At 45.9% G+C, this 144,179-nt stretch overlaps 2 protein-coding genes and 1 pseudogene across 3 annotated transcripts; 2 read left to right on the top strand and 1 right to left on the bottom strand.

The window, feature by feature from the left end:
* Nucleotides 1-19,199: 19,199 nt before the first annotated feature.
* LOC112411473 (kunitz-type protease inhibitor 2-like) lies at nucleotides 19,200-20,598 on the top strand (annotated as a pseudogene).
* A 9,466-nt stretch (nucleotides 20,599-30,064) lies between these two features.
* STOM (stomatin) lies at nucleotides 30,065-58,556 on the top strand. The gene is made up of 7 exons (XM_024762262.1): nucleotides 30,065-30,219; nucleotides 43,419-43,522; nucleotides 44,465-44,537; nucleotides 45,564-45,646; nucleotides 48,826-49,029; nucleotides 50,002-50,136; nucleotides 56,478-58,556. The coding sequence occupies exons 1-7, from the start codon at nucleotides 30,159-30,161 to the stop codon at nucleotides 56,670-56,672; spliced, it is 855 nt and encodes a 284-aa protein (XP_024618030.1). The 5' UTR covers nucleotides 30,065-30,158; the 3' UTR covers nucleotides 56,673-58,556.
* A 6,417-nt stretch (nucleotides 58,557-64,973) lies between these two features.
* GSN (gelsolin) lies at nucleotides 64,974-120,683 on the bottom strand. Of its 2 annotated transcripts, XM_024762137.1 has the most exons (18): nucleotides 120,561-120,683; nucleotides 108,683-108,771; nucleotides 89,958-90,162; nucleotides 88,842-88,996; nucleotides 83,287-83,448; nucleotides 81,330-81,479; nucleotides 80,096-80,185; nucleotides 77,386-77,518; nucleotides 76,814-76,902; nucleotides 76,429-76,644; nucleotides 74,457-74,590; nucleotides 71,854-71,944; nucleotides 69,799-69,969; nucleotides 69,015-69,189; nucleotides 67,808-67,932; nucleotides 67,485-67,562; nucleotides 65,974-66,034; nucleotides 64,974-65,383 (listed from the first exon to the last, which is right to left on the bottom strand). In XM_024762137.1, the coding sequence occupies exons 3-18, from the start codon at nucleotides 90,151-90,153 to the stop codon at nucleotides 65,214-65,216; spliced, it is 2,196 nt and encodes a 731-aa protein (XP_024617905.1). In that variant the 5' UTR covers nucleotides 90,154-90,162; nucleotides 108,683-108,771; nucleotides 120,561-120,683; the 3' UTR covers nucleotides 64,974-65,213. The 2 variants fall into 2 exon arrangements, with proteins under 2 accessions (XP_024617905.1, XP_024617904.1); XM_024762136.1 differs by lacking the exons at nucleotides 108,683-108,771; nucleotides 120,561-120,683 and adding an exon at nucleotides 91,661-91,792.
* Between the last annotated feature and the right edge of the window lie 23,496 nt (nucleotides 120,684-144,179).

Here is a 144,179-nt window from a genome sequence, read left to right as displayed (position 1 = left end):
TCCTTAGATAGGTTTATTCCTAGGCATTTTATTCTTTTTGATGTGATGGTAAACAGGATTGTTTCCTTAAATTCCATTTCTGATTTCTCTTTCTGTTAGTGTCTATAAATGCAACAGATTTCTGTATATTAATTTTGTATCCAGCAACTCTACCAAATTCATCGATGAGCTCTTGTAGTTTTCTGGTAGTGTCTCTAGGATTTTCTATGTATAGTATCATGTCATTTGCAAACAGTGACCATCTTACTTCTTCTTTTCCAACTTGGATTCCTTTTATTTCTTTTTCTTCTCTGATTACTGTGGCCAAGACTTCCAAAACTATGTTGAATAAAAGTGGTGAGAGTGGACACCCTTGCCTTGTTCCTGATCTTAGAGGAAATGCTTTAGCTTTTCACCATTGAGTATGATGTTAGCCCTGAGTTTGTCATATATGGCCTCTATTATGTTGAGATATGTTCCCTCTATGCCTACTTCCTAAAGAGTTTTTATCATAAATGGATGTTGAATTGTATCAAAAGCTTTTCCTGCATCGATTGAGATGATCACATGGTTTTTATTCTTCAATTTGTTAATGTGGTGTATCAAATTGACTGATTGGTGGATATTGAAAAATCCTTGCATCCCTGGGATAAATCCCACTTGATCATAGTGTATGATCCTCTTAATGTATTGTTGCATTCAGTTTACTAGTATTTTGTTAAGGATTTCTGCATCTATGTTCATCATTTCATTGGCATGCAATTTCTTTTTCTGTGATACTTTGTCTGGTTTTGGTATCAGGGTGATGATGACCTCATAGAATGAATTCAAAAGTGTTCCTTCCTCTGCAATTTTTTGGAATAGTTTCAGAAGGTTAGGTGTTAACTATTCTCTAAATGTTAGTAGAATTCACCTGTGAAGCCATCTGGTCCTGGACTTTTGCTTATTTGGGAGTTTTTAAATTACTGATTCAATTTCAGTACTGGTAATTGGTCTGTTCATATTTTCTATTGCTTCCTGGTTCAGTCTTGGGAGATTATACCATTCTAAGAATTTTATCATTTCTTCTAGGTTGTCTATTTTATTGGCATATAGTTGCTTGTAGTAGTCTCTTATGATCCTTTGTATTTCTGTGGTGTCAGCTGTAAATTCTTTTTCATATCTGATTTTATTGATTTGAACCCTCTATCCTTTTTTCTTTTTCTTTTTTTTTAAAATAAATTTATTTATTTATTTATTATTATTTTTTGGCTGCATTAGGTCTTTGTTGCTGCGTGTGGCTTTCTCTAGTCGCGGTGCGAGCGGGGTCTACTCTTCACTGTGGTGCGCAGGCTTCTCATTGTGGTGGCTTCTCTTGTTGTGGAGCTTGGGCTCTAGGCACGTGGGCTTCAGTAGTTGTGGCTCGCAGGCTCTAGAGCGCAGGCTCAGTAGTAGTGGCACATGGGCTTAGCTGCTCCGTGACATGTGGGATTGTCCTGGACCAGGGCTCAAACCCGTGTTCCCTGCATTGGCAGGTAGATTCTTAACCACTGTGCCACCAGGGAAGCCCTATCCTTTTTTCTTGATGAATCTGGTTAAAGTTTATCAATCTTGTCTATCTTTTCAAAGAACCAGCTTTTAGTTTCATTGATCTTTTCTATTGCTTTTTAGTCTCTATTTCATTTATTTCTGCTCTGATCTTTATGATTTCTTTCCTTCTACTAAATTTGGGGTTTGTTTGTTCTTTCTCTAGTGGCTTTAGGCATAAGGTTAGGTTGCTTATTTGAGAGTTTTCTTGTTTCCTGAGGTAAACTTGTATCGCTATAAACTTCCCTCTTAGAACTCCTTTTGCTGCATCCCATAGGTTTTGGATCATCGTGTTTTCATTTTCAATTGTCTCTAGGTATTTTTTTATTTCCTCTTTGATTTCCTCAGTGATCCATTGGTTGTTTAGTAGCATATTGTTTAGTCTCCATGTGTTTGTGTTTTTTGTAGTTTTTGTGTGTGTGTGTGGTTGATTTCTAGCCTCATAGCATTGTGGTTGGAAAAGATGCTTGATATGATTTCAGTTTTCCTAAATTTATTGAGGCTTTGTTTATGGCCCAGCATGTGATCTATCCTGGAGAATGTTCCATGCGCACTTGAAAAGAATGTGTATTCTGCTGCTTTCAGGTGAAATGCTCTATAAATATCAATTAAGCCCATCTGGTCTTATGTGTCATTTAAGGTCTGTGTTTCCTTATTGATTTTCGGTCTGGATGATCTGTCTATTGATGTAAGTGGGGTGTTAAAGTCCCCCACTATTATTGGGTTACTGTCAATTTCTCCTTTTTTTTTTTTTTTTAATACTTATTTGGCTGCACTGGATCTTAGTTGAACCACGCAGGATCTTTGCGGTGGCCTGCAGGATCTTTAGTTGCAGTGTGCAAACTCTTAGTTGCAGCATATGGGATCTAGTTCCATGAGCAGGGATCAAACCCAGGCCCCCTGCATTGGGAGTCCTAGCCACTGGAATACTGAGGAAGTCCCCAGTTTCTCCTTTTATGTCTGTTAACATTTGCCTTATATATTGAGGTGTTCCTATGTTGGGTGCATATATATATTTACAATTGTTATATCTTCTTCTTGGATTGATCCTTTGATCTTTATGTAGCGTCGTTCTTTGTCTCTTGTGACAGTCTTTACTTTAAAGTCTCCTTTGTCTGATATAAGTATTACTTACTCCAGCTTTCTTTTGATTTCCATTTGTGTGGAATACCTTTTTCCATCTCCTCACTTTCAGTCTGTATTTGTCTCTAGATCTGAAGTGATTCTCTTGTAGGTAGCATACATATGGGTCCTGTTTTTGTATCCATTCAGCCAGTCTATGTCTTTTGGTTGGAGCATTTAGTTCATTTGTATTTAAGGTAATTATTGATATGTATGTTCCTATTGTAACTTTGTTCATTGTTTTGGATTTGTTTTTGTAGGTCTTTCTTCTTTTGTTCTCTCCTCTTGTGATTTGATGACTATCTTTAGTGTTGTTTGAATTCATTTTTCTTTTTTGTGTGTATAACTATTGTAGATTTTTGTTTTGCCATTACCATGAGGTTTTTGTATAGCAGCCTGTATATATGTATGTATTTATGTATATATATATATATATAGACACACACACACGTGTGTGTGCGTGTGCACTTGTTTTAAGTTGCTGATCTCTTAATTTCAAATACATTTTAGATACCCTACATTTGTACTCTCTTCCCCTCATGATTACTGTTTTTGATATTATATTTTACATCTACTTGTTTTGTATATCCCTTAACTGCAGATGGATACAAACGATTTTACTACTTTTGTTTAGTAACCTCTCTACTAGCTTTGTGTGTGGGTGATTTCCTACCTTTATTGTATGTTTGCCTTTACCCATGAGCTTTTCCATTTCGTAATTTTGTTTCTAGTTGTGGCCTTTTCTTTTCTGCCTAGAGAGGTTCCTTTAGCATTTGTTGTGAAGCTGGTTTGGTGGTGCTAAATTCTTTTAGTTTTTGCTTGTCTGTAAAGCTTTTGATTGCTCCATCAAATCTGAATGAGAGGGCTTCCCTGGTGGCGCAGTGGTTAAGAATCTGCCTGCCAATGCAGGGGACACGGGTTCGAGCTCTGGCCCAGGAAGATCCCACATGCTGCGGAGAAACTGGGCCTGTGGACCACAACTACTGAGCCTGAGCTCTAGAGCCCGCAAGCCACAACTACTGAGCCCGCGTCCCACAACTATTGAGGCCTGCACACCTAAAGCCTGTGCTCCACAACAAGAGAGGCCACGACAATGAGAGGCCTGCGCACTGCCACAAAGAGTAGCCCCCACTCACTGCAACTAGAGAAAGCCCGCGCACAGCACTGAAGACCTAACACAGCTAAAATTAAAGAAAGAAAGAAAGAAATTTATTAAAAAAAAAAAATCTGAATGAGAGCCTTGCTGGGTAAAGTATTCTTGGTTGTAGGTTTTCCTCTTTTATCACTTTAAGTATATTGCGCCACTACCTTCTGGTCTGCAGAGTTTCTGCTGAAAAATCAGCTGATAGCCTTATGGGAGTTCTCTTGTATATTGTTTGTTGATTTTCCCTTGTTGCTTTTAATATTCTCTCTTTATCTTTAATTTTTGTCACTTTGATTACAATGAGTCTCAGTGTGTGCCTCTGTGAGTTAATCCTGTATGGGATTCTCTGCACTTCCTGGATTGGGTGACTGTTTCCTTTCCCAGGTTAGGGGAGTTTTCGGCTATTATCTCTTCAAATATTTTCTCAGGCCCCTTCTCTCTCTCTCCTCCTTCTGGGATCCCTATGATGTGAATATTAGCATGCTTGATGTTGTCACATAGGTCTCTTAAACTGTCTTCATTTCTTTTCATTCCTTTTTCTTTTTTCTGTTCAGCAACAGTGATTTCCACTCCTCTGTCTTCCAGCTCACTGATCCGTTCTTCTGTCTCATTTAGTCTACTACTGATTCTTTCTAGCATATTTTTCATTTCAGTTATTGTATTCTTGAATTCTGTTTTTTGTTCTTTATTTTTTCTAATTCTTTGTTAAAAACTTCTAATTTCTTACTCTGTGCCTCCATTCTCCTCCTGAGTTCCTTGATCATCTTTACAATCATTACTCTGAACGCTTTCTCAGATAGATTGCCTATCCCCATGTCACTTAGTTCTTCTTCTAGGGTTTTATCTTGTTCCTTCATCTGAAACATTCCTCTGTTGCCTCACTGTGTCTAAATTGCTACTTGTATTTTTATGTATGTGGTAGGTTAGTTAGGTTTCTCAACCTTGGAGAAGTGGCCCTCTGAAGGAGATGTCCTATGCATCCCAGGAGTGCACTCCCCTCTCATCACCCAAGGGCCAGGGGCCAACTGGTCCCAGAGTAGTGTCTGGCCTGCATTTGGATTCGGTCTGCAGGCTGCCGGACTGTAATTTTCTTGCTTCTGGTGTCTGCCCCCTGGTGGGTGAGGCTGGTCTAGAGGTTTGTGCAGGCTTCCTGGCAGGAAGGGTCAGTGCCTGCCCCCTGGTGGCTAGAGCTGGGTGTTGGCCCTCTGGTGGGCAGGGCCATTCTAGGGGCATGTCTAGACGCAGCTGTGAGCTCAGGAAGTCTTTAGGCAGCTTGTCTGCTTAGGGGTGGGGAACGTGTCCCCACCCAGTTAGTTGTTTGGCCCGAGGTGTCCCAGAACCGGAGCCTACAGGCTGCTAGGTTGGGCCAAGTCTTGGTGCTATGACCCAAACAAGATGTCAGCCTTCAGGAGAGTTCATGCAGATGAATGCTCCCTGATACATCCACCTCCATTGTCTATGCTCCCAGAGTGAGCCACAACTGCACCCTACCTCTGCAGGATACCCTCCAAGACCAGAAGGTAGATCTGGCCCAGGCTTCTATGAAATTACTGCTTTTGCCCTTGGTCCTAGTGCATGTGAGATTTTGTGTGCTCCCTTTAAGAGTAAAGTCTCTATTTCCCCAGTCCTGTGGAGATTTTGCAATCAAGGCACACAGGCCTTCACACCAAATGCTCTGATGGCTCCCCTTCCCAGTGCTGGACTCTCAGGCTGGGGGCCCTGACATGGTTCTCCCACAGGAGAACCTCTGTAATATAATTTTTCTCCAGTTTGTGGGTTGCCCACCTGTGAGGTATGAAATTTTATTATATCACATATCCGTTCCTCCTACTGGTCTCATTGTGGTTCCTTCTTTTATGTCTTTAGTTGTAGAAAACCTTTTCTGGCAGGTTTCAGACTTTTCCAACCACGGTTATTCTACAGATGGTTGTGATTTTGGTGTGTTAGTGAGAGGAGGTGAGCTCAGGGTCTTTCTACTCTGTCATCTTGATCACTCTCCTCTGCCCTTGCCTCCTTTCAGTCTGTTCTCAACACAGCAGCCAGGGTGATAATATTAAATTGTACATAAGACCATGCCCCTGCTCAAAGCTTTGATTTCCCATCTTATTCAGAATAAATGTGATCGTCCTTGCTGTGATCCCGAAGGCCCTCATCTCCTAATACTGTCCCCCTAGTTCAGTCTACTCCTCCCCACTGTTCCTTGAACTCACCAGGCATGCTTCTACCTCAGGGCCTTTGCACCATTCCCTCTGCCTGGAATACTCCCTCACTATCTCTGTTTTTTACTCACAGGTCATCTTCTCAGTCAGGCCTCCCTGGTCACCTGGTCTAAAATTACAGAGTCCCCTCGCTCCAAAATTTTAAACTTAATTCTTCCTTCCTTATTTTTTCTCTTTACCATTTATAACTATATAGCATACTATATATTGTATTTACTTATTTATCTTATTTATTGTCTTTCTCCCCACAAAAATGTAAGCTTCCATGAGTTCAGGGTTTTTGTCCATTTTGTTCACAGCTCTAATCTCAATGCCTAGAAAAGTAACTGGCATATAGAAAGTATTCAATCAGTATTTGTCAAATAAACAATAGAACTGATGGACATGAAATAAACATGACTGATGACTTTGGAAACTGTCTTAATTCATTTGCTTTTTAAGCATCTAACTAGGACAAAGGAGTACATGAAAATTAACACTAGATGGCACAATATTACAAAGAAAGTAACCTAATCCTTTCCTCTGGACTGGATTTGCTTCAAGAAAAGCCTAAGTGTTGCCAAGTTTCCTCTGGCCTCCCCACACCCCAGCCTGCAGATGTTATGTTTTGCTGTAATAACTCAAATTTCACTGATTTATACCCCACCTGCATAAATGTTATTCTGCCCTGTTGAGGATTTCAGTGCTTCCATGTGCCAGTCCATGTTACCAAGTTCCTCCTCCCCAACCCTTGTAACCTCCCAACCCACCTGCCACTGAAGTCATTAATGCACTAGAGCCTTCAAATTTCCAGAGCTGTGCGTGGTCTGTGGTGAGAAAGAATCTGTCCCCTTTGGGTCACACTCTGTTGTGGGGGTAGGTGTCACAGATTTTTACCCCCAACCTCCTCTCTCCACAGAACTCACATTGGATCCATGGGTTCCAAGGGTTGGGGATGGATCTGAATGACAGCTACCATGGAGTCTTAAGAATCACCATTTCCCTGCACCAGTTAAAGGCTCTCTTACTGGGACAACTTTAGCACATCTTGACTACTCACTCCCTAAAGACTGGTTATCCCAGAAGGTGACTCAGTGCTCATGCCAAGAAGCTACTGTCACTAATCAGTCTTTGCCAGTTCATACTAGGTTGTGGTGACCAACTCATTCCGGTTTTCCAGGGACTTTCCCTGTTTTAATGCAGGAAGTTTCACGTTCTAGGAAATCCCTGACTCTGGGGCAAACCAGGGCAGTTGATAACCCTACATTAATCCCAGATCTCACTCCATTCAAACTCAAACCAGAACTGTGTCACATCTGTGTAAAATTTTTAATGCATATATTTTGTTCTCTCCTCCCACCCACGTCATCAGTCACCACATCGGTCAATTCTATCTCCCTTTTGTCACCTATATTCATTTTCTCCTTTATATTCTCACTGCAAAAGTTAGTGGGAAACTACAGTAACCAAGACAAGACAGGACCACTGAAGATCCAGAGCCTTCAGGAATGAAGCTTTGGATCACACCACCTGGTACAGGTGCTGGCTCAGAGTAAAGGAAATATAGAATGAGTAGGGGAAGAAGGAAGTTACGAGTATCAACTACAAGCTCATGACCAGAGAGAAGAAAGGATTAATATCTAAACGTTAGTTTCTTTTTTGCTCACTGTATGTCTGTATATGTGTGTTTATGTATTTGTGTATATACAAACTAATTTTTTCTTCCTTCGCAATGTAAGAATTAATGGCAGTGGTTAACTTTACAGCTTCATCTTTAGTGTACAGGATATTCAAGAGGGACTCTAACTGAACTTGAGGAGTAATTGACATCATTCAAAGATCAATAAAATGACATTTGTGACCTTTTCTTTTTGTGGAAAAGGTGAGAGTGCCTATTTCTACAAAGGACAGCTGTGTCTTGTTAAAGAAAAGTTGAAATTTGTTATTGCTGTACAGGAAGTTGAAATACATGTAGAAAGTTGTGTATGGATATTGAATAGGTAAAGTGATGAGCTGTCCCAGTTATTACACCATTGTCTCTCAGTTCAAACCCACACTTTTATACTCTGCTTTGTGATGCTAGGTTGGGACTATGAGAACTATATTTCTACTTTGCCACTTGACTTCCTGCAAGGAAGAGGAGGGAGAAAGGATGCACTCCTTTCCTGACAAGTGGTTATCAATTACAGTATTCAGCTTGGAGGGGGCACTCCTAGAACCAGCCTCACATGTCTAATCAAAGATATCAGCAATAGTCAGCTATTGAGACCACCTCGGAGGTCTCAGGATCCTCTCCTTCAAGCTTCCTTTTGTCCCCCCAACCCCAGGAGTGACAGCTTCATCATACAGTTCCTATCTCTGGGTTAGCTCAGTAGCCCCTTTTTTGCCTTTTCAGTTCTCCAAAACTGCTTAACTAATTCCTTGTATTAAATTCTCTCTGTTGAAATGCCAAGTGTGTTTTCTGTTGTTGTGACTATATCCTGACTGATACAGTCACCTGCCAAGTAAAGAACACAACCACCTGAAGTGCTAGCTAAAAACAAAGGAAATATGGAATAAGAAGTAAAAGAGGGACGTGATAAATATCAACTATGACCTTGTGACTTTATACAAGGATGATAGCACTAATGCATATTTTTGTTATGTACCTACTAACCAATGATTTCTACTTTTCCCCCTTCCCCTTCTCCTGCAGTTTTGTATGGAGTGTTGGTGGAACTTAATTTACAATCTAGTTCATAGGTCACCAGGTCACAAAAAGTCACATCTGGAGCTGCTAGAGAGGAGTGAGGCTCAGCAGTAGATCCTGAACATGAGAAGGAGACAATGACTAATGGGACTTTGAGTCTCTCTTCTCGTCTGGGGAAAAAGGGAGAGTGTCATTGTATGACAGGCAGAAGTATGAAGGTATTAAACATGGGCAGAAGGGTGAACTTAAATGCTAAGCAGCAAAAGAGCTGGCTATTTAGATTCTGAACCTGCTTGTCCTCAAATCCATTCTTTGCCCCTCTGCTGCACTGCTCTGGACTGCAGGGGGCTGACCTCTGTTAACTGTGATACCCAAACTCACTATCAGCTGATTTCTGAAAGACTGGAAGACAGGGAGGGAAGGAATACGCCAGGACATTTCTCTGCTCTCTCTTCTAACTCAGGCACTTCTTTGGCAGGGACTGCACCTCCTTAGTGGACCCAGCTCCCACTAGACAGATCCTTAGAGGTCCTGGTCTCCAACAGATGACATGCAGCTCTGGGATTCAGTAACACAGTTTTTCATTTATGTCTCTCCATGCTACAAGCTGTGGCTCTTCTGCTTAACTTTCTCAGTTAGGCTCTCAGCTCTTCTATCACCTGGTAACCATTTCCCTGCATTACATTTTCTCTGTTGTAAATACTAGAAGTGGGTGCTATTTTTCTGGTTGTCCCTGTCCCTGGCAGCTAATCCCACTCCAGATCCACCGTAATACTAAGTCAATATTCTGCAATGCTCCAACTTCTGGGTATTTAGGTACAAATATACCTACCCACTTACAAAATTAGGGGGTTTTTTTTGTTGTTGTTGTTTGTAGTTGTTGTTGTTTTTTATAAATTTATTTACTTTTGGCTGCATTGGGTCTTCATTGCAGTGTGTGGGCTTCTCATTGCGTTGGCTTCTCTTGTTGCAGAGCACGGACTCTAGGCGGACGGACTTCAATAGTTGTGGCACGCGGGCTCAGTAGTTGTGGCTCATGGGCTCTAGAGCGCAGGCTCAGGAGTTGTGGCGGACGGGCTTAGTTGCTCCGCAGCATGTGGGATCTTCCTGGACCAGGGCTCGAACCCGTGTCCCCGGAGTTGGCAGGCGGATTCTTAACCACTGCGCCACCAGGGAAGTCCCACAAAATGAGGTTTGTAGTAGGTTATTTATTGCAGTGTTGTTTGCAATGCCAGAAACGAGAAACAAACCCCATTTCCTATAGGGAACTTGTTAAACAAACACTGGGACAACCACAGAGCTGTAAATATACCAATGCATATTATTCAGTGAAGAAAGCAGAGCACAGAACAGTTTAAATAGTGTGTTATCTTTTGTGTAAGAAGGAGAAGAATAAGAATGTTTGTACTTACATAAAGAAACACCAAAAAATACACACAAGAAAAATAATAAAACCAGTTACTAATGGGGGTGGGGCAAGGAAGAACAAGGCAGACAGAGACAGGACAGAGAATTTTCAATATATACTCTTTATGTTGTTTTAGTTTTTGAGCCACAAAGATGCATTACCTATTGAAAAAGTAATAAAAATTATTAAAATGCATAAAAAGGAAAAAACTGCAACCTAGTCACTAAATGATAAACATAACCAATATCAAAACACTTTATATAAAATTATAGGAAAATGAAAGATGAGAAAAGACTACATATTGTATAATTTCAACTACTTTGCATTCTGGAAAAAGGCAAAACTATGGAGACAAGAAAAAGATCAGTGGTTGTCAGGGTCTGGGAGGGAGGGATGAATAGGTGGAGCCCAGAGGATGTTTAGGGCAGTGAAAATACTCTGGATGATATAATAATGATGGATACATGTCATTATACATTTGTCCAAACCCACAGAATGTACACCAAGAGTGAAGCCTGAGGTAATCTATGGACTTTGGGGGATTATGATGTGTCAGTGTAGGTTTATCCTTGATAACAAAGGTACCATTCTGGTGAGTGATGTTGATCATGGTGGAAGCTGTGCATATGTTGGGGTAGGGAGTACAGGCACACCTCAGAGATGTTGTGGGTTCAGATCCAGACCACTGCAATAAAGCAAATATCGCAATGAAGCAAGTCACACGAATTTTTTTGTTTTCCCATTGCATAGAAAAGTCATGTTTACTCTATACTGTAGTCTATTAAGTGTGCGATAGCATTATGTCTAAAAAAACAATGTACATACCTTGATTTAAAAATACATTATTGAGGGCTTCCCTGGTGGCGCAGTGGTTGAGAGTCCGCCTGCCGATGCAGGGGACACGGGTTCGTGCCCCGGTCCGGGAAGATCCCACATGCCGCGGAGCGGCTGGGCCTGTGAGCCATGGCCGCTGAGCCTGCGCGTCCGGAGCCTGTGCTCCGCAACGGGAGAAGCCACAACAGTGAGAGGCCCGCATACCGCAAAAAAAATAATAAAAATACATTATTGCTAAAGAAAAATTGTTAACCATCATCTGAGCCTTCAGTGAGTCGTAATCTTTTTGCTGGTGGAGGGTCTTGCCTCAGTGTTGATGGCTGCTGACTGATCGAGGTGATGGTTGCTGAAGGTTGGGGTGGCAATTTCTTAAAATAAGACAACAGTGACGTTTGTCACATCAATTGACTTTTCCTTTGATGAACAATTTCTCTATAGGCTGCAATGCTGTTTGATAGCATTTTACCCACGGTAGAACTTCTTTCAAAATTGGAGCCAATTCTCTCAAACCCTGCTGCTGTCAATTAAGCTTATGTAATATTCTAAATCCTTTGTTGTCTTTTAACCATCATCACAACATCATTACCAGAAGTAGATTCCATCTCAAGAAGCCAATTTCTTTGCTCATCCATAAGAAGCAACTCCTCATCCATTAAAGTTTTATCATGAGATTGCAGCAATTCAGTCACATCCTCAGGCTGCACTTCTACTTCCAGTTCTCTTGCTATTTCCACCACCTCTGCAGTTTCTTCCTCCACTGAAGTCTTGAACCCCTCAAAATCATCCATGAGTGTTCGAATCAACTTCTTCCAGACTCCTGTTCATGTTGATATTTTGACCGGTTCCCGTGAATCATGAATGCTTTTAATGGCATCTAGAATGGTGAATCCTTTCAAGAAGGTTTTCAATTTACTTTTCCAGATCCATCAGAGGAATATCTATCTATGGCAGCTACAGCCTTATGAAATGTATTTCTTAAATAACAAGACTTAAAAGTTGAAATTACTCTTTAACCATGGGCTGCAGAGTGGAAGTTGTGTTAGCAGGCATGAAAACAACATTAATCTCATTGTACCTCTCCATCAGCGCTCTTGGGTGACCAGGTGCACTGCCAATGAGCAGTAATATTTTTAAAGGAATCCTTTTTTCTGAGCAGTAGGTCTCAACCATGGGGTTAAAATATCTAGTAACCCATGTTGTAAACAGGTGTGCTGTCATCTGGTATTTGTTGTTTCATTTATACAGCACAGGCAGAGCAGATCTAGCAGAATTCCGGGAGGCCCTATGATTTTCAAAATGGTAAACGAGCACTGGCTTCAACTTCAAGTCACCAGCTGCAGTAGCCCCTAACATGAGAGTCAGTCTGTTCTTTGAAGCTTTGAAGCCAGGCATTGACTTCTCCACTCTAGCTATTAAAGTCCTAGATGGCATCTTCTTCCAATATAAGGCTGTTTTGTTGACACTGAAAATCTGTTGTTTAGTGTAGCCACGTTCATTAATTAACTTAGCTAGATCTTCTGGAAAACTTGCTGCATGCAGCTTCTATGTCAACACTTGCTGCTTCACCTTGTACTTTTATGTTATAGTGATGGCTTCTTTCCTTAAATCTCATGAACCGGCCTCTGCTAGCTTCAAACTTTTCTTCTGTAGCTTCCTCACCTCTCAGCCTTCATTGAATTGAAAAGTTAGGGCCTTACTCTGGATTAGGCTTTGGCTTAAGGGAATGTTATGGTTGGTTCAGTCTTCTATCCAGACCACTAAAACTTTCTCCACATCAACAATAAGGCTGTTTCACTTTCTTAGCATTTGTGAGTTCACTGGAATAGCACTTTTAATTTCCTTCAAGAACACTTCCTTTGCATTCACAACTTGGCCAACTGGTGCAGAAGGCCTAGCTTTTGGCCCACCTTGGTTTCAATGTGCCTTCCTCACTAAGCTTAATCATTTCTTGTTTTTGATTTAAAGTAAGAGGTGTGCAACCCTTCCTTTTACTTGAACACTTAGAGACCACTGTGAAGTTATTAACTGGCCGAATTTCAATATTGTTGTGTCTCAGGGAATAGGGAGGCCTGAGGAGAGGGAGAGAGATGGGGGAACAGCCAGTCGGCGGAGCAGTCAGAATACACACAGCATTTATCAATTAAGTTCACCATCATATATGGGCATGGTTAATGGCTCCCCCAAATAAATATTACACAATACTAACATCAAGGATCACTGATCACAGATCACCACAACAAATGTAATAATAATGAAAAAGTTTGAAATATTGTGAAAATTACCAAAATTGACACAGAGATATTAGGTGAACAAATGCTGTTGGAAAAAATGGCACCAACAGACTTGCTTGATGCAGGGTTGCCATAGACCTTCAATTGTAAAAGAACACAGTATCTGCAAGCACTATAGAGCAAAGCACAATAAAACAAGGTATGCCTGTATAGGGGAACTCTCTGTACCTTCTTCTTAATTTTATCATAAACCTAAAACTGCTCTTTAAAATTCTTAAAAGAAATTAGAGGAAAGGTGAAAGCCAAGGGAGGGAGAGAGAAAGAGAGCATATACGTGGAGAGCTACAGTCCTCATTTACACAAATGGTAAAGAAGCCATAGTGGATATGTTAACTCCCTTCCTCCATCAATTCAAGCTTTGGTTGCCTTTGGCTAGTGTAAGTCAGTTAAAGTTCTTTGCCTAGTCAACTGACCCTTAGACACCTTTGATTCCTGAGGTGTCTAAGCCTGCCTTGTTTTTTGTTAAACTTAATAACTGGGCATGTAAAAGAAAGCATCCAGATGCCGCTAGCTTTATAACAGTAACCCTAATACTATAACCCTAATACAGTAACCCTTTGATAATCAGGGCCAATCACATCAACCAATACTAGAAGCCTTACTTCTCTAGCTGTGAACTGAGTTTCTTGACTGATCACAATGTTTTATGAAACACAACAATGGTACCAAAAAAAAGCATTCAGTGATTCCATGGATTATATCAATGGTAGAATTATGACAAACAGAAATGGCAAATAACACAGATTAAGTGTCAGTATTGATGATTAAAAAATGTTTCCCCCAAGGCTTCCAGATAAAGATGGCAGATTGAGTATAATAATTCAATTTCACTTCCTCTGAAACTCCACTGAAAGTATGGTAAAGGGATTTTTTTTTTTAACTCATAAACCTATAAATCCAGAGAGAAGAGAAGAAGAGACAATAGCAACAAAATATTAAGGCTGGAATGTGGAAAAGTGACTTAGGATATAGTGGGGAAAGCCAAGAACTAAATTGATGTATATCACAGAATCTTCCAAAGGCTCAGGAACTAAGTGGAATTTTGGAAGTGGGGGGAGGGGGGCAGGGCAAGAAGGGATATTAAATAAGGACTGATAGAATGCAGTTTTAAAATACATTCCCAATCTCCCAATTCCTCCCACCCTGCCTTCCCCCTTGGTATCCGTACATTTGTTCTCTATGTCTGTGTCTCTATTTCTGCTTTGCAAATAAGATCATCTATAACATTTTTCTAGATTCCACATATATGCGTTAATATACGATATTTGTTTTTCTCTTTCTGACTTACTTCACTCTGTATGACACTCTCTAGGTCCATCCACGTCTATACAAATGACCCAATTTCGTTCCCTTTTATGGCTGACATACATATACACTATTGATACTATGTATAAAATAGGTAATTAATGAGAACATACTGTATAGCACTGGGAACTCTTCTTAATGCACTGTGGTGACCTAAATGGGAAGGAAATCCAAAAAAGAGGGGATATATTTATATGTATAGCTGATTCATTTTGCTGTACAATAGAAACTAACACAACATTGTAAAGCAACTATACTCCAATAAAAATTAATTTAAAAAAATAAAGTACATTCCCCACCCCTTGAGTGTGGGCTGAGCTTAGCGACTTTCTTCTAAAGACTAGGGTATGGGAAGAGAGACACAGGTAACGAGAGAACCCAGAGACACCACCTTAGCCACGTGAGCACTCAAGTTTAAGATCACCAGTCACAAGTCATGTTGGTGTCATGTTCTCCTGATACGATGCAGTGAAAAGGGCAGTTCATCTGTGGCATTCTTCCCCCAAATCCATATTCCTGATGTAATCATGACAAACTCAAACATCAGGCAAACCCAAATAGAGGGGCAGCCTACAACACCTGACCTGTACTCTTCAAAACTGCCAAGGTCACAAAAGACAAGGAAAGACCAAAACATGGTCACAGCTTGGAGACTAAGAGATCATGATGATTGAATGCAGTGTAATATCCTGAAACAGAGAAGGGCATCAGTGAAAAAACTGGTAAACTCCAAATAAAGTCTGTGGTTTTGTCAACGGTATTGTACTCATGTTAATTTCTTAGTTTTGGTAAATGCAGCTTGATTATGGAAGATGTTACCTTTTGGGGAAGCTTGGGGAAGTGTGTACAGGTACTCCGTACTATCTTTGCAACTTTTTTGTAAATCTAAAATTTCAAAATAAAAAGATATAAAAATATAAAATGGAGAAAAGGAGATAGAGCTCTACTTCCCCTCCCTCATGGCATTAACTCTTCCTGCAGAAGACTGGAACTGGTAAATACAGAATGACTGAACAGCTGTGGTGCAGGTACCCTACTGGGAATCAGGAGCAGGACCTAAACTGTGCACACTGAATGATAAGACCCGACGCCAGCCTTAGAACTGAGTGCCTGGGCCCCACTTGTTAGAGAACCCTATGAATCAGAGAGATGGAGAGAATAAATTCATGAAAGAACACATGGGTATCGTTATCAATCAAGGTCCAGCACCCAGTGCTGGCACAGTGCAATCTATAACCTTAAGTATGTCCCTTTTGTGACACTAACTTCATTTGAAGATGCTTCTCCCCATCGCTTGCTCTTGTCCTCCTTTCTCCTCTAAATAAAAGGTGACTGTCCCTGAATGCTGTATAGGAGTGTGGGTTGTGCTTCTGCTGTCAAACACAGACTTTGCTACAGAAGGAATATGAACAGCAGAAGCACTTCGGTAAGAGAAAATACAAATTAATTAGTTTGACAATCTTTCTGAGAGCACAGATGAAATAGATACTTGCATATTAAAGTCTCAAGAGTGTCGGAGGTCCATCTTTTTAAATTTCACTTCAAATTCTAGCTGGAGTATCCAGTGATATGCACTAATTAGCATACTATTCAATACCATTATACACAGCAACCGAGAAACACTTTGTAATATTAAATAATTCATATTACTCTTAAGTCTCTGTGTATATATGTCTAGATATAACAAGTGTGAAGCAAACTATGTATTTCACACTGACAGATGGATACTAATTCTAGAATTGTAATTTGTTTTAGTTTTATAAAATGGTTAATGTGATTTAAACAAAATGCTAAGTTTGAATTACCAGATAAGCAATAATGAGAGATGGAGCATGAGACGACTTCTCAGTTTTCTCCCTTAATGAGTCATGGTTTCCTTAGGCAAGGTTTGCACAACAGGTAACACTTATCCAATGCTTCTCACCCAGAGGCAATTTCCTCCCTTGCCTCACCTGGGGGGCAGGCATTTGGCAATATCTGTAGACATTTTTGATCGCCATGACTCAGGGCTGGGGTGCTACTGGCATCTGGTAGATAGAGGCCAGGGATGCTACTAAACATCTTACAATGCACAGGGCAGCCCCCCAGAGCAAAATAATCCATTCCAAAATGTTAATAGTGCCACAGCTGAGAAGTCTGTTTTAGATAAATCTAGGAGCTTGGGGTTCTCTAAGCTTTGATGTCTCTCATTTACTACTATTCTACTTGTCAAGACCCCACTCTTCCCTAATTTAGCTTAACCTGACATTCATATAAAATGCTTGGCAAAGTATGTGGATTCACATACTAATATAATTTACCAAATCACAGAATCAGTCTCTGAATTTGGTTTTCAGTTACCTCAGCCCTATGACTACAAGCAATAAGATTTTTACAACACTATCCCATAAAGGCTTTTGAGTTTTATTCTATTAAGGCAACACTTTTGCAATTTGAGTGTGTCACCTGCTTGCTTTAAATTACCCCATGCGATTAAAGGCACCATCATGGTTTAATCACACCTGTTCCCCTTTAAATTGAACTATGGCAACAGCTATCTGATTCCCCAGAGCTTCCTCCTCAGTGCGTACATAGTTCCATATAATCATACAAAATAACTTGACTGGCTATTTTTCCACTGCATACGGAATGCCACTTTACCATCATGGAATATGAAAGAAAGTCTCTGCATTTTGTCTGACCTCTATGTAATAACCATTTCCCTGAGGACATGTTGCCTGCAGCCCACTGTCTGGAACCACTAGATAGTAAGCTCCATGGAGCCAGGGACCAAGCCTATCTTATAAATCACTGTATTCCCAGCACCCAGGCTGTACTTGGCACATAGCAGGCACCTAGTTAATATTTGTTGAATTAATTGGTAAAGTCAAATGTCAATTTCTCTAAGAAACTTTTTTATTAAAGTGCTTATTACATATGTTTCTTCATCTGCTTTTCCTCCTCAACTAAGTCTCTCAAGACAGAGACCTAATAACAAAGATACTTAGTAACCTAGTTACCAAAGTACAGGAAACACCTTTCATACAACAAAACCAACATCCCTGCTACCATCGTCAAAAGAGACAGTGTGAAAGAACTGAGAGCTTAAGAACTTATAGGCTCTTCACACAGGGAAGTAAAACTGTGGAAAGGCTGAATAGCTTACGTTTCTAAGTACACGCAGTACTAGTCTCCAAGAGATAACCAAACTGCTTTCACTCCTATCCTCCCCAAAAATGCCCTCTTGAAACGGCCTGAATTTTTTTTTTACATCCTAATAATGAAAGAAATTCTTTCAAATTTAAATTCATTTGAACAGGCATTCTTCTTTAAAATAACAATTATATCTGAACATGTTAAGAGGTTGGCTATTAATAATCCATGTACTCATTAGGGCAAATCACTACAGTAAAGTTACTTTTTTTCTAATATCAGAGACTCTCCAAAACAGGAATGTAGGTAATTTTGGTGCAAAGAGAGCTCTGACAGGAGAAGATAGGCTTGAATGGACTGGGGCAACGTGGTAACTAGGGTAGTTAGCACCAAGCACTATGAAGTAGAAGAGAAGCAGATAAGAGAAGTGAAAGGATGCTGAAGACAATATACACCAATTTACAAACTGCCTAAGATCACTTCAAGACTTAGAGAACACAGGTCTTCCCTGGTGGCGCAGTGGTTAAGAATCCGCCTGCCAATGCAGGGGACACGGATCTGAGCCCTGATCTGGGACGATCCCACATGCTGTGGGGCAACTAAGCCCATGCGCCACAACTACTGAGCCTGCGAGCCACAACTACTGAAGCCCAGGCGCCTAGAGCCCATGCTCCACAACAAAGAGAAGCCACAGCAATGAGAAGCCCGCACACCACAACAAAGAGTAGCCCCCGCTCACCGCAACTAGAGAAAAAGCCCGTGCGCAGCAACGAAGACCCAACGCAGCCAAAAATAAATAAATAAATTTTTTAAAAAAAGACTTAGAGAACATCTTCGGCTCTTGTTTCTGCACCTCACTTGCTCTCTGGTTAGTACTGTGGTTCACCTGCTTCGAAATTAAGGATTCCATGATGGATTCTGGGAGGAGGCTCCTTCTGAACATGAAGTCCACTAAATACCACCACTGTGCTGCTGACTTTCCTTGCAGCCACAAAATTGTGCATGCCCAATGCCCCTGTTAGTACTGTTGAGGCAACAATTAACTTTCTGCCACTTTGGAAGGTCTAGAGCTCTCAAGAAAGTCTTGTGATGATTTCATCACCTGACTAAATTACCTGACACTGAGCTAAGAATGATTCAATGACTGCTTACAGAGTATAAAAACTGATTAATTCCACTCAAGGGGAAAAAAATCACTGACAAAACCAAACACTTTTACTAATTACTGTACTGCCATTCCATAAACACATGGTAGCTTTTATAGTAAAAAAAGATGGTTCCACTATGCTGAATTACAATCACTTAGTTGAATGCTAAGCATAATTTAATTTTATTAATTTTGAGGGGATTTTAATTTTATGAAATTAAATTACAAATTATCCTTAATTTTATGAAATGCAGATTACAATAGACTGTTTGCCATGATTTAATGCATAGCTTGTTTTTTTATTTTCCTTTCAGTCTATGTATATTTGATTAATAAATAATAAAAATAGAACCAAACACAGCAGTAGTTCTCAGCTTACCTTCTTCCAGTAGAAAAAGTTTCCATTTCTCCATGGATAAACCAATGTTTACGGGAAGTGTGACAAAAAGTCACTTTGTTTTTATATTTCAGAAAAAAAATCCTAGGGGTGGAGCCCCTCATGGCGCAGCTGTGTGGGCTGAGGCGGTACTGGGCACTCCTCACCCGGCTGGCATCGCTGCTCGTCTCCCGCTGAGGCGGCCGACGGAGAATGTGGCGTCCATGGAAGCAAGGGCACCTACTAAGAGTGAGGTGTTTCTCCAGCCACACACAGCTGCACAGACTTTTGCCGAGTTTCGAAGAGTGTGGGGAAATGCCCGGCCTCCATCCCTAAGTGGTGGTACAACGTCACTGACGGATCCTGCCAGCAGTTTGTGTACGGAGGCTGTGGAGGGAATGACAATAATTCCATGACCAAGGAGGAGTGTCTTGCAAAGTGTGCTGGTGTCACAGTAAACACCATCGATGACCTGTCCAGGAATGGAGCAGATTCCTCTGTCCCAAGTGTTGCGGAAGACAGGATTCTGATGACCTGTCCAGTGATATGATATGTTTAACTATGAAGAATACTGCACTGCCAAGGCCGTTCCTGGGGCTTGCCGCGCATCCTTCCCACGCTGGTACTTTAATGCCGAGAAGAACTCTTGTGATAACTTCACCTACGGCGGATGCCGGGGCAATAAAAACAGCCACCCCTCCAAGGAGGAGTGCGTGCAGCGCCGCTTCGGCAAGCAGTTGTGTCCTGCCCTGGCCCGCACTAAAGCGGTGGTCCTGGCAGGGCTGCTCGTGATGGTCCTGACGCTCTTGCTGGGAGCCTCCGTGGTCCGCCTGATCAGGGCGGCGCGGAGGAACCAGGAGCGCGCCCCCCCGCACTGTGCGGAGCTCTGGGGACGACAAAGAGCAGCTGGTGAAGAACACTTACGTCCTGTGAATGCCCTGTCGCCAAGGGGCTGCCCTCCTCAATCCCCCGTTAATGAAGAGAATCTGGGAAGGGAGGGGAGACAAGTGTTGAACGCATCTGTGCTTTTTCAAATAGAGTGATTGGTTTGTATTTGCTTGATCATTAGGGCTTTTGGTCTGTTTGTTAATCCAGAAGGTAAGAGGGCTGCTCCCTGGTCTCCCGGGATGGGTTTGCTTTGGAAATTCTTAGTGAAGGGCTGTGCACGTTGCAAATGGTCTTAGCCCTAGATCGGAGTTGGTTCCTCTTCGATTTATTTCTTTGCTCCACGTATAGTTTTCTTAGCTTACGTTGAATCCTATTGTCTCCTTTCCGATCACAAAAGTAATGTTTAATAGTTTCCTTTGTTTTCTGTTTTGTTTTGTTTTTTAAAGTAAGCAGAAACATGTTTTTTAATTAGGATTCTCAAAGGAAGAAGTAAAATGTACAAGTTTAATAAAAACGGCCTTCCCTTAAAAAAAAAAATCCTAAAAGTGGAAGGAAAAAGCAATCATTAGTTTACTTCCTATATGTGGTTTGACTAACTTTTAGTAACCACAACCCCTATGTTCAGTACAGATTAGAAGAAACCTTATATTCAGACCATTTTCACTCTTCAGGGTATGTGGATTCTATCAGGAATAAACTTTTAATTTTTCTTTAATTGAAACTGTTTACTATTAAAAAATCACATGGCACTGAGAAGCAGAAAAGAAGATTTGAATAAATGGAGAGAGATATACTTGTGGATCAGAAAACTGGCCCTTCAGCCATCCATGCACTACGGACTTCTGCCAGGTGGTTAGCTTCCCTAAGCTTGTCATGAAATACCGATGGATTCCCTGCTTCCCTCAACTAGTCAACTGGTATCTTTGGATTTTCTCTTTCAATCTAATCCACCTGCCATCATCTCCCTGCCTTTTGAATTGTATACATCACTTTATCCCTTGAGTTTCCTTTGCCTAAAAAGAACCCTTTCTTCACCATTTTCTGTTCTTGGTAAGATGCAGCACTTTTTTCCCCAGATCACACCAGCCCAAGAGTAAAGTATTAAGTCTCCCAAATCCGTATGTCTCTGACTCCGATTTGGACTCTACCAGCACGTCAAGAGCTCCAGTTTCCCTGCAACAGCTTTGGGTGTCCCAATGGCTGCCTCATGGATGCTCTACAGAAAAATCCTCTGATTACCCACTTGGTTGGCGCCATTTGCTCTTCTGCTGCTGCTGTTTCCTGGCGTTGCTAATGAACAAAACAGCAGCCATGCTGCCGTGGCCACCGACGGTACTATAGCTAGCTACTGGGACCCACCAACAGGTACCAGTCCTGATGGAACCTGCCAATGTCTGTGCCATGGGTCCTGTCCTCTAGCACTTCCCAAGCCTTGCAACTGATGCTATTGACACTTTCTGTTCTCAGTGTTACAGCCACTATAATTCCTACACCATTTTCCACTTTAGCTACCATGCTCTATCATTCTGAGTCTGAGAGCTGGGCTGTAGAACTAAATGCATAAGCCTCTGCTATACTCAGATCATCTGTCCACTACAATGCTGGCCAAATGTCCTTCAATCAAACATAGGTTCCTGAAAAATCTTCCCTAGTTTAAAAAATTAAGCATTTATTTATTCTGCCTTTTTAGGAAAAACTTAATTCATCTCCAGTTGATAAAGGAAAGCTCCTCTTTATTGAAGAATGCTAGACAGTGATAATAAATGTAGAAAGAATGGGAGAATCAGAAAATCACCATTTGGCACCCCCGCCCCTCCATGAAATAATTGATTCAAGCAACAACCATCAGTGGATGTCAAAAAAAATAACTAAATAAAACAAATATGGCAAAATGGTAGCACTTACTGAATTAAGTGGTGGGTAAATTCTTTTAATCTTCTGAAAAAAATATTTTCAATAAAAAGTTGGGGCAGGGTCAAGTCTCCCTTAACTTAAGGTGAGGTCTTTCTCATGAGGATTGGTGTTCCTTTATGTAAATGGAACCCTGGAGTCATCTACCCATGCCAGAAGCCAGATATACTGACTTGTGATGTGAGCACAGCTTCAGCCTGAGCTGAGAACCCTGCTACACTTGAGTCATAGTGCCTTCCTGATGCCTTCCTCTTTCTGACCCTTTCGGCTCTGTTTCCTCCCATCTGTCTTAAGGACAACCCTTGAAAACAAATATGAGTTTACAATTGCATAGTCACAACAGGGAGCAAACCAGAACCATCTGGGGAGCTTTTTCAAAAGATACACACCCAGAGCCTGACCTATAGATATTTCCATTCTTGGGTGGGCCTTGGGCACATGACCTTGAAAAAGTCTCCAGATAACTCTGATATACCTCTCTGAAAGGTGTTTCTCTGAAACTATACTTAGGCTTTTTCCTGAAGAATCTATACAAACATCCCTGACTTACAATGGTTCAACTCAACGATTTTTTTACTTTACAATGGCATGAAAATATGCATTTAGAAGAAACTGTACTTTGAATTGCGAATTTTGATCTTTTCCCAGGCTAGCGACGACACTCTTTCTTGATGCTGGGCAGCCACAGCCCCCAGTCAGCCACACAATCACAAGGGGAAACAACTGATACACTTAAAACCATTCTGTACCCAGACAACCATACTGTTTTTCACTGTCAGTACAGTATTCAATAGATCGCATGAGACAGTCAACACTGTATTATAAAATAGCTTTGTGTGAGATGATTTAGCCCAACTGCAGGCTAACGTAAGTGTTCTGAGCACGTTTAAGGTAGGCTGGGCTAGGCTATGGTGTTCAGTAGGATAGATGTACTAAACGCATTTTCAACTTATAATATTTTCAACTTACGATTTCAACTTAGGTTTACTGGAACATAACCCCATCATAAGTTGAGGAAGATCTGTATACATAAGAAAGGATGGGGGCAGATTTAGAAATTGAAAAGATAAATATCAACTTAGGAAACTGAAAAAAATTCAAATTGTTGGTCTGGTAGTTATTAATGCTGCTCACTGATGTCTAATTCTCTCTTTCCTAAACCCAGAAAACTGCACTTTCCCCTGCTCGTTTGAAGTTGGACCCAGCTGTGTTACTGGCTTTGGCCAATGAAATATAAGCATCAGTGCGTGTGTCACTTCCAAGCAGAAGACTTCAAGAGACAGTGCACAAGTCACCACATCCCCTTTTCCCTCCCTTGGTGATGGTGGAAGCACATGTTAAAATGTGCTGAGATCCCTGGGTGACTATGATGAAAAAGCCTCTGTCATCCCAGGACATGAAATGGGAGTAAGAAATAAAGATTTTTGTGGAAAATCATGGAAATATGGAAGTTGTTCATTAATGCAGCATAATCTACTCTATCTGGACTGATAAACTGGCAAACCTTCTTTCACGGAGCCAAAGCAATTTAAAGAGAATCAGTTCTGTCTTCATCAATGAGTAAAAATTTACAGAGACGGTGTTGATAGAGGGAAACGGGGGAGCTTTAGGGTCAGAGCTACCTAAGTTTAAATCCATGGTGTCATTGTTTGTTGTAATAATAAAAATAGTATATAATGTCTGTGTAATATACAACTACTTTTAGTAACCACTAACACTTATGAAGTGCTTACTATGTGCCAGTCACTGTGCTGAGCGCTTTACATGGATTATTTCACTTATTCTTCCATAACTTGCCCAAGGTCAGAGAGCTAGGAAATGGTGCAACAAGGATTCTAACACAGGCAATGGAGGCACAGAGCCTGTGATCTTAACCACACCTCTATTTGCCTCACTCATTTGCCTCTTCTATAAATGGAGATTAGGCAATATGCAAAAAGGTAACATGAGTGATTACTTATCATGACCTACGGGAATGCAGTACTGTAAAAAGACGGGGAGCACAGGCACAATAATCAAATGCAACATTACTATGCTTGCATTACTTAATAGCTAGTATCGAAATGATCACTGTTAACTTCTTTAAAGAAAGGTTTTTTAAAGTAAAGATACAGTGTACAAACAAATAGCACCCATAAAATGCCCAATGATGTAGTAACTGTATCCAGTAGCTCCAAACCATTATGTCTTAAAGTCCAAGAAAAAAATTTTCAAGAATAGCGAGAAGATATTTTACGCTCAGCTAGCCGCAAATAATATACTGGGAACATTCATTTTAATAACCTTACGTTCATATATCAATTGTTAACTACATAAGAAAACACCATTATTAAATGTGAAGCCATTTGTTCTGGGCCCTTTCTTCGTTTGTTTAATTTCCTCCTTTCTTTTGCTTCCTTATATAATACTGTAAGAGTACAAGTACAGACTTTCTACATAGACCGTCATGTCTTTTGCAAACAAAGACAGTTTTATTTTCTCCCTTCCCAATCTGTATACCTTTTACTTCCATTTCCTGTCTTATTCATTAGCAAGGACTTCCAATATGATGTTGAAAAGGAGTTGCCTTGTTCCTGATCCTAGTGGGAAAGCTTCTGGTGCCTCACCATTAAGCATGATGTTCACTGCAGGTTTTTCGTACATGTTCTTTATCAAGTTGAGGAAGTCCTCTCTATTCCTACCTTACTCAGTTTTATGATTAATGACTATTGGATTTTGTCAAATGCTTTTTCTGCATCTATTGATAGGATCATGTGACTTTTCTTCTTTAGCCTGTTGATGTGATGGATTACACTGACTGATTTTCAAATGTTACACCATTTTATATGTAACTGTATATAATTCTTTTATACACTGTTGGATTCCACTTGCTAATATTTTGTTGAGAACTTTTGCACCTATGTTCATGAGAGATATTAATCTGTAGTTTTCTTTTATGTAATGTCATTGTCTGATTTTGATATTAGAGTAATCCTGGCCTCACAGAATGAGTTAGGAAGTACTCCTTCTGCTTCTATCTTATTGAAGAGACCGTAGAGAATTGGTATAATTTCTTTCTTAAATGTTTGGTAGAAATCACCAGTGACCCCATCTGGGCCTGGACTTTCTGTTTTAGAAGATTATTACTTATTCAATTTCTTTAATAGATAAAGACCTATTCAGATTGTCTATTACATGATCTTTTGATAAGAAGGGTTCATTCCACCTCTCTTGCTAAGATCTTCCATAACTTATGGCTTCATAATTTCCTTCTCAGTTTGGCATATGCCTTTTAGTCCATTGTCATCTCTTATCACTCCCACTCCCTGCATATCTGACTACTTACATTTCTCCCAAAATGTCAAACTGTCATACTCCCATGCAGTTACAAGGGCTTCTCTGTATTCCTAAGGCATCCTTTTCTAACTTGTATTTATCCTACTGAACTCAGCTTTCTGCAGAAGCGTTTCCTGATGTTTCCAGGCAAGTTAGCTGCCGCATTCAACCTGTATAATAGAGAAACAAAAATTATTCTTTAAAATTACCAAAAGAGTCCAAACTTTTTACTAGTTATTTTAAATGTTTGACGTAATTCAAGGTATGAAATAAATACTGACCTGGTTGTTGATCGTGTCCTTTATAAATTCATTATCTAAGACAGACAGACACACTTTGACACAGCACATCAACGATGATACAAACACTGAACAATAAAGTATCATTTCAAGATAAAGGTTAAGTATATATCAAGATTGAAGACAAACGTGAGTACTCATTTAGGTGTATGCTTAGATGTGTCACTTATTAGGAATGCATTACAAAATGTTTGAGTCTTTTTGTTTCTTTTTATTTATCCTGAGTGATTAAGCGCTTACACTCTGAAGTCATATAGACTTCAAACAAACACTACTTATAACCTGTGAGATCTTGGACAAGGGAGTAAACCAAGCCTCAGTTTCCTCATGGAGATAAAAAATAAACAGTAACTGGTAGTGATAGTAAATGATGGTACTGATATTACTTGAATTATTAAAAACAGTGTCATTATGTAGACCTCTCTTTCATTCCACATACAGTGATGGATAAAATATTTTTTATCATGAATCCTTAGTGCCCTGTGAATAATAGCCTGTTGAAAAGAGAATCCTTTCTCCAACATAGTGCCTCTTTATTCATTTTTATAACTTTGACAGAAGTAGTTGAATACAGCGGCCACTAGATGGAGCAACATTCCTAGCAGAGTAATCCTTCCTAACCAAGAACTTTCAGTATTTATTAAAAATAAATCATGTCTAGAAAAATAATTACTCATAATTATAGGTTACCTGGATACATTTTACAGGGAAACATACATGACTTTGAATACCTCAGAGATATTAATATGAGAAAACAAGCAGGACAAAGATTTGAATACACCATAGTCATACGTGGTATTATGGGCTGAACTGTGTTCCCCCAAAATTCACATGTTGAAATCCTAAACGCTGGGACCTTAGAATGTGACTGTATTTGGAGGTAGGGTCTTTAAAGAGGTAATTAAGTTAAAATGAGGTCATTAGGGTGGGCCCTAATCCAATACGACTGGTGTCCTTATAAGAAGAGGAAACTTGGACACAGAAGTGTACAAAGAGAAGACGATGTGAAAACACAGGAAGAAGACAGTTATCTACAAGTCAAAGAGAGAGACCTGGAACAGATGCTTCCCTCAGGCCCGTTAGAAGAAACCAACTCTGCTGAACCTTGATCTTGGACTTCTCACTTCCAGAACTGTAAGAAAAATATACTTCTGATGTTTAAGCCGCCCAGTCTGTGGTACTTTGTTATGTAAACCCTAGCAAACTAATACATGTGGAAAGGAATACCAGAAAGAAAACTCCATGAGGGCAAGAATTTTTGTCTTTTTTGTTCATTGTTTTATCCCAGGCACCTACAACGATGCCTGGCACATAATAGGTATTCAACAAATATTTGCTTTGTGAACTGATAAATAAAGCAGATTAATAAAATTCTTGCCATAGATGACTCTATTAAATACCACCAATGTTTCAGTAATGCTTTTTATTTTCATAAGACCTGAGGACACAAACACCCAGTGCTCTTACCAAGTGCTGTGGTGTAATTGGTCTGCTGCCACAGCCCAAATGTACAAAATCCACTGGTGAAACTCCTGTTATGATTCAGTTCCGTTAATTTCCTGAAGAACAGAAGGGCTAAGAAGACAAAAATGCTGCTGTGATACAATAAAAGTGAATTAGTCCACACAGAGAAACAGATCAACCTAGTTAGACCCATCCTGGTGAAAATGCCACATACAGACATAGCTTGCTGGTACTGCTGTTCCCTCAAAAGCATTTGGTTAGCTGATTTCACTGCAGTCACTGTGAACAGCCTGGAATCATAATTTAAAGGAAAAGAAAATAAATAAGGACTTTTCTCTGTTGTTCTTAAAGCATTTCTTACGTGGACACAGGAAAAAGACTAATTAAATTTCCTTCTGACTTATTCAATTATGAATTCATGGTGCATGTCTGTCTCAAACCCATCTCCATGTCTTAATGTCATCGCTGTCACCATCAATCAATACTTAATTTGGTACCCTGAATATGCTAGGGAAATAACAGCAAAATAAAACATGAAAGAAATATGGAATAAATACTCTGATTTTAACTTATATGCAAATATACTTTAAATAACAGCTAGAGGAAAAATTCACCAAAATGATAATAGTTCTGTTAGAGGCAATAATAGGAGAAGTAATTCTTTCTTTCTTCAAATTATTTGTAATTTCATATAATAAGTCTCAGTTTTTAAAGCATAAAGTTCTCAAAAAACATTCTAACTTCTAATCACTACTGGAAGAAATTTTAGGACTAGAAATTCCCCCAAAGGGAGAGGGTGATACAATAATATTTATTTTTAAAGTACATTTAATCAATACATTTATACATAATATGCATAAGAAAGCCAGAATACAACAGTTTCAGGGGCAAGTGAAATTCAGCGTTTTAAAATCTAAATCTGTAAATTCCGATCTATTCTGAAAGTAATCTAAAAATCAAGTCAAGTCTTGTTCTCAGCTTGGGGCCTGGAATTAGCTGCCGAACTGATGCAACCTGAAACCAGGGCCAACAAGTGTTTACCAAATTCTTTGTCCCAAAGGGTGAAGCCTCTTTTCTAATTCTCCAGAAGTGATGCTGTTGGAATTGCCTTGAGAATTGAATCAACGCAGCAGGCAGGAGTACAAACATTAAATTCATTCTGAAATATTTTCCTTTCCAGCAAAAAGGCAAGCTAAATACTTTTTCACAAATTGATTATGCAATGTGTAATCAAACCCTCCTTTATTAAAAGTTTTAATTAGCCGCCTGTGCATTTGCTCCTCATTCCTGGGAACCGCGGCATAAACAGGAAGTTCATGCCTCTGGGGCTTATTCGCTATGGAATGGAAAAAATGAAGCTGTGGACTTTCTCCAGGATAATTTAGAGGGAAAGGATCATTAAATAACTGTACTCCCCTCCTTATCTGCTCCAGAAGGCTTATAAACCAAGTGACTGCACAAGCTGTACTCCACCCCCAGGAATATAAGCAGTTCTTTCCCACATGTGACTGGAGATCAACTTGAGAGCTCTGCATTAGCCGTGAACCACACACTAGTGTCTGTACCCCAAAGCAACGATGATCAGCCACTCTCTTAACACCTGTTAACAATCGTGTGTGCTCCACTTTCTACCCTGACCACCACAAGGCTCCAGACCTAAAACTAGAAAGTCTCCCATTTCAATTACCCAAACACCACAAAGTGTTAGATATTACAAGGCCAAAGGGAGAACTTTGTGGTGATGGAATAGCTCTGTATTTGACTGTAGTGGTGGTTATACAAATCTATGCTTGAGACAAAATGGCATAGAACTATATATACGTTTGCGCCCCTGTCAATTTCCTGGCTTTGATACTACAGATAAGTAAGACGTAACTATTGGGGGAAACTGGGTAGAGGATACCTATAACCTCTCTGCACTGCCTTTGCAACTTCCTGAGAATCTGTATTTGTTTCTGCATGAAATGTTTTTAAAAGTGCACCTGCTTGTGTGCATCTCCATACTTTGAACGGTTTGCATTCGGACAAGTTTTATCGAGAATAAAACACAGCCTGGTTTTCAAAGGTGAGGTTTCAGCCACCACCCAGCACAAAGCGTGAGGTGCGGAATACTCTTGCCTGTGCTTTTCCCTCCGCCTGGGATTCCCTTTCCGACCTCCCGCCCCGCCAGTCCCCTTTCCCAAGGGTGGCTCCTTCTCATCTTTCAGGTCACACCTCAATGCCACCTCCTTACAGCGGCCTTCCCTTGTCCCCTTAACTAGAGTAGCTGCCCTCGGCTATCCTCTGAGTCCCCCGTGCCCTTCGTCGCGCTCTTCCCCCAGTATAATGACTTGTTTACTTGCTTGTTACCTGTGTCAACTCCACGAGGGCGGGCCCCGTGTCTGCTCCTTGCCCGCTCCGCCCCTAGCAAAGAGCACGCTGCTTGGCGACGGCAAGGGCTCGGAAAGGATTTTACTTGAATAAAGGGCACCACACTCGAATTCACTCCCTTGGGCTCGAGGGTGGTCGCGCCGCTTTCTTCCCCTCACACGATGGGTGCTCCCAGTCTAGGGCTGGGCGCGGCGTCCTCACTCTGGCCACACAACACAGGTGCCTCTCTGCCTCCTCCCTTCACTCAGACCCTACCCTGCCCAAGGAAGGCACCATTTTCTTCTAATTCTTTTGCCCAGAAGGGGCGCCTTTTTCTTCTTCGTAGCCTTTTCTCAGGCCATCCTCTCTACCCCCGCCCCTGTCTCTTCTGCCGCAATTCCTAGCCCTGTGGCCTCCGCCCCTCCCTTCCGCCACCGCCCCACCCTTCCGGTGCTGCCCCCGGCCCGGACCCCCGCCTCAGGGATCCTTCGCCCCTCAGGCCACGCCCCTCAGCCCTTGGATAGCGGGAAGCTCCCCAGAAGCTGCCGCGCGGGAGGGGAGGGCGGTGGAGGGTGGGGGCGTGTCCTCCTCGGTCCTGGGCGTCGATTGGCCGGGCCGCGGGCAGTGGGCGGGGCTGCTGGCTGGGTCGCGGGCTCCTGGGTCGCCTCCGGGCATTCCTCGCCGCTCCCGCTCCGGCCCTGGCTACAGCGACCTGAGAGTAGCGACTCCGGTTCGGGCATCATGTCTGACAAGCGGCCATCAGCGGAAGCCCAAGCCCGGCGACTTCCCGACTCCTTCACGGGTGAGCCCTGTGCCCCTGGCGAGGCCCTTGGGGTCACCCGCCGCCCCTTAACCTTTTCGAGAACGAACCTTAGCCCAAAGGTCCCAGGAAGGTCTCGGATGTTTCTTAGCCGAGCAACCGCTGCTCAAAACCGCGGTTTCCCCACTTGTACGCTGAGAATGACGAGCCCTACTTCGCGGGCTGGGGGTCAGGTTTAGGGATGTTAGGGTGCTGAGTGCAAGCCCAGTGCCCGGCACACTATGGACACTGCAACAGAGGGCGCGTCTCCAGTGCCCACAGCCAGAGCAGGGGCTCGCGTTATCCAGCGGCTGCCAGATGCCAGGCCCTGTGCCAGCGCTTTCCGCTCATTATCTCGTGGCATGCACGCGGACGAGGACGTGCCTGAGTGACTGGCGGCCAGCGAGTGGTGGAGACGGGCCCAGACCTGCACGCCACACCCGGGAGCCTGCGTCTTCGCCCCACTCCCCCTTCCTTCCCTCCCCATCGGAGGCCAGCTCCTTTACCCAAACCTCGCCCACCCCCAGAGTGCGCCGCCGTCCTCCCGAACTAAAAAGAACTCCTACCCCCCACCCCTGCCAATTTCCTATTAAGCCGCAAGACCGACCTGTGTAGTTTCGCCACATGTTCCCGACACATTTGCGGAAGAAAAGAAGGAAGTCTCTTTTTAGCATCCTTCCTGCATCTCTTTCCAGCTTCACTTTCTTCCCCATTCTGCCCCCTCCACTTAACTTCCTTTGTTCTAGAAACCTCGCCTTGGGGACTTTTGTCCCTCACAAGGAACTGTAAGTTCCCTACCCTACCAAGGCCTTCCCAGTCTTGAGGCAGAAATTGTGTGAGTGACTCAATTTGTTGCCCTGTGTCTAGTACCCTTGAGAGGGCTATCACCTAGAACCTTTATTGTCTATCCTTGCGGGGGAGGAGGGATTCATAAAGACAGGCAATAACCCACCTGGGAGTACTGGTTGCCTCCCCGGGGCTCTTACTGATCCAAAGGAATTATTTCTCAGGATGGAATTTCAGACAGAATAACATAATGAAAGAAGTTTAGGAGACTGGGTGGGCTTTTCCATCACCCCACAAAGAACACTATACTGGACTCATTTATTCTGATTATTTGTAATGCCAGCCTTGTCCACCGATCCCATATGTCCCCATTTCCTTTCCCCAGCAATCTTTGTCTTTAGTTCCTCCCCAGGAACATCAAAAGAATTACAGAAATCTTATTTCCTCTTTTCTGTACCTTGGACAGTTATTTTCCCAAATCAGGAGTGTGACAGAGAGGATGTACTTGAAGAAACTGATACTCAGAGAAGTTAAATTACTTTAAAATCACACAGTTTATAAGTAATGGAGTCATATTTGAAGTATGGGTTTGACTGATTCTAAAACCTGCCCGTATAAAAATTATGCAGTCCCGGCCTCTTTGATAGTCAGTTGTCTCTTCCTAGAAAGGAAGGTAGGTGGGATCCTTTCATCTGTACCCTGATATCCTGGTGGGAATCTAAAGGACTGTGAGGACAATGTTAGAAGTTTGGTGAAACTGCAGTGGGAAATCTGTAGAAGTTCTTCGGGAATAAACATGATCTTTGTACTTAATGTTAGTTGTCTTTCACGGTCACAGAACAGCTTTCACTCCTAAACTCTTTTTGTTGATTCTACACTACTTTTTAGACAGAAGTCTTTTAAAAATCTATTGAAAACTGTGCACCCTTTCCTCTGAAAATCATATATACAAACAAAATTTTGCTTGGTCGCTGTCACCTTTTTTTTTTTTTTTTTTTTAATTTATTTTTGGCTGTGTTGGGTCTTCGTTGCTGCGCGCGAGCTTTCTCTAGTTGCGGCGAGCAGGGGCTACTCTTCATTGCAGTGCACGGGCTTCTCATTGCAGTGGCTTCTCTTGTTGGGGAGCACGGGCTCGTGGCATGCGCGCTCAGTAGTTGTGGCTCGCGGGCTCTAGAGCTCAGACTCAGTAGTTGTGGCTCACTGGCTTAGCTGCTCCGCGGCATGTGGGATCTTCCTGGACCAGGACTCGAACCCATGTCCCCTGCATTGGCAGGCGGATTCTTAACCACCGTGCCACCAGGGAAGTCCCGCTGTCACCTTTCTAAAAATGTACGCCTTAGAGACCTGACACTGGTAGGAAAACCACTACTAGAATTTATTAAATAGAATTTATCGAGTGCTTGCCATATGCCAAATACAGCCTAAATGCTTTGAAAGCATTATCGAATGCAATCCTCTAGCAGTTCCACAAGGAGAGTGTCATTATCTACCACTTTACAGCAAGAAAACGGAGGCTCAGAGTGGAAAAATCACCCACACCTGTGAACGAGGTTCAAACTTGGGCTGATTTTCCAAATCATTTTACCTATCCTAGAGCTGCTTCCAAATTGCATACCCAAAAGGAGGAACTTGTCAAACATCAGTACTTCACTGAAGGTGAGAGACAGTAAATAAAGCCCAAAGGAACCTGGCTTCAATCAAGACCCCCTGGCTAGACAGCTCCAGAGGGCTGCTTCTGAGAGAAGCAATGGAATATAAAAGCCCAAACTGCCCCTTTATGATTTTGCTGATAATCAGTCTTAGGAATATAAATATGACCAAACCTAGGGCAAGACTAGTTTTTCTTAAAGCCAGTGCATTCGCTTTCTAATGAAATAATGCAGGTGGATTGCAAAGAAATGTATGGTTATAATTAAGAGCCATGTCAACAGAATAAATCCCTTCGGAAGAACGCCTGAAAATAAGCAGAATCAAGGGACTGATTTGTTTATTTCAGTTGTTACAGCCGACCAGATTGGGGAGAACTTTGTAATTTATTTAATAATTAATCTGAGTTAAACCATCAATGGTCATAGATTAACTCAAATGACAACCAAGTCTACAAAAGTTGGCATTTACAAGAGTTGGTCATTGTTTCCACCTGATGGTGTAACTTGTACACTGTAAAAGACAGAGTCACTGATCACCTGGTCAGCTTTGAAGAAAAAAATTTTTAATGTTGATAAAGTGATAAAGATTGGATTCAAAGTCTGCTTTTTAAGAAGATGTGGGAAAACGTTTTCCTGAAAATTACTGTAACCAGAAAAAATGAGCACCTCTCCTCTGTGTCTGCCTGGCATCTTGTGCCTACCTCTGTCATAATGTTTATTGCACGGGATTATAAATATCAATTATAATCACCTGTGTTAGACCAGGAGAGCTTCTGAAAGCAGAGATTGTGTCCTTCCATCACTGTAATAAGTTCAGGGTCAAGTGCATAGTAGATTTGCAAAAATAATTTGTTGAAAGTAAAAGGAAGCAGGGAGATAAAAAACACCCATACAGTAGATCAAGTTGTTAAATGTTTGGCTTACGTTGGTGGAGATGTTTTTCTGTTTACAGTTTATTTTTATTAAGTTTGTTACAACCCAAACTATTGATTTTAGGGTGTGGACATGTTCCTCATACAGATAGACTGTCTGGGTTCATACTACCAATAAGGGGATTATAATTGTTACGATAATATACTGTACTTAAGGAATCTCCTCTTATGAAAGTGTGGAAAGAGCAGTTAGCGGTCACAGTAGAAAGAAGGAAGTGTGTGTCAGTTGCCTGTTAACACACAAATCGTTCCTCCATTCTTTTTGAACCTTTGTCTATACTCTGAGCCTCTATACTCTAGATTAGCCTTGAAGATACAAGCAATAATGTGTCTGTCCTAAAATATCAGACAATGAAAATTAGATACCAGCCTTACCTAGTTGTAGATATGCACTGATGGTAGGATGGTATAGGATAGCGAAATGAGAGTGGAATCTCCAATTTGAAGATCTGAATTGAGACCTCAGTAGGATCACTTACTACCTACGTCACTTTGGGAAGTCTCAGTCTCCAGAGTCAATTCCTCGTCTTCATGTTGGGCTTAATCTTACTGTGGTATCTAGCTCCCAAGGTTTTAAGTATCAAATGAGAAAATTTATATGAATGTACTTTTGAAACTTGAAAGTGTAAATTATTAAGATATTATTTAATGGGGAAAACAAAGAATAAAAAGGTTAACAATGGGGGCTTCCCTGGTGGTGCAGTGGTTGAGAGTCCACCTGCTGATGCAGGGGACACAGGTTCGTGCCCCGGTCTGGGAGGATCCTATATGCCACGGAGCGGCTGGGCCTGTGAGCCTTGGCTGCAGAGGCTGCACGTCCGGAGCCTGTGCTCCGCAACGGGAGAGGCCACAACAGTGAGGGGCCCATGTACCAAAAAAAAAAAAAAAAAAAAAAAAAAAGGTTAACAATGACTATTCGGGAAGCCTAGTAATTATACAGGAAATTAAAATTTATGCACAAAAAGTTGTATAAAAGACGGTCCAGGAAACTTCAGGACTCCAACTTACCTCCCCAAATGTGGTCTGTTTCTCCTCCAGAGACAGAGTCCCCAAGCAGGTTGTTAGTCGATATTTTCTCTATGGTGTTCAGGTCCCAGAAGGCAATTCACTTAATACAAAGTTTATTCCTATAAACTGTATCAGTAATGACCTTAAGGTTCTGATAAAAATAATGGCTACTATTTATTGAACGCTTCCTAAGTGTCAAGCATTTTACATATTTTCTCCTGGAAGATAATGACTGTTCTCGTCCCTCATTTTACTAATGAGAATATTTAGTGGTAGAATGGAAATCTGGCACCAAAACGCCAAGCTCTTAGCCACTGTTTAGCTACTCAGCCTCAGTTGAAGAATTGGAAACCTCATGATCTAGTTTCCTTATGCTTCTCTTTCCCATTATTTAATGAAAATGATGTTGCCCTCCAAAGACTTTTATGAGAAAAACCTAATTATAGTTACTTTTAAGATATCCAAGTAAAAGAGCTGGAAAAAAAAACAAAACTGAAGAAGGAGAGGGGGTTTTGTTCTGTTTAGTATATTTCAGGCCTAGTCTAAATTTAATTAACTTAATAACATTATGAAATTGTTTTTCTCTCCAGTTTTTCTGAACATAACTATTTTTATCTTTCCAGACATGGGTCATATTCAGCCCATCCTTCTACCTTCCTGAATTCTCTCACCTCACAGGTGAAAAGGGCTGATTTTAAAAAGAGAAAAGGAAAGAAAACATTTGGGGAAAGCATTATGACCACTGCTTTGGGACAGAGGACGATTCTGAACTGTATTTTTTTTTTTTTTTTTAAGTAACATTGGTTTATAAGTTTCATGAATACAACGTTGTATTTCTGTTCCTATCTACCTACCATACAGCATGCTCACCACCAAAAATTGATGAACTGTATTCTGGGATCCTGTATGCAGACATGTAATGTCCATTTACCTTCTGTAATACTCAGCCTTTTCTTCCCCTCCCCAGAAAACAGCAGTACCTGGGAATTCCCTGGTGGTCCATTGGTTGGGACTCTGCGCTTTCACTGCCAAGGGCCCAGGTTCAATCCCTGGTCAGGGAACTAGGATCCCACAAGCCGCATGGCACGGCCAAAAACAAAACAAAACAAACAAGCAAAAACCAGCAGAATCCCTCAGTTCATTCAACAGCTGTTTACTTAACAAATGTTGTTCAAGCATCTGTTATGCACTGGGTGTCTTCCGTGATAGCTCACTGACTCTTCACACTGACCCTTGAGGGGGTACTCTTATTAGCCCTCTTCTTAGATGGTTAGAGTGAAGCACAGAGAGCTAAGACACTTGCCAAAGATCACACAGCTAATAAGTGGCAGAGCCAACTCTGAAGCCTTATGCTGTACTACTTTAACAAGACCAAAATCTCATGAAGAAGACACTGAATAAGATAATTACAAGTATGATAAGTAGTGTTTAGAGAGGGTGAAGTGCTATAGGTTAGGAGAGGGGACCCTATTAAAGACTCAGGGGTTCAAATTTAAAATCATTGATGATAGTCTCACCTATTTTTTCCTCCTGTTTTATGGCTAGAAATATCTGAATGAAGGAAAGCTACAGAAAATCCTCAAGATGCTTGGGAAATAAAATATTTATATTTATTTAATTTCCTGATTCTTCTTTTTTAAAAAAATAAATTTATTTATTTATTTTTGGCGGCATTGGGTCTTCGTTGCTGCACGTGGGCTTTCTCTAGTTGTGGCAAGCAGGGGCTGCTCTTTGTTGCGGTGCGCAGGCTTCTCATTGCGGTGGCTTCTCGTTACAGAGCACAGGCTCTAGGTGCGTGGGCTTCAGTAGTTGTGGTACGCTGGCTCAGCAGTTGTGGCTCGCAGGCTTAGTTGCTCTGCAGCATGTGGGATCTTTCCAGACCAGGGCTCGAACCCGTGTCTCCTGCATTGGCAGGTGGTTTCTTAACCACTGTGCCACCAGAGAAGCCCTCCTGATTCTTCTTGAGCTAAGCACAGCATTCCCTTTATTTCAACTTTTATTGAAAATCCTTCTTAAAAGGACTAGTCCATTTCCTCTCCTTACTATCTCATGGTAAACACATTTTGAGTTTTGTAATTCAAGTCACATAATGCTTCATCAGTACTAGTTCTTTTAATCTAGTATCTACAGGTTTATAATAGGGCGGAAAAGTTATGGTCTTCAGTCATGGTTCTTAACTTGATACCATCTGGCCTGTAGCCACTCCAGTCCAGAGCATAATTTCTTCCCTAGAGGTTTAAGGTTAAGGGCATTCAAAGAACTGTAAACCATGCCTAATTAAAATAGTCTTTTGAAAGATGGGTTATGGTGTGTGCTTGTTTGCTTTCAAAGCCTCTGCCCAATGAACTGCAAGTTGCGGTCGCCAAGTAAACAGCATCATTTTTTCAACATCTGTTTATTGACACCCTACTATGTGCTAAACTCTGCTTTTCTCCCCTCTACCTGTTTGAATCTTTCTCTCTACAGGATGCTGCCTTCATTTTTGTTGTCTCTCTTCTCTTAACTCCTTTTTTCTATTTCTCTTATTTGCCTTTTCTTCTATCATTTCCTTCCCTTCTGTCTTTCTCCTAAAATCCCAGTCATTTGAAAAACTCAGTTATAGTAAAATTTTGATTAATTGAAGATGTATTTATATTCAAATAAAATATTTTATCTGCCCTTTTGCCTGTTTCCGCCTTGAATTCTTATTTACCAGGTCTTTTAAAGACCTTGTTTCAAAACAATGAAAGGGAAGAGAAACTAGCAATCTGGGAACTGTACCCTTACTTGAAATGCCAGAAGAAAGATCAGATGTCTTCTTTAACTCACGATGTCCTCCTCCTCAAATAGATGACTATATGACATAGAACTGGAATGAGTCGTATGGCTTGTGGACCAAATTTGGCCGACTGCTTGCTTTGTATGCCGCACAAGCTAAGAATAGTTTTTATTATATTTATACATTTTTTTAAAAAAGAGGAAGATTTGAAACTTATATGGAACTCAGATTTTAGTGTTCATAAATTACGTTTTCCTGGAACACAGCTGTGTTCATTCATATATGTATAGTCTGTGACTGCTTTTGCAGAGTATTCAGTGGTTGAGACCGACTTTCTGGCCTGTAAAGCCTTAAGTGTTTATTCTGTGGCCTTTTACAGGAAAAGTTTACCACACCTTGACATGGAATCTCCAATGAGCAGTAGTTGTGGCCAAAAAGAACACTTGTATGCTGAATATATATGCTTTTAAGAAAAACTCAAAAAATGCCAAGACCTTTCGTTTTGACCTACTGTTGCCCCTTAAAAGTTGCTATTAGAACCAGATAACGTGTTTTTGAGACTAAATTCCTAGCCATGCTATCTTTCCCCACCCAAACAACAACGTTTTTGGCAATTTACAACATGAAGCATTTCACCTGTATACTGGGAAAGAGGAAGGAAAAGATTGTGCTTTAAATGTTGGTATTTCAATAATTCTTTGGCTTACCTTTTCTTTGTGTAGTAATGTGTATGACTCAGTCAGATTTTCACATACTGCGTGAAGGTATGTTTCTGGCCTTTGCTTGAAGAAGAAATCCCGTATCTTTTGAACTTTAGAATAGAGTCCCAATGGTAAATGGAATTTATTATTTCACATGATTTCTAGTAGTGCCAAATTCAATCAACCGTAAAGGAAATCGGCTGATATGGGATCATTAACAATATGCAGTACTCTGAAATTAGGCCTGTTATAATCTTGAAAAGAATATTTTACTGCCTGTCTGGAAGCCAACCCAACAAAAATTACTGTACAACTTGGTTTTGTTTTTTGTTTTTTCCATTTGTTTCATGGTTTTGTTTTGTTTTCTTTTGTCTCTTCCCAGAAATTCTTTTGCTTTAGTACTTTGGGACTCTGGAAGGAATATTTTATACCTACTTTACAGATTTTTGTAAACATGAGAAATAATGTATATATGGAGTTAGCTTGTGGCTGACGTGTGATAGGCATTTAATAAATGGTTATTATTGGTGTTAATAAAATGTACCTCCAGAATAAGAGAAATTTAAGAATTGTGTAATTTCATCTTTTCAGCAAAATTAGTTTACACAATAAGGATGTATGGAAACTTTGCTGAAAGTATATTCAAAGCAAAAGAGTTTCTGATTGAGAAAACTGGACACAACCTAAATGTTCATCATATGGAACGATAGAATATTATTCAACCTTTAATAATAAAGAGTATTTCCTGACATGAAAAAATGTCCACAATATAGGGGGGGAAACAGATTTAAAATTATTATGTATACCATTATTTCATTTTTGAAAAAAAAGGACACATATATATTGTGTGTCCAATAGCAAGGCAGAAAATAATCACCATCCAGAGATATAAAAGTATAGATTATTTTTCTTCCTCTATTCTAAACTATATTTTTAAATGTTATAGTGACAGTATTTTACTTTTAAAATAAGAAAAAAAAGTAATATTTTAAAAATTTACATTAGTTTCCTGGAGGTAAGCTCAATTTGAATGCTCAATTAAAAAATGTTAATGTATGGGCTCATATCCATTTTCAATACCACGCTTTGGTTAAAATTTTATTCTACCACAGTTTTCAGGAAAGAGTTTGGTAGTAAAAGAAAAAAAAATACTCTAAACCATGGCAAAGTAGTATTTACAACCAAGTATCATGGGATCCCTAATCTTTAAGATTGTTCCTACCCAGCAAATATCAACAAGTATATCAACCAAAATGTCTCAGAAATACCTATTGTTCATTATTTGTCTTTTACCTCATAAAGGAAGGAGGGAGGATTCAGTCCTCAGGGTAATAAGTGGGAATCTTGAAGGAAATGAATTTCATAAAATTTGGGGGAGTAACTGAGATTTCTTTTCCTCTTTGGGCTGTAGTGACTGGAAATGACTAAGGGTTTGTTTACAGCCTGGTGGAGTTTAAGCCTCACCTCTCTGAGGAATGTGATTTATGCACCTTTTCAAGCTATAACCAGGTGGGGAAGAGTTTCAGGGTTGAGAATGGGATCGTTTCATTTTAAAGGCACTAAATATTATGAAATAGCACCATTTCTCCAATGTGTATGCTCGGATTATTTCTAGCTGAGCATTTGAAAAGTGAAAGACAGGGCTTCCCTGGTGGCGCAGTGGTTGAGAGTCCGCCTGCCGATGCAGGGGACACGGGTTCGTGCCCCAGTCCGAGAAGATCCCACATGCCGTGGAACGGCTGGGCCCGTGAGCCATGGCCGCTGAGCCTGCATGTCCAGAGCCTGTGCGCCGCAACGGGAGAGGCCACAACAGTGAGAGGCCCGCGTACCGCAAAAAAAGACCAAGTCCAGTTTTCAGAAAATCCGCTTAATTTCTTCTTCCTCTTGATTTGCATTCAAATCCCGTATACTCATCTGGGGTTTTTAACATAGTGGAAATTGAGCACAAAAAACCTGGGCTGTACTTTCCCGTTTGTCCTTATGTAGATAATAATTCAATAACTTAATAATTTGATTCACTAATCAGCTTCTTGAAGGTCTTTGAATGTCCAGGCCTAGCCTGGCAGGAGGGAGGCGTGAAGTGAGGGAAAAATTAAGTAGTTCCAGAGGCTTTTATCAAGAAGGGTAAAAGCCACCTATTTTCCCATTTTTCGTCATGGAAATTGAACACTTGAGTGAAATAGGAGAATGACAGAAAACTGTCATCTGTGTTTACTGAGCACTGCCTCAGTCCTGCAAGGCCAGTCTGATTATTTCAAGTAAGGACACAAAGGTTCAGAGAGGTAAAGATCGCACAACTAAGAAGTCACAGAAAGTTGAAACTTAAACATTCCCTATTCTCGGGAAATTCATCTAATAAGGGATATAAATGCACAAGAAATTACATATCTAGTTGGAAAGCTAGCTAAGTATTTTATATCCACTCTCTGCAAGGTACTGTGCTAGACATTGAGAATATAAAAATAAAAAAGAAACATCCCTGCCCTCAGGGAGTTTATCATCTATTACAGTTCAGGACACAGAGCTTTGCCTGGAATATGGGAGACTTGGGGCAGTATTTTAGAAAGCACCAAATGCTGTCAGATAAGTATTTGTGGCCCATCTCTTCCTTGTTTGGAATTCCTTTCATTTTGGAAACCTAGACCTGAGCCTGGCAATGAGCCTTGAGACTGTCTCTTGCTATAAATAGGCACAGCTGGAATTAAGGGGGCTTCCTCTGTAAGAATATCAGATTCATTCTTGGAACTCCTACCATGCTTTCCCAGCTTGGATTCTGTCTTGAGGAAGTGCTCCAAACACAACAACTTCTTTAATAAGGATTTTTTTTTTTTTTTTTTTTTTTAATTCAGAGGCAAAGGGTCAAAGAGTGAATTGATTTAGAACGTGGCCTTTGGAGTGAGAAGACCTGTGTTTGAATCCCAAGTCCTCCATTTTGTGACCTTGGGAAAGATGTTGCTTCAGTTACTTCATTTGTGCAGTGCAATTAAAAACACCTAACTCCCCAGGGCTTTGTAAGGAGTAAATGAGATGCGCGTCTAAAGTAATTTATCACACTGCATGAAGTATAACGAACTGTCTAAAAAGGCTGCTATGATTCATATCCGTTACGACAGCACCTGATAGGGCTTCTCCACCTGTGGAGAAGTGGCGTTGCTTGGAGTATTCTCTCACTGAACATGTCCGTACCCGTCAAAATGACAACTTAGAAGCCTCCAGGATTAACTTAGTTCACTTTTACTTAAGTACGCATTAGGATGTTAACCTGACACTGACACAGGATCGGAAAACTACAAAGTCGTGTATAACCAAAGTAGTCATGTGTATTTCTGGTTTTTCATCTTATGTTTTAGAGCACTTGACCTGGATACCCACGTGTGTCTTTTCTTCGTGCTCCCAGCCATCACTGCTTCTTTCTTGGCCTCCTATTTATTCAAAGCCCCATCTTGCTGCTGTCTTCGCCCCTCCTGATCTGAGTAGTAACCTATGCCAGGCCTACCTCTTCCCCTCTGACCACCTCCCTCCCTCCCATTATTAAAACAGCTTCTGGAAAGACAGCAGACGCCTTCTGTGGTTGATAAGAAAAGCGATCTATCCCTCGGCCTATTCAGTCCCTCTGTCCCCCACAGAAAGGAAAAACAAACTAAAAACGAGGAAGACATCGGACACAGAGAGTGGGAAACACAACTTAGGAAGGGAAGGCAGTTTCCCAGGATGACAGTGAAAGGCGATCAGAGGGATGGTTGCTGCACCAGGAACATGAATAGGTCCAGACACGACTCCAGGACTCTTCTTTGGAAGGTGAAATTGGTAGAATACCTGAGCCTGCTGAAAGGAGGTGTAGACGATTGATGAAACGTTTGGGGTTGAATCAATAAGTATATTGAAAACTAAGCAAAGGGGAAAAAGACAGACATTGACTCCAGAAAGAAAAAAAGTTGTACAGGAAAAGAAAACGAATTATGCTTCACTACGTGGCTTAGCTCTGAATGGCATTTGCATATTCATGAAATATAAAATTTGATATTGATCTAACCAAAATTATGATGCAATTCAAAGGATGGGTATATTTTATGTGGGGGAGGGATAGAAAGTCAACAGATAAAGCTCAAAACTGAAAAAAACAACAAATAACCAAACCAGTGTATTATTTAGAAACAGGGGGGTTAAATACTCAGCCGAAAGAGCAGTTGCCTTGAGTAGAAGAAATTGGAAGAGGTGAGCAGGGAACCGCCCTCTTGTACTCGTGGAACTATTTGACTTTTTTAACTTTATGCAAGTTTAACTGATAAAAAATTAAAACTAAAACAGAAAAAGCACAAATGCATAGCGACAGGCTAAAAAAGAAGGTGAAAGAACAATATCTAGAGGGGAGAAACATAGGTGACAAATTTTATTTATGTACTTCGAAAAACGTGCACGCACATAGAAAGTTTGGAAGAATATTTACCATCTCTGAATTGAATGATTTTTCCCTTCTTATACTTTTCTAAATTTTTTTGCAGTGGGGCATGTATTATCTTTGTGATTAGACAAAAGCTATTTCAGGGAATTCCCTGGCGGTTCAGTGGTTAGGACTCCATGCTTTCACTGCCAAGTGTGCGGGTTCAATCCCTGGTCGGGGCACTAAGATCCCACAAGCCTCATGGCGCAGCCAAAAAAAAAAAAGAAGGAAAAAAACTATTCCATGTTACAGAAAAGGGAAACTATTAGAAATGTGAGAGGGAAGCTATGTACAAAGATGTTCATTATAGCATTGTTCATAATAGTAAGAAATCAGAACCAATATGGATGATACATTGTGCATATACCCAGTGAGATATTTTACAGGTGGCCTTTTTAAAAAGAGGACCTAAATGAGCTTATATGCGTGTATCATATGATTTTTACCTTTAATTGTGCTGTACCCTCGGCTTAAATTCACTTTGCCCTCCTTCCCCTTTTCATTGGTATTTTCCTTAACCATTACATCCTGCAAGAAGCCCCTCTGACAACCATCACCATTGCCTACCCACCCCACCCCACCCTACTTTCACCTCCATCCCAACGGTGTGGTGTGAGTTACCCCTATTCTGTGTTTTCAAAATATGCTGAACGGACACTATATCTGCACTTAGTATTATAATGATCTGTTTGTCTATCTTGCCTGCTAAACTGTAACCTTCTTGGTAGTTGGGATTGGCTCTTACTTTTATCACTTCACTGCATAATAAAAATTAGGGAAAGTAGCACCTGCACTTCAAGGTTTTTATGAGGATTTGATGGGAAAATACATGTAAACAGCTGGTGTTCAGTGAATAGCAAGGATGAAGGTGATGGGGGGACCATGCTAAGAACAGTGATAAGAGCTGTATGTTTTTGGTTTTCACAGATAGCCCCAGTGCAGGCCTGGGACCTTGTGGATGGATTTTGGTGGCTATATCATTCTTGTTCACAGTTTTAACTTTCCCGTTGTCAGTATGGATGTGCATAAAGGTAAAGAATATTTCATCAACATCTGGAAAGGGGTCAACTCCTAAGTACATAAGCCCACTGTGTGTGTGTGTGTGTGTGTGTGTGTGTGTGTGTGTGTGTGTGTGTAAGAGAGACAGAGAGAGACCATACTGGCCTATAATTCTTAACTCTAGTCACCAATTATCATGGAATCTTAAGACTTCTTTTCAGCCACTGCCCAGTCAGCCCCTCCTGACGATTAAAGTAGGGATCACCATCTAAAATTTTCTGGAGTCAGGGATGTGGGGTGGTCCTGTGAGAGCAAGTCCTCCAGAGTCAGGATGCTGAGGTGTGACTGCTGGTGCCATTATTTACTGTGTGACCTTTGCCATGTATAATGTGAGGAAATAGCAATACCTGCCTTATAGGGCTGTTGTGAGGATTAAATGAATTACGTACTTATCACAACACCTGGCATGTGTTAGTAATACATTAATAACGTTAATAACGTCTATAAAGTTATTAATACTGTGATAAATGACTATCATTTTCATATTCCTAAAAAGAGAAAATATGCTCTAAGAATTTTCAGATTATGTTACTATTATAATTTAAGGAATCAGGAGACAAACTATGAGGACTTTAGCGCTTTTTTTCCTGTATTGACAATGCATGAGTAACTGGATAATAATGTTAACAGCTGAGGTGTGTGGATTTGCTTCTGTATACTCTTCTATGCTTTCCAGATTTTATACAAGGAGTATCTATTGCTTTTATGATCCATAATAAAAGTAAATAACTTGGTTATTTTGGCAGGGATGATTAAACATTAACCATGTTACCTATAGCTATTATCTGGATTATAGAGAAGAAAAGAAAATAGAGGCATCTCACTTGTTTAGAGCAGAAATATGTATTTTAAAAGCTATGCATATAAATACTTGTACTCCTCATGTTAAATTATTATTTGTGCTTTTAATCTAGATCATAAAAGAATATGAAAGAGCCATCATCTTTAGACTGGGTCGCATCTTACAAGGAGGCGCCAAAGGACCTGGTCAGTACTAGGATTCTGAACTGTGTGCCTGGAGAACGAGATTCGTCCTTTTACTGATGTGATTTCCCTTATGAGGGTCTCTGTTGACTCAGAAGAGAGTTCTCATAGCAGAAGTTGTGCAACAATAGCAGTGCTGCCTACCAGAAATTACCCTTTCCTTCCTGCCTCTCCCCTCCCTTTCCTACTTGAGTTGATAAGTTTATCTTAGGCCAAGAATAGCCACAGCTATCGAAATTAGAGCGTGAGAGTCCCTACTGAAATAAATGCTTTCAGTCATTATTTTTGGCAAACTTCGATTAAGCTCCCACTGAGTTCCAGGCTCTGGGAATTCAAGGGAGATGAAAACACAGTCCCTGCCCTGAAGGATCTTACTGCCTGGAGGTGGGACACCAACAAGGAAACAGGTAGTTACAATCCCACGTGATAAGTATTATGGTCAAACAGTCACAGATGGCTGTGGAAACCCAGAGAAGAGTGATGACCCCAACTAGTGGATGCTTTCTGGAGGTGACATCTTGCCAGGAAAGGGTGTGAGGCAGGGGAGAGGTGTTCCCGGCACAGAATATGTGCAGAGCAATGCAAAGGAGAGCATTGTAGGCTCAGGGAACTGCAGGCGGCCCAGCCAGAGTGCAGGACGGGAGGAGAGGGTAGTGGGTGAAGAGGTAAGCGGGGTCAAGGTCGTGCAGGACCTTGTACGGCTTGTTCAGGGGTTTGTGTTGGTTCATAGGAGAGAAACTAGAAGGATTAGATAGATGACTTGGGAAGTGATTGCGTTGGTCTAAGGGAAAACAAATGGGTGACAGTAACAGTGAAGTAAGGAGATGCAATCCACAGGTCTTGTGGGGACAGTTAGATGTAGGAAGAAAGCAGCGGGCGTCAAGGATGACATTCCTGGCTTCTGGCTCATTCACTGAGATGAACTGCTTTCTTTCGGTTTATCAGGTTGATTCTGTTAGAACTGAATGGTGCGGTGAGCTGGTCAGGTGCTGGTGTCTCTTTCTAATCTCGTGTATGTCTCTGTTGCAGGTTTGTTTTTTATTCTCCCGTGCACTGACAGCTTCATCAAAGTGGACATGAGAACTATTTCATTTGATATTCCTCCTCAGGAGGTAAGGTTGTCTTTTGCTGTGAGTAACTGAGCTATCACCGGGGAAGGGGCCTGGCGTTGAGAGGCAGCAGGGGACAGTAGTCAGAGCACAGCTTTAGAGGCTGTCTGCCCTCACCATTTTCTGGCTGTGTGACCTTGAGCTAGTTCTTTAACTTCTCTGTGCCTCCGTTTCCTCATGTATAAAATAGAGGTTATAATAACAGGACCTACTTTATATGGTTCTTTTGAGGACTAAATGAGATACTCTATGTAAAGTGCTTAGAGCAGAGGCTGATAGGTAGTAAGTGCTATGAAGGTGCTTGTCGTTACTATTATTACAAAACGTACTGTCACGTTAATGTAAGTATAATATTACTGTCATCACCGTTGTCATCATTTTTACTACCACACTTCTCTCTGGGTTTCTGATACGATATTCTTCTTACGGTTCTTGACTGTATTCTAAATAAATTGGTTAGAAGCCAAAGAATTAGAAACTGCCCCTTTGGTACTTTAGATAAGCATATAATGTTTTATGTTAGTAATTATTTCAGGCTTTTTCAAATTGCTCCACAAATCACCATTGAAACGCACAGCAGAACCCAGAAAGTAGATGGTTGCAGTGAGACAGAGGAATTCCTCCATACTACAGTGGTGGAGCCAGGACTCAAAGCCAGCCCTTCGGATTCCCTGTGCAGTGCTTTCCCCACGGCTCCATGCTAAGTGCATCCTACAGCAGCTCCGTCCTGGCCCTTGACGCAGTGATGGCCATCCTGGCGCTCATGTCTAAGGAGTTGTAATAACCGTTGCAGATAGAAAGCCTAAAAACATGATGACGGGAGGGACAGAAGAAAACGGCCGGTGTTTTCTGGCCACAGGCCAGGTACTCAGCAGAGTGGTGGAGCCTTGTCACAAAGGCACTTCCCTGCTGGCACTGAGCCAAGTAGTTAGGGAGGTCAGACTTCATAATCCACACATACCAGGTGAAACTGGAAATCATTTTCACCCACAAGAGCAAGACTGAGAGCATTGCTGTATTCTCTGCGTGCAAGATTGACCCTTAGGAGCCCCATTCAGGGTAGCGGGGAATTCTCCTGGCACTTTCCTCTGTAAACATGGCAGGCGTCTGGCAGGGTCACTGTGAGCTTCTGCCTTCCAGCTGCTCTCTAAACACAGAGCAGATTGGAACTTGGCAAGCAGTCCTTTTTCTGATCCCCTGTGAACTTACCGCGAAGGGAGATAAACACTCTGCCTACAGTAATCAGTAGGTAGCGAGGATGCAGCTTTACAAAGCTCCAGCTGTGGTAGAGTCACAGTGGCAAGAACTCATTTAGCAACGATACACATTTTCCCATCACATCGTAGGAAAAGATTAATCTTCACACAAGACGGTAATACACTGTGTATCTATTTACAAATCCCCCACTTCTCTTCCAGGTTAGAAGTATTTTTAGGTTACTAAAAAAAAAGGATTACTGCTTTGATGCCTTGCAGAACTAAACTGCTATGTATTATCATTGTTTTTATTACTTTCCACGTACATAGCTCTTTGCACACTCAAAAGGGCTTCGTTTCCAAACATCTTCTTCTTTGACCTTCAGAGAAATTTGCATAGACTTGGGCCATATTATTAGCCCCATCTCACAAATGAGGAATCGCTAAGTCAGTCTAAAGGCCTTGCTGGAGGTCACCGAGGGAGGTGCCAGCAGAGCTGAAACTATAGTTGGGGTCTCCTGACTCTCTCACTCCCACTCTTCATCCCTCACTGTGTTCCTGGGACCACGTTTCAGTCCCGTTCATCTCTTGTCTACTGACTACCTGCTTGTGTCAAGCTCTCTGCCAGTGCTAGAGATACAAAGACAAACTGCCCTCAGGAAATTCATAGTCTAACAGAGAAGTGATGATGTAGATAACTCATGTCACTGCAGTGAAGGGGCAAAGGAAAGAGTGTTTAACTCTGCCGAGTGAATCAGGGAAGTTCCATAGAGAAGAGGACACTTGAGCTGTGTCTTAAATGGTGAGTAAGGACACTCCAGCCTGAAGCCGTGGGGGAGAGAGAAGGGAGGACATGCAAGGAGCGGGCCATCTGCAGAAAGGCCTGGGGCATGGAACATGGTGCACGTGGGGACCTGCACATCTAGCATAGAGTGTGTGCAGGAGTGGGGAGGAATGAAGCCAGAGGGCAGATGTCAAAGGGCTTTACACCAAACCAAGGACTTTGCCCTTGAATGTGATAGGAAGCACTGATTCATTGTGTCCTGTTGAGCATTTTCACGTAGCCTGCTGTAAATGTACTTCCACCTTGACCTCACCCTACGAAAACAGTTCCATTCACTTTTCGTTCTAGTAACACTCTGCTACTTACAGTTCATGAAACCTCGGCTCCCCGGGACCTCTGTTCCTTTCACACATTATTCTCTCTGCCCCGAATACTCGTTCACTCTATCCTCAGAAAATGTTTATTTCCTTTCTCAAGACTCAGTTCATGTATCACCTCTGCCACCTAAAACTGTCCATCCTTAGTCCCTTAGAGCTCCCCTTGATTCCTCAACCTCTTTGAAAGTGGGAACCAAGTTTTTTCATACCTTTATCCCTGGAACGTAGCACAGCACCTGCTGCTAACTGCTACTAAGTCTCAGTATTTGTTAAGTGATCGAATGAAGGAATGGAATTAATAAATAAATGAATGTACTTTGTTAACATTTTATAGACATAGTTAACATTCTAATGCTTTGCTCTCTTAGTCCCTTTGGGCTGCTGTAACAAACCACCGTAGACTATGTGGCTTATAAACAACAGAAGTGTATCGCTCACAGTTCTGGAGTCTGAGAAGTCCGAGATCAAGGCACCAGCAGATTCGGTGTCTGATGAGGGCCTGCTTCCACTGTCTTTTCATTGTGTCCTCACATGGTAGAAGGGGGGAGGGATCTCTCTGGGGCCTCTTTTCTAAGGGCACTAATCCCATTCACGAGGGGTTCACTCTCATGACCTAATCACCTCCCAAAGGCCCACCTCCACACACCAACACATTGGGGATTGGGTTTCAACATGGATTTTGGGGGAACACAAACATTTAGTCAACAGCACTTACTAAAGACAATCAGCTAGTGTTTTAAGGTGTTCTGTCACATAACATTCCTTACAGTTTTATTAAAGAAAGAGGTGGTTGACAGATGTAAAATTGCTTCCTTTGTGTTGTAGATCCTCACTAAGGATTCAGTGACAATTAGTGTGGACGGCGTGGTCTACTACCGTGTTCAGAACGCTACCCTAGCTGTGGCGAACATCACCAACGCTGATTCAGCAACCCGTCTTTTGGCACAGACGACTCTGAGGAATGTCCTGGGCACCAAGAACCTTTCCCAGATCCTCTCCGACAGGGAAGAAATTGCACACAACATGCAGGTGAGGAGGAGTGCTGCAACTCACAGAAGTTGGAAAATAAAGCAAAGGGTCAATGGGTATTTGAGAACTTTTCATCAAGTCAAGTTGGGGAATCACCGGCCTTTTTTTCTTTGTAGAAAAGTTTTCCCAAACCTGATGGAAGGGATTTTTTTCACATAATTAGCTCATGGGTTAATAACACTCCGATGTGTGCATTGTTTTTTAATTCCCTCCAGTGTGTATTTTTTTCTCCCAGAATTAGTGTTAACCTTTTTCTTTAGCATAAGAGTTCAGAGGCCGTTCTACAAGATAGCGCAGGTGTAGTTAAAGCCATATTCTGTGCGAGTCCCGTGACTGCCTTTGCAACTCTTACGCTTTCCAGTCTTGCTTACGTAACAGATGACGAATCAAACCTGACTTGTTCAAAAAAGATCAAGTACTATAAATCTGAACTGTTATTATTTGTATAGACTTCACTGTGTGTGAAACCTCTGGTCTTACTTGATGCCCACAACAACCATATGAAATAGAATAGAATGATTTCATTCCTACCGTTGTAAAGGGAGGATACTGAAGGACAAAGAAAGAACGTGGCTCACACAGAGTCACATTGGCTCAGGAGTCTGCTGGCCACCTGTTTTTATAAGTGAAGTTTTATTGGAATACAGCCACATCCATTGATTAATGTACTACCCATGGCTGCTTTTGACCTGCAAGGGTAGGGTTAGTTGCAACAGAGACTGAAAATAAACAATCACTATCTGACCCTTTTAGAAAAAGTTTGCCAGCCCACGTTAGCTTATTAGTAACAGAATCAGGAGCCGCTCCCCAGTAACCCAGCATCCCACTTCAGCCTCCCTGCCTGCATGGATAACTGATCTCTCTGCAACCCTCCACCAGTGCCTTTCCCGCTCCAAATCCCAGTGAACAGAGCTACCTTAGGCCACTGGGCGGGGGCTGAACATTTCTAGCTTCCTTCTGTCTTCGTCACAGACCACTCTGGATGATGCCACTGATGACTGGGGAATAAAGGTGGAGCGTGTGGAGATTAAGGATGTGAAGCTCCCTGTGCAGCTGCAGAGAGCCATGGCTGCGGAAGCAGAGGCATCCCGGGAGGCCCGGGCCAAGGTAACCTTTTTTTTTTTTGTAGCCCATTTGTTTTTCCTGTTGAGTTTTCCTTTTTAATTACACAAAGTAAAACGTGTTTGTTGTAAAAAATTGAAACGATCCTGAAGTAGTGAAGATGAAGGCTCTCCCCGTCACTTTACATTTCCCCCAGAGGCCAGCACTCTGAACAGCTTAGTGTACATACAGAAGATTTCCATTTGGGGTTTATTTGACTAGGTTGTTAGTCTACTGGCTTGTTTGGTTTACAAAAGTGGGATCATACAATACATAACTGTTCTTCACCTTGCTTTTCTCACTCAACAGTATCTCCTGGGAATAGCAGTACACAGAGATCTACCTCGTTCTAACTGCACATCCCATACATTATTCTCCCAGTCCCCTATTAAGGACACATTAACTGTTCTGACTTCAGAGCAGATGGGCAATCGCATCAGCTTGCTTACCATTCATTCCTTCCTTATTTTTGTCTTCTGTTTCATTCTCTGTCTTTTCCCAGGTTCTTCTTTCTTCTTACGGTTTGCTCTTCCTTTCTCTCCTCTTCTCTTTTTTTCACTTCTCTTTCTGTTTGTGGCCTCTCCCGTTGCGGAGCACAGGCTCCGGACGTGCAGGCTCAGCGGCCATGGCTCACGGGCCCAGCCGCTCCGCGGCATGTGGGATCTTCCCGGACCGGGGCACGAACCCGTGTCCCCTGCATCAGCAGGCGGACTCTCAACCACTGCGCCACCAGGGAAGCCCTCCCCGCCCCTCTTTTTTTAAATCATCATCCCTGCCTGTGTCTTAACCCTACATGGGTACACGACCCCCATGGGAGGTGCTGAGGGAATATTTGTGAACCTGGAAAAGAGGATCTATTGAGATGATAGTGTATAAGGGATATCTCACCACACCCAAGGGTAGGAAGTAGAGTCAAGCCTCTCCAGAATTGGAGCCAGAGACCAGAAAGCAGCCTCAGGGGAGGCAGGCATTCCATATCCTGGGCCACGTCTCGCTGCAGACAGCTGGAGGGGGAGAATGTCTGACTCCCAAGTGCACGTCTCCCCAGTTGAACGCTGAAGGAGACACACCAGCCCCGATTCCAAATTCACAGCAGAGTGATTCTTTTCAGTCCACCTTCACTCAGAGATCCTAATAAGGTCCCACAGCCCCTTACCTATGAATGGGTGGAGGAAGAGGGACGGTTTTCATAGGAGTGGTTGCTGTGGATGTGACAGGTCTCCCGGGATACCAGGAGCGAACCAATTTGTTGCCGTTAGAAAACAGTAGTAACTGGTGATAATTGGCTAACCACAGGACCCTGCCCTTCTGTTAGGATGCCCTGTAAGCCACGGATTGGTCACTGTAATTTCTTAGCCAGCACCAAATAAAATAGTAGTTCATTTGACACACTGCATCCAGAATTTTCTACTAACCAGGATTTTTAGATTTGCCTGATGTGTTCATTGATGCTTGTGATAACACTACAACAGCCTCAAGTACTTTGTCTCCAAACCATCATATTTTATTTAGAAGATTAGATTACATTTGTGTTAATGATATTAAACATGCCCCACTATAATTCAGTTATTTGGAAGATTAGGAATCGCTTTTACCTAGAATATGTCATTAACCAAAAGCCCCGTTTCCAAACCATATTGAATAATAGAATTTATTATACATAGAATACGTAGAGTTTCGGAGCCTGAAGGGTCCTTAGGGATTATCTTCTGAAGGTGACAAATACCTGGCCCAGAGGCTGCCACTCCACCCTCAGGCTCCCAGGCCGGTAATTAACCACAGCACCGTTTTCCCCTGAGCTTGACTTGACCTTAGAACCGTGCTGAAACACTCCAGGTGACAACCTGCAGCTGCTTGGAATTGGCCCTGAACATGAAACTTATTTGCCATCTCACTCTTTAGATGAAAACGTCAAAGCCCAGAAAAGTTATGTGTTTCCCTGAAAAGCACACAGCTGATTAGTGACCATGGAGATTAGAATTTCTTCTGCTCCCCACTGCCTCCTCTGGGACTTTCCAGGATGGGCCGAGTCTCTTCTACCAGCATTCTCACCAGTTAAGAAAGAGAGCTCCTGACTTCCCTTTCTAACAATAAGAAGAGTTAAAGGAAGCTGGTTAGAATTCTGAATTACTGTGCTCTCACTTGGGTGAGGCTGTCTTTAAGGGTGCGGTTAACACGCAGGATCACAATGAGTCTCATCCTTCCATAAGGTACAGTAACCCCGCAACAGCCATAAGGCCCTGTACTCAAGTCCTCAGGGAAATAGGGGTCACCATTTCTTCAACCAATAAATTGCAGAGGAAAAGGGTGGGAGAGTCTATAGATGAAGAGACTTCAGAGGAAAATTCCTCAAGTTAATTGGCCGTCAGGGAAATGCAAATGCAAGTCACAAGCAGATGCCACGCTAACCATCCACCAGAATGGCTTAAAAAAAGGAAAAAAGGAAGCAAAAGATGCAAGTGTGGGCGAGGGAGGAGGTTTTGTTGGTGAGAATATAGATCGGTACAGCCGCTCTGGAAAACTGTCTGTATCTGCGAGGAATGCACACGTTTGTTTACCAAAGGGCACATGCTGGAGTGTTCACTCCAGTACTCCAGCAGCACTTTGTAATTACCCCCGACTGGCAACTACCCACATATCCACTGCTGGCTGGCTGGATAAATAAACATGGTTGATTCATACGAAGGGGTACTGCACAGCAAAGAGAATGAACATGTAAGTGCCCACAAGCGTAATTGTGAGAAGAAAGGTCACAAAAGAGGACAGATTCTCCTGAACGTGTTATGATACGTTAGGGGGACCTCTTTAAAGTTTTCAGACCAACTCTTAATGACTGGAAATGGAATGTCTTCCGTGCTTGCAAATTCTCCCTTATTTCCTTTTTCACAGTTCTCAGAAAAGTGCCTGGCATGTGCTTTCGGGCTCCTATCTCTGGGGCTACTCATCTAATAATTGAGAGGGTGGGGTGCAAGAATGCAGGTCACCTTTCTTGGCGCTTGCCTCAGAGCAGCCCCCCAGGCCACAGGAGGAGACAGCAGGACGGCCCACGTACCTGAAAGTGCCAGCTTTCGACACGACAGTCTGTAAAGATGAAGTGCCGATTGACAGGGGACTACTGCACTTTTTGCAGAAGGCACACACGCCCGTGGGTAGCTTGCGTTGCTTCCTAACATCCTACCCACAGTGCCCGCTTGGCCTGTATTAGACACGGCCTGTGGTATCGTGTTCACCTCGGGCAGCTCACTCAGAGCAGCTGTTCTATTAACAAAATGTGAGACAGCCGGGTGAGTCTGGCTTCCCAGCCAAGAGATGGTGTATTGATTGGTAGTGGGAGATGAGCTATCTTTGCAGTTGGTCCATGTCCAGACAGAAAAAAGGACCTAACTGGGCATCTGAGATGACATGGAAAGAAAATCAGAGCCTGCCATTCTCGTGGCAGGGTCGGCTTGTGCGTTCTCTCCAATGTTTGCCTGGGAGGACGGTTCCCAGAGTCCCTTTCAGTATGGCTGGCACTGGCCCCTTTTCACACATCTAGTAGGGCATAATGGTTTGCCTTGATAAATTGAGGTTTTTATCCTCTAATCTGGGTTCCATCTCCCAGTAAGTATCCCCTGTCTCACCGAATGCACCGCAATCCAGGAACCTGGACTCAGCCTCTGTGCCCCTCTGGTCCCGTCCCAGTCCGCCCCACACTGTTGAGTCACCCTCCTGAGCAGCGCCCCAGTCTGTTTCCTCCTCCATCCCCACTGCCGGTGACTGGCACCAAATCACTCTGAAAGCTCTCCCTCTCTGTCTTTTCTCTTACTGATGCTCAGACATCTGTCGGAGTGTTTGCTCAAACTAGATCTGATGAGGGTTCCCATCGCCTCCGGGATGAAGACGAACACCCGATCTTGTGCTGCCCTTCCTACCCCGCCCCATTCCCCCCCTCCCACCTTCCCAGCTTGTCCCATTCGTCTCCCACCTTCCCTTCTGCCCCGTTCACCCCCCACCTTCCCACCTTGCCTGATTCACCCCCTACCTTCCCTTCTTCCCCACAGTGCTCATCCCCTTACAGGGTCCTGGAATACACCAGCGTTTTTGCACCTCAGTACCTTTTCATGTGTTCTGCCTGCAATATTCTTTCTCATCTTAATCCAGACAGCAAGGCTTTCGTCCTGTAATGTTCAGCTTCTTCTGTAACCTCACCACTTCACCTTCTGCAAAAATTGCTTTCCTCTCAGTGCCGGCATTTGTACATGTCTCTGTCAGCATTTGTCACACTGGAATGAAATGATCTGCTTCCAGTCTGTCTCCCCTACTTGGCCAGGAGCTGAGGGAGGCGGGGGAGTCCCCCTCCATCCCTGGCCCCTCACAGGGCGTGACACCTGGGAGGCCCCCAACGTTTACTGTATACGTGAATGAAATTGTACTGGTCGTAAGACCATTGCTTTCCATTCTGATATTCACAGCAGTGTTAAGAACCATTAATGTTTTGAGATTCCTGTGAGAACAACCTAACGACCCTTTTAGTCTTGAGGATTATGGTATGTTTACACCTCTTCTCCTAGGATTACGAATTAGAAGTAACTGCCTTGATTTGGCTTCTGAATCTTTTAGGAATTAGGGTATAAGTGGATCCAAAAATTAGGTCTCGACTTGGCGCTTGCCCTTCCTACATAATTAGCCTCCGTTTGTACACTCAACATATAACAGGCTTTCTCTGTCTTCCTCACAGTGGTCCCATGAGGTAGGTGCTCTCCCATTTTAAGAATAAGAAACTGAGGCTCAGAATGTTAAATACAGTAAGTCCCCTACATACGAACCTTCAAGTCACGTACCTTCCAGTTGCGAACTTTCAAAGATGCAAACGTGCGTTAGCGCGTGTCCAGTCACATAAGGTAGTGCACGTGTCTGGGTTACGTTGTCGTGTGCGTGCACCCTCTGCAAGTGGTTGTGCTTCTGTGTACTTCACAGTACTGTATAGAGTACAGTAGCACAGTATCTTTATTCCAAGCCCAGGATGTCTGGAAGCAAGTGTAGAAGCAGCGGTATATAGCCAATTGTGTTAGTTGGGTACCTAGGCTAACTTTGTTGGACTTACGAACAAATCGGACTTACGAACGTGCTCTCAGAGCGGAACTCGTTCGTTTGTGGGGGACTTACTGTAACCTTTCTGAGGACATTCAGCTAGGAAGGGTTAGGTTTGCGATTTGAGCTTAAGACCATCCAGACTCCAACGCCCCTGCCGTCCCCACCACTCCAGTGATCTTCAAACTTTTTGCTCATGTAACCCCTCAAAGAATTTAGAAAAACTCTACGTCCCATGTCACATTTTAAATAGACATGTACAATTTTTCATTTTGAATGTATATACTTGTCAAGCATATAAGTCCTGGCATGTTTTAAAAATTGACATTTTGAAATGAAACTGTTAACATCATTCTTTTAAATGTATCCAGTGAAATTTCGATAACGTAATGATTTCATCCTCTGTTTTATAGAATGATGAAAGAATAAGTTCTTTTAGCAATTAGGAATTTTTCATTTTTTCTTCTCCTTGAACTTTTATTTCCATTCCACCTCCCCCACAGAGTCTTTTCCTAATATAATGTATTTTGTCATGAATTATTTTCTCACCCTTCTGGAACACATTTAGTATATAAGTTAAAATATTTTAAAAATTTCTCTGACTACAAGCAAGGGTCTCAATGAGATGAATGAGGAATGAATCCGTGTCTTTGTAGATGGTTGTTACTTATTGCTAGAATAAGACAATATTCAGCATCAATTCTACTTTTCATTTTTACAGGTATAAGGAGTAGGAAACCTTATTTATATAAATAAGTAGATGGAATTGGAAGTTTTTTTTTAAGTAACTTTATACAATTCTTAGCACTCCCTCTGAATTTACGTGCTAAAAAATCCTACAGTGATCTTTCATCAAAAAATACTTTTAATTATCCATCCGCTTGCAGTACAATAAGGTCCTCTTCCCTTTCTTTGAAATCAAAGAATTGGAAATCCATCTGACTTGCAAAAGGCTTTGTATACAGTCACTGGGGTCATTCACTTTCTCAGCCCCTACACAGTATTCTGAATTGTCCCCTTGTTTGGTGCCCTAGAAATGGGAGAAAGGCAATAAATAGTAAAAGAGAATGTCTTGCCCTCAGGCACATATTCACGCAAATCAGTTACAGGAAAAAGAACATACAGGAACTGAGTCTGGAAATTCATTTCCTTAGAATTATTCTGGCTGACTCTCAGGAAGGCTTTGTGTACCACCTGAGCTAGACGTACCCCGGTTTGAACTGCTCAACACCCACCGGTGTTCTCTGGTTTGACTTCTCCTTGCCACTGTTCTGTAGGTCATTGCAGCTGAGGGAGAAATGAATGCATCCAGGGCTCTGAAAGAAGCCTCCATGGTCATCACCGAATCTCCTGCTGCCCTTCAGCTCCGGTACCTTCAGACACTGACCACCATTGCTGCTGAGAAAAACTCGACAATCGTCTTCCCTCTGCCCATAGATATGCTGCAAGGCATCATGGGGGCAAAACAGTGAGCCATGTAGGCCGATGCAAAGATGAGCTCTTCCCTCCTAAGGATGAAGTGGGGACCAAACCAGCCTCTAACCCATAAGGAGGGAATAGGGTGGGAACCTTGACTTTCCTCCCTCCGTTCCTTTCTCCATATGTTGAGTGTGATGTTCTTAGAACGTGTAGTGCTCCTAGCCACAGACGAAGGTTGTTAGCTTGTAAATAGTACGTGAGAGTGATGATTTATGTAAGATAATCTCTCACTCTAAAATACTTCAAAGTTCGTATTTTTAGATTGTTACGCGATAGGTTAAGTCCATCTTCTTTCGAATCTCACTGAGTCATTCTGTGCCCTCTGTCAGCAGCCAGGCCAAAAGGAGGAAGGCAGACTATCATCCCAACCCGACACCCTGGCTGGACAAATGTTTTGCAGAGAACAGTGGCCTCGGGCTACAACCAGCTTCTCTGGGCCACATGTGCCTTACTTCCGCGGAGTCTCAGCTAAGGAAATTTCCCTAACATCAGTTTACCTTCTAAACTCAAACTGCCCCACCCACACCCCCGATGCTGCAAAATAATCCTTACTTAAGGGTAGACATGTCCTTGCCAGTACCTGTTAGCACTGGAGAAAAAGGGGAAGACCAAGGAAAATGATGACCCTAACCCTTGAAAGACTTCTAAATCCATTGCTGTAGACGTCCTTTTAAAATAATGTGGGTGGTTTGTTTTTTTAACTTCTTTGAGCCCCTTTATGAGTAAATGATTCCTCTGTGGTCTTTCAAACCAGCTAAATACTTGTCACAAAAGTGCTTTTTTTTTTCTCACTTTTGCCTATTTTCATATATCAGGTTCTAAATAGTTTTGATTTTTTTAAATAAAATTTTCTCTAAGTTCTATAAGCCATTGTTTATATACCCATTTGAATAGCTTAAGGGACTAATACTTTAAAAAAATATATCTTCAGAAAACCATTATATTTTACTGTCTGCATGCTATCGACTCGTGTACACTGTGAGCTATCTTGGTTACCATTCATTAAGTAGTAGAAGGAATTCATAGTCTCTCGGGCACACCATATCCAAGGAGCTTGGGAAGATGCTCTCAAGCTTAGCATATCTATATAGGTATAGATCCTTTTTATTTCCCTGGTGGTTTTTTTTTTTCTGTCGTACATGGTGATGCTGAAGGAGGAAGTGGTCAGCCCTTCTGAACCACCACTGCTGTAATATTAAGACGCATCTTCCATTTCACAAATGCCTGTGAAGCCAAGTAGCCTGGCATTCTTCTGTTGGTCTGGAAAGCCGCCTGGTGACATTTGTACCACTTCCTCTTTGAAGCTCTGAGTTCACCTAGAAAAGTCTAAGAATAGCAGCTTCCTTACCCAAAGCTGCCCTTCATATCTGTCCTTAGCTGGGTCACTCTGTCAAATCCCAGCCTACGAGAGTCCCCTCCCGACAGCCCATTTCTAAGGTTATTTTACAAAACCTTGAACCACCGTGGATCCAGGTGCCTGGTTGAGTTCATTAGATATACAATATACAGAGCATTCTGGCTTGGAACTCAAGCTGCATTTATATTTTGAATTTTTAAATAATGATTTTGTCTCTTTTGTGAGGTGGCTCACCCTCGACCACTGAGGACCAGGAGACAACCACATATCCTGGCTGAAAACCTCTTGTCAGACTTAGAGGTTCAGTGCTTTCCGTTCCTTGAGTCTTATCTCCAGATACCAAACAACCTTCGCCCTTCTGCCTTGTGGATTCATAGTCCAAAAGGTTGGAATTAAATTGCCTGGGAGGGAGGAGGCATAGAAGGAGCTCTAGGATGACAGTGTTAGTACGAGAGTTTTTTCCAGGTGGCCTCCCTTTCCAATGCTGTACATAATAAACTGTGCACTTTTACTAATTTTCTTTGGGTGAGAGTTTTCTTTGGGTGAGTCTGGTTCTGCCTGCATTTCGTGTATGTGGATTTCATTTTTCAGAAGTGGCACATCAGTTCCTCCAGTCCTGGACTAGCCGCTTTGGCTTCCGTGTGCTTTTCCTGGGCCAGAGGAGGAGGAGAGGCCGTGGTCCATCTGCCGTCTCTCATGTCTTGGCTCCCTCTGGTGTACCTGCCTGCAGTTTCCCTGGGGAGTTTGAGATCGCTGAATGCTTGGCTGGGCTCATTTCCCTTTGCCTTAATCCAAACAGGACAGGACCTCACTTCTTACCGTCACCCAGCTAATCACACTGGCATACCCCCTACTTAAAAAGAAATAGGGCTTCCCTGGTGGCGCAGTGGTTGAGAGTCCGCCTGCCGATGCGGGGGACACGGGTTCGTGGCCCGGTCCGGGAGGATCCCACATGCCGCGGAGCAGCTGGGCCCGTGAGCCATGGCCGCTGAGCCTGCGCGTCCGGAGCCTGTGCTCCGCAACGGGAGAGGCCACAACAGTGAGAGGCCCGCGTACCGCAAAAAATAAAGAGAAATAAATGATATAAAACTAATGGGTGTTACCTGCCACATCCAACCTTCAAAGAACCATCTTGAACTAATGGCTACCGCTTGTGGAGCACTAGGTACCTGGCCCTGTGCTTGAATACTTATACATACATTCTATCATTTCATCTTCAAAACAACTTGATGAGGGACTTCCCTGGCGGTCCAGTGATTAAGGCTTTGTCTTCCAATGCAAGGGGTGCAGATTCATTCCCTGGTCAGGGAGCTAAAAGCACATACCTTGGGGCCAAAAAACCAAAACATAAAACAGAAGCAATATTGTAACAAATTCAATAAAGACTTTAAAAATGGTCCACATCAAAAAAAAACTTAAAAAAAAAAAAAGGACTTCCCTGGTAGCACAGTGGTTAAGAAGCCACCTGCCAAAGCCAGGGACACGGGTTCGAGCCCTGGTCCGGGAAGACCCCACATGCTGCAGAGAAACTAAGCCCGTGCGCCACAGCTACTGAGCCTGTGCTCTAGAGCCCACGAGCCACAACTACTGAAGCCCACGAGCCTAGAGCCTGTCCTCCGCAACAAGAAAAACCACCGTGATGAGAAGCCCGCACACCGCAACGAAGAGTAGCCCCCGCTCGCCACAACTAGAGGAAGCCCACGCGCAGCAACGACGACCCAATGCAGCCAAATAAATAAATAAAAATGTTTATAAAAGAAAAAAAACAGCTCGATGAGACATATTTTTAGCCATTTTATCGATGAGGACCCTGGGGCTCAAAGGTTAAAAGTTACCCAAAGTCACATGGGTAGTGAGGAGCTGACTCGGCATTTGAACAGTGGCTCTAACTCCAAAGACTCCTAAGTTGTCTGAATGTATCCTGGTGAGGCAGTGCCTGCCTCCTCCACTTTCATATACACACCACCACCCACAGCCTTTTTATATGTAGATCACTTTTCAAGACTGTCAAGTTTCATTTGACTTGTGAAACTTTGCATTCATACCCAAGCAGGCCTTAAACTCTAGTTTTGGACCATCAGATCTAGGCTTCGGTCCAAATGAAGTAAGTAGATTGGGTGTTGGTAACCACAACATTGTTAGAACACACTGGCCTGAGTGGGAGGAAACCAGGGTTCCATGGATCTTTGATGTTTCGTGGCCTTTTAAACTTTATTATCTCTGTGAGCTTCACCACGCTGGGCTTCACAAGGTTACTAGCTAGTAAATGGTGAACCACCTGTTTTCAAACTTCTTTTTAGCAGCAACCCCCTTTTTTCTTTTTCCAAAGGAAACTATAAAGTAAAAGATTTAAAATGCCTCTTATCAGGATAAATTCTTAAGTCCACATTTATAACATTTACTTAATGTCAATCGATGAGGCTGTTTTGAAAAAAATTAATCAGAGTTACAAAAGGCAATTACAGCCTTAAATTAGGCTCTACATTCAATTTCAAGTGTCTGTGATATTTGTTACCACTATAAAACGGAATTTGAATCAAACCTTTGTAAAATCACTGAAGCACCTCATAGAATTCTACAGATCCCAGTTTTTTGTTTTTGTTTTTTTTAAATAAATTTATTTATTTATTTTTGGCTGTGTTGGGTCTTTGTTTCTGTGTGAGGGCTTTCTCTAGTTGCGGCGAGCGGGGGCCACTGTTCATCGCGGTGTGCGGGCCTCACTGTCGCGGCCTCTCCAGTTGCGGAGCACAGGCTCCAGACGCGCAGGCTCAGTAGTTGTGGCTCACGGGCCTAGGTGCTCCACGGCATGTGGGATCTTCCCAGACCAGGGCTCGAACCCGTGTCCCCTGCATCGGCAGACAGACTCTCAACCACTGCAACACCAGATCCCACTTTTAAAGTCACTGCTCTTAATGCTTTTCCCACTACACCCTTAACGTGTAAGGTGACCTCAGGTCATGCTCCTTTCTGAGCCTCATTTTCCTCACCTGTAAAATAAGAAGTTGAGTTCCACCTGTTTGGGTCTCAGACCTTTAGAGAAACTGTTGGAAGCTATAAGCACAAATTTGTGTACAACTTTAAGAGGTGCACTGACCCCACCGCCATGCCTGTCCAAAGACTCGAGAACCATTGGACTAGACAGATGATCCTCTGACCCCACCGCCATGCCTGTCCAAAGACTCGAGAACCATTGGACTAGACAGATGATCCTCTGACCCCACCGCCATGCCTGTCCAAAGACTCGAGAACCACTGGACTAGACAGATGATCCTCTGACCCCACCGCCATGCCTGTCCAAAGACTCGAGAACCTTTGGACTAGATAGATGATCTTTAAGATCTTCCCTAATTTCAGCAGCTCTGGGCTCAGATCAGGCTGAGATTTGCCTAAAGGAGTCACACTTGGGAATAGGAGGCAGCCCTTTTCAATCCACCCTATAGCCAGAGTTCGTTGACAAAGGAAATTGAAACAACTAACAGATTTCAGGAAGCTCTAGAAACTTAGTAAGCATAATGGAGGCTGGGAATCTTCCCACAAAGATTCTGAAAACAAAAAACAAAACAAAACAAAAAAACAGGCTGGAAATTAAGCCCTCTGAAAATTACTAGACGTCATAAAACCGTAAGGAACCATTACCGTTCATTATTATTTTTAGCATCTGACTCCAAAAAAGTCTCCCACAAAATGGCTGTCTACCCAGTGTCCATTTACCCCCTTCCTCTTTCCTAGGAACCATGACTTTAGGTTTCTCCCCGTTAGAGCTCTTATCTCAGGGGAAGAGGAATCCAATCCCAGCTCCTGTCATGAATTTAACTGGCCTATTATTGATAATTCTATCCCCCAGCCCATGATTTGGTCAGGAATGGTCATGTAACCCCATACGGGCTCTTGAGATCTGAGGAGAGGTTCTCTATGGACTGGGGGATAGTTCCGCCTCCCTTTTCTGGGAGAACTTCTCGAAACAATCCTTTATCTTTTCCTTTGGGCGTTGCCATGCACGGGTGTGACAGACAGGACGCCTACAGGTATTTCAGTACCAGATCGGGAGGGGCGGAGCCAAGAGAATCAACAAGAAACCCAGACAGACCCAATGGGTTTAGTCAACCGAGATGGCCCCCGAAACTCTGCACAACCATTTATGAGAGCATATAAGTGTGCTTATGGTTTAATTTGATTTGAGTTGGTTTTCCACTTCTTACAGCCAAAAATATCCTGTCTGATCCACAGTGTAGTGGGTCTTTACCTCCATGGTTATGTACTAAGTCCTGCTGTGGACTAGGCTCTTTGGTTTTACCAAATAATAACATGTTTACCATTTTTGAGCATTTACTATGTGCCAGGTATTGTATTAAGCATGATCTCATAAAAGTCTTCGTTGGGTAGGCTCTGTTCTTATTCCCATTTTGCAGCTAAGGAAGCTACAAAGAATTGAAGTAAGACTACACTGCTGATTGTACCTGTGGTGGAGCTAGAATTTGAACCCAGGTCTGACTTCAAAGCCCCACTTTCAGCCCCTATATTGTACCACCTCCAGTTAGGTACTATATGAATACAATATTACCATTTTGCAGGTGGGGAAGCTGAGGCTCACAGAAATTTTCTGTCCTATCCCTAGTGCCTTGCACACGGCCTGGCATAAATATATATCTGTTGAACTGAATTGTCCAAGATAGGATTCAGGATCCAAGCCCAGACCAACCTCTTTCCAAGAGACGCCCCCTGGGCACCTGTCATGGCATTTCACAATGACTTCTCCATTGTAGACGATGGAATCCAACGTCTCTCAAAAACCGTTAGGAAGAGAAAACTATATGGTTGAAGTGATAGTGTTCCTGACTCATTATTTTGTCTTTGAGAGAAAAAAATATGGAGTCCAAGCAACTCTATTGCCTCAGACAACTTCCTTTCTCAGAGTAGGCAGACCTCTCTCTCTGAAGCTACAGACACCAATAAACCGAAATTGGCCAATAAACTGCCTTGAATGCCAATAACTGGAAATGAAGAATGCATGGCAGGTTCACCTGTCTTTGACCTTCCACAGCGAGCTGGCTCTGTCTAGACAAGCCTCCACCTTCCTCTAGTGAAGGCCCTACAAGCTCGAGGTGGTAAAGGCTGCCTTTGTTCCAGAACTTTGCATTTGTCAAGTTGATAGCTTTGACCATGAAAGTGGCCCTTTGGAGTAGAGGTAGGCATTACAAGATCAAGTTCAAACCCCTCAGCGTGGCATTTGAGGCCCTCTGTGAACTCTCTGCTTTCCCACCTTCTGCTCCAGCCCCCTGGGCTGCAGTCTGTCCCTGAGTACAACATTTTCCCTCAGAGCTCCATCTTTGTATAGCTCCATACCCTGCCTGAGATGACCTGACTCCCCACCACTCCATGTTTCACCTGGAAAATTCCTTCCCCACTACTCCCGTCACTTCTGCGATGAATCAGACTCTATTGAGGTAGGGCCCCTAGGGAATTTACGGTTTTAAAAACTCCCTGGGCAATTAGTGTGATCAGCCAGCTTTGGAAACAGCAGTGTAAACACACACACACCCATCCCACCACATAAACCCTCACACTGGTTTCTGTTCTTCTGCGGTCCTATGAACGAGTTTTCCCTCTGTAAGTTGATGGGGATGGGTGGGGGAGAGGCATAGAACAAAAAAGGGGAAAACGCGGAGAGAAAAGACCAGAAGGATAGAGGGGAGGGAAGGGGATCTGTCTCCCAGCAGTTCCTTGGACTGGTTTGGGATCTCCATGGAGAAAAGGTTTAGAGACATAAGTTCATGGAGACATCTAAGAGGAACTTCGTGACAAATGGAGCATCAGCGAAGAGTCAGGGTCTGGGGGACCAAGTGGGGCACAGAGGAAGTCCCTCTTCCACACCCCAAAGGCTGCAAATTTCGGGAGCATCCAGGAGCACCTCATGTCAGCAGAAACACTCGTGGGAACCAGAGGAAGCGAGGAAGATGCAGGCAGATGTTACAGGGTGTGGTACCTTGCCCACGTTCTCCTACAGGGAATGTAAGTGACTCAGGGGTCCAGCTGCTGGCTTTGAACTCCTACTGACAGTGTTCCAAGGCCAGGCCTCCCAATGACTGAGTGTAGTGGGGAGATAAGACACACCCCACCCCTGGGAGACCTTCACATCCTTCGTTGGCTGATTTGACTTGGGCTCCAGAACATTTTAAATCAAACAAATATTTGTACACCAAGGTTCACAGCGGCATTATTCACAATAGCCAAAAGGTGGAAATGACCTGAGTGTCCATCGATGGATGAATGGATAAATGAAATGTGGCATATACACACAATGGAATATTATTCAGCCACAAAAAGGAATGTAATTTTTACACGTGCTGTAAAATGTATGAATTTTGAAAACATTATGCAGACAGAGGACAAATGCATGATTCCACTTATACGAGGTACCTAGAATAGGCAAATTCATGAAGACAGAAAGTGGAAGAAAGGTTGCCAGGGGCAGAGGGGAGGGGGGAATAGGAGTTATTGTTTAATGGGCACAGAGTTTATGTTGGAGATTATGAAAAAGGTTTGGATATAGACAGTGGGGACGGCTACATAACATTGTAAATGTACTTAGTGCCACTGAATTGTACATTTGCAAATGGTCAAAGTGATAAAATACTATGTTATGTATAGTTTACTACAATAAAAAATAATAACAAAAATGGGACTCTACATTAAATTTTTTTTTTTTTTTTTTTTACTTTGGCTCAAGGACTCCCCAAAAGCTTTGCTGAAGCTTGCTGGACTGCACGGCCATCTAAGATGCATCCACCCAACCCCTCTTCCTCCCTCCTTCACTTGGGGTCAGACTTGCATCTCAGTCTGATGGCTCTCCAGCCTCCTGGTTCCCTCCCAATTTCCTTCCACATGAGCATTTTACCCCAGTACAATCTATACCCCTTTCACCTCATTGTAGCAGGAAAACACACTTCAAAAAGCTTTTTATTGAATTCAATTATTTCCAAAAGCACAAATACTTGAGACAATTTTGCAAGCACCCTGAATTTTTGCAGGGCTGTTTTTGGCTACTGTAAAAAAGCAAACAAACAAACAAAACAACCATCACACACACACACACCAGAGTGGCCCTGCTCGCTGTAAGGTCTCCTTGCGGGATGGACAGTTCTGAAAGGCACTGACCAGTAACAGGGTGGGGCCTTCCTCAGGCAGCCAGCTCAGCTAGGGCCCTGTCCAAGGGATCCATAGACCAATAGTTGTCATCCCAGCCAAGGAACCAGCCCACGAAGGAGGGAGGCTCAAAGCCTTGCTTCACCATGGTGATAGGGGTCCGCCTATCACGATTAGCTGGGTCTGTCTCGATGTACCGCTTAGCTGCAGACACATAGGCAGGAGAAGAATCCTTAGGGTCTCCCTCGCCAAGGAGACATGGTTCCCTGCCTAAGATGGTTTTTGGTCCCACTGTCCCCAAGGCCCAACCCCGCACTGGACACCACCATCCCTTAAAGGCAATGACACCCACATGACTCCTCCACCGCCCTGCCCAGGAACATGGGAAGGAACGGGGGTCACAGTTTAACCTCCAGCTTCACGAAGCTTATGTCATTTTTCTCTAGCCGTTCCCTACTGGAATATATCAAAGAACCAGCTTTTGGGTTTCCAGCTCCCAAATCAGATCTGCTCAGCTACCAGGGATCTGCTTTCCCACATCTAAATCCTGACAAGTTTGGTCCTTGGGCATTCTGGGAATCTGAAGCAGCTCCTAGCTGCTGCTTCCTTTTGGTGGGACCTAAGGCTTCTGCAGAAAGTGAGCTGTTCTTTCACCATCCCAGGGAGGGCTCACCGGGGGCTGACCACGGATGCGAAAGTCCCCACCTCCACCGTCACAAACGCCCAGACCCGCAGAGGAAGCTGCTTCCACCCCACCGCATGACACAGACCCACAGGCACCCTTGGGTCCTCACCAGAGGTCAAGGCTTCTGTCCTTTCCTCTTCTTCAGAATCCTTTCCAACCCAGACAAAGACCTGGAAGAGAGGCGCGAGATGAAATGGCGTGAGGCGTGCTGACTCTACACGCTCCTGGAGGAAGCGCGGCAGGTTCCAGGTGTGGACCAGACACCCCCTCGGCTGACAGAGCCCGCGGACCGGGATTCCAAGGATTTGGAACAGAGACGGCAAACTGGTGACCTCCAACCTGCTCTGTAGGCCCACCACTCTCTGGGGGGGTGGTCTGCTTTTAGACAAACTGAGTGACTAGCGGATTACATTCAATCCAGACTTCCAACTTCCCTTCCAAACGGGGAGGATCTGGCAGCCTCACCTGCACGTGAATGACGAAGCTGAGTAGCAGCTGCCCCTCTCAATGGGAAGTTCCAGTTTGCCTCAGACTCCACCATGCCTTCGTGTCTCCCCAGCTCAGCCTGCTTCACTCACTAACAGGTACCGTCAGCCACTGAGGTTGAGACCCCTCTCTAGCAGTTCAGGAATGATCCCCTTCCGGGCATTTACTCATTCAACCAATGAGCAGCCTAACATATGCTCACTGGTTTCTTCACCCAACGAATATGCATTAAGAGTCTGCTATGTGCCAGTCTCCGTGTGTCTGAGCCAACATGGTCTAAGGCTTGGAATAAAAACAACCACCACTACCACCATCTTGAATCTTATGACAAGCTTGTTACACCAAAAAACCTATCCAGCTGATTTTTATGTATCATTTATTTTGATGTGTATCTAAAATACAGAGCGTGTCATTGATAAGATGGTATCAGACAATAAAATGCCAGACTTCCTTGCCCTCACTTATTTACAAATGTGTTCCCTACTGCAACACCAGGTATTGTGACTGTACTGCTCATCACAGGACTCCCAGCATCACAGCATTCTGCCTGGAAGACAGTGGTGCTTCATAAATGTTGGCTGAGTGAGTGAAAAACAGATGAACGTACAGATTAAGTAGTAAACGGAACAAAGTTGCCAGCAGCTGAACGGCTAAACCGCAAACCTTTTGGTACTGATCTTCCAACTGGGGAGCCCAAGAAACAGCCCTGCGGGTCGAGGGGAGTCTTACACCTGCATGGCTGCTATCTCTAACCCTGACAACTCTGGGAGAAGCCAGCTTGATAGGAGGGGTTATGGACTGCCACCCCCCACGAGAATGCAAGCCCTGTGGGGACAGGGAAATGTTTACTTCTAGGTGACACCCCAGACAGTTTATGCCTGCACGTGACATGCTGCAAAGTTCAACTTTCTTTACCAACAGATTTAAAGGAAGAGTTCAGGCTCCCCTAAGGCCTTGGAAATAACCCTGGTCGTCTGATTTGCATTTACATGGTGCTTTGCAGTTGGCAAGGAGGTTTTATCTACCTCTCATCAGTTTGGATTATGCAAGGTAGGTACCACCATGCCCATTCTGCAGATGAGAAAATGGAGGCTCAGAAAGGGAGAGTGACTTGCAGCACCGTGCTCCACCCACCTGGTCCCAGATGTCCAGAAGCATGACGTCATCGGTGGCCAGGTCTTCCTGCATGAGCTCGCCAGGGACCTCTTCGATCTGGGAAGGAATGGAAGAGGTTAATAACAGCACACCAGCAAGCCACTTTCCCCGCCCCGGTAGGCCTGCTCTATCTGCCCCCTTGAGTGAGATGCAGAGCTGCCTCCAACCTGCATGGGTCTATGCTGGTCTGTCAGAAGGGTACACTCCCTGCCCCTGCTGTGGCTGCAACAGCTCCGCTCCCTGGAACACACCTCCCAAGGGGCAAGCAGAGGGAGCGCCCTCTGCCCTCCGCTGGGACTCACCACAAAACGTCCGATCTTGTTGGAGCAGGCGAAGAGGCGAGGAGGGTGGGCATCCATCTTCTTGTCCTTCAGCCGTGGGGACGTGCGGTAGGCGGCCTTCCCACCCAGGGCCTCCCAGAAGCTGTCTGTGAGGGGAGGCCACACCAGTTACCAACTGACACCACCCTCCCCCCTCCAGCACTTCTCTTTAGACCCTGGGACAAACCCTGCCCTAGCACAACAAACTGCTCTCAATCCGCAGCCTGCATCTCAAAATCCCAGGGCGCCAAAGAAGGAAGGGGCCTGAGGGATTCGACGGTGATGAAACAGAGGCCCAGAGAGGGAAGACTTGGCAGTGGACACACAGCCAGGACTACTTCTTGTTTGAGACTGACGACAGCACCGCGGGATGGGGATAATTATCCCCGCTCAACCTATGAGGTGGCTGAGGCTCAGAGAGGTTAGGCAACTCACCCAACATCACACAGCTAGTATGCTGTAAAGCCACCTTACCTGACGCCACATATCATTTCCACTATACCTGCTCTGTCCACATGTGCTATTTAAATTTAATTGCATTTTCCCACCAGTCACATTTAAATATTCATTAACCTAAACATGTGACTAGTGGCCACCAAATTGGACCTGGCAGACATAGAACATGTCCATTCTCTCAGAAGGTTCCAGTGGACTGTGCTGCTCTAGACAGAACTACTCTTCCCCATTTCTGCTAAGCATCAGGCAGGAAGGATTGGGCTTAAAAGTAAGAATGGAAAGACCTAGGGTTGGCATAACAAAGGTGTTCCTGACCCATGCTCTGGAAACAAAGCAGGCTTGTGGCATTGTGACCCCTCTTCCAGCTGACTTCCCCACCTGCCCCAGCCCACACCGAGCTCTCCTTTCTCTAATTCGTGGACGCCTCCCTCTCACTGACGATAGCCCTCATTTTCATCTAATTCACTTTTTTTTTTTTTTTTGGCAGCGCTGTGGCATGCGGGATCTTAGTTCCCCGACCAGGAATTGAACACGTGCCCCTGTGGCGAAAGCGCAGAGTCCTAACCACTGGACCGCCAGGGAATTCCCTAACTCACTTTTATTAACGCACATTAGGGGACAGGTGCTCAGGAGACGGGGGAGGATATAGAAACCCCCAAGCAGACAGAAGGGAGGGAAACGTAACAGCTGCATCCCCAGAAGCAGCAGAGGCCCCTCCACCCGTTGCACCTACCTGGCTCGCTGCCTTCTGCCACTTGCACAGGTTGGGCCCGAAGCACCTGGAGCAGCTCCTGGGCCCCGGTCTTCTCTGCCTCGCTGGCTCCTGTACCCACCCACAGGTAGGCGGCGGAGGGGGTTTTCAGGACAAAGGCATCGTTGGAGTTTAGCACGCCAGCCTTGGGGATCACCTGGGAGGGCAGTCCTCGATTAATCAGGAACCAGATAAAATGTCCTCAGCCCCCTCCTCGTAGCCCAGGAGACGCTGCAGCAGGACCAGCTCTCAGGTGAGGGCTTGGAAGAGCACACACCCCATCAGAGCTGAGGACACAGACTTTGGGCACTGAGGGCCTTAGTTGACTCCCACGAGTCATTAGTGCACTGTGGCTAGCCAAGGAGATTCTAGAAATCTGGGCTGCATTAACAGAAGTTGGGCGCCCAGAACAAAGAAGGTGATAGTCCCATTCTCTAGGCTGCTCAATAGATATGCACCTTCCACCATGAAAGGGAGAGCAGCCAACTGGAACGTAATGAAGAACAATGTCCGGATTGTGAAGAATGGACTGCCTGTGAGGTAGTGAGCTGCCCGTTATGGAAGGTATGCAAGGGGCAATGGGCATTTCTTGAAACAAGGGGAAATCTAAGACATACAATCTTGCTGCCAGGGCAGGAAGGTACAAAAAGCTGCTTCTTAACCCCTCAGCCAAACCCACCCAATCCCATGCCCGGAGATCTCCCCATCAAGCCTGGGAGGTTTCAGAGAGGCCAATCCTGCCTGGGGTCCAGGGCCTGGGTATTACCTCAACAGCTCGGGTGGCTCCAGAACTGCTGGCCCGGACCTGGAAGAGGCGGGTACTGGCAGGAGCTGTCTGTCCACCCTCGCGGGAGGTGCCACCCCTGTAGATGATCATGGGTTTCCCGCCAAACAGGCTCATGAGGTGAGCAGGCTCCTTGCCTTGGACCACACGGCTCTGGGAGGGAGACAGGAGAGCAAGTCAGGAAAGGGGGTGGGAACGTCAGTCCTGTACGACACCAGGCTCACTGCCACCCCCTGCAGCCAGCACAGCCTGGGCTCACCCCTCAAATAAGGCCGTCACACTTGGGTCTGTGCACGGGTGGTGCATGACCCTACAGCACACAGGGGCTGGCAGGGGAACAGGAGTTCCAGGAAGGCCGGACACAGCACTATTGCCTGAGGCCCCCCGGGCACTGCCTCGGCCGCTCCCCTCCCACGAGGCCCTGCCTTGCTGAGCCTGAGTCTAGTCCAAGAACCAAGAGAGCCCACGTTTGCAAATATTCCCTTAAATGGAAGCACAGGGACTGTTCGTGCACTTTCTTCCAGGATGGTGATGTCAGCCTCAGGCATGAAAGCTGGCAGAGTGGTGAGAATAGAGCCTTCCAGATCTGGAGAGACCCCTCCTGCACAGCCAGTGCACCCCACAAGCAGACTGCAGTCAAGGGCTCAGTGGTGGGAGGGAGAGGGCAAGGAGGTCTAAGATATATCACATCTGCTTCTGCCCTGTGTGCCCATTTCATTTCGGATCCCAGTTGTGACCCTGGCTAGCTAAATCTAGAAGACAATCGCACGTGTGGGTCGGGGGTATTGTAGTCACTTCCCAACGTGGGCCACCACTGCTGGGTCAGAGCTCAGATCCAAGCTCCGTCCTGACAGCGAGAATTCAGGCACGGGCCTCAACCTCTCAGTTTCTTCCTCTGTGAAATGGGGCCAAGAACGCTACTCGTAAGGCTGATGCTGGGATGAGCTGAGGCAGTAACCATCCCACTGGGCGCCCGGCACCCAGCCTCCAGGACCCAGAGGATCCCACTGTCGTGGTCAAAGTTCAAGGCACCAACCCCGAATCTGAATCCAGAGCCCTGCTCACTCCAAGGGTAGGATAGAGAAAGGAGGATTCTGTCTCCTTCTCCCATGTCTCCCCCACCTGCTGCCCTCCAGGGCCCAACACTGTAGCCAGAGCAACCTTTTAAACCCATGAATCCCTTCACGTTACATTTACCATGTTAGCAACGTCCCCTTGTTCTCAGGGTCAAGGTCAACATCCTCACGGTGGTTTCTGGGTGGTCTGGTCCCTCTGATCATCTCCCCAGGCTCCTATCGTGGCACCCTCCCCTCGCTTTAATAACCAGTGCCCCCTCCCACCTCAGGGCCTTTATATGTACCCTTCCCTCTACCTGGAATATGCCTGGCTAACTCCTACTCAACCATTGGGTCCCAGCTGAAAACTCCCTCCCTGGATGGGGGCCCTGTCTAATCCAATTAGTTCCTACTTGGGATGTATGTGTTCTTATACTTAACACACCTGTATAAGGGGTCTATTATGGGCCAAGCACGGCTCTAAATGCTTTACAAATGTTAACTCTTCATCCTCACAGCAATCCTGTGAGATAGGTACTGTTATTAACCCCAGTTTGAGAACACAGAGGCATAGAGAGGCTAAGTGACCTGTCCAAGGCTGCCCAGAGGTGAAGACTAGATTTAAACCCAAGCAGGCTAGCTCCATGTCCATCCTCTGAACTAAACCACCACACTGCCTCTCCTGCTCCTCTCGTGTCTTATCATTTTCACTCACTGCACACGTCGTTATGTGTGATTGTCCAACCTTCGCCTGCATGTCTGCTGAACATCTTTCTCCCCCCTAGACTGTAAACCACATCACAGCAGCTCAGGGCAGGGCAGGGATGGGATCTGTGTGTTCATGGCTGCAGACGCAGTGTCAGACCCTTGCATAAATGTTCGCTGAAAGGATGGGTGGATGAATGGAATGATGGACAGTCAGATAGATGAGTGAACAGATGGACAGGGCCCAGGGTGTGGCCCCGAGGCACAATGGGCTCACCTGGACAGGGGTACCTCCCAGTTCCTCATCCAGCTGGGCAGTCAGGATGGCAGATGCGGCGACCTCATCCTGGGTGGACTGGGCACCCTGCCTGGAAGGGAAGTGATACTCAGCACTGAGGATTGCAAAGAGCCCTGAGTCTCTCCTTTACCCTGGGCCTGAGAAACCCACAAATCCCCAGATTACAGGTAATGAAACTGAGACACAGAGAGGAAAAGGGGTTCTCTCAAAAGCAACCAGTGCCAGGAACCAGACCAACATGCCACATCCCCCAGCTCAGCATCTCACCTCTTATAGAGATCTGACCACAACCAACAGACTTCCTCATCCTAAATCTGCCCTGCAGGGATATTTATAGTGGGTGGCTTTCTGCCCCACCTCTTCCTATTACTGTCTAAATTTCTCATAACCAACATGTGTTATCTGTATAAGCAAACAATCTGACAAATCAACGTGCTGATGCAGCTATTAAGAAAAAAAAAAAGGCTTCTCGTGAATTTTGTACCGTGTGTGTATTACCTTGTCCAAAAAAATTTCTTTCAAGCTGCTTTTCAAAGTCTGAGGTTGTCATCGTTAATCATTAGAGAAATGCAAATCAAAACTACAATGAGATATCATCTCACTGGTGGGAGGGAGGGAGACGCAAGAGGGAAGAGATATGGGAACATATGTATATGTATAACTGATTCACTTTGTTATAAAGCAGAAACTAACACACCATTGTAAAGCAATTATACTGCAATAAAGATGTTAAAAAAAAAATCTGAGGTTGTCAAATTGAGAGGCATTCTACAGAATAAGACTAGTGCTCTTCCAAAGTATCAAGGTTGTGAAAGAAGAGTAAAGCCTGAGGGCTTCCCTGGTGGCGCAATGGTTAAGAATCTGCCTGCCAATGCAGGGGACACGGGTTCGAGCCCTGGTCCAGGAAGATCCCACATGCCGCGGAGTAACTAAGCCCGTGCGCCACAACTACTGAAGCCCGTGTGCCACAACTACTGAAGCCCATGCGCCTAGAGCCCGTGCTCCGCAACAAGAGAAGCCACTGCAATGAGAAGCCCGTGTACCGCAATGAAGAGTAGCCCCCGCTTGTCACAACTAGAGAAAGCCTGCGTGCAGTAACGAAGACCCAATGCAGCCAAAAATAAATAAATAAAACAAATAAATTTATTAAAAAAAATAGAAAGAGTAAAGACTGAGGAACTGTCACAGATTAAAGACATGATTAAATGTCACTAAGGAGACGTGATGACTAAATGGCATGTGAGATCCTGGGTTAGATCTTAGACCAGAAAAAGGATATTAGTGGGAGAATTGGTGAGATTCAAGTAAGGTCTATAGATTAGTAAATAGTATTGCAACAATGTTAATTTCCCGGTTTTGAAACTTGAACTATGGTTAAGACATGATCATAGAGGGAGCTGTGTAATGGGTATATGGGAACTGTCTGTAGTATTTTTGCAACTTTTCAGCAAGTCATTTCAAAATAAAAAGTTTTAAAAAAAAGAAACCCAACCGTCAATCTTCAAAAAGTTTGAGACTGCATATAAGAGAAACGAAATGAAAAAAGAAAAATACTATACTGAGATACCATTTCATAAACTATAAGGTTGACAAACAGCAAAAGTTTGATAACACAGTCCACTGGTGAGGCCGTGGGGAAACACACACTCTCATTTGTTGCGGGTGAGAATGCAAATACTACAAACTCCATCTACGGAAACTGGGTGCTGTCTATCAAAACGACAAGTGCATTTACTGTTTGACCCAGCAATCCCACTTCTGGGAACTTGCTGCAAAGATTTTTCTCTACACATTCAAACTGATGTTTGTTTAAGGTTACTAATCACAGCAATGCTTCTAATAGCAAAAGTCTGGAATCAACTCAAGTACGCAACAGCAGGGAATTTGTTAAATAAATTACAGGTTAGCCACGTGATGGAATATTATGCAGCTGTCAAAAGGAGTGAGGAAGTTCTTTATGTACTGACAGAGACTAAGCTCCAGGAAGTATTAAGTGAAAAAAAGCAAAGTGCAGGATAAAATACATAGTTTGCTAGCTTTTGTAAGGAAGGAAAAGAACTAGGAATATAGGGTGAGATTTTCTTATATTTGCATCAAAAATTACTGGAAGAGTATACAAGAAACTAATGAAAGTGGGCATCCATGCAGGGGTGGGGGTCATAGAGCAAGGTGGGGAGGGACAGAATGGGGACAAGCTTTCTCAATACATGTGTTTTTATTCTGTTTCGATCCTTGACTTGTGAATGTATTATCTATTTTTAAAGAATTAAAAATAATTTTTAATTAGAAAAGGTGGGAGGATGAACAGTACTTAGAGTGGGATTGTGGGAGAGATTTTCTGTTTGTTTGTTTCTCCCTAGTCCCCATGTCTCCTACAATGGACATGTAATGCTTTTATGAGAATAGTTTAAAATTTGTTTAGAGAAAAAAGACAAGAGGTGTTGCCCTGTGGACGAGAGCCTTTCCCAGTGGATGGTGGCTGCCCCGGCTCAGGTCCACACACTCGCAGGCTTCCCTCAGCCCTGTTCACATCCCTCCTTGCTGCCATGCTCGCCCCACAGCACAGGGCCCCAGACCCTCACCAGTTGTAGATGATCTGTCCCTGACGGCCGCCATGACGGTAGTTGTACAGAATGATGTAGCTGTCACCACCGTAGAACTGTCCATACGTGGCGGGGTCCACGGGCACTTTGTTGGAGCCTTCAATTCTCCAGATCTACCAGAGCAAAGCTGGGTTCAGACACAGTGCAGCACCCCCAGTCCCCAACTCAGACCAGATGAGAAACCACACAGTGGTGGTAGTGGTTACAAAACACGACCGCACTCGGACTCAGACTAAAGTTAAATAATCTGCCCAAATCACAGAGCCACTAGGATTCAAACCCATGTTTCCTGCTCCGGATCCTTATACTGCAACCCTGCCCCACCCTGCACTTCCTCCTTGTAGAAATCAGCACAGGGACTGGTAGCCACATGACAGTATACTGGACCTGCATGATAGTATTTGCAAAATGGGTTTAGTGGGTGTTACACAGTGTAACACAGGCTAAGGGTGCAAATCAACGAATGACCAGGATCCAAATCAGGATCCACCCCCTTAGAGGTTGTGCAGCCTGGGATAGCTTGCTTACTGTCTATGAGCCTCAGTATGAGACTAATAAAGGACGTTGGTCTATTCATGAAAGTCTAGCACAGGGCTTGGCACAGGGTAATGGCTCTACAGGTGGCAGCTACTCTTAATTTTTAGAACTATTATTATTTTATTATTAATGTTGCCATTATCTGTATCATTATTAAGTTGTCTGAATTTTATAGATCACCTGCAGAGGCAGGGCCATCACTAAGTGACCTCAGAATGACACCTGCTGGCAGATCTCTTTGCAGAGCTCTGGTAACACGGTGTCAAAGTGGTCACAAAGCCCTGCAGCGCCACCTGGTGGTGCTGCAAGTCCCGGGAAACAATCTCCAGACTTTGAAAATTCTCGAAGGTGATGGAGTGGACTAAGCCTCATTTTACAGGTGAGGAAAGTGAGGTTCAAAAAGGTTAAGTAACTTGCCCGAGGTCACACAGCTGAGCTGCCAGGGCTCTTTCCACACTGCCCTATCCTGATCATTTTCATTGCATCCTCCCCTCCCACTGAAGTAATGAATGAGTGATGAAATAAAAATAATAACACCAATGACAAAAACAATAATAAATAAAAATTAACACTTTTGCTATTTCTATTATGTAGGATGGAATCAGTGTTTGCCTGAAGCAGATTCTACTTCATAAACATCTCTGAATTCCACCCCCCCACACTTCTCCATCTTCACTGTGACCTTCCTGGTCTCAAGGTCATTATCTCTTCCCTAGACTATTATAACCTCCTCATGAGGTCTCTACCATCATTATCCTGTCTCTAAATTCATTTTCACAGTGCGTTTAGGAAGCACAGAACTGAGCCTGTCATATTTCTGCCTTTAAAAAAAAGAAAAAGAAAAAAAAACCCTCACTAGCACCTAATGGTTACAGGATCAAGTCCACACCCCTGGACATGGAACTCAAGGCCCCTCCTTGAGGATGCCATCAGCACCAGGCTCCCAGGACAGCTCCCTGCCTGGAATACCTACTCTTCTTCTCTGGCAGCAAACTCCTACTCATACTCTGAGGCCCAACCAAAAGGTCCCCACCTCTGTGAAGACTGCCCCAACCACCCACCTTCACTTCCCTTCCTGTGTTCCCATAATCCCTGTGCACCTCCCATCTCCCACTGACCACACAGGTCTGAGCAACCAGCTGTGGCTGTGGTCACCTCCCCTCCCAGACCAGGCACTCTTCATGGGCAGGGTGGGGTCTCAGACACTTGGCATGGAGCCTGGAAGACAGTAGCTGCTTAGGGTATGTTGGTTGCAATAATCCAGCAAGACAAAATAATTCCATCCACCAAAAACTGTGGTCAAAATCTCTTAGAGAAACATCTTCAGAGAAGCAGGAGGCAGTGGGTGGGCCAGAGGTGCCAGGGAGGGAGCAAGGAAGGGGCCTGGACACACCCACCCCAGCCCTCCAGGTACCTGTTTCTGGCCTGTGCCATTGTCATCCATGCCGTGCTGGGCGGCCATTGCAGTGGAGGTGTGCAGGGTGGCGGCGTCGAAGGGCACGCGCTCTATGTTGGCGATGTGGCTGGAGAGATAGGTCAGGCCCAGGCCATCCGTCTGGTCTAGGTCGCGCCAGTTCTTGAAGAACTGTTTGAACAGTGGGGTCTCGCCACCCTCAGGAAGGACAGAGACCTGGAAGGGGAGGGGGGAGAGCAGGACATGCTGGCTTGGGGTCCCCCTGAGGACAGGGGCAACCCAGCAGGGGTCCTCAAGGGAGCCTCAGACACCCAGTCCACACTGAGGTGGGATACCCACCCAAAATGGACCCATTCTCACTGTCCTACCTGGCTCCAAGACTCACCTGGGTCTGCTTGGGGTAGTCCATCTTGGAGATGAAGTTGGAGGCCGTTTTGAGGGCAGCCTTCCTCTCCTCCACATTGGCCTGCCTGCCTGTCAGCAAAGGGAGGGTAAGGGGCCGGGGGTCAGTGCTGCGCCCCCGCATCCAATGGTCCAGGGAAAGCAGAAGGCCAACCTCCCTCCCTCCTCTTCCTAGACTGTGGACAGCCAAGGCCAGAGAACTCAGAGCTGATCACACCATGAGCTCTCGGGGGCGCCAGCTGGGGGTCCTGCCTGATGATGGCAAGCACACTGTGGCCCATTTACTGAGCTCAGAACTATACAAAAATGATGGCATTTAATCCACACAACAACCTTATGTGATAAAGATCATTATCTTGTCCTCATTTACATATAAGGAAACCAGGGTCTTAGAGAGGTGAAGCGACTTGACCAAGGCCGCTCAGACAGTAGGAAAGTTGCAACTCAGACCCTCAGGCCCCCCTCCTCTTCCCTAGACTCATGAACCAAATTCCTGCAAGGCTGCTGGAGCTCCCACTCAAGGTCCTGTTCAAGCCCTTCCCCTGTCCCCAATACCTTTCCAGACAAAGATTTTCCCATCTTTGCCATGGTCCAGGATGAAGCAGTCCTCGGACTTCAAGGCCCCCTGGGCGAAGGGGTTCTCATCAGCCACGAGGGAGACCGACATGGTGCCCGCGCCATTGGAGACCTGGGAGGACAAGGGAAAGGCAGCCCAGCCCATCAGTGACCTCCACCACTTCAGCCTAACCATGGGCGCCCCCAAGACCACACGTGGGGAGACCCTCGTCTCACCCCCACCCCCAAACGACACTGCAGGGTAACATGAGGACTTGTGCCCTCAAGCCCTGAGGCTCATTCAGGATTTCTTTGTCTTTTTCCACTATGTCACAACCACATCTGCGACCTACACACAGGTGTAGCATGGAAACTGCACACGGAAAGGGAAGGGGGAGGATCCAATGCAGGAATGCAGGTGGCATAGGAAAAGAACTGTATAGTCGGTGAAAAGATATTCAACCTCATCAGTTAAAAAAAATAAAGGAAGTAAAGAAGAAAAAGAAAAAGATCTAAATGCAGTGTAGGATTCTGGATTGGAACCTGGAATGAAAAATTGGGGAAAACTGAATAAAGTCTGCAGTTTAGTTAGTAGTATTGAACTGATGTTTCTTAGTTTTGACAAATGTACCTGGTTATGTTAAGATGTTCAGGAGAAGCTGGGTGAAGGGTATACGGGAACCCTCTGTACTATCTTTGCAATATTTCTGTAAACCTAAAAATTATTCTCAAATAAAACTTCATTGAACTTTTTTTTAAGTGTACCATACTCGTCAAAATTCAAAAGATTGACAATACCCACGGGCTTCCGTGGTGGCGTTACCAAAAAAAAAAAAAAAAAAAAAAAAAGATCGACAATACCCAGCGTTGAAAAGACTCTGGGTGAACAGGCACTTTCAAACCCATGATGAAGGTAACTAGGGAGCCCTTCTAGAATGCATTTTAGTAATACATATCAGAACTGTAAAAAATAAGTGCTCCACATTTATTGAAAACTTACTATGTGCCAGGCACTGTTCTAAGCAATTTATGTAATTTATATAATTTAATCACTTCTACAATTATACAACTCCTTTAATCGTTAAAACAACCCTGTGGTAGTCCTAGTAGTATCCCCATTTTTTTTTTTTTAGTATCCCCATTTTATTCACAAGGAAACCAAGGCACAGAGAGATCAAGTAACCTGCACAGCTAGAAAGTACCAGACCTGGGATTCGAACCCAGGTAGTCTGACTCCAGAACCAGTAATTTTTTTTTTTTTTTTGGCCACATCCTGAGGCTTGCAGCATCTCAGTTCCCGGACCTGGGATTGAACCACAGCAGTGAGAGCCCAGAATCCTAACAACTAGGCCACCAGAGGACTCCCAAGAACCAGTATTTTCAATCACTGACTCTTTATTCAGCCTATGACCCAGCAATCCATGTCTGGGAAACTCCCCTAATGCCACACTTCGCCCAAGTGCACAAAGAGGGACTGTCTGCAATCAGAAAAGGTGGAAACATTCTAATGTCCATCAATTAGGGATCTGCTAAGATTCCTACATTCCTAAAATAGAATACTACACAGCCGTTATAAAGGACCATGTGGATCTCTATTACAGACAGATATTCCTGACCACGTCAAGTGGAAAAAAGAAGGCCACAGAAAAGCATGAATCGTTTGGATCCATGAATATCAAACAGAGATGGAAAAATATATGTAACTAGACACAGAAAGCTGTATCTGGAGATTTCTTTACCAAAAGGGTAACCATGTAACCATGGTAACCCATGGAGAGGAGAGGAGAGGAGGCGAGGTTGACTTTTGTTTTTGAGTGTCGTTACTTTTGCAATTAAAACCCATTTTTAAAACAGTACTGGCTACCTTAAACTAGTGAAATTGCACTGACTCGTATTTTCTTCTTATGTTCCTGAGAACTGCTCAGTACTGTTATTTACGACGTGTATGTGTTACTTTAGTATCAGAGTAAATGTCAATAAGGTGGTTTTTCTGTGGTGATGATGAGAATCTTCACCTCATGTTGTTCTTATTTTACCACAAACAAGCCTAGGGCACAACATGGGTGTCACAGGCCCAGAGGCCAGAGTTCCCTGGCTCAGGATCAGCCTCAACTCACTTTTTTAAATCACAAGAAGGCAAATTCCCTGGCGGTCCAGTGGTTAGGACTCCGTGCTTTCACTGCCGAGGGCGTGGGTTAAAGGGAACTAAGATCCCACAAGCCGCACAGCGCGACCAAAATAAATAAATAATAAAATCACAAGAAGAGATTATAAATGAAGTCATTAACCATAACCTGCCCCTCAACACACACACACACACACCCCACACACACTTTTGTACTATTTCCCTGTATTTTCCTACAACACTCCCATCAGTTTCCTCTGTGGACCCCCGGAAATCCTGAAAAGTTGACTCTACTGCCCTTCTCCCCACTTTACAGACTAGGAAACTGAGACCCAGCAGAGAACATGTGCTGCCCAAGACCCCACAGATGAATGTGACGCAGATGTGTCTGCAGTCGCTCGCACGCCCTTACTCCCGGGGCAGGAAGGCAAAGGCAGCAGGTGGGCGTCTACTGGAGCCGTGTGGAAGCCGAGTCCCCCCCACCCCACCCCCACGCATACTTTGCTCAAGGCCCCGTGGCAGCGGAGCTCAGGAAGACCAGGTCTCCTGACCCAAGACCCAGGGGCCAGCACAGCTGAGGCTCACCTTGTAGAGCTTGGCCAGCTTGCGGTTGGCTGCATCCTCCTTGGCTGTGTCCTTGGCACCCTCGGGCAGAGCCGGCTTGGGACCCAGCACCTGCAGGAGAGGGAGACACGGAAGAAAGGGTGGTGGTGAGCTCCTGGCAGCCTCCTCCCCCAGGGAGGGGACTGAATTCCTGAGAGAGCTCCCTCCCCAGGCAGGTAAGGACCACGTGGGCATCCATCCACAGCGACCTTCCACTTAGGGTAAGGTCCCCTCCAGAGACATCCTGCATCTCTTGACGTGTCTCCTGTGTGCAGAGCTCAACCAGGGCTGCCTGTCGAGTCCTTCCCTCCTTGTTCCTTGTCTCCAGGAGCTCCGTGCTCCTCTGCCTCCTGGACAGTCCTTCAGGTATTTATTCTACCATTTCCTCCTAGCCTTCTAAGAATGATAAATAGAGCTATGAACATCTTCTACCACATGCCTTTAACAGACCTCATTTCATCCTCGCACCCATGCTGAGAGGCACAGATTATCACTCGTTTCACAGGAGAGGAAACTGAAGTCTAGAGAGAAGTACCTTGTCCACACAGCTATAAGGTGGCTAAGTTGGAATTTGTACCCGTATCCCTGTGACTTTAGAGCCTATTTTCACACCTCCATTCTGAGCTACCTCCAGCCTCAATGGCCCCAGCTACTGCCCCTCTCAAGCCATGTTTGGTGTCCAGGCTCCTCCCCATAATAATCACCTTCTGCTCTTCCTAAAAACCAGAACTCAACAGCCCCAGACAAGCAGGAGACAAGCCCGTGGTCTCCTCCTTTTCCTGGTGACCTCTGCCTCTGTTGATATGTCCTCAAAGCACAACGGCTGGCAATGCCATCATGCAATTTGATGAAATGGGCTATAAACTACTAGGAATGGTCAGAAGAGGAAAGAGGGGATTGGGTCTCCATTGTCTTTCTGACCTGGCTCCAGCACCAGGCTCACCCTCGGAAGACGCCAAGACCCTCCTTCTCAGCTCCTTTGGAGGACCTAGCCCTCCCAGTGGGAGGGTGTGGCTCACAACCCCGGGATGTACCAGGTCCTGGGATTCCAGCCCCACTTCTCAGGGGAGCCTGGGAGTTGTCGGGGAAGCTGCTCTTCCAGCTTGGTGGAAAAACAAATTCACCTCAAAACTGCCTGTTGGATGGAGGAAAGAAATGAGCCTCCTGTCCCTATTCTCAGCCCCACCCTGCACTCCTGGGATGTGGCCGTGGGTACCTGGAGCATCGCCTCCGGCTCGGAGCCCTCCTCGGACACGTGCACATGGGCCCGGCCACTCCGCTCGTTGTCTCGGATGCCCTTGGACACCTGTGTGGCCTTCAGCCTCTCAAAACGGTTGCTCTTGGAGCCGCACCACTGATAGATGTCCTGTAAGACAAGGACCCCACATAAGGCAGTGCCCCATATAAGCCCTGCCCAGCGACATGGCCAAGAGGGAACTATGGGGGCGGGCGGTGAGCTCACCTTGTTCTCTGCTTGCCCAGGTGACAGCCGGTGGAGCACACACGTGCCCACATCCAAGCACAACAGGTGTGATCTGTGTGCACCAGGGTATGTGAGTGCATGATTTTGGATATGTGTTTTTTCACAGGTACCCCTACACATAGAATGTGTATAGAGATGTTTGCCTGCTGGTGGGAGCAGAAATTAGTACAACCGCTTTGGAAACCCATTTGGCTGTACCTTCTACAGCTCTGTATACCGGTATCCTATGACTCAGCAATCCCTCTCCTGGGAATACACCCAACAGAAGCGCATGCATACATCCACCGAAAGACCCGTGCAAGGATGTTCAGAGCAGCACCACCTGGAATAGCCCCAAACTATCCCAAGTGTCCATCAACAACAGAATGGATCAATGAACTGTGGCATATCTGTCCAATCAATTCTTATATAACAAAGAGAAGGAACAAGTTACAACTAAAGGCAACAATACGGATGGATCTCAGAAAGAAGATGTTGGGCAAAAGAAGTCAGAGATCAAAAGCGAAGATTCCACGTACATGAAGTTCAGAATCAGGTGGAACCAGTCTATGCTGTTGGTTGAGAGAGTCTGGGATGACGGTGATCCTTGGGGGTGAAAGGATGAGAAGAGGACAGACGGGGAATTCGCTGGTGGTCCAGTGGTTGGGACTCTGTGGGGCCCACTGCAGGGGGCACGGGTTCCATCCCTGGTCAGGGAACTAAGATCCTACAAGCCACGCGGCCAAAAAAAAATCTAAGAAGAGGACAGTTGGGGCCTTCTGGGGGCTGGTGACGTTCTGTTTCTTGATCTGGGTGTTAATTACACGGGTGTGTTCACTCTGAAATCTATAGAGATGCACACTCAGGATTCACACACTCTTCTGTGTACCTGCTACGCTTTAATAACAAGCTTACACTCAGCGTGTGCCTCCGTTTGCATGGACATTACACCATGTGTATAGATGAGGTTGGGTGTAGAACATCGGCCATGTCCTTCTGCAGGTATGAATATATGTGGATTTGGGAAGAATGTGTACAAAGCATCACACATCAATCAGTAAGGTGGGCCTGGGTAAGTGCAGCCCACACACGTTGCCACATACAAGTGGGCATGTGCAACTACACGTATGACGTGCGCATTGTGGGTCCCTGCACAACATGCCCAGGTCTCCATGTGTAGGCATTCATCGTGGTGCCATGTCCACGCCTGCTGGGCAAGAGCTTATAGTTTTTTTTTTTAATTGAGATGTAGTTGACTTACAGTACTACGTAAGTTTCACGTGTACAACATAGTGACTCACAATTTTTAAAGACTATGCACCATTTGTAGTTGTTATAAAACATTGGCTACATTCCAAAAGCCTATAGTTGCTGCACACGCGCGCCATGTACTTGCAAGTGGATGACTATGTGTAAAAAGGTACACGAGATGTGCCCATGAACACACCAGGGAGTCTGTACGTCAACTGAAGCCAGAGTGCGCTGTGCGTGAGGTCTGTGTGCGGGCATGTGATGAGTCCCAGTCTACACGCCAGGCACGTCTGTACCCAAATCTCTGCAGGTATGTCTGACTGCTACACAGCGCATGTGTGTGCGTGGGGGCCGCTGTCTCTGTGGCTTGCCCTACTTGTTCACGTGGATGCGTCCACCTCCCCAGAGTCAGGCCTGGAGCACCTCAGTGGCCCCTGGGAAAGGGGAGGGCACGACTTACATTGCCCAGGTCCAGGATGAAGCAGTCGCCATTGTTGAAGCTCTCCCAGGACACAGGCACCTCGGTGGCGCGGACCACACGCCGCCCTTTGACCTGGAAGAGTCTCTGCACCACCACCTCATTGGGTACCACGTGCTTGAATCCTGATGCCACGCCTCCTTTCTGTTGGGTCAAGGAGACAGCGTTAGTCCACGGGAGAGCGTCTGGGGAAGGGATAGGGATGAGTTGAAGGAAATTCTGGCCTATGCACCACTGGACTTCTAGCAGATTCCCTACCCACTGCACATTGCTGCCACCCCTTTGAATCTCATACTCCACTAACAAAGACCCCTGGGCCCACTTTCCTGGATCAAAAAGCTTCAAACATTCCTTTCTCAAAAGCTGCATTTTCCAAGGGATGTTCTAAGGAACTCTAATCCCCCAAATAGTCTGCAAGGAAAGGATTCCATGATCAAATAAGCACAAGGAATGCTCCTTACTTGCTCCCTGACTGTTACATAATGTACATCCATATAATAAAGGCTCTGGGAAGTCCTCTGGTAAATAAACCTGCTTGCCTTTTGTTTTAGAGAATATTTCCCTGCCTTATTGAATCAAGAACTGCTTTTCTCCTCCTCATCCTGCCTGCAGCTCGAGTGTTCTGCAAAACCCACTTTGAGAAGCACTCACCCGAAGCTTTCCCATCCTTCAAGGCTCTCTCGGTCTCCAGCCGAGACCATTCCCCTCCCTCCTCTGACGCTGCTGCAGCAAGTCCCACCCAGCTGTGCCTTCAGAGGCAGCTGTGGGTAAACAACGAGCACCGACCACAGGTCCAAGTCCCTGCCCTGCCACTACAGTGCTGGGTGACTTTGGGTAAGTCTCTTTCCCTCTCTGAGCCTCAGGCCTCTCCCTTTTGAAATGGTGACAAAAGCCCCTGCTGTGCCACCTTCTGCAGTCATCACCAAGTTCCAGGGAACTTCAGGAAGGATTCCTGGCAGCGGTCAAAACTGCCCTTGGCTCAGTAGAAAGCCAAATAAAGTGGGCTGGGCGTCCTCATTAACAGTTCCCAGCCCCAGGTGCTCATCGACCCCAAGCCCCAGGGATGTCAAGTCAGAGCTGCGAAGGTCCTTATGAGCTTCCCGTTTTACGCATGAGGAAACTGAAGCCCAGAGAAGTGAAGTGACTTACTCAAGGGCACTCAAAAAGCACGCGGCAAAGCTAAGGAGTAAAACCTTGCCTCCTGTTCCCAATCTGGCACTCACCTCCCTGCTCCACACGTCAAGGGCCACTAAGGCCAGAAATGTGGCCATCCCCTCCAGGCCCCTTGCTGACACCTCAGTTTGCAGAGCAAAGCCAAGTCTGACTTGCCGCACAGAGTCCATGAGGGCAAGGGACAAAGGGAGTGAGTATAATTGGGTTCCTATTACGTCTACACACAGTAAGCAGTATAGAAGTGGCTGTGAAATGATAACGCCCACTCTGCCGGGCATTTTGTATGTGTCATCTATGAGGGAGGTGTCATCATCCCCAACTTACAGATGAGAAATGCAGACGCCAGAAGTGAAGAGACTTGCCTAAGAGCTCAAAGCTAGTAAATGGTGGAGCTAGGATGCAAACCCAGGTGTAACTAAATTTGTAAGGGCCACATTTTCCCCCAACATCAGGTTTTCTTAGAGCAAAGGTCACTAGGGTCACCCAGGATGGGAGGCAGGAACAAACCACTGTTCAGAGCAAGGTTCTTCAAGTTGAAATGTTTTCCCTGTTGTGAGTGGAGCGCCCCCTGGTGTCCTTTCTTTGTACTAGCATGAGGCCTTTCAAGAGCATCCCCTTGGGCCCAGCAGGGTGGCCAAGGTATTCGCAGAGCCTTTCTTCCCACCTGGCTTCAGGGACCCTCCTGCTGGGGAGCAGGTAAGGAAAGGCAGCTGGGGAAGAAGATGCAATGCCCCGTGCTCACCTGGTAATGACCGCAGAGGCTGACACTTACTAGGCCTGTGACAGAGGCTGAGGCACCTGCTTTATGGCCATGCAGTGTGGTCCCCACAAGCCCCTGAGGTAGCAACTCTCATTACCCCACTTCACAGGCATGGAAACTGAGGTGAAAAGAGGTTCAGCCCCGTGCCCAGGGTCCCAGATAATTCGTGGAAGTTTTACCCCCAAGTTCGCCCTTCTAGGGACCAGCCTTGCCCAAGTCTGCCAGCCCAGGAACTCCTGAGTGTCTGTGGGCACCACTGACCGCGGAACCTCATTCATCTGGAGGTAAAGAGACTGTGGATCTGAAAAGCTTTTCCAAAAGGCGCTGAACGGACACATGGACCATTTTCATGGATTCCTCAGAGAGGAAGAAATGGGGAAATGAGGGAAGAGAAAGACCCTTAAGTTTTAGAAATACATCTCTAAAATATTTTACTTGTACAAGTGTGCCTTTTATTTTTTATCAAAAAAATAGAAACTTTCTTTTAAAAAAGGAAAAGTGTTGCTCAATGTCATAAATCTTGGTTCCAATAAATTCTCTGTATATGAATTTATAAATTAAAAGAATACTTGATTTCTAATGAGTATGGACAGGCATTTCCTGATTAATTAACTCCTCTAATCTTACTGATCTGGGAAATTAGACTTAGAAAGATTAGTTAACAAAAAAATAAAAGTAAGCTCTTAGGAGACATTAGTGGATCTCCAAGTATAAGGGGCAGGACTTTTTGGAAAGTTTTACTATTTTTCACTATTTTTACTTTAATCTTTAGGATTGATTGTTGCTTTCTATGGTCTAATCATTAGGTGGGCAGAGATTGGCATCAAATTATTTAAACAAAATTTAATAGGATATTGTTTTAAAAGCCACTTTCCAAATTAAAGTGATGATATATCTATATATACATATATATGTATAGATTCTATATCTATATATAATATACACATCTATACGTTCATATAGGGACTTCCCTGGCAGTCCGGTGGTTAAGACCCTGCACTTCCACTGCAGGGGGCATGGGTTCGATCCCTGGTCATGGGGAAGATTCCACATGCCGCGCGGTGTGGCTAAAAAAATAAATAAATAACATATATGTTCATGTATATAGAGAGAAAAATTATGTACCATTTGGTGTATATCTCCACGAGTAGAATCATGGGGAACTTTTACTTCCTAGAAGCCATATTTCTACGTTTGACATTTTACAATAAGCTTGTATCACACTTGTAGTCTGAAGAAGGATAAAAGCTATAAAGATCTACATTTTAAAATATGTTATAAAACAAAGAAAAACCTACTGATTGGGGCTGGTCCCCTCCACCCTCTAAACTCAGGGTTCCTCATCTAAGAAACAGGAGGGAGGACAGGAAGGGTTCAAGTGATTCTGTGAGTTCCCATTGCGTTCCGGGAGCTTCTAGGACTCAGGCCACCCCAGACTCTGCTTGAACCAAGGTTTTCAAATAACGCAGCCCCGTGGGGTCTTTCGGGTTCTGTCTGGGAGTCAGGAGGAGGAGGAGGGATCAAATGCAATGACTTGAAAGATGTGGAGGTCACAGAACAGGACAGCACAGGCCCCGTGAAAGCCCTTTCCAGCGGCTCTCGTCCCCTCCCTGCCCCTTCTCACACCCCGAGAACGGAACTGGCTCCAGGAGCAGGCTTTCACAGAAACAAGTCTTGCGTAACAAGCTCTGCTCCTTGGAAATCTATATTTGATGAGGGCGCCAGGCCGAGAACCTTGAACTGGGCCTGCCAAGTGCAGGGGCGGCAGAAGGTGGAAAACAGGACTGGTTTTGGACCTCACATTTCCACCGAAAGCCAGGGCCTCTCAGGACTGAAGTCCCAAATCCAGGCTTGGGCTGGGAACCCATCCCCTGGAGCATTCCTCAGAGTATGGTCCAAGAACATCTTGGAAAAATCACCGGAGGGTGAAGGAGGCTTGCTAACATGCAGATTCCTAGGCTCCATCTGAGCTAAGATCAGAGACCAGGGAGTCTTCAAATGTCCACTCTGAACTCGTTCTGTGCGAGGCCCTTCACACCTGGGTTTAAATCCCAGCTCTGTCACTTACCAGCTCTGTAAGCTGCTTAACTTGTCCACAAGTTAAGTCACTGCTGTCCAGAGAGCAACAACAAAAAGCAGGCGCTGTTGCTCAAGGGGCTTGATAACTATTTGCTGAATGAATGACAAATACGTGAGAGCGCCCACCAGGAGGCACAAGCAGGGAGAGGGGTGAGCTTGGGACCTGAACCAATCTCTCTGACTCCTGATCGAGTGTCCTTTCCGCTTTCTGCTCCAGGAGCTGCAAAAAGGCCTGGTCCTTCTCCAAGTCCAGGGACTGGGTCCCAAGCTTCTCACCCCTCCCTCCGTCGGTACCAGGGCCCCAGAAGAGGCTGTAGAAAGAAGGTAGAATTGGACAGCTCCGCAGGAGGCACTGTGGGTGTGGATGTGGCTGACAGGGGTGCTGGTAGGCTCCAGGGAATCCAACCCTGCTCCATCCAGCGCAGGGCTGAGGCCCTGTTCCCACAACACACCCTGCCCTCTGCTATCTCAGTCTCATGAGAGCTTTTCCATCACCTAATCCCTGATGTGTCAGCTGAGCAGACAGCGTGGCCACCCTGCTAACACAGACAACCCGGAGGCCCAGAGATGGATGATGACTTCTCTAAGGTCACACAGCACATCGGCAGCATAGATGGGGCTTAATACCTATCCTAGAACCCTGCTCATGAGAAGCAGGCTGGTGTAGTGGGAAAAAGCTGGGAGTCAGGAGATCTGGGTTCTGGTCCTGGCTCTGGGACTGACTTGCTGTGTGACCCTGGACCAGTTGCTTAACCTCTCTATGCCTCAGTTGCCCCTCCCTCTCTTAAAATAAGAGATTTGAACTCTGACATTAAGACCATCAAAGCTTATGATCCCCTCCTTATCCTGACCAAAGAGAACCCCAGCTTCGTAAAACTACAGCTTTCCAGGAGCCCTTCCAAGGTGCCGAGCTCTGTGCAAGGCATTTCCCAGCTATGCCTTCACCAAATCCTCTCCCCAGGCCCAAAGGGCAGGTACAACTGGTTCTTATGTAACAGAAGAGGAAAGGGAGGCTCAGGGAGGCCAAGTGGTTTCCCAGATGTCATACACAATATATGGCACAGCCTCTTGGGGCTTCCAGCTTGGTTTTGCTCAGCCCTACCTGGCTTGGGGCTGGGACTCAGACTCTTCAGAGTTCAAGTTCAAGGGGGATTCTAACAAGCAGAAGGAGAAATGTGATCAAATGTGTTTCAAATACCTAACATAGGCCCCTCTGTTGGCAGGCTCAAGCCCCGGGAAAGCAAGGTTCCCACCCATGGCCCACCCCTTACAGCTGGGGCTAGGAAGACCACCCTGTGAAGTGATGGAGAATTTTCTTCTCTCAATTTAATAAGAAACCAGAGGCTCAGAGAGAGAGAGTGTGATTTGTCCGAGGTCACGCAACTAGGAAGGGCCCAGAGCTAACCAACTCCAAAGGCTGAGCTCTGACCCATCTGCCCACATCACCAAACAAGACTGAAAGATGATGGATGGACCTGAGTGAGCCCTGCCATTGGTGCATCTGTCCCTGCTGCCCGGCACCCACCTTGTACTTGAGGCCGTACTTGAAGTAACCAAGGAAGGTGGCAGACTCGAAGCCCTGGACCTCACGGTGCTGCACAGCCCGACCGTTCAGGTAGTCATCCAGCTGCACGGTGAAGATGGCAGCCGCCCCGCTCTCATCCTGGCTGCATTCATTGCCTGGGGGACATCAGAGCAGCATGAGCCGGGCTTCTGTAAAGTGGCCCCAGCCTCCCACGGAGGAGGAGTCTGGAGCCCCCAACAGTGCCCTGGCCTGGCTGTAGAAGCTGGGCAAGCCCCTGCCTCCTATGAGCTTCGGTTAATCTATCTGTATAATGGGGGAGGTGGGAGGCTGACTCCAGGTCTCTAAGAGTCCTCCCAGCTCTGACGCTTCCCCCTGCACTCACTCTCAACCTTCCTGAGCACGAAGTCAGGCCAGGGAGCATCAGAAAACCAAGGCACAGGGTTTCCCTGGTGGCGCAGTGGTTGGGAGTCCGCCTGCTGATGCAGGGGACACGGGTTCGTGCCCCGGTCCGGAAGGATCCCACATGCCGCAGAGAGGCTGGGCCCGTGAGCCATGGCCACTGAGCCTGCGTGTCCGGAGCCTGTGCTCCACAACGGGAGAGGCCACAGCAGTGAGAGGCCCGCGTACCACAAAACAAAACAAAACAAAAACAAAACAAAACAACAACAACAAAAAACCAGAAAACCAAGGCACAGTGAGGGGGCAGGACTCACAGAGTCACACAGCAGAGCTGTGGCAGGGCTCCAGGCTCCGACTCTGAAGGGCAAACTGGAGTGTGACTGGAGCTGTGCAGGGGGTCCAGGGTCCCCAGGTCACCTCCAGTCTGTGTGCCATAGTGGCTTGTTTAACCCTCACAACAGTCGTATGAGGTAGTCTAGCGCAATCATCAGGTCTACTTTACAGAGACACTGAATATCTTGCCAAAGGGCAGAGCCGGGGTCTGAACTCGGGCAGGTGGGCTCTAGAGTCTTGGGAACATGTAACCAAGGGTCTGGCACACACTTGATGCTCAAGAGTCACTTAATTCCCGGGGGCACTTCCTGGTGACCATGCCTCAAAGGTCTGTGCTTTACAGCAGAGGGGTTGGGATGGGGGCTCGGGCGGGGCCAGCCTCACCCAGCCAGTAGTGGAGGTCGTACTGCAGGTTCCCACTCCTCAGCTTCACCGTCTTCAGGATGACATAGGCATCGCCTGTGAAGAAGTCTCCGTAAAGGTTGCGGGGCACGGGAACCAGGTCGAACTTCTCCACACGCCAGATCTGCAGGCCGGGCTCCTTCCCCGCCTTGAGGAACTCGGGGTGTTCCACCACCATGCTGCCGGGCTGCAAGAGACGGGGAGGAGCCTGAGCGAGGGCAGGAGCCTCGGCGGGGAGAGACCCCACCCCGGGGCACGAGGGAGGGTGGTTTCCAGCACCAAGAGCATCTCACTTGAGCCGCTGACTCTCCCCACCCCGTTCTATGACCCCTGCTCGACGAGTGAGCAAACAGGGCAGAGTTTAGGCTCCAAACCCTGTCCGTGGCCAGCATCTGTCTCCCCTCCTCAGCTCCCTGGTGACGGGGGGACAGAAGGCTCTCTCTCCCTTCTCTCTTCCTTTCTTAGTGCCAATTAGATGCAACAGCCGAGGTGCAGAGAGGTGAAGACGGGGACCCCCAGCTAGGAAATGACGGAGCAGGAACTGGCCCATGCTCTAAGAGCACGAGTTTTGGGACCGTGGGGAGACCCCCTCAGATGGCAATGGTAAATCTGGGGGTCGCCAGGGGCTCAGCTTGTTCCCTTCCAGCATCCTCAGTGGTCCTCAGAACTAGAAGGGTCCTCAGAGAGTTCATTATCCAACTCCATCCTGCAGACAGGAAAATTGAGGCCCCAAGAGGGGAAGGGGACTAGCCTAAGGTCACACAGCCTGTCTGCTTTTGCTCTTCGGAAGTGGGAAGATTTCCCATGCCCCAACCATGTCCATGTCCACACCTCCAAGAAGGGCCTAGATGACTGAGCCCAAGTGGCCTCCTGCGCTGTCTGCCTCCTCCCTCCTGCCCCCAAAACCCCACCCCCCCAAATTCCATTTCTTGGAAAAGGCGAGAGGATGCAGCCGGGGTCTGCAGGAGCCTGTTGGAGATGAGGTGGTCAAGGATGGGGGAAGGCCGTCAGACATGCACTGAGGCTAGACATGGAGCAGAGTGGGATGGTTAGCTTGGAGTCAGAGGGTGGAAATCAGTAGGCGCAGGTCACCTCGGGCCGGATCTGGTGGAAGAAGTCAAAAAAACAGATGGGAGAACTCAGGCAGAGGGACGGAGAACACAAAAGGACAGCAGGAGTGAGGAGAAACCAGACAGGGCAGAGGAGGTACCAGAGAGGCGAGAACAAATAACAGGAAGGATGGTAAGCAGGAGGAGGTGAGATCATACAGGGAAGAGGGGAAAAATATTGAAGAGGCAGAGAGAAATTAGATGAGAAAGAGGAATCTGAAATGGAAGAAGAAATCAGAAGAGGGAAGGAGAGAAATGAGGCAGAGGGAAGGAGAAATCAGGCAAGGAAGAGGAGAAATCTGGGGGCAGAGATGGGTACGAAATCAGAAGGTAGCACCGAGGGAAAAAGAAATCCGGCCAAGGTGAGGTTAGCCTCTAGGGAGGGAAACAGCCAGGGCCCTGAGGCTCCCACCCCCATCCACCGGAGCCCCGGAAGCAGCAAGAGATACTTACAAAGCAACAAAACAGTTTTTCCATTCTAGACCTGAAATACTCCCCTTTTCCTAGCGCTGTATCTGCAAGAACTTACAATAGAGAGTTACTCCGGGAGCCCCCCGGGGCCCCCCGGGCACTCACCCGCTCCTGGGTCACCCCCCGCGACGCGGTGGCGGCGCGGGCCGGCGGCGACAGCGCGCACAGCGCCAGGACCAGCGCGCCCAGTAGCGCGGAGCGGTGCGGAGCCATGGCAGCGACGGCGGCAGAAGACCTGGGCGGCAGCCTCTGCCTCCCCAGTCGCAGACCTTAAGTAGCCGCCCGCCCATCCCGCCCAAGCTGGGGACCGCCCCGTAGGGAGGGCGTGCGGCAGGGCTGGGCCCCCGCGGGCCTGGGAAGGGCGGGGATCTGGCCTGGATTTTAGAGACCTCGGGGTTCCCACCCGGACAGATCCAACTGGGCGTGGCCACCCCTTCACCGCAGGTCAGGGGTGGAGACCAAGCAGCAGGCGCTAACTCAGTGTACACTAAATGGGCACACGTAAGAATGGCAGGGAGTTCACCCATCTTAGCCTCCTGTGTGATCCATGCAAGAACCCTCCCCTCTCCACCCCTAACGTCTCCAGCAACAAATACCATGACCTAATATTTATTGAAGGTTTTCCACTTCATATGAAAACTGACACATCCTAACATCCTTTACAGACTGGGTACCATCGACAGCCCCATTTTAAAGAGGGGAAAACTGAGTGCAGAAAGGTCAAGCAATTTGCACACTACTAGGAAACGAAAGCCAAGATTTCACTCCAGGTGCTCTGAGTGGACGACCCGCTTAGGCAGCATGTAGCTGTCACCAGCTGAGGACACAGCCCAGGGGGCTGACCCTCCCTGGACCCCTGAACAAGCCAGACAGAGAAGGGCAGGCAGACCTCTCAACTTCTTGGATTGCAGCTTCTGTTTTACTCAAGACTGCCCGTCTTTCCTTCCTTTTAAAAAAGTTTTTATTTTGTAAAAGGTTGTTTTGATAAAAACTTAAAGTCACGTTATTTATGCAAAGTTTTGCCTCTCAACCCCACTTACACCCTGGGGCAACTAACCACTTCTTTCTTCCTCCTTCAGCTGATTTCAGTGTTTGGCTTCATGTCTTAAATAACAAGCCCTTGTTTTTTGGGTTTTTTTCTTTTTTTTGGGGGGGGGGTGTTAGTTTTGGTTTTGTTCTTGTTTTTTTCAGTTTTAGGTCCTATTGGCTCTCCCTGGAGAAGTCAAGGATTCAAGCCTCTTGCCCTTCTCCCAGGCTCCCTTCCCATCTCTCACTCTCCCACTGGAGGCTTACAGTCAGTCACTGGGTTAGAAGTGCTATTCGAATTCACCCAGGCCTGCTTCCCACCTTCTCCAGCCCCTCTCTTCTCCCTCTCACTACTCTGCTGGACACAGCTTCTCTATTTCCAAGTTCCCTTTGCATCCCAAATCTCCTCCTTTCCCAATAACAGGGAATGCAATGACAGGGAAGAGAATGCAGAAGCTGGAGACCTGGGTTTGATTCCCACCTCCACTGTGTGTAAGTTACTTTCTTCTTCTCTGCCTCAGTCTTCTCATCTAGTAAATGGGTATAAAGTGGTCGCTGAGAATTAAACCAGTCTCTCTGTGTGAAAATGGCCTGGTCTGACAATTAGTAAGTGGGAGTTCCCATCCCCCTTCCCCACGAGCTTTAGTCATCCGCACCAGCTCCTCCTGGAGCCCAGTTTCTATCTAATCAGGCTGAAGTTTGCCTTCCATCACACACAACTTCCTCCCATTTAAGATGGACTGTGGGTCAGATAAAGGGCTAAATGAACACACACATGGAGAAGACAAATCAGACGGCAGGGATTAGAAGAAAGCTTCATGGACAAAGGGACTTGTGACCTGGGCCTTGAAGGACAGGGAGGAGGGAGGTTGAGAAGAAGAGGCATTCTGAGGAGGGAACAGCATAGGCAAAGGGCAAATACAGGCCACATGCAGTGACTAAGGAGGGGTCCTGTCTCAAACACAGGAGCAAGAAGAGATGAGGCTGGAGAGGGTGGCGGGGGTCACAGGGGTCTGTGTGTCACACTGAAGAGTCTGAATTTTATCCCAGTGTCTGTGGGGAACCACAGAGAGATGCCCGAGTTCTTGAAGCCCTATGTCTAGTCGTGGGCCTGTAGAGCCTGCAGTGGATCAGCTCTGGCCTAAATTCAGAGAGCTCTTCCTTCTCCTTAGGCATTTCGAGGGTTATAAAAACCCCACAGTTCTCATATGCTCTTGATGGAAGTATAAACCAGTCTCCCCTCTCTAGAGAGCAATTTATGACCACAAATTCGAAACACGTAATGCAACAACAGTGCCATTTCCTTCAGTATCACTTGCAGAGGAACGTGGAAATATACGTGCAAGGATGTTCACCGAAGCATTGTTTGAAGAAAACTGGAAAGGACCCAAGTGTCCCGGTTAAACAAATTATGGAGCCGCCATACAACAGACCACTCTGCAGCTGTGAAAAAAGAATAAGCTAGTGCGGACCGTCCCTGGCACATAGTAGGTGCTCAATAAGCACGGAGAGATCTCCAAGTGCAAAAAGCAAATTGTACAATAACTATAATGTGACTCCTCTCCTCTGTTTTATAAGGGTGTCTGTTTTTCTATACATCCTTAAAAAAATCGAGGAGGGTAAACACCAAACTGTCAAGCCAGTTTGTTTGAAAGGGATAAGAGGTTGGGGTTAAGCACCCACATCGCTGCAATTGGCACAAGGGAACATTTTAGGGTGATGAAAACATTCTAACTCTGGATTATGGTGATGATTACACAACTGAAAAATGTACTAAAAATCACAGTCCCGTCTGCTTACAATGGGTGAATTGTTATGGTATCTAAATTATACCTCAATATACTTGTGTGAAAATTTTTTTTAATGTGCTATAGGGATTGAAACTATTTACAAGTATTTATCCAATGAAGTTTTTCTTTGGTTTTTTGGGTTTTTTTTTTTTTTTTATAAAAGACTGATCTACGGAGACTTCCTCAGTAGTCCAGTGGTTAAGACTCTGCGCTTCCACTGCAGGGGGCACGGATTCCATCCCTGGTCGGGGAACCAAGATCCTGTATGCCACGTGGCATGGCCGAGAAAAAAAAAAAAAAGACTGATCTAGAAATAATACCTTTAAAATAGAGAATGATACCTGCTCATTAGACAATTTGGAAAATCCAAACAAGCAGGAAGAAGAAATTTCCTTGTCATCCCTGTCCCCCGAATGAACCTGAGTCAGCATCTGGCCCAGCTGAGCAGTCCTTTCTGCTCAGTTGGTGATTAACAGAGGGCTGCTGTGCCTTGGCCTTAGTGCCAGGGGTCACTGACCACTAGCCCAGGGTCACTGGCCCCTGGTTAATGATCACAAAGGCCCTGCAGCTTTGCCTGTCACATAGCTCTGGAGCCCGGGTCCTCAGCGCTAGAGACCTGGTGAACAGGCCCTGGCTCCTGCCCTCGGGGAGCCCATGGCCTAGAAACTCTCACTACAGGGCAGTGATGTGTGGAGACTGTGATGGGGACATGGTCTTATGCTGCTCCCTGCCTGGAAGAGGATGAGTTCAGGGCGAGGGTGGGGGCAGGGGCCAGTGGGGGGACTTAAATGCAAAAGAAAAACTTCTAGGTAGAAAGGAAGAGTCCCCACCCAGTGCTAGGCTTCCCTCTGCCACTGACTTCCTGGGTGACTTTGGGCAAATCACTGTCCCTATCTGGGCCTCAAGGTCCAGATACCCAAAAGATGGGGTAGGCCCTGATGCTCTGACTCTAAGCCTCATTCCTAGCCCAGCATTCCCAGATACTGGCTCTACAACCATATCCAGAACCGACACGTCTCTAAGCCTCAGGGTTTCCATCTGTAAAATGGGAGCACTGGTCCAGGTTGCCTCTACAGGTCCTTCTGAATGAGACGGTGCAGGGCCCCTGAACTACACAAGGGGGCACGGCGGTCACCGATGGCAGCATGCCACCTCACCTCTGGATCCAGCCGTCTCTGGGAGAAGAGAGGGAAGAAGGGATGGGCGGTGTCTGATACTGAGTCTCCTCACAGCAACCAGGGGAAAGAGGTATTAAATTTCTCATTTTATAGACCAGGAAACAGAGATTCAGGGAGTTTCAGTCACTTGCTTGGGGTCATTCAGCTAGAAGGAGGCACTGCTGAGATTCAAACACAAGACTGGCTGGCTCCAGTGCCCAAGCTCTATCTAGGGATCAAGCAGGGCCTCCCAGCACCATCCCACCTGGGCAGGAAGGGAGAAACAGTACTGTTTACAGGTAAAGGGTTGCAGGCACTGACTCAGTCAAGCCCAAGCCAAGCCTGGCAGCCCAAACTCCATGGGGTGGCCGTCCCTACCACACGTCCCAGGCTGAAGAGGTCGCAGCCCTCCAGCCCTGCACCTGCACCTGTGAGCACCCAGGACAGAGGCTTGTCCTAGGAAGGTCCCCAGGCTGCAGCCACTGGGTGGAAGATGGACTGTGGTACCTACACTCTGTGCCACTCATGGGCACACAGGTCAGGCACGGTCTCCTGTACTTGAGAGGCAGCCCGGCTCTGCCACCACTCGCTATGTGAGTACGCCCTAGTCCCTGCCCTTCTCTGGACCTCAGAGATCCCCTTGACCTCTGATCTTGGGTGTTCCAGGCTCCCGCCTAGTGCTACACACAGTAGGTAGCTTTCAGCATCAGCCCACATCTCTCCCCTGTAGTTGGATCCAGGACCCCCATCACCAGCTCCGGCCCTTCTCCTCTGTGACCTTAGGCTAGCCTCCGTGCCTCCCTGGACCTCCCAAGGCAGCTACCAGAGATGGGAGCAGGCAGCCTCACCCTCCGCCCCCGGCCTCAATGTACAAAATGCCTTGGCTGGCCCTGGAAGACACCACCCTGTTCTTTTTTCTTCACCCCAAACACTGTTGTTCTCGATTCCCAGGCAGCCGGCTACTCATGGAAAGTCCTCTCTCAGAGCTTGTTTGCTTTCTGGGTCACTGCTGGGCTCTGGGTCCTCCTGGGAATACCCACCCCTCTGGTTTTGCTAAATGGGACAACAGGCAGTAAACAGAGAAGGCAGTTATGAAACCCAGTGAAAGCGGACAGGGCCTCTGTGAGGTCTGGGGAGTCCTGGGGACTTGAAAGAACACGTTTTAGAATCTGGGAGACTCAGCTCCTGTGATCAGGGCCTCAGTTTCCTTATGTATAAAATGGGGAGAATGATACCCAGCTCACAGAGCAGTGAGGAGGCCCAGGGCCCGACACACAGTAGAAGCTTCCCAAAAGTTAGTGCCCATTTTTTGAACTCGTTTCTTTGCACAGAGGCCTCTGTTCAGCACGTGCCACGTGAGAGCAGTGTGGTGGTGCTGGAGAAAGGTTACAGACTTCACAGAAGATGCTTGAGTTCAGGTCTGGGCTGTGGAACCTGGAGCAAGTTGCTTTCCCTCTCTGAGCGTTGGGTCACTCATCTGTAAAAAGGGACAGTAGTGCCCAGTTGCAGGACAGTTGGGAGCTCAGGAGCGAGACTGTTGGAGGGCACTGCACAGAGTAGGACTTATCTGTAGCAACGCTCACTAGTCCATCCTCTCTTTGTAGACTGTGACACGAAGAACAAGAGTGTAACTTCTGAGAATCGCATAGCAAGTACCTGGCAGAGCAGACCTAGAACCCAGGTCTCCATTCCTGGGCCAGAGGTAAGGCCTGAGCCCATGACATGACAAGGCGCCCTGTAAGGGCCAGCTGGACCTCTGCCGTGGCCCAGTCTACCCTGGGTGTGGACAGCTGGCGGGGAGATGGCCAGTGGGACTCCAAGAGGCTGACTATCCCTGGGACCAAAGCCACTGGCTCTTTCCCAGCTTCGGAGGCAACCCCACCTAGTGCTGAGAGCCAGGGCAGGACATTCAGAGAGGGACTAACCCCGCCACTTCCTGAGCCTGTGCCCTGGAAGCAGCCAGATCTGGCCATGGGTGTGAGTCAGTGCCCTCCCTGCCAGGGTCCACTTTGAAGTCGGTGTCCCCTTCTCTGGGGAGGCAGTGGCCCTGGGAGGCTTGGCAGGCCAGCAGCTGGAGCTGCAAACAGCTGTATCCTAGCCCCTCTGGCACCCCACAGCCCACCGATAGGGGAGTCCAGGCACAAACACAAATCAGCAGCAGGACAGTGAGGCCCAACTACGGGCACTGCAGTGCAGGACCAGTAGAAGATGGGAACACAGTCTCCACCCGCCAGCCTCCTGGGGCAGCAGGGCCTACGGGGCCCAAACAAGAGCCAGAAGCAACAAAGGCCACGGGAGGCAGCTCCCTGCTCCACAGAGGAAAGGCTTTCCAACAGAGAGAAAAACAATGTGCATGATTGTGGAAAGACCTCCCAACAGGAAAAGCTGTGTATAAATCCCGACCTACCACTTTTCGGTCTGTGGCTTCTGCTCTCTGAGCCTCAATTTCCTCATCTGTAAAATGGGGATTAGAACTGCTTCTTCCCAGAGTTGCTGTGAGAATGTTGTAAGGTAAAAACACGTTTGGGGCTTAGCACTGTGCTTGGCCTAGCGTACGCACACATAGAGGAAGCTGTGGTGGTTGTTTGCTGGGGGCTAGGAAGCATCTCTCTCTCTCTCTCTCTCTCTCTCTCTCTCTCTCAATCTCTCTCTCTCTCTCTCTCTCTCAATCTCTCTCTCGCTCTCTCTCTGACACTCAAGTTCCTTATGTATAAAATCGGGGTTAAAATGTTTTTCTCAAAGGTGAGTGGAGAGCACTGAATGAGACCATAAATGTGGACGATCCTAGGACCATGCCTGGCATAAGACAGTTCAAAAATGCCGGTTTCCTTCCCCCTCTTCCAGAGAGATAATGAGTGGCCCAGTGGTGACCCAGCCAAGGGGACTCAGATGATGAGCAAACCAGCCCATTTCTAAGGACACACCAGGCCCTGGGACTTTAAGATTCTGAAAGAAACAGCAAAAGGCAAACAATGTTTGAGCATCTGGTCAAGGTCCCCCACTGTCTGTCTGGGGATCAAGTTCATCCTTCAGCAGGACCCAGCTCCCTAGGCCAATAATTACCATGATGGGAGCAATAATGACAGGACCTCAGAAGATGGTGACATATCCCTCCTGCTGCAGGCTCCAAGTGAAGCCTTTCTCTGTCCCCAAGCTTTGCACAGCCAGTGACAGCCAAGACCTCCTGTAAACAGGAGCCCATCTTCTGGGTGTCAGTTTGTACCTTGCAGGCAGAACTTCCAAGAAACACAAAGGGGGCAGGTTCAGGACAGAGGAGAGAATACAGAATCCAGGAGCAGAATCCAGGAGCAGAGCTTAGGTGAGCTCGGGATACCAAGAATGACCAGTAGGGTGAGGGGTACACAACCTTGCATCCAAGGGAAGACAAGATAATATCCAGGCTGAGTTTGGACACAGCCCAGATCCCTACCTCGGGGGGGACTTGGGCCAATGGCCCTTCTGCAGTGTTTCAATTTCCTCCTCTATAGAATGTGGTGATGAGTCCTACCCTGGGGGTCATCTGGGAGGAGGGTTGAAGGAGCTCCCAGCACTGTGCTTATTAGCACACAGAAAGCGCTCAATAACTGCAACACCCAAAGACAAGCCCCCGGCATGTTTCCAGGCCCCAGAAACGAACAGTCCACTGGCCCCCATAACCACCCTTGACTTCTATCTCTGCATCCTTGCATCCAAAGCAGGGTAGAACTGAAGGGTCCCAGCCAAGGCCCAGAGACCTGGAGGGATGGCTGGTGCGAAGGATAGGAAGGCTTCTTAGGAGGGGGCCTCAAGCCAGCACTTCAAGAGCCCCCCTTGCCTCCCACCCCATCCACAAACCTCGTTATGATGCCCTCCCCTCTCCTCTGGTCTCCTCCCACCCCAAGGCACAAGGGCTCTGGAGTCACTGCCCGATCCCAGCCCTGTCTCTTACTACCTAGGTGACCCTGCAAGTGACTCAACCTCTCTGAACCTGTGTCCCTGGGTATAGAAAAGCCAGACTATCTCACAGGCTTGCTGGAACTTGACACTAGTAAAAATCAGTTATGGAAAAACTCCAAATGCTATAGCATGATTAGAAATTCTCTGCAATTTATCTCAAACTTTTAACTACAATAGAACTACCAGAGATTCAAAGATATTTTTTATCCTTACTAATCCCTTTAATTTTAATAAGGCTTTTTAAAACGTACTTTCCCCTCTTAAACACAAACAGAGGTATAGTATTGGAACCCTTTTGTTCCTTTCCCAGCTCACTGAATAATTGTAACCAGCTGGAAGAAATGAATGAGATCCAGTCCACAAAGCACAGTGCCTAGCACATGATAGGGCTCCGGAACGGGTGCTGTCTCCTTTCCCCAGGTGTTCTCCCAGCCTCACCTCCATCCAGGCACCTACCCAATGACCCGCATCATCAAGCCCTCTGAGGGCTTCCAGAACGCTCTGGGACACTCCAGAGTCACCCCACCAGGCCATACATAAGGGCTGAGGCCAGAGCGAGACGCTCAACCCCACATACACCTCATTTACACTCACTTCCCTCTCCCGCATCCCAGACACTGTACTGGTTCAGGGTTCCCATCTTTTCTCTGGAACCACTGCACCAGCTTCCTCAGTGCCTTCGACTCTCCCTTTATCCACAGGGATCACATCATTCCCTGCTCAAGACCCTTCCACGGACCCCAGTGCAAACTGAAAGAAGTCAGGACTCCTCAGCTTGGCTTTTAAGGCCCTCTGGGATCTGGTACCTACACGCTCTTGGGCAGCCTCATCACCCACTGACAACCCCCTCCACCTTCCCCCTGACACCCTCTGCGACACCTCTTGCCTCTATACTTCCTGCCTCCCGGAGAGCGGGTGGGGGGGGGCGGTCTAGCCTCAGCTGTGGCTCTGACTGCATGACCTCAGGCAAGCTCTTTGCCTCTCTGAGCTTCAGTCTCCTCATCAGGCTATTGGAGACCTTGTGCAGATGAGACAAGGTAAGGGAGTGAGCGTCAGGTGCCAGGAGGGCTTGGGCAATGCTAGCGCGGGAGCCACAGCTTCCCCGCTGCACCTGCACCTCCGTTTCCCCCACTCTGACAGCAGCTGGTGGGGATGGGCTCCTCTGCCCCAGCAGCCGTAGGGGCTCTCTCTCCCTTAAGCCCTGCAACTAAGACGCGCTCACAGCCGCAGTGGCAGCCAGGGAGGGAAGCAGGAGGGAGGACGGCTTAGAGGAAAATTACCCGGCTCCGGCCCAGCCAACAGGGGCTCACAGCTGCTCCTGACAGAGGGGACTTGGGGGCCTGGCAGGCTCTTCCTGAGCCATGAACTTGGCCCCAAGCCTTGACCCCTGTCTGAGCTGGTGGGGGGGGTACTCTGGGCTCCAGTCCTCTGGGACACTCCCACTCTTTGGCATCCAAAGAGGCAGAGAGGAGGAGACAAACCAGACAGGCCTTTGTGAGAGGAGAAAATTGGCCCCTGCTGCCACATGCTGGGGCCCCAGGCACTGACATGAAAAAAGGACCCTCTGTGCCCCGTGGCCGTACATCAAACCCTGTACCCTGGGGACCTTGTTCTTGCGTCATATACTTTGAACCACGCCCAGCGTCCCATACACCGTGTTCTCTGTGTCCCATACCAGACCCTGTGCTCCTCATACCTTGTCCTGCCTGTGTACCCTGGTGCACAGTCCACGTGCTGCGTCCCATGTCACTTACACCTTGGATCACACACCATGCACCATGTCACTTCTGCTGTGTGATGTACTCTGTATAGACGGTCCCCGACTTGTGATGGTCCAACTTAGGACCATCCCTAGAAACCTGGTAGGGGGGCTAAGATCCCACATGCCTCGCGGCCAAAAAACCAAAACATAAAACAGAAGCAATATTGTAACAAATTCAATAAAGACTTAAAAAAAAAAGTGCTTTCAATTTTGAATTTTGATCTTTCCTGGGCTAGCGACACGCTGTACTATTCTCTGTTGTGATGCTGGGCTGCGGCTGCTCCCAGACAGCCACGCGATCACCAGAGGAAACGACCGGTACACTCACAACGATTCTGCACCCAGACAACCATTCTGTTTTTTCACCGTCAGTACAGTATTCAACAAATTACACGAGATAATCAACATTTTATTATAAAGCAGGCTTTGTGTTAGATTTTGCCCAAGTGTAGGCTAATGTAAGTGTTCTGAGCACATTTAAGGTAGGCTAGGCTAAGCTATGACATGTGAAGGCAAGGTAGGTTAGGTGTATTAAATGCATTTTGACTTAAGATATTTTCAACTTATTGGGACGTAACCCCATTTTAAGTTAAGGAAGATCTGTGCTATCTATCATCTTTTGAATCCCACGTCCACTGTCGCAGGCCCTGTCCCTTGGAAGTGTGTGCCATAAACCTTGCCCTGGGTTCACACACTGTGTCCCTTGCTCCGTGATTCCCATCTGTTGTGTGAAGGTCAAGGAGGAAAGGCTCTGGGACAGACTCCTAGTGCTATCAATCGTTACCTACACGACCTTGCAAAAGTTACTCCCCTTCTCAGTGCCTCAGTTTCTTTGGCTATAAAATGGAAATGATATTGACATTTGCCTAAGAAGTCTTGTCGTGGGGATTGAAGGAGATATAGCAATTACAGGGCTTAGCCCAGTGCCTGACACACAGTGAGTCTATCAGATGTTTGCTGTATTGTTACAACTGTGCCCGCGTATCTGTACCACATCCTGTGTGCTGCCTACCAGGCTCCCTCGACCCCAGCCCCTACCGTGCATCAGGCACTCTATCACGTTAGTCCGATTCAACCAAAGAGCTACAAGGAGGCTATGCCTCCTCCCCTACGGGAGAGAAATCCAAGGCTCAGGGAGGGGCGATAACCTGCAGGAGGTCACACAGCCAGAAAGGGTGAAGCTGGGAGCTGCACACAGGTCTGGGCATCCAGAGAGACAGTAAGTAGATTAGTGGTGGGCTAGGAGGTGGGTGTGCAGATTGCTGGCCAGCGGGCACAGGCACCTTGTAGGGGTGATGAGGGGTGATAAAAATGTTCTCAAACTGGATTGTGGTGACGCTGGCATCCCTCGTGTAAGTTTACTAAAAATTACTGAATTAATTAAAGCCAGTGAATTATATGTATGTAAATTATATGTAAACTCACTCCAGCAATTTATGTAAGTTATACTGCAATAAAGCTGGTTTGGGTTTTGGTTTTTTAAAGCCCATGCGCTTCCCGGGCACCATTCCGCCAAGGCATTCAGCAAGAAAAGTGCTCTCCGTGAGTTAGTGCTGACGGTCAAGCAGAGGCTGAGCAGCCCCTCTGAGGCCCAGGGGAAAGCAGCCACGAGCCGCATGGTTCCCAAACACCTCTGCAGACCAGGTGTGCAGCAGTTACCTGGGGAGCTCCTGAAAACCCCACGCCCAGCGTCTGTCTATAGCTCGGGGTGGGGCCTGGGAACTTGGGGTTATGAGGCTCAACCTGGACTGGGAAACGCTCATCAAAGCCCAACATCTCTCGCACTTGGGGAAACTGAGGCCAGGCAGCACTGGGGACTTGCCAGATCTAGTCCATCGAGCAGTAGGAGGGCCTGGGCTGGAATTGGGGCCACTTCCTGGTTCCTTCTCTCCTTCACTCCTCCTCCCACCCCACTCCTCCCTGGCCCTCAGCCTCCTGGTGACTCAGGGCTCTGAGTCATCCAGGGGCACCAGGGAAGAAACTTCTTAGGAAAAACAATCCCCAAACAAAGCTTCCCCTGATCTGGGGAACAGAATAGGCCCAGGGGGTTAAAAGAGGAAGGGGAGGAGAATACAGGGTGGAGTTGGAAGCTGGGACCCCAAGACTTGGTCTTTCCTCTCCACCACTGAGCCCTAGAGAAGGCGCTTCCCTGCTCCGACCTCAGTTTCCCCTGAGTAAATAACACCTGCTACTGCACATAGAAGCTCAATGTGGGCCAGGCACATGAAAAGTCCTTCTCAGCTTTGTCTTGCTGACAATGCTTCTCCAAAACTCATGGCTAGCATCACGCCCATTTTACAGATGGGGAAACTGAGACCCAGAAAGGTTCAGCCCAAAGTTACACAGTTAGGAAGTACAGAGCAGAGTCCAAACCCAGGGCTATCTGACTCCAAAGTGCTACCCTCACTCCTTTTAAAAATACCTACCGCGTAGCGTGGCATGCTGATCTTGTCTCATAAACCGTGTAAGGTCAATGGCCCAGTAGGGGCTCAACCACACATGCTTTTCTCCTTTCTTCCCTGTGTCAGGTCCTGCCTCAGGACTCCCCGGCCCAGTGGGGCACACACATGAACTTGGGTATTCACCCAAATGGCTCTAGGCAGCAGGAACACAAGGCAGGAAGCACCCAGGGCCTGATGAACCACAAAGGAGCACTTGAGCAGGGCCTTGAAGGATGAATGGAGGTTTGTCTTTGGGGAACAGGGAACCAGCACGCCAGGCGGAGGGAACAGCAAAAGCAAAAGCTCGGAGGTGTACCCCCACTGGAAAATGACACTGGAGAGGGATGCCTGGGGTTAAGACCTGGTGGGTAAACACCGGAGCGGCCTGACTGCTAGGGGTCCTGGCCTGATCTGAGACAGTGGAGGATTTTTTAAGCCCGGAGAGAATAGGCTCGGAGCTGGTTTCATCTCTGCAGAGGGCCTGGCTGGCGGATGAACTGGGAGTCAGGGCTGGGACTTCCCCTGAGGCCTCCCTGGAGCTCCTCTTCCAAGCAGGCCTTGGGGACGACCCTAGATCCCCTGCTACTCACCCATGGGTCAGAGTCGCCCCTGAGGGCCTCTTCCTCCACCATAGCTGGGCTGGGCAGAGGACAGGCGGGCCTCTCCTGACCACATCAATCTAATCACATCGGCCTATAAATAGGGCCCTGTGGCTTAGTCTGAAATAGCTGTGCCAGGCCCAACTCCACAGGCACACAGTTCCAGAAATGCTCCTTCGCCTTGACACAGTTAAAACCCAAAACTTCCTCAGGACACTACTGTTCATGCTCTAATTCACTTTCTTAAACACGAGGCAGTGGGCTGGGGGGAAGAGCCCACCCACCTACTGCAGGCTATTGGAAGTGGGCCTTGTGGCTGCTTCTCTGCTTTCCGCTCTCTGGGGACCCCGAGCAAGTCACTACCTCTCCCTGGGCCTCAGTCTCCCCAAATGTAAACTGGGAGGTTGCACTTCATATCCTTGGGGCCCTTCTAGCCAGGATGCTCCCCAGAATTGCCTAGGGGACACTGTTACCCCTTTCCCAGTCTACTTGGGAACTTTGAAATTGTCAGTATATATATATTTTTTAATGTTGAGCCTTCTTTTAATTAATTTATTTTTTTTATTTTTGGCTGTGTTGGGTCTTCGTTTCTGTGCAAGGGCTTTTTCTAGTTGTGGCAAGCGGGGGCCACTCTTCATCGCAGCGCGCGGGCCTCTCACTGTCGTGGCCTCTCTTGTTGCGGAGCACAGGCTCCAGACGCGCAGGCTCAGTAGTTGTGGCTCACGGGCCTAGTTGCTCCGCGGAATGTGGGATATTCCCAGACCAGGGCTCGAACCCGTGTCCCCTGCATTAGCAGGCAGATTCTCAACCACTGCGCCACCAGGGAAGTCCTGTCAGTATTTTAAAAATTAGAATTGCAATAAATACTTGAGACAGGCCCAAGCCCTGCCACTGAAGGGCTGGGTGACCTTGGAGGAGTCACTATCCCTCTCTGGGCCCCAGATTCCTCAGTCATAAGATGAAGGTGCTGGTAGATTGATGCCTGAGGTCTACGGCTTTTTTTTCATTAAAAAAATTTTTTTTTGTTTAGTATTTATGAGAACCATGATAGGCCAGTCTTGTGCTGAGTGCTGGTGCTAAAAGACAGCTAAGACCTGGTCCAGCTCTTGGAGCCCAGCCCTGTGCCACACCCAGTGGGGGAAGTGTAAAGGCATTTCCAAACCACTCGGCATCCCACTATAGGCTCCCTTCAGGGCTTCTGGGGACACCTTGTTTCCAGTTCACATTACAGATTTATGGCCACAGAGGAGGCCTCCCAAAGGGGCAGATCATGACAAGGACTGAGCCATCACCAACCAACAGGGAAATAAAGATAACCAAGCCACCACTAGGTACCAGGCATATGCTTAGGACTTTACTTCCCCATCATTAATCCTCAACAACCCTAATATCACCCCCATTTCACAGATGAGGAAACTGAGGCTGAAAGGGGTTAAAGGACATGTCAAGGGGCACATAGCAAGTCAGAGCCAGAGTGATGCTCAGACCTGCTTGCCTCTGGAGCCCAGGGTGTAACCAAACCCCAGCTCAGGAGGGCCAGCCAATGGGGGAATGACCCAACAGGACACAGAACAGAAAGAGGCACAGAGCATTTTACTGTGTGTGTGTAGGTGGGTGGGACTGACGAGGCTTCACCCAGTGATACTCATTCTCTCCAACCAGTTCACAGCGTTGCCTCTTCGATCCGCCCTCCCCTCTGCCTCCCACCAACAACTGATTGTTCTCAGATCCCATTGCTCAAGCCACTCCTCAGCTCAAGACCTGCCACGGCTCCCTGACACCCAGAGGATCAGGACCCTGCGTTCAAAGCCTCTCCCATGCGCGTTCTCCCAGTCTCCCCACCTCAACCCCACCCTCCTGCTTTAGCCACTCTGCTCACTAGTCCCCAAGCACAGAGGTTCCACCGGGGGGCCAAGCCTTTACACGGGCACCTCCCTTGCCTGGAATGCCCATCCTCTCAGCCTAGTGCCTGACTCAGGGGGAAGCCCTCTGTGGCTCCCAGGGCCCCAGGCGTCAGCCACCGCAAGTCTGGATCTCCCAGGGCAGGACAGGGTCTGATTCACCTCCTCTCCCCAGTGCAGAAGTTCAGCAATGAAAAAAAAGGTAAGGAGCCCAGAGAATGCTGTACAGTACACATTTCAGGGCTACCCAACACCAAGCCTTCGACTGAGGAACAGCGTCAGGATGCCACAGTGTGGAAGAGCCAGAAATTACAGCCTCGGGGCTCAGCAGGGTGGGGCTGGTGACTCTCTTTCAAGGGTTCTAATAATGAAATCCGGGCAGACCTCTCCCCTACTTTAAAACTTCCAGTGGTTCCCCAGGGGTCTAGGAAAAACTCCAAACCCTAACCAAGGTCCCCAAGGGCCCACACGACCAAGGTGTTGCCTGGTCTCCAGGCCCTTCTCTCGTCGTGCTCCCTTCTTTCAGTTCCTCAAGGCCACACTCATGCTGTTCCCTCTGCCTGGGGCTCTGTCCCTACCCACTCAGCCACCTTCTACTTCTTCTTCAGGTCTGAGGGTTTTCAGGAAGGCCTCCCTCATCTGTCCAGACAAGATCCCATCACACCCACCCAATCCCATATGCTCCCGTAACGCTGGTCCTTTCCTTCATAGCTGAGGAAAGAATGAATTTGTTATGTGTAGAACAATGTATGTAAGACCCAAGACGGTAAGACCACGAGGGTTGGAAAAATCTCGTTCGTTGCTGATTCTCCATCACCCAGTCCAGGGCCCAAATATCTGTCAGGTGAATGCAGGCATGAATGAATGAACGAGTGAATGAACTATGTTACTATAGTATCATATATATAGTAACTATGTTATTATACGTGTAACTCGAGAAAGAAGTAGTCAGAATCCTGCTGAATGTTTGAGGAAAAAAACCAGGGCCCTGATTAGGAAGGTCAGAGAAGTAGGAGATATAGTGAATGGTGCAGCCCACCAGAAGCAAAAAAAAGAGAGAGCTTCTAGAAGGAGGAGGTATCCGAGGCTCCAGAGAGGTAGGACATGGAGAGCAGAGGAAACACCACTGGATTTTGACAAGGAGGTCGTCACCGGCGGGGTCCCATCAGAGGTGGGCGTGAGGTAGGGCACAGCACAGGGATGGAGGAGGGAAGGGGTGAACACGTAAAGCCCTCAGGTGACAGGTACTCACTCGGTGGGTGCTCACTTCTGCAGAAGTGGGAAAGCAGAAGACGGTCCCTGTGTCATTGTCGCCAAAAGCATTAACACAGCATAACTCTCTTTTTGGTGACAGATCACTCTGAGGCACTTTGGCTCTGGGAGCCGTCAGGGCTCAGTCTCAAAATCAGGAGCATCAGAACCAAGACGGCCCCCATCCCTCCTCTCTGGGCAGCATCAGGGATGCCTCTTTATCTAGAACCCTCGGGATGCGGCTACAATTGGACAAGTCCCCCTCTCCAGACCCAGCAGGCCTTGTAGGAATCCCCAGCTTTGAGGATACAACATTCTGGAGACCGTCGGAAGACCTTTTTCTGCAAGGATGAGGAAGCCCTGAGGCATTCAGCCCCTTCTCCTTTTGGCAGCTAAGGGTGATGTCATGACCTGGAGGGGTGTTTTCCAGGCTCTCCGCATGGTTGCTATCACAAACTCACTTCTTTCTGTTCCGACACTGGAATCTGGGTTATTCCCCTAGGGCTGCTACTTCCCCTTTCCACAGCTCACAAAGCCCTTCAGCATCTATGAGCTTGTGCAGTACTCACGACAACCTCGTTAGGTGAGTGGGGGAGACCAATGCACCCATTTTACAGGCAGAGAAACCGAGACCCGAGCTGGCATCTGAACCAGGTCTCCTGCTTCCAGCCGAGGACTCTGCACTCCACCCCCTGCCTCTCAGCCTCCTTCAGCGGGTCACCTGTGAACCTGATAGTCAGGCGGGCCCTGCCCTGCCAGCCATCCCAGGTGGGTATGACTCATCCACTTTCCCCACGACTCACACTTCTCACTCCTCCTATGGTCAACAAGCCTGGAGCCTCCTTGGCAGCCGTACCCCAGCTTTTCTCACCTCTCCAAAGAATTCCTACACCTCCTCCTCACGGGAGTCCACCCTCTTACAGAAGCGCTAACAGAGGCCTTGAGAGGGAAAGTGCTTTCCCACAGTCACCCAGCAGGCAAGCAGCACAGCCAGGCTCGGGGCCCAGAAGCCCTGGCACCCAGCCCAGTTCTTGCCTCTTCCCCACGGGATCACCCTTGTCTGGCCTCCCTCTCAAGGGACCGTGAGGGGTAAATGAAGTAATGAGCAGAAACATTCGCTGAGCCTTACTAGAAAAACCTCGGCGACTGCCTTTGAATCCACTTGTGGCGACCAGCAGCTGCTTCCACAGTCCCCTCCAGACTCCCCTGGGCAGCCAGGGCTAGGTTTAGAAGGAAGCCAGGGTGTCTGCACTGCTCTACCTACCTTGCAGGCTGTTGGGTGAAGACGGTTGCTCCTGTTGGGAGGTGTCAGGACCAAGGCGGAAACACGGTACAGGGCGTTATCAGCACCACCTGTAAAGAAAGGGCCGAGACTCCCAGGGTCAGGGGCTCAAGGTCATCTGGTCAAAGCCCCATTTGATACTTCCACTCGTCCCCAATCCCCACCCCCCCTCCACACCAAGGTCACATAGCCTACTTGCACACCTCCAGCCATGGGGCACTCACTTCCTGCCAAGGCTGCAAGACCTTCTGTTGGAGAGTCTGGCTGGTTAAAAGGCTTGTCACAAGGATGTGCTAAAATCTCTCTTCCTATGCCCCATACACACTAGTCCTAACTCTACCCTCTGGGGTCACCCAGAACGGGTCTGCCACCTTGTTTCCCAATGTCTCCATAGAGGCTTGAAGACAATGACCCTGGGCCCCTCAAGTCTTCTGCAAGTTGTACACCCCCCTTCCTCCAGCTCTTCCTGAGATCAAGGTGTCTGGTTCCCTCCCCCTGCTTCCCTGATCTACTTCAAATGAACCCGGTCCCTACTGACAGCACAAGCCTCAGAATTCAACATTTAGCAGAGCTCTATCCAGGGCAGGGCAAGCAGAACTCTCACCTCCGTCATTCTAGATATCATGCCTCTATTAATCCAGCCTAAAGTCCCACGAGCATTGAAGGTAACCTCATTGCATAACTGGATTTAGCTTATGGTCAACTTCAGAGCTGTGGCTCAAGATCCTGGAGTCAGACAAAAATGGCCCCTCATTTAACTAATATGTAACTTAACCAAGTTCCTCCATCTTTCTGAGTCTCAGTTTTCTTCTCTGTAAAAGAGGGATTATGTTAGAACCTATCCCATAGGCTCGTTATGAGGATTAAATGATATGTCTAGGGTTTTGAACAGTGTATGTGCTTACTCTGATTATTAATCTCTAGGCCTTTTTCTAAAAATTATATCTTTCTCATCCTGTACTGGTGCAGATCGGGGACCCAAGCTGTTTACATGCCGTGTCCCCACCTCCATGCTTAGCATTGCTCTATTATTGTAAGACTGTATTATCCCTATCTGGTGACGGGTCTTTCCCTCCCATCAGACTGTGAGCTCCATCAGACTGTTTTGCCTTTGAAACTCCAGCGCTGGCACGTGACCTAGCAAACAGCAGGACCCGTGGGTATATGCTGGATGACTAAACGAAGGGCCAGCCTTTCAGCTCCCACGCTTTCAGGGACGACCTGGATCGTCACCCTACCTCACTCCCAGACTCATTCACAGCTCATCCACGTTCAGGGAGCAGCTGAGCACATTCGCTCCTGCCTGAACTGGTAAACTTCTCTGCACACACTTCATTCTCCAAGCCAAGGGGAGACAGTCCAAGATTCCAAATTCAGTGGAGCCCTGCAGGCTCCTGGGATTAAGACACAAATGAACCCTATTCTTAGCTGACAGTAAATGGCCCAGACATTCCTGCGGATTTCTGCATTGTGAGTGGCACCAGTGCATAGCGAGGGATCTGGAAAGAGGTTGGGCGCTTATCTGGGCCCCATGACCTAGATGCCCCTAAATGCCACCTCCATGGGCCCTCTTCAAAGAGTTCCACAGAAACTTCCCAGTTCCACGGGATAGATCAAAGTAGAGCTGGGTTCCTGCAAATGACTAATGACGTCCCACTCTCTGTTAACTCCCTGAGGACAAACCTTTCAAATCCAGCCCCCTTCTCTTTGACACACCTCGAAATCTCACGCTCATCCTCACCGGCAGTGCTGCATTTGTTCCCAAGTGCCACCTGTTTCACCCTCAATGCTCTCCATCTCAGCATCAGCACCGTCACCCACCACGTACACCCGGGGCCACAGGCCAGACACCGGGGCACCAACCTCTTCAGCCTTCCCTGCTCTGTCAATCCCAGCTGCAAAACTGCCTGCTGGTTCTACCCTAATGCATCCACTTCTCCCCACCCCCACTGCCAACATTTTGGTCCAGGCACCATTGCCTCTCACCTGGGATACTGCAGTGCTTCCTACCTGGTCCTCCTGCTTCCTCTCTCCTCGCCTGCAAAGGTAAGCCCAGACCACCTTACTCCTCTGCTCAGACTCGACCATGGCTCCCCGACAGCCCCCAGGTAAAACACAAGATCCTCAGCGAACCTTTCAAAGCCTTTTACGATCTGCCCCCATCAGCGCCTTGAGCCTCAGCTCTCATCAGTTCCTGTCTTCCACCCACATCCCTCCAAGCTCCAGCCAGAGGCGGCTGCACTCCGTTCCTTGAATCTTCCTGTAATCTTTGCACAGACTGTTTCCTCTGTTCCCAAACTCTCTTCCATCCCTCCTGTTCTTTTCTCCCGCTCATGATCAAGCCCAGCTTTCCTCCAAGAACTCTTCTCTAACCTCCCCTTCCCCCGTGAGGCTGAGCTCCACTGAGCCACCACCCATCTCCCCTGTCACACTGTTAATGGTCTGTTTCCAAGTCAGCCTCCCCCATCAGACCAAGACCTGCTCCTGGCTATCCCAGCGCCTAGTCTACGGCCGCCACAGCTCAAGATTCATCGAAGGAAAAAACTGGTAAATCACATGCATGCACACATGCGTGTACATGTGTGTGCGCACGTGCATAAACACTCATGCACACACGCGTTCACAGAGATGGCAAAGGGTACAGGTGCTGCCATCTATGGGCAAAAAGAGCATTACACTCTTTTCCAGGCTCTGGACACGGGGAGCCCCAGAGTTTCAAACTCAACTGGGTTTAGAATTAGCTCCAGCTAACTCCAAGTTGGTCTGTTTTCCATTTTGGACCTTAAGGCTGCCACAACTTAGAAACAAGGTCCATGAACCACTAGCTCTAGTCTACCACCCACATGTTGGATGGAGCCATAAAGAGAAGGTGTCCTTCCAGTACTCACCATCCCAGTCTGGGGCTCGTGTGGTGCCTGTTTGCTGAATTATATCTTAGAGAGGGAGAGAAGCACTTTCTAATAGTCAGAGCTGCCCACAAGTGGAAAGAGTGAGCAGAGAGCTTGCCGTTAGTGAAAGGGTACAAGCACCCGGAACCCCATCTGTCTGGGTGGCTGAAGAGGAGCTTTCTGCCCTGGAGCAGGGGCGGGGGGTGGTTGGGGGAGGCTGGAACAGAGGTGTTCTATCCTAAAAGACTGCTCCCAGCTCACTGGGAGGACCCTCAGATTTGGTGGGGGCAACGTGTTATCTGTCCAGTAACGCCAGAAGGATTCAAATGGCCGCCCCAACGACAACAGCTGTCATTTTTTGAGCACCTACCAAGTGTTAAATTCCTTACATACACCATGTCTCATCCTCACAATAACTCAGCCAGCAGATGTCACAGTCCCTATTTTGTGAAGGAAGAGCAGAAGTTCAGAGAGGTGAAGCAATGTGCTCAGGGTCACACAGCTAAGATGTCGGGCCAGCTCCCATCAAGTCAGGCTGCCTCCCCGATACCTTGGTCTCACTAAATTGCAAGCTATAAGGCTGGGCCTCTCGCTCACTAGAGAAAAATATAAAGCTCCACTTACTCTAGACCGGGGTTAGCAAACTTTGACAGTAAAGAGCCAGAGAGTGAGTATTTTAGGCTTTGCAGGCACATAACCCTTTCCGTTGCATATTCTTCCTTGTTTAGTTTTGGATTTTCTCTTTTACATTTTTACATCTAAAAAAATGTAAAAACCATTCTTAGCTTAGAGACACACAAAAACAGGCTGGGGCTTCCCCGGGGCTGTAGTTTGCAGCCTACAGCTACAAAAGAATAACATTTATAATCTTGAGTATAAAAACTTCTGGTGGAAATGTTTATGCCAAATGCTAGGTCCTTCAGCTGTATTTCTCCCCCTTCAGATGGCTTCCTACTGAGTCACTCTCTCCTGAAGAAGAGCCCTACCTCGCTCTGCAATTAGGTAGCAAAATATTTCAAGGGCTGTTCAGATTCTAGAAACTCATAACTGTGGACCAAATACAGTTCAACTCAATGTTGTGAAGAGAGGAGGGAGGCAGATACGATGGGTAGAAAGAACCTCAAAGAGAAGACATCAAGAGATGTGGGCTCTAGTCTGGGCCCTTACCAAAGGATTTAGAACCTTACTGTGCAAAGTGTGGTCCCTGACCCAGCAACATCTGCATACCTGCAAGCCTGTTAGAAATGCAGAGTGTCAGGCCCCACTCCAGACCTATGGAACCAGAATCGCATTTTCACAAAATCCCCAGGTGATTTGTGTGCAAGATAAGCTTGAGATGCTCTAGAACATTCCTTACATCCAACTGCAACATTGTTAACAAAACCCCTCCCCCGAGGAGAGAAAGGGTCCAAAGGCATCTTTTTTTATGTTGTAATATTAAGTCTCTGCCCTTAAGTGACCCAAAAAGCTTGAGGCCACCCACTTTAGGATGTACATCAAGAGACCAAGACCTGCCGCTGGATCTTGTAATTAAGCCTTTGACTGGTGGAAAGGTAGACCCAGGCAGACCAAAGAAGGTGCCCGTCCCCATCTCACAGTGGCGGAAACCGGCTAGAGAGGAAAATGACTTTCGCAGGACAACACTGCCAGGACAGACTCGGGGTCTGACCATGACCAAGTTCCTTTCTTCCCAGGTCTTGGGTTTAATAATAACTGAAATCCTTTTGGTTTAGACCAGAACTTTTGAAATCTCACAAGTGGTGGAGCAGAAATCAGAGAACTTGCTTTGTGCTTTAGGAAATTCACTGGCTCTCTCTGGGCATTAGCATCCCCGGCCATGAAGTGAGGAGGTGGGACCAAGCAACTCCCGAGGTCCAGCTGTTATGGTCGGAATCGGGAAACGGTTTCAAGGCGAGGGGGCAGTCAGGAGAGAAGCCTTCAGCAGAGGGTGACCACAATCACAACAAAGTCTCTGCACTGGAAACAAAAAGGCAAGTCCATCTGTCCTAAGCATGGAGGCAGAGCAGTGACCGGGCACAAGCTCAAGGTCTTACGGCAAGTGCCAAGCAGAAACTGGAGTGAGAACCAGATTCTCTCTGCCTCTTCAGCCTGGGATCTTAATCGTTATCCCTTACTGATGCTGAACTGCGCAGATCTACAGGCACCTCGTTATGTGGCACTTCTGGTTATTGTGCTTCACAGATACTGTGTTTTTCACAAATTGAAGGTGTATGGCACCCTGCGAGCAAATGGCCTTGTGGCGTCGTTCTCCCAACAATATTTGCTCTCTGTGTCACATTTTGGTAAGTCTCGCCATATTTCAGACTTTTTCATGATTATTATATTTGTGATGGTGACCTGTCATCAGTGATCTTTGCGGTTACTACTGCGACTCGCTGAAGTCTCAGATGATGGGTAGCATTTTTTAGCAATAAAGCATTTTTGAATTAAGGTATGTACATTTTTTTTTTAGAAAGAATGCTATTGCACACTTAATAGACTACAGTATAGTGTAAACATAACTTTCACATGAGCTAGGAAACCAAAAACCTTGTGTGACGCGCTTTATTGCGATATTCACTTTATTGCAGTGATCTGGAATCGAACCCACAATATCTCCAAGTTATGCCTGTATTTGCTAAATGAAGAAATGAAGTAGATGCTTCAGGAAAATGGTCCCTGAGCCTTCTAACAGGACAGCTTGCCTTTTGATAACCAGCTTCCAATGCTCCTTAAAGAATGCTGCCACCCTTGTGAATGGCTGGTGGAAATAAAGAACTGCTACAACCTTTCAAGGGTGGCAATTTGGCAAAATGTAGCAAAAGCTGTAAATACATCACTTTTGACCCAACAAGTTCATTTCTTGGGCTCTCTTGTAGAAAATAATGAAAGAGGAATAATTTATGCACTAGAATGTTCATTGCAGGATTGTTAATAAACAGCCTGGATGCCTAACAATACAGGGTCAGTTAAGTGAACAATTCACACCATAGATACAATAATAGAGAATAATAAAAAATCAGGTCAGCAGTTATCATTTTAATAATAAAAACGTAAAACTTGTTTTTTACAAATAAAATGCATTATTTCACTTCTTTAAATCCCCCAGACTATTGGAATGAAAGATTTTAAATAAACATGCATTTATCTACTTAGGTAGAATAGACTTTTGTTTTCTAATCATTTTTTATTTTTTAACATCTTTATTGGAGTATAATTGCTTTACAATGGTGTATTAGTTTCTGCTTTATAACAAAGTGAATCAGCTATACATAATACATACATCCCCGTATCTCCTCCCTCTTGCGTCTCCCTCTCACCCTCCCTATCCCACCCGTCTAGGTGGTCACAAAGCACAGAGCTGATCTCCCTGTGCTATGCGGCTGCTTCCCACTAGCTATCTATTTTACATTTGGTAGTGTATATATGTCCATGCCACTCTCTCACTTTGTCCCAGCTTACCCTTCCCCATCCTCGTGTCCTCAGGTCCATTCTCTAGTAGGTCTGCATCTTTATTCCCGTCCTGCCCCTAGGTTCTTCATGACCATTTTTTTTTTTTGATTCCATACATATGTGTTAGCATACGGTATTTGTTTTTCTCTTCCTGACTTACTTCACTCTGTATGGCAGTCTCTAGGTCCATCCACCTCACTACAAATAACTCAATTTCGTTTCTTTTTATGGCTGAGTAAGTATACTTTTAAAACTCTTTTAAAAATTAAATTTAGAGTACTAAATAACATGAAAAAATATTTATGTTATAACGTTGGGAAAAAAATGAAAAGAATAGATTACAAACGTGGTATGACCACAATTATATACGGGTAAAAAAAAAAAAAATGTGCTGAAAATATCAGGAAGGAAATGCACCCAAATGTTAGCGGCGATTATCTCATGTTGGCAGAATTATGGACAGTTCTTATTTTTTTATGCTATTTTTACTTTCTAGATTTTCTATCATAAAAAGTTATATTTAGAACAAGAAAAAAAGTCATTGGAGGAGGCGGGGAAAAGTACCCATATGCCATGGGTATCCCACCCATACCACTTTGCCACTCCCCCAAAATTAACTAGTATTTACTGAGTACCCACCAAGGGCCCAGCACAGCCACAGCCACTATAAAAGGAAAATTAAGGGCCAAGCCCCACCCTGAAGGCTCACATATACCGGATATATATTCTTTCTCTGGCAAATAAGCGGAGCCCAGATGATATCCTTGCTGAAGCTGGAAAGAAATAAGGTTGTTTGCTTAACCAGTTCAGCAGAATAAATAAATCTACTCCCACTGGTGTGGTGGCGCCTTCATCCGAGTTCCCTGAGAAGCTCTGCGGCCCTAACTGCTGCTGGAGCCCCCTTGGGAAGAGCATGTTTCAGGGATACATTACAGCCCAGGAAGAAAACTGTTATCCCTGAGTCCAAGCATTGAATGTAAGAGGTTTTGAGGCAGAACCGGCAAGGTATTGGAAGCAGTAGGATAGGGGGGCCTGGGAAGGAACCTAACTGGCCATGTGGTCCCTGGGGACCCCTGGGCATGAGAGCTCACATCTCCAGGCTTCAGTTTCCTCATCTGTGAAATGGGACCCATAACAACCTCAGGGCTACCGTGAGGCTCAAAAAAGAGAAAGTAAGGCATTTCAGCTCTCTAGGCTGAACATCAATTTCCTTATCTGTAAAACTGAGTCAATATCTCCTCCCTAGTAGAGCTGTTAAAAGATTAAACAAGGCAGTGAAGACAAAAAGTGAACACAGACAGTAAGAATACTACAGACAGGGGCCCTCATCCTTATTGCTTATAGAACAGGGACTAGGATACATGAATGAATCCTAGGCCTCAACTTCCTTATCTGTAGAATGGGCAACCAATTCAACACACAAAGACCAAATTTATGAACAGTAGCTGAATCTCCAGCTGGCACTGGTGCAAGTCACTTAAACAAAAATGATTGCTGTGGGCTCACTTTATGCTTACAGACGTGCGGGTCCCATGTTCCTGCACTGAGCACAAAGCCCTGACTCAGAGGCCACCAGAGCTGGGAAAGCCTGACGTTATTCTATCCACCCCCCTAGTGCCAGGAGGACACCGGGGCCCAGAGGAAGGCAAGGATTAGCTCAAGTCACCCAGTATTTTGTCAGTGGCAAAACCAGGACCCAAGCCTAGGCCTTCTGCTGTCCAGCCTTGCCCACCACGCCTACTGCTGTCCTCTGCCCTGCCCTTAAATTGTTGATGTGGTCCCAGGCAGGGCAGGGGAGAGCAGTCAGTCTACAGCCGGGGGTGGAGAGTGGGGAAGAAAAACCAGAGAGCAGCAGGAACCCAGCCTGCCTGTGGTCTCCAAACTCTCAAACCACACCAGGCTGAAATATGACACAGGCTCACTCAGTTGAAAGGGAGGAGATATTTTTACTTAACATCCCCCAGCTGCCTGAACACTGGTCTCTTTCTTTCCCTCCCCCCCAAAATGCATAGCTCCTGGGACCTGGTTTTCCCTGCTTCTGCCAGCATTTTCTCAGGAAATAACCGTGGGGCAAGAGGGGTGCCCACTCTTCCTGGCTTCCTCAGAAAGCTTTCCAGAGCATGGGCTCAAATGATGAAAGGAGGGAGACTGGGCCTGGCTGGGCCCCCTGCTAACTCTCTGAGTGACCCTGGGCAAGTCTGTGTCCTCTCAGAGCCTGAATTCCCTAAAACGGAGGGGAGATGGACCTACACTCTGGAGTCCTGTAGACAGTACAGAAAAGCATGAGTTTATGCACAGTCCCAAGAGGCCCCTCCAGGCCTGTGTGCTGCAGAGCTGAGCTCCCCAAGCCACACACACTGATTTGCATCCCTCGTCACAGCCACAGCAAAACTCCCCCTCAGTTCTCATCATGTCAGGACTAAACAGAACCTCCGGGAGAACATTTAGTGCAGTGATTAAGAGCTACAGCTCTACAGTCAGACCTCCAGAATCCTGTCACCTTCACCTAACAGCCTCACAACCCGAGGCACGTTATTTAGCCTCTCTGAGCCTCAGTTTCCTCCTCTATAAAAGCGGATAATAGTTGTTACCTTAGAGGAACGGTTGTGAGGAACCAACAAAGTAATTAATGTTCCAGAGCTTGTTTTACTAAAAGGTAGCTTTTTATTATTATCACGGAGACCAACATCTCCATTTTACAGATGAGGTCACTGAGGCCCAACAAACTGGGACTTGTCCAAGGTCACTCAGAAGAACTCAGACTACAGCTCCACTCCAAGGTCAGTGTGTCTAACTTCTCTTAGTCCTACAATCTCTAATAACCAAATATACATGCTCAGAGACTAGATACAGGCTGTAAAGTTTTCTTGAAGAAAACCAGAGACCAATGCCTCAGCAAAGGATGACAGACCATGCAGAAATCATCTCCATGACCTGACAACTTCTCATGAGAGACCCAAACTGCCCACACGGAGTGGGGAGAAGTGACCCTCTGGCACTGGATGGCTAAGAAGTGTGAAGGCATCCAGTCTACAGCTCTTGCTTGTGCCAGCTTGGCAGAAGTGCACACAAGGCTGTCAACAGGGGCCACCTCTTTGGAAAGAAGCGGGTTAGAGGGATGAAGCCCACTCTATACTCTTCTTTACGTTTGAATCTTTAACAATATTTTTTTGCTTTAAAAGTAAAACCCAATACTGAACAACTCAGAATAAGAGCAACCTTATCCAATAGCTACAAGCCTATTGTCTGCTTTCGGATGAAATTTACTGCAGGTTCTGACAGGTTCTTCAGCTGGGCTTCCAGAATCTGCCACTCTAGTCCATTCCGTGGTCACTGCTCTGGTTCAGACCTGCACTCTCTTGACCATCCAACAGCCTCCTCGGGATCTCCCTGCCTCCAGTTAGCCCCATCCAATGCATCTGCTACATCGGCCACAAGATTAATGAGCGTTTTGATCACTGCCTTCAGGATAAAGTAATTCCAAGCCCTTAGTTTACAATCTAGTTCCATTTTGATTTACGGTCTCAACTCCCACCACTCCACCTTTTGCTCATCTGCCATTCTAGCCATGTTGATTGTTCAGAAAACCTCAGTGCCTTTGCATGAGCTGTTCCAGCTTCTTAGAAAATGCCTTTTCCCCAATCGCTTTATGCCATAGAAAACTATTACTCATCTCCAGGCCTGGGTCGGCCAGACAGACTTAATCACCCCTTTAGGCTGAAGTAGCTCTCAGTATTGCATGTTTGTTCCAACCACTATAGATGAGAAGCATCTTGAGGACAAATAGCTTTGTCCTCCTCGAGGCTCTGGGGCCCCTCACAGGGTAAGACACAGAACATGGACCCAGAAGAGCGCTAAATCCAGGAAGGAGGGAAGGAAGGAAATGCCATGAGAGGCAACCCCTACAGCCTCCTCCTGGGAGCTGCTTGCTTTTCCAGATTCATGTCAGTCCACAATAAAAAAGACTATGGAAAATTCTGGAGTAAAGTTCCTTTCCCTGATTCACACGGAAACATTTGCTGCTGTGAAACTCACCCGGGTGCCAATCCAATCCAAGCTCCCCAGGCTGTTTACAATTTCCCTGGCATTTATAATTAGTGAGGCCCCAAAGAGGAAAATGGAGTTTCGAGGGAGCTGGATGCCAACTGTCCCCAATCCCAGCCCACCTCCTTTGTTCCAAGGCCTTTACCCCTTAATTAACATCCCCAAGAAACACCAGCCAGCACCCCAACATGTGGGTGTGTGTTGGTGCAGGGGTGTTGCTGCAGGGCTCAGTTTCTTTGTGAAGCGAACTCGAGACTCAAGAAAGAGTCTACAGCCCCACCAGCTAGAAGGAGTCAGCTAAGTGAGGCCTGGAACTGGGTCCCAGCCCTGCCCCTTCCTCATTGTGTGACTATCAGCTAGTCACAAACTCTCAGGGCCCTTCAGTTTTCTCAACTGTGGAACGAACAGGGCTGCGGGGAGACTCCAACAAGCTATAGTCACTGTAAAGTAAAGTGCGGCAGGAGTTCACAGTGCCCTGGTCAGAAACATGGTCCTGGGAGAACAGGACCTGCAGGATTAAGCCTCAGAAAAGCCTCCAGAGGCCCTGCCTTCCACAAAAAGCAGTTACCCCCCAGGGCAGCCATGAATGTCCTTGGCTCTACAGAGTCCTGGGTGTTGTAAAGATGTCCTCTCTGCTCTGAGGAAGATGTGAAAGCAGGATAAGGAGTGGATGTCTGGGCAGATGAGGGGCTGCAGAAGAAGCCAATGTCCCCTGCATCCCCCACAGTCTCCAAGGACCCAGGCTTCCTTCTGGCCACTGTCCAGAGCAGCCGGCCTGCACTGAGCCAGGAAACACTGCTGTAATCACGATCTGGGGCGTTTGGACCCAAGAAGAGATGGGGGCCTAGAGGGAAAGGGAGATTCCCATCATTGTCTTCAACTCTGAAAGAAGTTTCCGTGTGCGTCAGGGAAGAGAACATACTCTGCAGGGCGGGGAAAGAGACAGTACCGACAGGTAGCAAGTGCAAGCGGATTCCGGAGTAGGAGGAAGCACTTTCTAACAGTCCTGGGCCCTGAAAGAGGAAGGAGGTCCAGGGCTCCTCAGCGTCGGGGGAGAGCAGGCAAAGGCGTTAACCCTGGAGTCCAGGATCCGCGGAGCAGACCCGCCCAGCGGAGCCAACGCCCAGCCCGCGGGCTGGAGACCGCCGGCAAGCGAGTGCAGGGGTGACCCCGGGCCCACTTAACCCCAACCGCGCGAACTGGGTCAAAGTTAGTTCAGGTGCTTGCAGCAAACGGGGCCTGTGGGTGGAGGCCTGAACCTCCTCCTCCCCTGCCCTAAGCCCCCAATCCAACTCTCCTTGGTCCCCTGGAAGACCAGCAAGGTGAGGGAGGAAGCTCTTCTCCAGCGATGCCCCGGCTGCCGGGCCGAGATCCAGGCGCGGGCAACCTCGGACCGGACCGCGAGAGGAGGGAGAAGGACCCAGAGGCCCGAGATCCCCAGATGCCCCAGGGTCGTGGTCGCTCCCCTCCCCTACCTGCTGCTGCGGCGCTGGCGACGGCGGCTGCTGGGCCCAGCTGTGCTCAGCTGGTTCCTGGCTGCGGGGCAGGGGCGCTGAGGTCGCCGGGCTGGGATGGGCAGGGCGCGGGCGGGAGCCGCCCTCAGGGCGGGGCCGCCGTGCGGTCGGAGGGGAGAGGGGAGGAGCGACGGCCCCTCCCCTAGGCGGCGGGGAGGATGGCGACTCTGGCTCCGGGCTGGCGTTCGTGGAGTGCACTGCATGTGACTTTGCCCCAGACCCCTCGCTACTTGCCCAAGGAAAGCATCAAGCTCCCTGCTTTACACGGGAGGAAACTGAGGCCCGGAGGCGGAGGGAGATCTGCAGGAACCTGGCGGGCAGGGGAGGAGACCCGGGGAGTGCTTGAGCTGGGCTGGGGCCAAAGAGCTCGGTTGGAATGGGCAGCGTGCAGAGGCGGATTCAGCTCCGGGGGAGGTCAGGCTTCAGGAGGCAAAACCACTGAAACCTGGGCAACCCACAAAGCCGGGGAGGCGTATAAGCAGCAGCTAGACCCTCTGAAGGGAACAAAGGAGCAGAATGATTCCCAACTGCATTCAGAAACAAGAAATATAAGAAATGCCAAAGCGCATCCTTGTCTTTAAAATATTAAGCGGCGGCTTTGGAGTCAGACCGCCTGGGGTGGACCCCCCTGACACTTACTAGTCCTGTAACTTCGGGCAAGTGACTTAACGTATCAAAGTTTCAATTTCCTCATCTGTAAAATGGACATCAGAGTTTCCTCTTCACGGGGCTGCTGGGAAGACTCAGTGAGAGAAAGACTCTTAACACAATGGCTGGTACCGTGGGTTCTCTATAAATGGACGTTCTTATTAGTGTGACGGCGGATATTACTTTAGATGATAGAGCAAATCCGCCTTGTCAAAAAGATGAATGCCACGTCACTTTTAAACAAATGTAATAGTTTATTTACAGCAATAGCATCTCACATGCATGGGACGGAGAGCCATTTACGATGGAGGACGGCATAGGACAGCCTCCCAACAGTCCTGTGCAAATGTGATATCCTGGCCTCTTGCAGCTGCTCTGTGACTCCGAGTTGGGAGGCTTCACACTGCAGGAGACTAGAGCAGATGACTGCGAGGTCCATTCTCAGCTTAGGTGCTGGCAGCAGTCCCATGTTCAGCTGGGTAAACCTCCCTCCAACAGGAGGTAAAATGTACCAAGTCAATAATTGCCGAGTGCTGGGAAAAGAGACAGAAAAGCTTGTGTTGTCAAAGTAGCAGAGAAGCTAAGAGCACACACTCACTTCCTGGTTTTTCCTAGTGTTTCCACTGAGTAGCAGTCAGGGAAGCCACAGGGCCTGGGGAAATCCCAGCCTGGCTCTTCCTCTTGCCCCCAGTCCCTTTCTACAACTCTAGTAATTACAAGAACCATTTCTTGAACATCTTGTGCCATGCTCTGGGCTTCCCACATGCTACCGACGTTCATCCTCACCTTACCCGTTCCCTGCTCCCCCAAGGTAAGCGTTACCATGTGCAGTTTTCAGATGAGGAGACCCAGGCACAGAGAGGGTTAAGTAGCTCTCCCAAGTTCACACAAGTGACACTGTGCATGTCTGAGTCCTTGGCCCCCTCTTCTTTGCTCAATGTCCTCTGTCACACTCTGCCACTCTTCCTGGCTTGGCAAACTCTGTCCAGTTCCACTTTCTCTGAGAACTGAAGCAGGATGCCTCACCCCCAGGAGGCTCCCACCCTCACCCCCAGGAGGCTCCCACCCTCTCTCTGCCACTCCCTGCTTTTTCCCAGAGGCTGCCTGTGGCCCACTGCGGGACAGATGGGGAGGAAGGCATAAACACAGACTATTTGGTTCTAGGCTCTTTGATTACAGTCCCTGGTATACACATGACCTCGAATTATCTAACTTATCATTTCCAACCCCAGCAACTTCTCTCAGGCAAAGAGAGGGAAACCTCTGAATCTGTGTCTTCAGATAACTGGAGGATATGATATTGGCATGGAGGAAACATTGGAGAACATCTAATCCAACCCCTCATTTTAGAAATGGGGAAACTGAGGCCAAGAAAGCAGAGAGGCTTGCCCACAGAACACCCTGACAGCTCCATTTGGTCCTGGAGAAGCCCATAAGTCTAGACTGTCACGAGAAATAATTTTAAAAAATGATTATGACAACAATAGTGACATCCAATAAGACATCGGAAGGCCAAGCAAATTCCTAGCGCTTTGCTCTATATACGTCAACAGAACAATGTGTGTCTCACAGCTAATCAGGATATATCTTGGCCTGACCCTTCAGTCAGGGTCAAGTCTGCCTTGCATGGATGCACAGAGGTCTCCTCTGCCTTGGTGTCTTATTCTCATTTCTTTCTAGACTCCTTTTTGTACTCCTCTCCCCATTGGTCTAGGGATCAGTAAGGACTGTTTGCCCTGTAGCTCACCTTCAGAGTGAATGTCTTCTTGTTCTTGCTGATATGGATCTCCTCTCATGGAAGAACTTTGACGTCTTTTGCCAGAAGACCACCTCTTTCCCAGGAGTGAGGATGGGGAAAACAAAGGCCACACCCAGGCCATGCAGTAGACAATTTGGGGGTACCCGCTCCCTCTTCTGAGACTGCCTTTCCCCATCCACAGTGGTGACCCTCACTTGGTACCCAGGTTGGTACTATAACTCTCGCCCCACCACAAACACAGTTGACACCATCTGGAGTGGACACCACAACCAAACTGCACTATCAGAGTTTGGAATTAGAATTTGGGACATAACAGTGGTGATTGATTAACTGGGCATGTGAGGACTGGTCATCTCTGAAGGCCAGTGCCACCATTGTGAGGCAGCTGTCTTCCACAGAGAAAGCCAATGAGACTCTCATTAAATGACTAGATGGGTGTGAAGAAACTCAGGGAGGAAAAGGCTGGGCTGACCAGGGAAGACTTCTGGATCTGTGGCCTCTTTTGGACGCAGACCTCTCCTGGAGCTAGCTTCAGAAAAATAAGTTATAAGGACAGGTGTCTTTTGAGCAGTGAATGCCTTATAGAAGCAGAGCCCAAGTGGAGATGTTATGCAAAGGAGTAATTGAAGAAGTGCTCTCAGGAGATACCTTGGAATTATCTCAAGGAGCCCTAGGGCAGGGATGCAGCTGGGCCTCAGAGTCAGACTAGAAGCAGGGCCTGAGTACTAAGGAAACCCAGGAAGTACTCTCACTCCATCGTTCATCTCTGCCCATCTGCTTCATTGCTCTGGCTCACATGAGAAAAGCATCTCTGCTTTCCACAAAATGCCTTTTACCAGCAGTGAGCTGGACTCATTGTCTGTGGCCCACATGCTAACTTAGGCAGATACCTACCCTTTATCCAACTGACTCGAGCCGGAGTGGAGGTGGGTTTCCCCCATTCAGGTCTCTGCATTGAGATCACCTGTTTGACTGGGTACTCAGTAGAAGGAGGAAGTGTGTTTGCTTGGTTTTCCAATATATCCCCAGTGTCAAATAGTGCCTGGCACAGAGCCAGTGCTTAGCAAATTTTTACTGAATTAATTGATCAGTAAGTGAGGGAAATAAGAGATAAGTTTGGCCGGACAGAGTGAGTTGTGATGCCTCAGAAGGACTCAGGAGAGGGCTGCACTTTGAATTTCAAGAGCTGCCAATCCTAGTGTCTTCTGAACGCCCCGGGCAGGAACATGTGTGTCACATTATTTTAATGAGAACTTAGAAGCATGGGTGCCATACAATCACTGTCAGCTCAGTCCTAACGCATAGTTTCTATGTTTCCACATCGTTTGAATTCCTAGAAGGCCTGATTCTATAATTGTGCCCCACACATGCCAATAAAATGCTGAGTGGCATGAGCTTTGGAGAGGGTCCTGGTGCTGATTTCCCCTCCGTCCAGCCTCCCAGGTTAGATTTTCAAGGAAATTGTAGAAGCACCCAGACACCCTTCTTCCTTCTGCCATGCCTGTCACTGCTGTCCACAGCTACACATAGCTGGCCCTACGACAGTGGCACTTTAAATAATAAAAACTAAAATTGTAATCATAGCTACCACTTTGGGGATGCTTATTGGCCACTTTATTATTTCACTTAAGTCTTACAACTACCTCCAAGTTAGGTATAATATTCAATTTCACAAATAAATAAACAGTCTCAGAAAAGGTAAGTAACCTGATTAAGGTGTCACAGCTGGGTGAGTGGTAGCCTGGGATTTGAACCCAGGTCTGTCTCCAAAGTCCAGGCTCTTTCTACAGTCAAAGTGAAAGTCAAGGGGAAGATAAAGGCTTTTCCATACCTTCTGTTCACGATCAGGAATTATTTCTCTTCATCTTGACAATGTTAGGGCCTGAAGTTGGGCCCTTCCCTGTACATTTCATATAATGTTTTATGAAAACTCAGTATTTCTTTATGTGGAAAGTACTCAGTATTTCTTTATGTGGAAAGTATCTGGAGTTGTTTAAGAAATGTAAGCCTGTTTTAAGAAAGGTTGTACACTGCTGTGCTTTACAAATAAAAAGTAATTCATAAAACCCCTTCAACACACACATACCAAAAAACCTTTGACGCAGTGCTATTTTTGTATCCTTTTATTCTGTATCCACATAGGAAGTTCATGTTTTTTGTTTTTTCCTTATTTACTTACTGCTTTTCTGAGTACAAGCCCTGTGCCTGGTGTGAAGGGCATAGAAGTGAATCAGTCATAGACTCAATCTTTGCAGGGTCTGTGGCTAAGGAAACAAGACAGTTACAATAGGGTGTTATAGGAACTAAGAAAGAGGAAGCTCAGCGTGGGGATGGGAGGAGAAGCTGGGGAGCAGACTCCAAGAAGACTGCAAAGAAGGAGATGAGCTGGGCCTTGGAGGATGCCTCTCTGTGCTTCAGTTTCTTCATCTGATATCTGTGTCCACCTCAAAAAGTTGTGAGAAAATGAAGTGAAATTATCTATGTCAACTGCTTGCTGCAAGGCCTGGGGCATAGCAGGGTCTCTGTAAACAGAAGCTGGTATCATTTACGGGAAGCCTACAGGTAAAGACACGGAGGAGTTTAAGAAGGGTGAGCTTGTGCCATCGTGTCTGGAATGCAAGGTACCGGACTGAGTTATGAAAGAGGAGGCCAGACAGCAAGATGACAAGACAGCAAGAGGACAATTAGTCATAGGTGCCTGCTCCGGGCATTATCTCCTTCAAATCTGACAGCAGTTCCTCAGATTGAAACTACTCTCCCTCCCAGTTCCCAGATGGAGAAACTGGGGCTCAGAGAAGTGAAGTCCCTCGTTTACATTGCACAGCTGGGAAATGGCAGGACTGGGACGAGAAGCCGGATTTCACTCCAAAGCCACTGTCCCCCAGGAGGGGCTAAGAGCAGGCCAGGCTGAAGGGATGGGGCAGCGGGAAGCTGGCTCTCATGCAGCAGACCCACGCTGTTGTAGCCGGATCAAGAAGAAGTTTCTGCGGAGGGGCACAGGGGCCTGCTGGCCTCGCAACCCTTGCCTGCCAAGGATTTAGCAGGAAGAGCTGGCTTTTGTTCTAGATGAATCAGCGCAGCTGTTTCTGAAAGCCCAGCCCCACTCTTCTGGGCTCAGCGGACCAGAAGGCATTCAGCTGTCCCAGCAGGTCACCAGTGGGGTGGGGGCAGGCAGAGCTGTGTGCACTGGGCCGCACCATTTCCAGAGAGTTATAGTTATCGCTCCGAGGAACAATGGGCTTTTCAGAGGTTGTGCTGCATCTTGGGCGCAAGTTGTGGTAGAAACACAATCAGACCAGCAATGCATTACCTTCTTTGGGATTTGAGGAATGGAAAAAACAAACAAAAAGTCGTCCATAACAGCTGATTGGTTTGATCTCGTTCCTCTGCTTTCCTGCTCCTCCACTTTCTCCTCCTCCTTTCCCTTCCCCCTATTCTTTTGTGCTTCCCTCTTTCTTTTTTCCCTCTTCCTCCTTCTCCGCTTTCTCCTTTCTCACTGCTGTTTCAGCAGTAGCAGTGCTTTGCTGGAGTCCAAATAGCCTTGCCCGGGGAATGAGAACACCCGCGTTCACTCCCTGCCCTGCCTCTTTCTGGCAGGATGGTCCTGGGCAAGTCACTCATTCCTCTGATCCTCCGTTCTCATCGGCAAATTGGGACAATAGAAGTAACCCCCTCTGAGAAAGGTTATACCTGGCTCATAAACCCAGGAGCTTCTCCAGCCCCTGCTTCTGCTGCACTGGCCCCAAGGAGAGCCGGAGGGCCTCTGTCTCTTAAGATCTAGTAAACTGTCCTTCAAAATGTTAGACTTCAGGTCAAGTCACTCTAGGTTGTCTTCTTTTACAGCTGTGATTTGTAAGAATGTCTTCAGAAACTCACAGTGCAAATGCAATCACTTCAGTTTCTTTCTTCTCAAATCAAAACCACCAACTCGAGAAACCTGTTTTTAGGTTTCAACAAGAAACTCCGAGGCTGAAGCAGCCCCAGCAGGGAGAGGGTCTGCCCATGACCACACCAAGCAGGGAATCTGGAGTTTTGCTTTCTCCCTGGCACACAGTGGTGCCATACCGACCCTGACCTCAGACAGGTGACCCTGCAGATCCAGCTCCCTGAGCAGGTACCAGGGGTCTCCAGGAGCTGGCCAGCTCCCATACTGCTTAGCCTAGACCCCATGCTCAGTTTCTCACCCAGCCATTCTCCAAGGTCTCAGCCTTCCAGTAGCGAGAATATTAGGCGGGATCGATATATTAGTAACCCTATGAGGGATATAGTGAAAGCTATGATAATATTTATATGTACTAAAGACACTTGGTAATTATGAGCCTAATCATAATCTAATGAGTCGAAATCACTTGTTTTGTTTTAAACTAAATACCATATTCAGCTCACTCCAGTCCCTTTTGAGTTCACTCATAGGCCAGGCTAATTGCCAATACTGAGATTAAAAGTAGAGCCATGGTGAGTATTGTTTTTAGGTTGTTTGTTTGGGTTGCTCAGGGGAGGGGCAGTAGGAGAGCAATTTCCAGGTCGAAAAGGAGGAACGTGATTGCTACTAGGAAAAATTTTATGGAAAAACGTAAGCGGGCGGATCCTGTAGGGTCAAATCCACGTTCCTAAGGGCTTGTTTTTTCTGCATAAGTGTTTAGTTGAGGGAGTCAGAAGGCGATGAGTACAAGTAATGAGGCCAGTGTTGTATTTGTTAATAGGGTCAGTATTAAGTTTATTATTCTTTTTCGGAGTGTGCCGAAACTAACTGATTGGAAGTCAGTTGCACTAATTAATACTAAAAGAACTATAAGCCTCATCGATGGATAGACATGTAAAGGAAGAGTCACACAACATCTACAAAAGGTCAGTATCAAGCAGCAGCTTCCAAGCCGAAGTGGTGGTTGGATGTGAAGTGGAATTTTAATTGGCGCAGGAAACAAACAACAAGGAAGGTAGACCCAATAATTACACGTAGTCTGTGGAATCCTGTGGCTATGAAGAAAGTTGATCCGTAGACCCCATCTGAGACCGTAATACTCTGATGCTTGTAGGATTGTAAAATAGATACCAAGAGTAATGGTAATAAAGAGGGCTTGAAGTATGTGTTTGCGATTTCCTTCCATAATGCTGTGATGGGCCCAAGTAATGGACACACCAGAGGCCAGTAGCACAGAAGTGTTGAGAAGCAGTACCTCTAAGGGGTTTCGAGGGTGAACGCCTGTTGGTGGCTAGCACCTGCCTAATTCAGGTGTAGGGGTGAGGCTTGAGTGATAGAAGGCTCAAAAGAAGCCGGTAAAAAAAGAGGACTTCTAAGACGATAAATAAGATTATTCCGTACTGAGGTCCCTTTTGGACAGTTGGTGTGTGGTGGCCTTGGAAAGTGCTTTCTCAAATAATGTCTCGTCATCACTGATATACTGTTAGAGTATTAGTAGGCCTAGTATTACTAGAATTATCGAGTTGAAGTGAAATCATATGATTAGGCCTGATGTTATGAGAAGGGCTGAAAGGGCTCCCGTAAGGGGCCAAGGACTAGGCTTTACTATGTTATGTGGTACGTGTGGATTTGGTGGGTCACTATGTGTTGTCGTGCGGATATAAGCTTACCAAGAGGGTAGATACATAGGCTTGAATTATAGCAACAGCGAATTCGAGGACAGCGAGTAGGGTGAGAATAATGAATGTGATGAGAGCAGCGAACGTGCTGATACCTGTTAGCGCCAAGGTTGTTTCTCGGATTAGATGTATTAATAAATGACCTGCTGTAATATTGGCCGTTCGTCGCACAGCTAGTGCTACTGGTTGGATGAATAGGCTGATAGTTTTGATAACTACTAGCACGGGGTTGAGGGGAGTGGGCAGGCCTTGTGGTAGGAAGTGATGCTTTTGTTTTGTTGCGGAGACCTAGAACCACGGCACCGGCTCATAGTGGGATGGCTACCCCCACATTCATTGAGAGCTGCGTGGTGGGTGTAAATGGGCGGGGCAGTAGTCCAAGAAGGTTGGTTGACCCAATAAATAGGATAAGTGACATTAGTATCAGTGATCAAGTCTGTCCTTTATGATTATGGATGTTTATTATTATTTATTTATTTATTTATTTATTTTGGCTGCATTGGGTCTTCGTTGCTGCGTGTGGGGCTTTCTCTAGTTGCAGTGAGCGGGCACTACTCTTCGTTGCGTTGCACGGGCTTCTCATTGCAGTGGCTTCTCTTGTTGCGTGCAGAGCACAGGCTCTAGGCATGCGGGTTTCAGTAGTTGTGGCACGAGGGCTCAGTAGTTGTAGCTCGCGGGCTCTAGAGCGCAGTCTCAGTAGTTGTGGCGCACGAGCTTAGTTGCTCCGAGGCATGTGGGATCTTCCTGGACCAGGGCTTGAACCTGTGTCCCCTGCATTGGCAGGCGGATTCTTAACCACTGCGCCACCAGGGAAGCCCTTATTATTTGTTTTGATGTGAGTTGGATTAGCCATTGTTGAAGGGAAATTATGCGACTGTTAATCAGTTGTTTTGATGTTGGAAATAAAATACTTGGGAATATAATAATTAGAATGACTATGGGGAGGCTTATTACTGTTGGGGTCACGAAAGGGGCAAATAAATTTTCATTCATACTGTCAAGGGGTAGGTTGTTTTTGCACTTTAGTGAGTGTTGACTTTGGGTTGGGGTAGTAGATAAGTTTTGAGATTTTTGGTTGAAATATAATAAATAGTGTTAGAAATATAGATGAAATGGTAATAAGTCACGTTGATATATCTAGTTGTGGTATGTCATTAAGGAGAATCTTAGCTCTCAGTCTTTAACTTAAAAGGTTAACGCTAACCTAGCTTCTTAATGAGCTTATAGCATAGATGCGGATCATTTTTCAAAGTATTTTAGAGGCACTAACTCAAGGACGATTGGCATGAAGCTATGGTTTGACCCACAGATCTCTGAACACTGTCCGTAATATAAGCCTGGTCGTGTTGATATTAGGGTTGTTTGGTTTAGGCGTCCTCGGATTGCATCTGTTTTTAGACCTGAGGAAGGTACGGCTCATGAGTGCCATACGTCTTCGGAGGAGAGTAGCATTCGGATTGTTATCTCTATAGGCAAAACTACTCAGTTATCTATTTCTAGCAGTCGTAGTTCTCCTAGTTTTAGGTCTGATGTTGGGATTATATAGGAATCAAAATTTAGGTCTTCGTAGTCAGTATATTCATAGCTTCAGTATCATTGGTGACCTATAGTTTTTACAGTAACAGATGGATTGTTAATTTCGTCTCTTATGTAAAGGCTTTGTAGTGACGGCAGGGCGATTAAGATCAAGATAATGGCCGGCAAGATAGTCCAGATAGTTTCTACTTCCTGTGCATCTATAGTGCTAGTATGTGTTAGCTTAGTTATTATTAGTGAAATAATATAAAGAACCAGGGAGCTAATTAAGGAAACAATTATTACGGCTTCCCTGGTGGCGCAGTGGTTGAGAGTCCGCCTGCCGATGCAGGGGACGCGGGTTCGTGCCCCAGTCCGGGAAGATCCCACATGCCGCGGAACGGCTGGGCCCGTGAGCCATGGCCGCTGAGCCTGCGCGTCCGGAGCCTGTGCTCCGCAACGGGAGAGGCCACGGCAGTGAGAGACCCAAGTACCAAAAAAAAAAAAAAAAAAAAAAAAGAAAACAATTATTAGTGTGTGGTCGTGAAAGTGTAGTAGCTCTTCTATGATGGGCGATGTTGCATCTTGAAAACCTAGTTGGAAGGGATATGCCATAGAGATATACAAGATTTCCACCTGTGACTTAACTTCAACAAAGTTATATAAAATTTTACTAATATCTCATTCATGGAGAAAGACATAGCGGCTATGGTGTTGGCTTGCAACTGATAAAAAAGGGTTCGACCCCTTCCTTTCTTGACTACTTTAGATTGACGTAGGTTGGCTCTTCAAATGTGTGGTATGGTGGAGGACATCCATTTAATCACTCTAAATTTGTAGTAGTGAGTTCCCCTGTTAGTACTTCTCGTTTGGATGCAACTGCTTCTCAGATAATGAAGATTATCAGCATGACTGCTGTTAATGAGATGAATGAGCCTACATGTTGTATAGGCATCTGGGTAGTGGAGTATCGTCAAGGCATGCCAGATAAGCCTAAAAAATGTGGGAAGAAGGTTACGTTGACACCCACAAATATGATTACAAAGGGAACTTTTGCTCATGTCGAGTTGAGTGTATATCCTGAGAATAGTGGGAATCAGTGTATAAATCCTTCCACGATAGTGAAAACAGCTCCTATTGAGAGCGCATAGTGAAAGTGTGTGACTACATAGTAGGTATCATGAAGGACAATACCTAATGATGAATCAGCTAACAGGACAATGCCTGTTAGTCCACCGACCGTGAAAAGGAAGATGAAACATCACGGCCAGGGACCATTTAATATTACCTCCGTGGAGTGTTGCCAGTCAGCTAAACACTTTTACCCCTGTGGGAATAGCGATAATTATAGTGGCTGATGTAAAATATGCTCGTGTATCAACGTCTATACCTACTGTGAATATGTGGTGGGTTCATACGATAAACCCTAAGAACCCAATTGATATTATAGCTCATACCATACCCATATATACGAAAGGTCCAAATCAAAATTTGTGTGCATTTCTGCCCTTTGGGACTCCAGACCTCCCCCATTTTTTTTTTTTTTTTTTTGTCTCCAGGTGCCCTGCATGTCCCGCTTCAGGGATGAGGGAGAAACCTTTAAGCAGTTAAAGGTGGATTACCCAAAGAGAATCTTTAAGCTCATACTTCCCTAGAGATGAAAAAGAAAAACATAGAAATCTTCAGAGGGCAACCTGCCACACTCTTTTAAAGTATACAACTTAATCATGGCATAAAATGCAATCAGTACAGTCTGGTTTTAGGGGACCCATGGAAAGCTGTGCGAACCTTAGGTGCTGAGGGCCATGGGTTGGCAAGCTCTACATTTTATCACCACCCGGACAAATTCCAAGCTTTTACAGCCTGGTATTGGTGGCCACACATGACCTGGCCTTGCTTTATCTTTGCAACCCCATCTCGTCCCCTCCTGCCTGAACCCTGTACCCCTCTGCCACTGAATCACCTGCTGATCTCCCGGCAGATCCTGCTTTCTGTCACCTCAACACCTCCAGAGCTTTGTACCCCAGTTCTCTCTCTCTTCGGATCGCCCATCTTGACATTTTCCTCCCGTTTAACTCTATCCTACCTTTTCAGATTTAGCTTTGGGGGGAACCTCCTTGGCAAAGCCTTCTCTGACTCCTACATGGTATATTATACCAGCTGCCCCTCTGTGCTCCAATGGTCCCCTGCGATGCCTCTGTCATAGCACTTCCTGGACCATTCTGCCAAAATAGGTTCCCCTGTCCTGTTATTCTTCATCCCAGAACCCTGCTTAATTCCCTTACAAATGAGGGTTATTTGTAATGATTTAGTTACTGGTTTTTATACTGTCTCCTTCACTAGACTATGAGCTCCCTGAGGACAAGGCCAGATATCTCATCCTCTACCACCTATGAAAGTAGCCGGCACAGCATCCTGGACAGAGCAGACCCTCAGAATACACTTATTAAATTGAATTGAAATGGCACTGATCACACTGTGTTATAATCATCTGTTTATGTTTCTAGCTCTACCAGCGAACCCCTCATGGGCAGGGACAAAGTCTCATTCACTATTATGCTCCCAGTGCCCAGCACAGAACTTGGCATATAATGGGAGACTAGTAAATGTGGAATGAATAAATGAATGAATGAATTAAATGAATAGGGACTTTTCTGGTGGTCCAGTGTTTAAGACTCCACGTTTCCACCACAGGGGGCACGGGTTCCAGGTTTGATCCCTGGTTGGGGGACTAAGATCCCGCATGCCACATGGCACAGCCAAAAATAAATTAAAAAAAAATTTTTTTAATGAATAAAGAGCAGAACTAACATGAAGACAGGATGAACAAATGATAAAATAAAGGAATTCCAATAACCTTTCTGATACAACCAATTGATAGCTGTTACTTTCACTATTTGAAATAAACATAAGCCTCCTCTCTTGATTCTGTCTGCTTCTACTACCGGAAAAAAAATTATAACAGAGTTGGTCAAGTCTAACCTTTAAAAAACAGTCACCACAGAAATCCAATGACTGGAGTAATGAATAGGCAAGACATTGCTATCAATTTACATTAATTAGTAAGGCTAAGATACCCTCTCAAAATGTCTGCTTCCTTAACCTAGATTTGTATCAAATATCACCCCTTGGTTGTTTCCAAGTTTCATATTTTAAAGAAGTTTGAGTCACTGTAACAACCCTGAAATGTGTGTGTGTGTGTGTGTGTGTGTGTGTGTGTTTAAAGGGGAAACTACTGTTTCTTCTCTACTACTCACGCAGAACTTCACTTTGGCACCAAATGTGTAGGTGTTTTCCCCACACTGACCAATTCTGTGACACCAGCTGGGTGTCCTACAATGCAATTCAATTCTGACATTATCTACTTGGAGTTAGCATCCGATCCCACAGGTTAAGGGCTCAGTCCCACAAGAATGTCCTCCACCTCCACTTCAGATGCCAAATGCAAGCCCAAGCCTCCAGTACCTCTGACCAACCAGCTATAAGTCAAGGGTTCTCATGACCCTCTCCTCAGGTTTGGTAATTTGCTAGAATGGCTCACAGAACTCAGGAAGACAATTTACTTACTAGGTGACCAGTTTACAATAAGGGATACAAGTCAGGAACAACCAGATGGAAGAGATACACAGGGCAAGATGTGGAGGAGATGTGGAGGAGAGATGTTGAGCTGGGCTCCATGCCCTCTCTGGAGTCACAACTCTCCCAGCAGCTGAACTTCCAGAACCTGAAAGTTCTCTGAACCCCGTAGTTCAGGAATTTTTATGGAGGCTTCATCATATAGGCATGATCAAGTATTAACTCAACCTCCAGTTCTTCTCTCCTTCTCAGAGGATGGAGGAAGTGGGGCTGAAAGTTCCGGACTTCTAACCACAGCTTAGTTTTTTCTGATGACCAACCCCCATGCTGAAGCCATCCACCAGCTCACCAAGAGTCTCCTCATTAGAATAATAGTCATTCCTACCCACCAAAGTTCTCCTCATTAGAACAACAGACATTCCTATCACCCAGGACATTCCAAGGGATTTAGGAGCTCTGTGTCAGGAACCAGGATCAGTAAACCAAACATCAGTACAAAAGATGCTCCTGGCAGCCTTACCACTTAGGAAATTACAAAGGTTTTAGGAGCTCTGTTTGTTCCATAATACTTACATATTTAAATGCTCAGTGGTATCAAAAATACTTAAATGTCTTCAATATAGTCTTTAGTTTTAAGTACAATAGCCAACTTTCCTAAAGTCAGAGCATAGCACCCGATACGGGACTGCCAACAATCAGGAACTTAAACCCAGGACGGCCCTAGACTATTCTGGATAGGTAATCAGCAAGCCCACAGGTATTTCTATTTTTACATACCTGTGATCTTCTCATTTAAACAATTATGCACATAGCTTTTTTTCCCTCGCTATATTATTTTATTTATTTATTTTTTGCGGTATGCGGGCCTCTCTCACCCCTGTGGCCTCTCCCGCTGCGGAGCACAGGCTCTGGACGCGCAGGCCCAGCGGCCATGGCCCACGGGGCCAGCCACTCCGCGACACGCGGGATCCTCCCGGACCGGGGCACGAACCCGCGTCCCCAGCATCGGCCGGCAGACCCCCAACCACTGCGCCACCAGGGAAGCCCATCCCTCGCTATATTATTTAGCAAACATTTTCCCCTGCTGCAATATATTCTTTTTTTTTTTTTTTTTTTGCGGTACGCGGGCCTCTCACTGTTGTGGCCTCTCCCGTTGCAGAGCACAGGCTCCGGACGCGCAGGCTCAGCGGCCATGGCTCATGGGCCCAGCCGCTCCGCGGCATGTGGGATCTTCCCGGACTGGGGCACGAACCCGCGTCCCCTGCATCGGCAGGCGGACCCTCAACCACTGCGCCACCAGGGAAGCCCTGCAATATATTCTTTATACCTGTAATCGCTTCATCTCCACTGACACCTTCACCAGAGCTCTGGAGAGTTGAGCAAGCTAACAGGGAGGAGGCTATTCTAGTGGGTGAGAGGGCAGGTTTTGTGGTCACACAACTTTGTGGAATCCTGGTTTTGCCACTTCCTTGTTATGTTACCTCTGGCAAGTTACTTGTCATCTTTGATCCTCGGTTTTCTTACCTGTTAAATTGGAAATAGTTGTGCCTTATGCAGAGAGATGGAATAAAGATTCAATGGGTTTTAAGAAATGCATGTGTAATATGTAATCCAGTGCCTGACACATAGTAGCCCTTAATAAACAATAGCTACTATTAATGCAAAATAAAATATCTTGAATTGCCTAGCCCAAGATAATTCTCTTTTTCTTTGTCTTATTTTCATATTTTATGCCAGTTTTACCAAGATATGGTCCCAAACTTAAAGCTTATATGCATGTGTATATTTTTCAGATACAATTTTATCATTTAATTGCTAAGCTTTATATCAGAAAATAATAAATTTCTTAGCAAATATTTTAAAAAAGCTGCTCTTACTATTGCTATTATTGTTATTATTATTATACTTTGCTTTTCCATAACGTTCATGTATCATCATTTAACCCTTACCAAATGATTTCTTATTCCTTATTCTTATAGGTGATTCTGCAAGGTACATCCTCAGGCATACAATGTTTTTATCTCCCCAAAATTATCTCTTCAGATTAAACTACCAGGAAGAGCCAGCATGGCCACACAGGCTTTTTCTCTGTCTGGCAAGCACCTGATTCTTCAAGAGCCTCATTTTCAGAAAGCCTTCTCTGACCTCCAAAGAGCAAATCTTCCCTGCCCCACTTTACCTAGAACACACCAACTCTCTCATGGGTACTGTTAGGTCTTCTCCTTCCAATCCGATTTCCACATGGCCCCAGAAGGATTTTTCTAGAAATACATGTAAAGCACTCTGTGGGAAAACAGAATCTCTTAATGGTTAGTGAGAGTATAAATTGGTAAAAGCCCAAAGATGGGCAATTGGAATACTTATCATTTGATCTAAGAATTCCACCTCCAGGAATTCTTTTCTACAGATGTACTCAAAAATGTGCAAAAGGGCACATCTACAAGGTGATCAGGGCAGCAATGCTTATAGTAGCAAAAAACTGGAAGTCACTTAAATGTCCATCAATAGGGGATGATTTAAATAAGTTAGGTAACGTGCATACACTAGAATACCATAGATTGGTGACGCTCTATGTAGTAAAATGGGGGCATTCCCAAACTATATGCATATTTGTCAGTGAAAAAAGCAAGGTGCAAAGCAGCATGTATACAATGCTAGCATATGTGAGAAGACTGAAAAAAAAGAGAGAGAGAAAGAGAAAGAATAGATACATGTGTTTGTACTTGTATAAAGTACTTTGGAAGGATACATAAGAAACTAGTAACATTGCTCACCTCTGGAGAGAATCTTGGGGTAGCTAGACACGGACAGAAAGGGGATTTTTCTGTGTATACCCTTTGTTGCCTTTGAATTTTAAATCATCTGAATGTATCCTCTATTCAAAATAATAACAATAATAGACAGAAAACACATGTTGCAGAGACACAAAAATACTGCAGTATGTACTTGTTGCTAAAGAGATGGCAGAAGAATTCATATTCTGGAGAAAATTGCTCTCCTGTTGGGGAGAAAACCTTCTAAGGGTCTTTTGGGTGTGCAAAGCCAAAGCCCAGCTAAAACCATCAGAAAGTAACGGGTGACCTCTCTAGGTGAGAGGCGGTTCTGATTTTAAGTAATTCTTTACCTCCTCTGAGGTGGACCCAAGAGCCAGGAGTTTGGGGCACTGAGACCTGGGGAAAGAAAAGAATAAAGAGAAGAAACTAAATAAGAATAAGAAATAGGAACAGACCTCCAGGGCTGAGATGGCTCTCCATAATGGTGTAAGGCTGGAGGCCTTTAGAACAAGTGACTATTGTTTTAGGGGGAGCCAGATCTTGCCATTATGAATGTGGCAGGATGTGAGGGCTCAAACCATTTCAATACCAAAACAGTCTGCAGTTGCCTCCCTTTTTTCGCCTACTTACCACAATTATTCTCCCCTATTTAGTGTGCAGTTTGAAAGGTGAGTTGTCCCTACCCTTAAAAAAAGGGAACTCTTTTTCTTTCTCTTTTTTGGTTTGTTTGTATTAATTGCTGATGATCCAGACCCTCGATTCAATAGATCATCAGGTCCTCTGTTAACGAACTGGAGAAGAGCAGAGGAACTAGAAGAGAGAAAGGGGCGTGACCCTTTGGAGGTGACCAAAAGGGGAAAGAAAGATTTTCTCTAAAGTAGAAGGAGGTCAGAGGATGTGAGGAGGAGAGGAAAGTGACAGGCAGGGGTTGACACAAGGACACTCCTGGCCTGGGAGCTGATCTGGGGCAGTTTATCAAAAAGGAACACGACCCAAAGCACAGTTGAGCCAGGTGAATTTAATTAGCAAACAAGGCTTCAAGGGACATTGTTTGAGCAACAAGGAGCAAGGCAAGAGCTGAGTCATTGTCACAGGTCACTCAGCCATGACCAGAGAACCTCCTGTTGCCTGCCCCAAACTCATCCACACACGTTGCTCCTCTGTGGGCAGCTGGTGAACAGGTCACTCCAACAGCATTGGAGCTGTTAGATGCATTAGCATCTCTAACTCACTGGATGCCTGCCCAGCTGGACAGATGGCCAGCCATACCACACAACTTCAACATGAACCTGCCCCATTACTCCAGGTGACATCACGCCCCAGGACAAAACCCATGAGCCCAAAGCAAGGGAATGGGCACCTGGACCCAGTGGAATGGTGACAAGAAAGCTCTGGGCATCTGTACTCAGTGCGGAAAGGGGAATGAGAAAAGTGGGATTTGAACTGAGCAAGCTCAAATCCTCCTGAGGTGGGACAGTGCTTAATGACACCACTGTTACACATGAACAGGGATAATCTGGAGAACAGTGTCTGGCAAATCTGACAACGTTACGCACTTTCAATGGCTATACTCCACCTCTAGGGCAAATTCCAAATTTCTTAGCCTGGTGTGTCAGTCAGAGTAGCCTAAATTATGCTGCAGTAATGAATTAATCCCCAAATCCTAATGGCTTAACACAACATAAATTTATTTCTTATTCATGGTACATACCGCATGCATGCACTCCACTTATAATCAGTCACAGACCCAGACGGATGGAGGGGCTACCATGGTGGAGCTGTATCACTTGGAACATGAGGGCTCCTTGGCTACTTGGCAAGGCAGGAAAGCTAAGGAAGAACTTGCTTGCTTTTTTTTTTTTTTAATAATATTCTTTTTTCTTTTTTTTAAACCCCACATTTGTTTATTTATTTATTTTTGGCTGTGTTGGGTCTTTGTTAATGTGCAAGGGCTTCCTCTAGTTGTGGCGAGCGGGGGCCACCCTTCATCGCGGTGCGCGGGGCTCTCACTGTCACGGCCTCTCTTATTGCGGAGCACAGGCTCCAGACGCGCAGGCTCAGTAGTTGTGGCTCACGGGCCTAGTTGCTCTGCGGCATGTGGGATCTTCCCAGACCAGGGCTTGAACCCGTGTCCTCTGCACTGGCAGGCAGACTCTCAACCACTGCGCCTCCAGGGAAGCCCAAGAACTTGCTTTTTAATACTCCAGTCCAGAACTGACACGCGTAACTTCCACTGACAGCCGTTGGTGAAACTAGGCAGGTGGTTCTCTTTAACGGCGAGGAGACAGGGAAATGTGGGGAGAAGGATATTTGGGAAGCAGTAACTATCTCTTCATACATAGCATTCGAGACCCTTTGTGATCTCCCCCCAGGATTCCCTCCAGCTTCATTTCCTGCCACTGCCCCCCTTCCCAACTCATAATCCACCTCTGGTCACAGGCATTTCTCCCAGCTCCCCAGACATGTCCTTGAACCATCATTCCCCCAGACCTTTGCTCATGCTGGTTCTTGAACAATAAAATGCCCTTTCTCTACCTTCACCATCTGCCAATTCTACTTTTTAAGCCCAACTCAAATACCACCTTCTCCGCTCCTGAGCCCTTGGGGTAAAACTAATTGACCCTTTTCAGTTCTGCCACATCTCTTCTTATATACTTCCTTTAGCACTTAGAGTCCATGGGACTGACTTCCTGGCATCTTTCACAGTGCCTGGCACATAGTGGGCACTAAATAAATATTTGTCAAGTAAATGCTTCTACTTTAGAATTTTTCAAATACTCTGTTTGTATGTCTTTCCCACACCCATCCACCCACCCCCAATAGGCTATGAACTCTGGATTTCCCCAGTACCCACGAGCACTGAAAAAATATTCTGTTAAATGTTTGGGGGAGAATTGATTAATTTGCCCTATGTTTAATTTTGAATAATGATTTTTAAATAATTGCAAATGGGTCTTTTATTTTATTTGGGGTGGGTCTTTTAAAAATGAACATCAGCTGTGTGTATGTTACACTTCGATTAAAAAGTTTACTCCAAAAACCGAACAAGAATAATAAGGGAAGGGAAAGGGAAGTATTTACTCTAAAAGGGAAGTATTTAGAGAGTAAATGTCACATTCCCGTTTCCATGATCTCTCTCTGGGGATGCTACTTACCCTTCAAGGTCTAGCTAAATGTCCTCCCTCCCTCTGTGGTGCCTCCACATTGTGTTCATTTTTAGCTCTGGTTACATCTGTCTCTCCTGCCGTGTTTTTCCAGAGCAGTAACCATGTCTCATTTACCTTTAAATCCCCAGTTCAAGCCTAGGGCCTGACCCACAGTAGGAATCAACAAATGCTTATGGAAGGATGTAAGAAGGGAAGGAGAGTGAAAAGCAGGGAGGGAGAGAAAAGCAAAGAAGGAATGAAGGAGAAGGGAAGAGAAGGAAGGGAAGGGAGGAAGGAAGGAAGAGAGGAAGGAAAAAGGAAAAACCAAGGGCTTGAAGTTCCATACTTGTTTTCTCTACTTGTCACTAACTTGGAAGGTTATGGCACTCCTCTGAGACTCAGTCTCCTCCTTTATAAAATAACCTGTCCAATTAACTCACAGGCTTATTGGAGATCAAATAAAGAAAGGAATATGGAAGCACTTTATTCATTTCCATGAAAACACTAGTTATTATTAATTAGCCATTGTGTAGCACTTATTCCCCTAGTTAACTGAAGACTGCAGTCTTAGTGGACCACCCGTTGTTGGGCAGGACTCCCTTGCAGGGGGTCGGAGTCAAGGTGGGTGAGGTAGCATTAGTTATGTCTTATCAGTGACTCATTACCAGAACCTTGTGAGCCAGGTGGGTTGGACATTGGGGACCATTGGGATCACGGTGTAACAAGTGTGTAAATTTGATGACGTTGTTCTATTTTGGGTTTTTTTGTTTGTTTGTTTTTAAAATATTTATTTATTTATTTGGCTGCACCAGGTCTTTAGTTGAGGCATGCGGGATCTAGTTCCCTTACCAGGGAACAAACCCAGGCTCCCTCCCTGCATTGGGAGAGCAGTCTTAACCGGTGGACCACCAGGGAAGTCCTGGGTGCTCTTTTTCTCCTCAGTTAAATGAATTATAAGGAATACCCATAACAATTGGCTATTACTAATGATTTAAACTCAGACTGAACATTTTTTACATGCTTCGCTCTGGATCAGTTTAATTGGACAGTAGCTCAGGCCTGACATTGCAATGGGAGAGGATGAAAAACTGCTTCAGTTTGCAACTACTTATCCGTGTGAATCAGGATTTTCTCAATACTATGTAACCAAAATAGAAGGCAGAAGGAAATTAGAAGCTGCACAGATGGAAGGTTACGCTTGTCTGGTGGACCAGGTGGGCCCTGTTTAGACCTGATGGCATGGTAAGAAAGAGAACAACATGGGACTAATGTGGGACAGCAGTGTGGCAAGGGGTCCCTTATATGGGAGTAAATGGACCCTTGATCGCCGGCACAAGCTTCCCCCAGTGCCATGGCCTGAGCACTTCTGGCCTGGTTAGTTTCTGACCCCTGCGTTGCTGCACAACCACTGAACTTTCTTGGGTGAGGACCCAGGAGCAGCTGGGAGCCGAGTCTCCTCACTTGTATCCTTGTCCCGTGCATATATTATGCGCTGCTTGCTTGCTTTCCTGAGTCAAGCAAAGTAAAACTCGTCCAATTCATCATTCTCACCAGTCTTTGTACCCAGTCTAAACATCGTGATCTGGTCTGACCCAACTAGACCCCTATTGTCTGTCTGCCCAGCTACTTTTCCCCCACTCATCTCTGGGAATTGTTCTTGCCACCTCTGCCATTCATGAACACCACCGGAACCACAGAATCAGCCATTTTGCACATGCCTTGAACCCTGGCCATGACTGACCTAAGTGAGACCTTTCCTTTGGATAGGACAATGCCAGTTCCTGGACCAATCAATCCATTCTTCCAGAATTTTTGGAACTGGGTCTAGGGGGTAAAAAGTCAGTCACTATCTGAATGACTGAACTTGAGCGCATAAAACCAGAGACTACGGATGTGCATGTTGTCCCTGATGTGGACTGGAAAATGAAGAAAGTTGGTCTACAAAAGATAGAGCAGTGGGCTTCCCTGGTGGCGCAGTGGTTGAGAGTCCGCCTGCCGATGCAGGGGACACGGGTTTGTGACCCGGTCCAGGAAGATCCCACATGCCGCAGAGCGGCTAGGTCTGTGAGCCATGGCTGCTGAGCCTGCGCGTCCGGAGCCTGTGCTCCTCAACAGGAGAGGCCACAACAGTGAGAGGCCCACATACCGAAAAAAAAAAAAAAAAAAAAGAGCAGTGATAGTCATAATTAAGCTGAGCAGTGGAGATGAGAACTGAAGAAAGAATAATAACAGACTTTACATCTTGAACTATGTTCTTCATGAGTCTCAGTGGCATTTCTGTGCTAGAATTCCATGAGATTGCCCTGAAGGCCCATAATACATCTCCAAATTTTGCCTAAGCTAAGATTTCTATTAATTACAATCAAAGAATTTTCATGAATGTACATTGAGAATCTCCAGTTTCAATATTTTTATCCACTGAAATTGTCTCATTTTCTCATTTAGTTTCATAATTAGTCAGTTTAATAAACTTGAATTTATACAAATTAAATAGCTATCAATTTGGATGCTTTTGACTTCAGGCTTGCATGCTCATGGTCACAAGGTGGCTGCAGCAGCTCCAAGCATCACGTCCTCACACAATAGCCACAAAGTTTTTCAAATAAATTTTTTTTCAGAAAAACACTGGTTTTTCTTTTGAAGGATTTTTAAATCATTTAAAAATAGAATAGGATAATGGTCCCAATATACTCATCACCCAGCTTTCACCACAATCCTGTGTCATCTACACTTTCACACATCTTTCTCCTCCTGTCAGATTATTTTGAGGCAAATCCTAAACATTTATTTCTTTTGTAAATCTTTCATATCTATAAAAGATACAAATTCTTTTTTAAAAAAATCTCCACAATATCATGATCACAGCTAAAATATTGCCAACCATTTCCTAGTGTCATCAAATCTGCAAAATGATTCACTTTTCCCTACTTGTCTTAAAAATGTGTTTTCCATTTTACTGTTTACTTGAATTTGAATTCTTTTTAGTGGTCATAGCTAGGAAATATATATTAGTTTCTAAAGATAAAAGGTATAACATGTTCACATGAATAATTCCAACTGAAATGGAGAATTACAGTTTTCAGTTAACCTCATCAATCCTAATCTGTATCTCTATGCCAAATATCTCAGGTCTTAAGGGCACCAACATGATTATATATTTTTATCCAATAATACACAGTTCTTTTGTCTTTGGATATATCGCTCTAGGGATATAGAGTCAAATGATGATGACTTAAAGTCCCTCAAAGCCTTCTCTGTATGGTTATATCATCCACTGAATCCAGTTAGGAACATTTGTATTTTAGTTTACTTTCAATTTCTAAGGATTGCTTTTTAGTTTTTTTTTTTTTTTTTTTTGGTAATTATATAATTTTTTTGGCAATTATATAAAATACTTAGCTGGCTCCAAAGTTAAATCTACAAAACACATTATATTTTTTTAATATAGATTGTAGATTCTACCCTATTCCTTTCCTCTCTAGTCCCTCCCTCTGCTATAGTAATATTTATTAAATTTTTATAGCTTCTTTTATTTGTAGATAAATGATTGCACACTCTAGACACTTTTCTCTTACATTTATTTTTTTACTTAAAAAATGTATCCTGGAGATCATACCATAGTAATAAAGTATTTTCTTATTCCTTGCTATACTCCATTTGGGGGATGTACCATAGTCTATTCAATTAGTTTTCTATTGATGGGCATTTGGGTTGTTTCCAGTCTCTTGTGATTACAAAGCTATATTGGATAGCCTTGTACGTGCATCTTTTCACCTTTTTGCCACTGCACCCCTGTGATAGATCTCTAGAAGTGGGATTGCTGCATCACCATACACCTATCAAAATGGCTAAAATTAAGAGAGGAAAAAAATAATACCAAATGGTGGTGAGGATGTAGAGCAACTGGAATTCTCATTCATTACTAGTGAGAAAACAAAATGGTACAGCACTTTGGAAAACCGTTTGGCAGTCCCTTATAAAGTTTAACACACATTTACAATATGACCTAGCAATCCCTTTCCTATATTTACTCAAGAGAAATGAAAACTTATATTCACATAAGAATTGTGTGTACCTGAACATTTAAGGAGGCTGCATTCATAATTGCCAAAAATTGGAAACAGCTCAAGTGTCCTTCAACTGATGGATAAATTGTGACACATTTCTAAAATCAAATGCTACCCAGCAATAAAAAGGAACAAGCTACTGGTGCATTACAACATAGATGTATTTCAAATACATTCTTCTAAGAAAAAGAAGTCAGATTTAAAATGCTACATACTCCATGATTCCATTTATATGACATTGTCCAAAAGGCAATACCGTAGGGACAGAGAACACATCAGTGGTTGCCAAGGGCTGAGGTGAGGGGTAGTTTGATGCCTAAGGGGCTGCATGTTGGAATTTTGGGGGGTGATGGAATTGTGGTAATTATGCAACTGTACGTGCTTGTTGAAACTCATAGAACTGTACACTAAAAAGTGAATTTTGCTATATGTAAATTACAGCTCAATAAACCTGACAAAAAAAAAAAGATAAATGCACAGGTAATTTTGCTAAT

This window comes from Neophocaena asiaeorientalis, unplaced genomic scaffold, assembly GCF_003031525.2.
Source record: "Neophocaena asiaeorientalis asiaeorientalis breed wild unplaced genomic scaffold, Neophocaena_asiaeorientalis_V1.1 scaffold78, whole genome shotgun sequence".
NCBI classification, from domain to species: Eukaryota; Metazoa; Chordata; class Mammalia; order Artiodactyla; family Phocoenidae; genus Neophocaena; species Neophocaena asiaeorientalis.
Note: the sequence above shows the minus strand (reverse complement) of the source record. Positions and strands in the feature narration are given on the sequence as shown.

Coding starts and splice junctions, on each gene's coding strand:
- GSN (XM_024762136.1), bottom strand. CDS start 91,768: ATGGCTCCGCACCGCTCCGCGCTACTGGGCGCGCTGGTCCTGGCGCTG. Junction 71,945..74,456: donor GGACAGATCATCTACAACTG/GTGAGGGTCTGG, acceptor CTTCCCTTCCAG/GCAGGGTGCCCAGTCCACCC. Junction 69,190..69,798: donor GAGCCACCCGAGCTGTTGAG/GTAATACCCAGG, acceptor CTGCCCTCCCAG/GTGATCCCCAAGGCTGGCGT.
- STOM (XM_024762262.1), top strand. CDS start 30,159: ATGTCTGACAAGCGGCCATCAGCGGAAGCCCAAGCCCGGCGACTTCCC. Junction 44,538..45,563: donor AGGAGGCGCCAAAGGACCTG/GTCAGTACTAGG, acceptor TCTCTGTTGCAG/GTTTGTTTTTTATTCTCCCG. Junction 49,030..50,001: donor AAATTGCACACAACATGCAG/GTGAGGAGGAGT, acceptor TCTTCGTCACAG/ACCACTCTGGATGATGCCAC.